The sequence below is a fragment of the Trachypithecus francoisi genome, unplaced genomic scaffold, assembly GCF_009764315.1.
Source record: "Trachypithecus francoisi isolate TF-2019V2 unplaced genomic scaffold, Tfra_2.0 Lachesis_group4, whole genome shotgun sequence".
Classification (NCBI taxonomy): Eukaryota; Metazoa; Chordata; class Mammalia; order Primates; family Cercopithecidae; genus Trachypithecus; species Trachypithecus francoisi.
Genome location: NW_022681469.1, coordinates 52,923,189 through 53,067,367, shown reverse-complemented (window position 1 = coordinate 53,067,367; position 144,179 = coordinate 52,923,189). Strand labels below are relative to the sequence as shown.

Here is a 144,179-nt window from a genome sequence, read left to right as displayed (position 1 = left end):
CCTTTCAAGTGCTCAGTAGCCATGCCCTTTTTCACTTTAGCTGACTGGCTGAGGTGAAGAAGGGCAAGGTTGATTTTGCAGTCTATCAACAACTGCCATAATCTCAAGTGATTCACACAACTGGAAAAAAAAATGGCATTATATGACCTTCATTGCAATTATAGCTCGTGACTACCATGTTGGACAGCATAGAACCTGCACCATTACCATTATAAGCTATTCCTAAGGTGGATAAAGGCAGCCATGAGGCCCAGGCTCATGTTCCAGAATCTGTGTCCAGCACAGGTGGCTTTGCCAGGCACACCAAGTAAGTTCTAGGCCAATGGTTCTCACCCATTTAGAAATGACACATTGATATGCCACAATCAGTTCTGAGGTATGCTATAATGTGTTACTAGTGGTTTAAAGTACCAACAATTGCAAATATTTATAGAGGATATTCAAAATTATTTATCTCATTCATTTGCATATTGACTTTCAAGTGGGAGAGAAAAGGGTGCACTTATGGCCACTGTATAGGAAATTGTATTTAACCCTTGCACATGACCATGGGGGTATCATCTGTGTGAATACTCATTCACATTTTGTTGCAGAAAAAAGTAGGTAAGTACAAAGCTTTCCTAGGAAGTCTCCACACTTTAATACTTTTGCACAAGCAGGTTCTTGATAAATATGGGGCAAATTGGAAAGATCCACTGAGTCATCTAAGCCCTGTTTTGCTAGCTTACCCCATTTTACTACATTCTGTAATGAAATCACAATGTGCATTGAACCTGATCCCTAACCCTTCTTCCTGCCAAAAGTGATAGAATTCTCCCTGTTCTTATAGGTACAAAAGTTTTAGAAAGAAAGGACAATTTCAATAGTGGTCCTTCAGATACTTTATGGATAACATATTTTTTAACATTCAGACTTCTCTATGTCCTTTTCATTCTATCTACTCAAAGTGTGGTCCTCAGACCAGAAGCACAGGCATCATGTGAAAACTCTGTAGAAATGCAAAATTTCAGGTCCCAACCCAGACCTGCTGAATAAAAATATTCACTTTACTGGGATCGCTAGGAAATTCCTGAGAACATTCAAACTGAAAAGCAGTGTCTTAATCACATTTCCTGGGTGCTCATCTCAGTTTCCTGTGCTTCGGTCAGGCCTATCCCTGGTGCCCATCTGAGTAATGGGTCTGTTTAAGCTATGTCTCTTCTAGAAATTGATATAGTTATCACAGTGTTTAACAGGAACAGCACACAAACTTGGGAACTGCAATTGTTAACTTGGTATCAATTTGACCGGGAAATGGGTGCCCAGATTTGGCTCAACATTATTTCTAGATGTGTCTGCGAGGGTGTTTCCAGAAGAGATGGATGTCTGAATAGGCAGACTGAGTAAATTGAGTAAAGCAAATGGCCCTCCCCAATGTGTGTGGGTATCATTCAATCTATTGAGGATCCAAATAGAACAAAAAGGTGAAGGGAGAATTCCCTCCCTCTGACGAACTACTTGAGCTGGGACATCAGTCTTCTCTTGCCCTTAGACTGGGACTTACCCCATCAGCATTTCTGGTTCCCAGGCCTTTGAACTCAGACTGGAACTACCCCTCAGGCCTTCCTGGGCCTCCAGCTTGCAGGCAGTTCATGGGACTTCTCAGCCTCCACTGATGGTGTGAGCCAATTCCTTATACTAAATCTCTTTCTAGATATATAAATATGTCTTACTGGTCCTGTGTCTCCAGAAAACCCTAATACAAGAACTATCTCCAGGCTAGAGACTGGTTGGTTCTCTTCATTCATCCCAAGCCTAAGGAAACATCCACAAGGAAGTCTCAAGTTATGGATAGGTAGGCCAGCATTTACTGCACTCCCATCTTGGCAATAGATCCTGAAAAACTCAGAGGGAAATTCAAGTGCCCTGGACCTTCCAAGCCAGTTTTGTAGCCTGCAGCCTTTTGTACTTCTCCATGACTTGCTGACCACTCTCCAGGATCCTAAAGCACCCTTCATGTGTGTACAGGTTTCTAACTGAACTCAAGACCCCTGAGACTGCTCCTGTTCATACTGACACACAGCTAGGCAGTGGGCTGCTGGGAAGGCAGCTAAAAATGTGACATTTCTCATTTGAAACCCAATTGTGCCTTTAATTCCAGCACTTTGGGAGGCTAAAGCAGGAGCATCACTTGAGTCCAGGAGGTCAAGGCTGAAGTGAGTTGTGATCGTGCCACTGCGCTGCACTCCAGCCTGGGAGACAAAGTGAGACCTTGTCGAAAGGAAGGAAAGGAAGGAAGGGAGGAAGGAAGGAAAGGAAGGAAGGGAGGGAGGGAGGGGTGGGAGAGGAGAGAGGGAATGTGGGATGGGAGAGAGAGAGGAGGGAGAGAGGAAGGGAGGAAGGAAGGAAAGGAAGGAAGGAGGGAAGGAAGGGAAGGAAGGGAAGGAAGGGAAGGAAGGGAAGGAAGGAAGGAGGGAAGGAAGGGAAGGAAGGGAAGGAAGGGCGGGCCAGCCTCAATTGTTATTATCTGGAGTCCTCTGAAAGCTGAAGGGAGATAAAAGTCAATGGCACAAGAACACAAACTCACTCTTTTTGGGTAGAACCTGTGTGATAAGCACAGCTGCTGAAGTGATGCAAATCAATTAAAGAAAGCAATCAGCCAGACCTCAGATCATCACCTCTAGTGCTTAAAAGGGAGGACATAGTACAAAATCTTTCTTGCAGAATGATGGAAATAGAAAATGGAAGAAAGGTATTTTAGATTTTTTTAGATATTTAGTATGAGAGATAAACACCAATGTAATACTTGTCACAGGCAAAATCTATCCAGGGATGCTAAAATTAATGGGCAAAAGTATAAGAAACAGAATGTTTACATAGTTTCAACGTATCTTTGTGTATTTGCTAACTGCAAGGAGGAAAATAGCAATTTTACAGTGGAGAAGCCTGGCAGACACAACTTTAAGGGAGTATTCAAAGTTAGCATCACCAGAAATAAGACCTATTGACTTCATTTGCCCACTGGCATGACGCACTGAGAAGGGCATATCTTTTCTGTTATTTCACAAAAATGTATAACTTCAAACTAATCATGACAAACCCAAATTTTGTAGAGTTTGTATAACTTCAAACTAATCAGGACAAACCCAACATAATGGGGCCCATACATTGTGAAAGTGTCAGGGTCAGAAAAAGAAAGATGGAGAGGTTCTCTGAGATTGTAGGACATGAAAGAGACATTACAAGACATAAAAATGGAAGGCACTTGGGATCCTAATTGAATCCTGGACCAATCAAGAAGCACTTTAGTGAGAAAAGTAGTGAAATTAAGATAAGGTCTTTGAATTATGCCTACATTAATGTCCTCATTTTGATATTTGTTCAGTGGTTACACACGATGAATATTAGACACTGGGCAAAGTGTAGATAGGAACTCTGCACTATTGTACAATTTTTCAGTAAATCTAAAATATTTTAAAATACAATGCTAAAAAATATTTTCTTCAAGTACCTCCAAAGCATGTGGATGTGACACAGTGAAAACCGTATGGATTCTAGAGCCAGACAAACCTGATGTTTGAATTCACATTCTGCCCCTTGCTGGCTCTGTGAGTTTCAGCAAGCTACTTAGCCTTTCTGAGCCTCAGTTTCCTCATCTGTCAAAGGGGGGAAATAATTCCAATTGTTGCAAGACTGGGAAATGTGTATAATGCATGGAGACAGTGGCTGCCATAGAATTTAGTTCTCTAGAAATGTTGGTTATTAATATATTTTGATGGCTCCCTAATAACTTACCAAATAAAGTCCACACTTTATTTTTGAGATGGAGTCTCGCTCTGTCGCTCAGGCTGGAGTGCAGTGGCACAATCTCAGCTCACTACAAGCTTTGCCTCCCAGGTTCTGGCCATTCTCCTGCCTCAGCCTCCCAAGTAGCTGGGACTACAGGCGCCCGCCACCACGCCCGGCTAATTTTTTGGCATTTTTAGTAGAGACGGGGTTTCACCGTGTTAGCCAGGATGGTCTCGATCTCCTGACCTCGTGATCCGCCCGTCTCGGCCTCCTAAAGTGCTGGGATTACAGGTGTGAGCCACCGCGCCCAGCCAAGTCCATACTTTTAAGCATGATTTTCCAGCTTTTTCCCTTCAGTCCCAAACTGCTTCAGCCTCATCTTCCCAAGGCACCTGTGGCCCATCAGTGGTGTGGTCCACACATTCATACACCCTCTGCTTCTTTATCTTTGCTCACACCCTTCCATCTGGATGCATTATTTTACACTGGGAGGGCCACAAGTACAAAATAGGCAATGTGGTCAGCCAGTGACCTGAGCTTGAGTCCAGGTTTATCAAGAACTTAGCGGCCTTCAACAAATCCATCTCATCTTTTTGTCTCCAGGTCAAAACTGAAGCTTTATAGACTGGGATAGACTGGGATAGTAATGATAATACCTACCTCAAATCATGTGAGGATAAACGGAGACTGTGAAAGTGATTTGTAAACTGCAAATACATTTGAAAAAATGTTAATCTGAACTAAAATGTTTTCAAATTTGGATGCCTATGAGGATAACCTAGGGAGTTTTGTTTTGCTTTTAAATTTAAACACCAATACCTTGATGACATCCAAGGGTCCATTTTTAATCTTTTGGCTATGTTGTTTTTCAAGTTGCCCAAGAAATTCTAAAGTAAAGCCAGGGTGTTACTGGCTTTACTGATGTTAACTTAGTGCTTCTCAAAGTGTGGGCTGGGCCAGCACCATTAGCATCACCTAGGAACTTCTTACATATGTGAATTTTCAAGCCTAACTTCAGACCCACTGAAAAGAACCTCTGGGGGTGGAGGCCAGCAGCCAGTGTTTAAACAAGACTCCCAGCTGATATGATGCACTGCTTAAGGTTGAGAATGCTTCTTATCCTAATTTTAGTCTCCACCTGGTAGAACCTCACTGGTGCTCAAGGTCCGGCCTAAATGCTGCCCCTTTGAAAGGCCTAATCACCCTTGCAGTTAGAATCTCAGTGCCCCGCCTCCAGGAGCCTGTCTTCTAGTGGTGCTATTTCTCTTAGAATGCTTGTCACAAGGTAGCTTCTTATCAGAGTTTATGGCACCATCTTTCCTAAGATCTCAATGCTCTTTGGGGGCAGATTTCATACTTATATCCTATACTCAGAGTGCACAGCCCAATGTATGTGGACACTGCTTAAAAAATTGAAAGGCTCTCCAAATCATGAATGAACTTCCATTCACAATTGCTTCAAAGAGAATAAAATACCTAGGAATACAACTTACAAGGGATGTAAAGGACCTCTTCAAGGAGAACTACAAACCACTGCTCAGTGAAACAAAAGAAGACACAAACAAATGGAAGAACATACCATGCTCATGGATAGGAAGAAACAATATCATGAAAATGGCCATATTGCCCAAGGCAATTTATTGATTCAATGCCATCCTCATCAAGCTACCAATGACTTTCTTCACAGAATTGGAAAAAACGGCTTTAAAGTTCATATGGAACCCAAAAAAGCCTGCATTGCCAAGACAATCCTAAGTCAAAAGAACAAAGCTGGAGGCATCACGCTACCTGACTTCAAACTATACAACAAGGCTACAGTAACCAAAACAGCATGGTACTGGTACCAAAACAGAGATATAGACTAATTGAACAGAACAGAGCCCTCGGAAATAATACCACATATCTATAGCCATCTGATCTTTGACAAACCTGAGAAAAACAAGAAATGGGGAAAAGATTCCCTATTTAATAAATGGTGCTGGGAAAATTGGCTAGCCACAAGTAGAAAGCTGAAACTGGATCCTTTCCTTAATCCTTATACGAAAATTAATTCAAGATGGATTAGAGACTTAAATGTTAAGACCTAAAACCATAAAAACCCTAGAAGAAAACCTAGGTAATGCCATTCAGGACATAGGCATGGGTAAAGACTTCATGTCTAAAACACCAAAAGCAACGGCAACAAAAGCCAAAATTGACAAATGGGATCTAATTAAACTAAAGAGCTTCTGGACTGCAAAAGAAACTACCATCAGAGTGAACAGGCAACCTACAGAATGGGAGAAAATTTTTGCAATCCACTCATCTGATAAAGGGCTAATATCCAGAATCTACAAAGAACTCAAACAAATTTATAAGAAAAAAACAACCCCATCAAAAAGTGGGCAAAGGATATGAACAGACATTTCTCAAAAGAAGACATTCACACAGCCAACAGACACATGAAAAAATGCTCGTCATCACTGGCCATCAGAGAAATGCAAATCAAAACCACAAGGAGATACCATCTCACACCAGTTAGAATGGCAATCATTAAAAAGTCAGGAAGTAACAGGTGCTAGAAAGGATGTAGAGACATAGGAACACTTTTACACTCTTGGTGGGATTGTAAACTAGTTCAACCATTGTGGAAAACAGTATGACGATTCCTCAAGGATCTAGAACTAGAAACACCATATGACCCAGCCATCGCATTACTGAGTATATACCCAAAGGATTATAAATCATGCTGCTATAAAGACACATGCACACGTATGTTTATTGCGGCACTATTCACAATAGCAAAGACTTGGAATCAACCCAAATGTCCATCAGTGACAGACTGGATTAAGAAAATGTGGCACATATACACCATGGAATACTATGCAGCCATAAAAAAAGATGAGTTCATGTCCTTTGTAGGAACATGGATGCAGCTGGAAACCATCATTCTCAGCAAACTATGGCAAGAACAGAAAACCAAACACCGCATGTTGTCACTCATAGGTGGGAACTGAACAATGAGATCATTTGGACATGGGAACGGGAACATCACACACTGGGGCCTATTATGGGGAGGGGGCAGGGATGACATTGGGAGTTATAACTGATGTAAATGACGAGTTGATGGGTGACGACGAGTTGATGGGTGCAGCACACCAACATGGCACATGTATACATATGTAACAAACCTGCATGTTATGCACATGTACCCTAGAACTTAAAGTATAATTAAAAAAATGCAAAAGAAAAAAAATTGAAAGGCTCTCTTTAAATATCATTGGGGAAAGAGTTACAGTCATGTGAGGACTATCCAAAATAGGAAAAAAGAAGAAAGCTAAGTATGTTTAAAAAATGTCTAAAATACCTTTCTTCGTATAATAGCTTTATTTATATAGCACTTACTACATCTCAGCCTTGATGTAAGTACTTCACATGGATTACCTCATTTAAACCTCACAACAACCCATATGGTAGTTATTATTATCATTAGTGCTATTTTACCCTCATGGAAACTGAAGCACAGAGAAGTTAAGTAACTTGTCCAAGGTTCCACAGCTTGTTTAAGTGGCAGAGTCAGAATTTGAATTGGGGTAATCTGGGTCAACATGTGGGCTCCTAACCATTTTCTGCTACTACCATTTGTACAGAAATATGATGTTACTGATCCATAATACTATTTATAAACCTGTATTCCACCTTACCTCCAGAAATTATAGGTAATACTTAACTATCAGCCTTTCCCTACTCTTCACCCAGCCACTGACAAGTATTAATAATAAAATATCATGGTGGGCAGAATAATGACTCCCCCAAATATGTTCACATCCCAGTTCCCAGAATCTGAATATTATGTTACAGGGCAAAGGGGAATTAAGGTTACAGATGGAATTAAGTCATCTAAATTGGCCTTGAGGTGGGGAGAGCAGCCTGGATTATCCAGGTGGGCCCAATGGAATCACAAGGCCCTTAAAAGTAGAGTAGGCAGGAGAGAAGAGTCATGAGGAGATGTAACTATGGAAAGAGGATCAGAGCGATGCACATTGCTGGCCTTGAAACCAGAGGAAAGTGGAGGAGTCCAGGAACACTGGCAGCCTTTAAGAAGCTGGAGAAGACAAGCAAACAGGACCTTCCTTAAGGCCTCTAGAAAGAAATGCAGTCCTACCCACACCTGGATTTTAGCCCAGTGAGACCCATTTCATGCTGTTATAAAGAATATTACCTCAGACTGGGTAATCATAAAGGAAACAGTCTTGACTCACAGTTCCACAGGCTTAACAGGAAGCATGGCTACCCTCAGGAAACTTACAATCATGGCAGAAGGCAAAGGGTAAGCAGGCACGTCTTACATGGTGGCAGGTGAGAGAACAAGCGAGCAAGTGAAGGAGGAACAGCCAAACACTTTTCAAACCATCAGACCTCCTGAGACTATCATGAAGACAGCCTGTGGGAAACTGCACCCATAATCCAATCACTTCCACCAGGCCCCGTCCTTGACACAAGGGGATTACAATTCAAGATGAGATGTGGATGGGGACACAGAGCCAAACCATATCAGACTTATTTCCAGAAGTGTAGGATAATAAATCTGTGTTAAGCCATCAAGTTCATGGTAATTTGTTACAGAAGCAACAGGAAATTAATGCAAATGTTTATGGTAAAATGTAGGTGGTGAGTACACAGGTGTTCAGCATAAAATACTTTCAGTTTTGCTATGTGTCTGAAATTTCTCATAATAAAATGTTGGGAAAAATAAAACCATAAAACTCCTTTTAGGCAGGAAAGCAAAGTTACAAATCACAAAGGAAAAGTGGTTAGAGTACATAAAATTTTTAAAAGTTCTGTATATAAAAATATGACTAACAAAGGAAAATGACAAACTAGGAAAACATTTTGCAAACTTTTAACAAAAGTATATTCTTAATATATTTAGAAATGTCAGTACTGAAAAAACACTAATAGATGGAAAAAGTAAACAAAATAACAAGCACAATCTTATGAGAAGTAATATTTGCCCCTTACCAGTACTCAGATATATGCAAATTAAATGATAATTAGATAACATCTTGGCAAAGATCTGTTTTTATTGTAATAAAGAGTGCTGGTAAGGACACAGTTAAGAAGAATCCTCGTGTACTCCTGGTGGGAGTGAAAAATATTCAAGCTTCCTAAAATCAATTTTCTAAATATTAAGGGTCATCTTCATATTTATTTTCTGTGAATTGGAAGTTCAATTTTCAGAGATCATTTTACAGGAAGATGTGGGGGAAAAAGAAAATTAAGTACAAGTATATTCACTTAAGCACTGTTTGTAATTAAAAACACTGGAAACAATCTAAACATTTAACAACAGAAGAATGATTAAATTGTGTTTCATACATAAACTGGAAAACTATACCAGCATGAATGGTAAAATTTTTGAGAAAAAATGACATAGAAAATGATACTGTTACGTGAAAAGCAGGACATGAAACCATACACATCATGATGCCATTTTGTTTAAAACTCTGTGTGCATAGAATATATAATTGAGAGATCATACACCTAATTTTAAGTGGTGGTTATCTCTGGGTGGTGGTCTAAGAGGTTCTTTCTCTTTCAACACTTCATGCAATATTAGTTTACTATATCAGAGTGTAAACTCCTTGAGAGTAGAAATCATGTCTTGCTTACCATTGTCTCTTTGACTTTTTGCAGTGCCTGAATGCAGAAGACGCCCAACCTTTGTGGAATTAAAGGTCAAATAGTTTTCTCTTTATTCTTAAATTTTCTATAACTGACATATATTACTTTTATAATCTGACAGTTTTTTTAAACTCAAGTATCTTCCCTTTTTTTAAAAAAAGAAGAAAACAATAAGACAAAATGTGACTAGATTTATGAGAAAAAAATGGCAGCAATTGGAATGCCCAGTATTACATCTTTAAAATTATGTTTTAAAAAGTGTTTAGTGACTACTGGAAAATAATCACACAATGTTAAGGGAAATCTAGGAAATGCAATTGTGCATGTAATGCGATCTCTACATGTGGGGAAAAGTCGCATAGAGAAAAGACTTAAAAAATAAGAATATGAGCAGTTTTTTCTGGATGCTAGAATTATTGGAGTTATTTTTCTTCCTTCTTTATACTTTACCTCTTTTCCATTTCCTATAGTAAGAATATATGATTCACAGAATCATAAGATGTTTAGGTTAAAACCTTTAAAAACAAAACACCAGGCCAGGCGCGGTGGCTCCAGCCTGTAATCCCAGCACTTTGGGAGGCCGAGACGGGCGGATCACGAGGTCAGGAGATCGAGACCATCCTGGCTAACATGGTGAAACCCCGTCTCTACTAAAAAATACAGAAAACTAGCCGGGCGAGGTGGCGGGCGCCTGTAGTCCCAGCTACTCGGGAGGCTGAGGCAGGAGAATGGCGTAAACCCGGGAGGTGGAGCTTGCAGTGAGCTGAGATCCGGCCACTGCACTCCAGCCTGGGCGACAGAGCCAGACTCCGTCTCAAAAAAAAAAAAAAAAAACACCAGAAAGAAGAGGCATCGAATGTGGTGGTTAAGAGCAGACTGCAGGAACCAAAATGCCTGGGTTTGAACCCCAGTTCGTATTAGCAGTGACCTTGGGCAAGGGATTCTCCTCTTCTTCCTTTATGTAAAAATGAGGACATTAGTAGAACCTGCCTCATAAGGTTGTTATTAGGGTTGTTGTTACTTTATTTAAATAAGTTAATATTCATAATGTGCATAAAATAGCATCTGACACAAAATAGACTGCAAAAATGTTGGTTAAGTTACTAACAAATCAAGTGTCTGGAGAATAGAAAGAGACTAGCTGGGTGATGGTATTTCTTTTACTTCCTTTCCTGCTTATCTTCTTTCCTTTCTTTTGCCCCTCCACAGGTTCCTTTCCCTTTTGTGAGGAACATTTAGGGAAGATAGGATAATACCTAAGACACAAGATTGAGACAGCATCAAATATAGAACTTAACAATGGGACCGAATATTTATAACCAGACATAATGTGCCAGTGTTTCTGTGTGTGTTTGTATTAAAAATTGGGAGATGGGATTGAGCTAGCAAAGAGAGATGCAGGGTTTCATAAATTCCCATGGGTCAGCTTAGCTTAGCTCATTCGAACTGAGAGAGGATGCGAGAGCTTGCAGGGAAAGGAGCCCGCCCACCTTCTCCACAAGGCAGCACTTTCACCAAGAGTGGGTTGCCCGGGGAAGCCCTACCAGTCCTTTTCAGCCCTTTGTGCCACGACCAAATGTCCTGGGATATTTCTCTACTCTGTCGTGGTTTCTCTATACCCTCGGTTGGTTATACTTGCTTTAAATCCTCACTGGGATCCCCAGTGAAGTTCCCTATCAGTGCAGCACTCTATTATTTCCCCTCTAAAAGGGCACCGGCACTTGGAAAAAGGAAAATGTATGACACTGTTGGTTCTGCTACATTTTTAGAGAATACCATTTTCTTTTTCCAAAAAAAAAAAAGAAAAAAGCAAACAAACAACAACAACAAACAGTAAACTGGCATTGGCATTGGCATTACTGTAGACAGAGCCACAGTTGCTGTGTCTATTTTTAAAACTCTTTCAAAGAGTTAACCAGAATTTTAAAAAGTTAAAGGAAAAAGAAGATATAAGTGAAATCAGTAGTCACCTCTCTAGCCAGATCTCAGAAAGTTGGGAGTAAGCAATTTAATTTGAAAATCATTTATATAGTAGCTTTCAGGCACTTTCTCTCTTTACTCTGTTCAGATTACATCAAAACGTTGACTTCAGACCAGAATTATGGAATGCTTGTATGTTAGTGCAATTGGAATGTATCACAAGTAAATTACATCACTCTCTTTCCTAAATGTCAAAACAGTGGGTGCAGTGTCTCTGAGAACCACACACACTCAGTCTGTAGAGATTCAACGTCAAGCCTAAGGCTTTCCAAACACTGGGTACAACTAGTCTCCTCTTCCTACTGTTTATTTAAGGTTACAGGTTGGATCTAATTTGGACACTTGCCCAGACCCTTTTCACAAGAGCTTTAAACCCATCTTCCTCTGGGTCCTTTGAGGAGAACTTTGAGACCCATAATGAGATCCACCACATTTGGACCCAAAGGGTGGTAGTTGCTGCCCTGCATTCCTTAGAGAGAAGCAAAGAACCCACTTAAGAGAATAGACAGCTGAGAGTTAAAAGCACGTGACTCACCCCAGAGGTTCTGAGAAATTTCTAAAAAGAGGAGAATCCAGCTCAGATTCTGGTATACAGTGGAGAAAGACGTGTTAAGAGAGCAGAAACACCCTTTGTGTTGGCATAACCACAACTCACAGAGCAGAATGCGAAGACCCAGGCACGGAGAGCCACATCAGTGTCATCCAAGAGAAGGTTGACTTTGGGTGTTGAATGAGATCAAGTGCTGGGGACTGAGGAGTTGGGTGTGTGTGCCAAGCATGTCACCCCCTACACGGCATGTAGTAAGTGCTCATGGCTTTTGGTACATGAATTAACCAATTAAACTTAATTAAACGATTAAGCTTAATTAAGCTATAATCCAGGCTTTTGATTTCCCAGTAGTGGGTATAGCTCAGGAGATTTGGATTTTATCTATTTAGGGAAACTTCATATAAACCAGTGTACAAATCCGACCTTAGCCAACAGAGAGGGTGTTAGTCTAGGGGAAAATACATTTTATTTGGCCTGCTTGGTTCATCTCATTGTAGCCAAATCCAACAATGAATAATTTTGTTTGGTGGCCCCGATGCAGTTCTGCATTCCTCCATGGGAGGACTGAGGAGTGCTCTCAAATTTTCTCAGGTAGACTGCTGCCTCCCTCTCCACTCTGGGCACATTCTGACAAACACAAGGGACCTGGAGAGTCAGGGCTTCTCCTGGCTTGGTGTTAAAGGTACACTGACACATGCTATCTTTGACCCTTTACACTGGACTCCATGGGACGCCAGCCTTCTATAGTGCAATTTGCTTGTCTTGACCTTCTTGTTCATACAATTTGACCTCAGCTACCTTAGTCCTATGTCCTTTTGGTCACCTATTTTTTTCTGGGAGGTGACATTAATAATCTTTGATTATTAAATATTTTATATGGTGGTTCTTCTTCATTTCAGCCTCAGAGGATAACTTTCTTTCTAACTTCTTTTTTAAATTGTATTTAACTCTTTAACTCTTTTTTTTGAGACAGGGTCTTGCTCTGTTGCCTAGGATGGAGTGCAGTGGCATGATCATGGCTCACTGCAGCCTCCGCCTCCCTGGCTCAAGTGATCCTACCACCTCAGTCTCTTGAATAGCCAGGACTGCAGGCACATGTCACCATGCAGGGCTAAATTTTTTTCTATTTTTTGTAGAGATGAGGTCTTGCTATGTTGCCCAGGCTGGTCTTGAACTGAGAAGCCATCTGCTTACCTCAGCCCCACAAAGTGCGGGGATTACAGGAGTAAGCCACCATACCCAGCCTGTTTCTAAGTTCTTATTACTTTGCTCTCTTTTTTAATTATCTTTGTGTCAAAAGATAGATCAACGTTTCCCGTTACATAATATGGGATCCCTCACACAACTGTCAGTGCTGTATTAAATGAAGACTGGCTGGGCGCGGTGGCTCAAGCCTGTAGTCCCAGCACTTTGGGAGGCCGAGACGGGCGGATCACGAGGTCAGGAGATCGAGACCATCCTGGCTAACACGGTGAAACCCCGTCTCTACTAAAAAAATACAAAAAATTAGCCGGGCGAGATGGTGGGCGCCTGTAGTCCCAGCTATTCGGGAGGCTGAGGCGAGAGAATGGCGTAAACCCAGGAGGCGGAGCTTGCAGTGAGCTGAGATCCGGCCACTGCACTCCAGCCTGGGCGACAGAGCGAGACTCCGTCTCAAAAAAAAAAAAATAAAAATAAATAAATAAATGAAGACGAGAGGGATTCAACCTTTCACTACACAACTAAACTCTTCAAGAATTTGTCATCCAACAATTTTTCCTCTAGCCACTGTGAGTTTCTTATGGTTCTTTCCTTAAGTTTGGTTACAATAATCAGACCTCCACTCAAATTGTTTAAGTAAAAAGGGAGAAATCTCAGGAGGTTACCTCTTACAGAAATATGACTTGACCACAAAACAACTGGAACTAGAATTTGGAAGTGGTTGCTAAACCTGTTCTCTGCATTTCTAAGTGGTTGGACAGTCTGTCTCTCTTCCTGATTATCAGGGATGACTGGTCACCTCATCTTCACACACGGAGATGACTGTTTCCACCTCCTCTCACTTTGGTCAGTTTCAGTGTGTGTGGCCCAACTTGCCACCAGCTCTGAGTCTATAGGATTTAGATAATCCCACAGCTCTATGTCCCAAAAATAATTTAAGATTAGCATCAAGGCCGGGCGCGGTGGCTCAAGCCTGTAATCCCAGCACTTTGGGAGGCCGAGACGGGCGGATCACGAGGTCAGGAGATCGAGACCATCCTGGCTAACACGGTGAAACCCCGTCTCTACTAAAAAAATACAAAATTAGCCGGGCGAGATGGCGGGCGCCTGTAGTCCCAGCTACTCAGGAGGCTGAGGCGAGAGAATGGCGTAAACCCGGGAGGCGGAGCTTGCAGTGAGCTGAGATCTGGCCACTGCACTCCAGCCTGGGCGACAGAGCGAGACTCCGTCTCAAAAAAAAAAAAAAAAAAAAGATTAGCATCAAGATGTTTATATAAGATGTTTGTAAGAGATAAAATGAGATTAAAACACTGGAATGGTACTTATTAGGATTGAGGTGTAAATATGACTCTGAATTTCATAGGTTTTTTTGTCTTAGATAAGAAAGCCATATGACAAGAGAAGCAGAATCAGAGAAGATGCTACGCTGATGGCTTTGAAAACTGAAAGGGTCACAAGTCAAATAAGACAGGCAGACTCTCTGGAGTCTTCCTAGAGAGAATTTCTAGTTTTCCTAGCTTCTAAGCTAGGAAATGTGAGGAAACAGATCTTCTTCTGGAGCCCCCAGATGGAACCAGCTCTGTGAATGCCTTGGTTTTAGCCTAGTAAGCTTCATTTCAAACTTCTGACCTCTAGAACTATAAAATAATAAATTTGTGTTTTTTAAAAAATCTATTTTATATATATAGACATGCACACACACACACACACATACAACACACACACATACACATTGTATTCACAACCTAGGGATGCTATAACAAGTACCGTAAACTAAGTGTTTAAAATAGAAATTTTTTGTCTCACAGTTTCAGAGGCTGGAAGTCTGAAGTCATGGTGCTGGCTGACCCAAGTTCCCTCTGAAACTGGTAGGGGAATCCTCTGCGTCTTCCTGGCCTCTGCTCGTTTCCAGCAATCCTTGGCGTTGCTTGGCTGGCAGATGCATGATTCTAACCTTTCATCTTCACACAGTGTTCTCCCCGAGCGTCTTCACATCATTTTCCCTGTGTGTCTGATTCTGTGTCCAAATTTCTTTTTTCACAAGGCTACCAGTCATAATGGATTAGGGCCTGCCCTAATGACCTCATTGTAACTTGCTTATCTCCATGAAGACCCTATTTCCAAATCCAGTCCCCTTCTGAGGGACTAGGGGTTGGGACTTCAACATATCTTTTCTGAGGGGACAGAATCCAACCCATAAAACATACATCTACAGACAATCTTATGTAAAAGCCTAAATATGGCCCTATGCATACATTGTCATTTATTTTTAGTGACTTTTAAAACTTTTTTTAACTGAGCTCTGTCCTGCCCTTCTCCTGCCTCTTTCACCTTCATCAGCCCTCCCTCCTCCCCTGACCATGGCAACCAATCTCAACAACCTAGTATGCATCCTCTGTCCAGCTCTCTGTACTTACATAATCCCACACAGATGTACACACACACAGTTTGTCATTTTTTCCCTCAATAGGATATATGTGCTCCTCTTTTTTCCTTCAATAGTATCTTATGGGAATCCCTCCAAAGCATTTGGTTTAGTTGTAATTCATATTCTTATTCAGTAAAAATATTCCTGTGTTTGAGAAATATTATAAATTATTAAGCCACTGCTTGATGAGTATTCTCTTTTTTCCTGTTTTTTTTCTCTCTGAACAATGCTGCAGCAAACCTCTGTGTTTGTATATCCTTTAAACTACCCTTTTATTTCTACTGGGCTACACTCCAAGGAGTGGAATTGCTGGAACAAGGGGTACAGGTCCTTTTAATTTTAATAGATATTGTCAAATTTATTTCCCAAAATATTTCAGCACATCACAGTTCACCAGCAGAGTATCAGACTACATTCCTATCAGGCCTCTGAGCCCAAGCTAAGCCATCATATCCCCCATGACCTGCACGTGTACATCCAGATGGCCTGAAGCAACGGAAGAACCACAAAAGATAACATTCCGCCATTGTGATGTTCCTGCCTCACCCTAACTGATCAACTGACCTTACGACAATACACCCTCCCCGCCCTTGCGATGATGTACTTTGTGACATTCCCCTGCCCTTAGGAAGGTACTTTGTAATATTCTCCCCACCCTTGAGAATGTACTTCGTAAGATCCACTCCCTACCCATAAAAATTGCTCCTTACTCCACCACCTATCCCAAACCTATAAGAACTAATGAAAATCTCATCACCCTTTGCTGACTCCTTTTTCGGACTCAGCCCGCCTGCACCCAGGTGAAATAGATAGCCTTCTTGCTCACACAAAACCTGTTCGGTGGTCTCTCTTCACACGGAGACATGTGACAATTCCTATCTCCACCACTAGCATATGATATTATAGCTCCTTTAGCTCCAGTCTAAGTGTAAAATGGTGTTCTATTGTTAACTTCCATTTACTTTTTTCTGACCACTAGTGAATTTGAGCATCTTCTCATATATGTAGGCTGGCCGTTTCAATGTCTGTGAAGTGTTTATCCTTTGTGCATCTTTATCTCATCATTTTGCCCTTTTCTCATCAAATTTAAGAGTTTTTATCATAGGTGTAAACTGTCACTTGCATTACAAATGTACTTTTCTTATTTTGTATTAACCTGTTGACTTTATAATTTTAAAAGCCAACTAATTATACTTTCCTTTCCTTCTTTTATAGCTTCTAGTCTCAGTTTAAAAGATCTCTCCCACCCCTAGAATATACACACAGCCTGCCAGATGTTTAAACAATACCATATTATATTTTTTACATTTAAAATTGTAATCTATCTGAAATGGATTTTTCCATGTGGCATAAGGAGTCCATATTTATTTTCTTCCAAATGGAGAGCTAGTTGGGCCAGTGCCATCTATTATACATCTTTTCTCCATTGTTTTAAAGTCTCATGTATACTGAGATTTGTATCTGGCTGTTTCTAGCAGCCACTGTAAAGAGGAAACACAAAAGCCTGAAAGGGTAACCAACATTTTAGCCATTGTAACTTTGGGGTGTTGAGAATTTAGGTAACTTAATTATTCTTCATTGCTTTGCTGTATGGTTTTTTTCCATAATAAACATGCATTACTGGTGTTACAAAAATAAATGGATTGAGGGGAGCAGGGGGAGGACCAGTAAACACAATTAGTTTCATCATTCATAGTGTCTGTCCCAGGACAAATACAAGCCAGCAACTACCAGCAGCAGCATTACTATTCCTGGAATGGAGACCTGAGAAGATTTTACCCTCAGGGAGAAACGTAATAGGGTTGTTCCCAGAGACACTGGAAAATCTCTTTAAAGGCCAGCTTGCCGGAGGTGGGGACTGATTAAGTTTTGGGAAGTCATTTCATTCAGTAAGCTCATTGTGAAATAAGCGTGAGGTGGTGATTTAGAGGGTGATTGGCAGGCATTGCATACTCAAGCACAAGGAGTTTAATTGATTGGAAGAGCAGGTTGCCCTGAGCTGATGCAGTAAATACTAAGGTTGAGTGTGCTGTTTGAAACTAGTGAAGTGATGCAATCATCTCCCATGTTCAGCAGCAGTCTAATTGCTGGCAAGAACTTAAATGCTTAAAACAGTACTTGGATGATTAGCGAGCACATTCAAATTATGTAAAAGTGACCAGATCCCACAGCTCCAGGGCATAGCATCTTTCCTTAAGTGATAAGGGTCAGTTAAAGCTTTAAAATCTCCATAAAACAGTCCACTGGTCCCAGTGAAGCCCCTGAAGTAAATTTGCAGAGTCACAGCCATCTGCTGCCTAAAATAATAACTAGCAGGGTCCCTTCCCAGTGCAAAATGATCACCTAGCATCACAGTCCAAGGTGACCTGGACAGGCTCCCAGTCTTTTCCACCTGGCACATTACCTTAGGGAAGGTCAAAGTATGAGTGTTAGCCAAAACCTTCTACGGTCCCTTGAAGGCCTGGGATTTGCAGGAACTAGTGTCTGCAAATAAAAGTACATACTGGGATTCCAGTTCATGCTGGAGGAACCCTAAAACAGTGGTGAATGGTTTCCCCAAGGCTGCTTATGTTAGATATGAGTTCTAAATTTCAAAGAATCAATATGTCAGTATGTTCAGTTCTTTGTCTTCTACTTTTAAACTTAACTTCCTCATAAAGCAACCTTTTCCGATTACTTTTTCAACCCTGACTCATTCCGATTACCTGCTCTGTCATAACCATTTTTCCACCAAACCACTCACCCCACCACGCTCTTTAAATTAGCGAATCAGAATTAGTTTAGCCTGTGCAGTCTAACCCTAGCCAAGAGGGGAACAACACAGCAGCAGGGGCCATGTGCGTCAGGGATAAGGACCCTTCCCCTCCCTTGTCCGACTGTGTGCTCACCATTGCTCCATCTGTAAGGGCACGCCCTTCTATAGAAGTAACTTGCCTTGCTGAGAATTAAAAAGAAAATTTTATATTTGAGTGCTATTTCTGTCGTGGCACCGAAACTTTATAACAATTAGGGTAAGTACAATATCACATTTTTCGGCACAGCTTTCTACTCCCCCCATCCCCCATCCAAGATTGTGCAAATGGCAGAATGCCAAAACTGGGCTCAGTAAGTCAGTGGGGAGCCAGAACTGAGTGGTCCATGTAGGCTGCTCTCTGAGGGTCTGCAAACCCAAAGATAAAATTTAAAGTATCAGGATTACATCTCTTTCAGGTAATTCTCCTTAGAACAGAATTCTTCATAACTGAGTCCATAAACATTGTTGACCCTCGGTGAGTTTGAGATGATATTCTATGATGCTGAAGAAATACAAAACTATGTTTCCATAGTCGGTTGATGCCCTCCTAATGACAGCCAGAGAGCCTCACGAGGTCTCAGTGGAAGGCTACACCACCTTCCTCTACAGGTGGTCTGAGGGAGGAGGACCAGGGTCAGGGCCAAGAATTTTGGGGTTGAAAGAGATCAAACACACTCACACATTCCTCAGCCCTGGGCCCAACACAAACACATTCCTCCATATATCTCAACTTCCTGAGCCCAGCACCAACACAAACACATTCCTCCATATTCATCTTTGTCTCTCTAAGGAATCCCGCGGGATCTGTACTGAGGTTGGCATAGTCTTGGCGGACGCGCTATAAGACAGCCACCAGGGACCGGTAGGAGACGTCCACCGGTGCCCATGTGGGGCCTCTGTATTCTGTTGGCCCGTCTGATTCTGATTGGGAACTAAACCCGAAGCGCGCTTGCGGAACTGTTGTCTGTTGTTGCTGTTGTAGACTGTTACTTGTTTAGAACTCACTTTCACTTTTCAGGAGCCGCTGGACGAGACAAAAGTTACTTCAAATCCTGTTACTGATATTTCTCTGTATCCCTTTCTCTACCTCCAGGGGTTCCTGAAATGGGCGGCGCCCAGAGTACTCCTCTCTCTCTCCTTTTAAATAACTTTAAAGATGTCAAAGCTAGGGGCTATGACCTTAGTGTAGAGCTAAAGAAAGGGAAATTGATAACTTTCTGCCCCTCAGAATGGCCCGCTTTCGGCGTAGGGTGGCCTCCCGAGGGAACATTTTGCCTCCCTATTATCACTAAGGTCAAAACTAAAATCTTCCTACCAGGACGTTCGGGGCATCCTGATCAGATCCCCTACATCTTGGTATGGCAAGACCTTGTGGAAGATCCGCTACCTTGGCTGATCCCTTTCGTGCTAGCCCCTGAGCCCTGTAAGGCATTAGTCACGCGGCCTGCGGAAAATTCCCAGAGACAAAAGATCCCATCCGCCCCTCCTGCCCCTGTGTTGTCTGACAGCCAAGACCCCCTGTCGTTAGAACCCCCGCCTTACACACACCCCGGCCCTCAGCTCCAGGCTCCGCCGGCTGCTTCCCCGAGAGAAAGCGAAAACCGAGAAGCCGCGGCAGCACTGGCAGTGGTGGGAAGCGAAAGCAGTCCTGGGGGGCCGGCGGGATAGACGCGCGGGGGTACCCAACGCGAACAGGCTTCGCGGCCCCCCGACTCCACTACAGCGCTACCCCTCAGGGAAATAGGACCCCCCGATGATACTGGGCTCCCCTGCCTCCAGTATTGGCCCTTCTCCACTAGTGATCTGTATAATTGGAAATCCCAGAATGCCCGGTTCTCAGACAACCCTAAGGACCTAACAGCATTATTAGACAGTGTTATGTTTACCCATCAGCCTACTTGGGACGACTGTCAGCAACTCCTCCGGATTCTATTCACGACGGAGGAGCGAGAAAGGATACAGGTTGAGGCCAGAAAACTCGTTCCCGGAGATGACGGCCAACCGACCGCCAATCCTGACCTCATCAATGCAGCCTTCCCTCTGACCAGACCTAGATGGGATTACAACAGGGCAGAAGGTAGGGGACGACTGCTCATTTACCTCCAGACTCTAATGGCAGGTCTCCGGGCGGCAGCTCACAAGCCCACTAATTTAGCTAAAGTGTATTCAGTGTTGCAGGGAAAGACAGAAAGCCCTACCGTTTATCTAGAAAGGTTAATGGAAGCTTTCAGACAGTTTACCCCTGTGGACCCAGAAGCACCTGAGAATCAGGCAGCGGTAGTAATGTCCTTTGTAAACCAGGCAGCACCAGATATTAAGAAAAAGTTACAAAAACTAGAAGATTTAGAAGGAAAACAGGTGCAGGATCTCCTCCGCATTGCCAGTAAGGTATACAACAATAGGGATGCCCCAGAAGAAAGGCAGTTAAAAGCTACCAAAGAGATGACCAAGGTCCTGGTGGCTGCCTTCCCTCAAGCAGAGAAAAACCAAAGAAAAAAACAAGCGCAAGGTCCTAAGCAAAAGTTAGAAAAAGATCAGTGTGCTTACTGTAAAGAACATGGCCACTGGATTAAAGACTGCCCAAAGAAAAAGAGGCAGTCGGACTCAGGGTTGCGAAGACCTACCCCCATATTTGTTACCCAGGATTCCGACTGGGGGGATGGGGTTCGGACCCCCTCCCCGAACCTAGGGTAACTCTGCAAGTGGAGGGGTCCCCGGTTCAGTTCCTAGTCGATACCGGTGTGCAACATTCAGTCTTGGTCAAGCCTTATGGAAAATTGTCTGATAATTCATCTTGGGTACAAGGAGCCACAGGAATTAAAAAATATCCTTGGACAACTCAGAGGACCATAGACTTGGGAACAGGAAAGGTGTCTCACTCCTTCCTAGTTATTCCCGAGAGCCCTTGCCCCTTGTTGGGGAGAGATCTATTAACAAAAATGGGAGCCCAAATTCACTTCCAGTCAGGGGGTCCCAAAGTGACTGACTCTCAAAACAAGCCAATATCCATCCTAACTATCACCTCGGAAGATGAATATAGACTCCATCAGGAGCAAGTGCCTCCTGATCAAGATATCAACTCCTGGCTCCAGCGTTTCCCAGAAACATGGGCAGAAACCCGGGGCTTAGGGCTGGCAAAACACCGCCCCGCCATATTTGTTGAAGTTAAGCCTGGGACAGACCCGGTTCGGGTTCGGCAGTACCCAATGCCCCTAGAAGCCAAAAAGGGAATTACGCCCCACATCCGCCGGCTTCTAGACCAAGGAGTTCTACGCGCCTGCCACTCGCCGTGGAACACTCCGTTGTTACCTGTCCGTAAACCTAATAGTAAAGACTATAGGCCGGTGCAAGATTTAAGAGAAGTCAACAAAAGAGTCATGGACATACACCCCACCGTACCCAACCCATATACCCTCTTAAGTACTTTGAACCCTGAAAAACAGTGGTATACTGTCCTTGATTTAAAAGATGCTTTTTTCAGCCTACCCGTGGCTCCCAAAAGTCAAGAGCTTTTTGCATTTGAATGGACAGACCCCGAGAGGGGTATAAACGGCCAGCTAACATGGACCAGATTGCCACAGGGATTCAAGAACTCGCCAACCCTGTTCGACAAAGCCCTCCACGAAGATCTGGGTGAGTACCGACGGCAACACCCTGAAATAACTCTTTTGCAGTATGTTGATGATCTTTTAGTAGCGGCCAAATCCCCGGAAGCCTGTGTTCAAGGAACCGAAGACCTCCTAAAGACTTTGGGGAGGGCCGGGCGCGGTGGCTCAAGCCTGTAATCCCAGCACTTTGGGAGGCCGAGTCGGGTGGATCACGAGGTCAGGAGATCGAGACCATCCTGGCTAACACGGTGAAACCCCGTCTCTACTAAAAAATACAAAAAACTAGCCGGGCGAGGTGGTGGGCGCCTGTAGTCCCAGCTGCTCGGGAGGCTGAGGCAGGAGAATGGCGTGAACCCGGAGGCGGAGCTTGCAGTGAGCCGAGATCCGGCCACAGCACTCCAGCCTGGGCGACAGAGCGAGACTCTGTCTCCAAAAAAAAAAAAAAAAAACTTTGGGGAAGCTAGGCTACCGGGCCTCAGCAAAAAAGGCTCAAATCTGCAAATCAGAGGTAACCTATCTGGGATACCTGTTAAAAGGGGGGCAACGTTGGTTAATCAGTGCCCGGAAAGAGACAGTCCTACGTATCCCTAGACCCCAATCAACGCGACAAGTAAGAGAATTCCTGGGGTCAGCGGGGTTCTGTAGGTTATGGATACCCGGGTTTGCAGAGTTAGCCAAGCCCCTATACCAGGCAACAAAGGAACAGCAGCCCTTCAATTGGACGGAAGAGGCTGAGTTGGCCTTCCAACAGATCAAAACCGCTCTGTTATCAGCCCCCACGCTGGGACTCCCTGATGTCTCCAAGCCCTTCCACTTATACGTGGACGAAAGCAGGGGCGTTGCCAAAGCGGTATTAACTCAGTATTTAGGCCCCTGGCAGAGGCCAGTGGCCTACCTGCCAAAAAGATTGGACCCCGTAGCCGCAGGATGGCCGCCCTGCCTCCGAATAATCGTGGCAACCGCCCTGATGGTGCAGGATGCTGATAAGCTTATCATGGGACAGGAGCTACGGGTCACTACTCCACATGCCATTGAAGGCGTTCTCAGACAGCCGCCTGATCGATGGATTAGCAATGCCCGGCTCACCCACTACCAGGGGCTACTGCTGAACCCCTTCAGGATAACTTTCCTGCCCCCAACGACCCTAAACCCAGCGACACTATTGCCAAATCCAGACTTAGAAACCCCGTTCCATGACTGCTCTGAGATACTGGCCCAGGTACACGGAGTCAGGGAAGACCTACAAGACCACCCACTACCTGACACCGATCTCATCTGGTTCACTGATGGAAGCAGTTTTGTCCACCAAGGACAGAGGTATGCAGGAGCGGCAGTAACTTCGGAAACTGAGGTAATTTGGGCCGAGCCATTACCCCCCGGGACATCGGCACAAAAAGCTGAGCTTATAGCACTCACCCAGGCCCTTACGTTAGGGGCAAACCACAAGCTGACAGTTTACACTGACAGCCGGTATGCTTTTGCCACAGCACATGTGCACGGGGCTATTTACAGGGAAAGAGGTTTGCTCACAGCAGAAGGAAAGGACATTAAAAATAAAAAAGAAATCCTTGATTTACTAGCAGCCCTGTGGAGGCCAAAGAAACTGGCCATCGTGCATTGCCCAGGACACCAGAAACCAGTCAGTCCAGTCGCCCGGGGCAATAACCTAGTGGACTCCACTGCCAAAGAAATTGCAAAAGCTCTCGATCGGCTCCTTGCACTCCAACTCCCTGACCCAGGATCTCGAGATTTACCCTATAACCCTGAATACTCAGAAGAAGACCTACGGTGGATAGACAAGCTCCCAATGAAACAGATTCGAGATGGATGGTGGACAGATACATGTGGCAACATCATCCTACCTGAAAGGCTAGGACAGCAAGTGCTAGAACGTATCCACAGGTCCACTCACTTGGGGGCCCAAAGGATGATAGACTTAATCAGACACACCAAGCTTAAAAATAGGCATGTGGCTGAAAAGGCCGGCAAGATAGCTGCAAACTGCAAGGTTTGTCTACTCAACAATGCTTATAGTCAGTCCCAAACTGTTGGGACGAGGTTAAGAGGGACCAGGCCTGGAGTCTATTGGGAAGTGGATTTCACTGAGGTTAAACCAGGTAAATATGGGTACCGATACTTATTAGTCTTCATAGATACTTTTTCAGGATGGACTGAGGCATTCCCAACCAAACGCGAGACTGCACAGGTTGTTGTAAAGAAAATTTTAGAAGAAATCCTCCCCAGGTATGGGTTTCCTGTCCAGATAGGGTCTGACAATGGACAGGCTTTCGTCGCTAAGGTAAGTCAGGACCTGGCTTCCATCCTTGGGGCTGATTGGAAATTACATTGTGCTTACCGACCCCAAAGTTCAGGACAGGTAGAAAGAATGAATCGACCCTAAAAGAGACCTTAATGAAATTGACCATGGAGACTGGCGCTAATTGGGTAGTCTTACTCCCCTACGCTCTGTTTAGGGCTCGTAACACCCCCTATAGGTTAAAACTTACCCCATATGAGATCATGTATGGTCACCCCCCACCTATAATTCACAGCTTAAAAAGTGACCTGTTGAACCCAGACTTAGAAAGTGTTTCTGAGTTCTTATTTTCCCTGCAAGCTCTACAGAGAGTCCAGGAGGAAGTGTGGCCTCGACTGCGAGAATTGTATGAGTCTGGACCCTCGCCTACACCTCATTCACATCAACCAGGAGATTGGGTCTTGGTCAAGCGGCATCGGCAAGAAAGCCTAGAGCCACAGTGGAAAGGACCATTCCAGGTACTCCTAACCACCCCTACCGCTCTCAAGGTTGAGGGCATCGCGTCGTGGATCCATCACACCCACGTCAGGCCGGCAAACCCAGCGGCAGATCTCCTCCAGCAAGGCGTGGAGACGCCAGGGACTGCGGATACTTGGACAATAGATCGAACTAAGGACAATCCTTTGAAGCTGACACTGCACCGGCGCCGCAACCCACTGTAACTATGTTAGCTTTCTTTGTGACTTTGTGCCTCCTGCGCCTATCCTCCCCGCTCACTGCAAATCCAGCTACTAACCCCTTTGTTTGGAGGTTCTGGCTCTATGACAACTAAACCCACCCAGGAGAAACCCCCCAAGCTGGCAAATTGCTAGCTAGTGCAGATTGCCCCCCCTCTGGATGTAGTACCCCAATTTACCTCAACTTCACTGGGTTTCAGGTTGCCAAACTGGCATTACCCACGATCTGCTTCGAATTTGATCAGGCCCAACACAACTGTAAAAATTATTGGAAGCGAATGAGTGCAGGATGCCCCTATAGCTACTGTAAAACCCACTCAGTCAGAGAGTGGACACAAACCGGGTGGAACTTCTATCACGGTGCAGGCACCTATACTTGGATAATTAAAGACCCATGGGATTCCCGGTGGACCTCGCCACAGCATGGGGCTGTCTACTATTCCTCCACCAGTACTTGGCCCAGTAGTCACTTATATCTGTGGCGCAGCCTAGTCCAAGTCCAGTCCCTAGTCCACAGGAACATCCACCAACAGGAAGAAAAACTGTTACAGGACCTACGTTCCTTTTCGTGGCTAACCCTACTGCAGGAGGGGCTAATGGTCACCAACCTTACGGGCCTAGGCGACTTGTCTTCTTGCTTTATGTGTGCAGCTCTAGGGCGTCCGCCACTGTCCGCCACTGACTGCTGTCCCCCTGTCTACCTCACCCAGCAACCAAACTGTAAAACCCTCGTCTGCTGCTCCGGTGTCAAACATCCTCCTATACCGTAATCCGAACCAAGAAAAGCTCCCCTACTGCTATTCGGCTACCAACTCCAGTCTCTGTAACCACACAGCTGCCCTCCCTAGTACCCCGTTGTATGCCCCACCTGGCATATTTTTCTGGTGCAATGGTACACTGTTTAAAAATTTGTCTGGGGAGTCTCCTGACGGACGGATATGCCTCCCTGTCACTCTGGTCCCCCGGCTAACTTTACTGACACCAGCTGAGTTCCTGGGCTGGACAGGTGCCGTCTTTGACGAGGCCCTTAGACATAAACGGGCAGTGTTCCTACCCCTTGTCGCTGGAATCTCCCTTTCCACATCCCTTATTGCAGCTGGGTTGGCGGGGGGGGGGGGGGGGGGGAAGGGGGGGAGAGCACTAGGCCATTCAATAGTGGAAAATGACAAGCTGTTCCAGCAATTCTCCGTCGCAATGGAAGCGTCGGCTGAATCCCTTGCCTCCGTCCAGCGGCAACTCACCTCTCTAGCACAAGTAACCCTCCAAAATCGGAGAGCTTTAGATTTACTCACCGCTGAGAAAGGGGGCACCTGTATGTTCCTCAAAGAAGAGTGCTGTTTTTATATAAATGAGTCGGGGCTAGTGGAAAGTCGGGTACAACAGTTACACAAGTTAAGCCTAGAAATGAAGAGGCAGCAGTTTGCCTCAGCCGCTAATAACTGGTGGAACTCTTCCATGTTCTCTCTCCTAGCCCCCTTCATTGGGCCACTGATAACCCTCTTGCTCCTGCTCACAATAGGACCGTGTGTTATTAATAAAATATTGCAATTTGTTAGAGAAGGGTTCAACACCATCCAACTTATGGTTCTCCGCGCCCAATATCAACCCCTAGACCTCAGGGGCGCAGAAGAAGCAGAAATAACCTTATAGGGATCCAAGATTGGACCCTCAGTCTCCTGAGAAAGGGGAAAATGAAAGAGATCAAACACACTCACACATTCCTCAGCCCTGGGCCCAACACAAACACATTCCTCCATATAGCTCAACTTCCTGAGCCCAGCACCAACACAAACACATTCCTCCATATATCTCAACTTTGGAAAAAAAAACACCACCTGGAGAGTCCCCTGATAAAGGTCATGAGTGTTTGAAAGAATAACTGAAACTCCCAAAAGGCGGGAACCAATCATAAACGGCCAAATCGCCTTGTTCAAATGTCAGCCAATCCCAAACCTGTATTGCACAAAATCCCCTGTGACTCTGTGCCTGTTTACTGCTGACTATATAACGCTGTCTCAGACCCAGCCAGGGGCTCTCGAACAGTTTTTGGTCGGGAGTCCAGGTTCGAACTTGTATTAAAGATCCTTGCCGTTTGGCTTTGACTCTGGACTCTGGTGGTCTTCTTTGGGGAATTAAAGGACTGGGGCACAACAGGGTGGGGAAGGACAAGCAGGGACCCAGCAGTTTTGATCTTCTCCATTTCAACAGATCTTGGGGCTCTAGAGTTTTACTTGGTCAGAGTCATAATCCCAGTCTTGAGCACTTTAAAGCAGGTGTTCTCACATATCCACCTTGACCAATAAACAAAAATCTCCTCTAGGTCTTTTAACATAGAGAAAGACATTAGAACTTCCTGACCTGGAATACCTTCCACGACAAACTGGTCAGGAGATAAAATGCCTAAATATTGGGGGTGTATTTCAAAAATTCTACTTTTGGTTTTGGAATTATGTATATTGAACCCGTTATTTAGCTAAGAAATGAATGATAGGATGAAAAGGGCATTTCCCCTTCCAGGTGGCGAACTATTTTTAACTCCACAGATTTAACTAGGCTGGCTGAAGTTTTCACCTGGGATCGGTTTTTTGCTTATGTTTCCCCTTTCCTGATGTTTGGCTGCAGAACAGTCCTTACAAGACTCAGCACTTGAAGCTTGAGTCCTAGATGAGCCAGACTAAAATGCAGGGAAAAAAAAATTATCTTTAAATTATTAGCAACACCCTTGATAGCAGATGAGAAATTTCCTCTTCAAAGACACAGGAAGTGGACTTGTATACAGGTCAAATGTGGCAGCAGGGCATTGAGAGAGTTTGAAAACCTCCAGGTTCTGAATGTCCCACGAGCACAGCCTGTCCTCCAGGGTCAGCAACTCAGTGTCTTCCAAGGCTGACCTTCCAACTTGGGAGAACTTGTATTTTCCCGGTGTGCTGAGATAATGCAATAAAGTTACAAGTATCCCCCTCCCCACACTTCCCCCGCAACGCATACACACACTCTTGCCTGTCCTCTCCCCAGTCCTACCTGTCAGGCCAGTTCTCAGGTTTCCTGTAAGAGAATCAGGTGGGAAGGTGGAGGAGAGGGATGCTTCGGCTGGGGAGAATGGTGCTGAGGGCCACCCTGGCATGGGCATAAGAAAGGGTAGGATGTTCCTGAAGACTTCTGCATGGCCCATGTGTGGAACAAGAAAACCAAGGACTTCATTTATTCTGACCTGTCTTGGTGGCATAGACAGCGTCTGAGTGGACATCTGCTCTGTTCACCTATCCATCCCTCATTCCCCCTTCTTCAGCTAAGCAGCTGGAGTTTTTGTTTTGGGGATCCACCTCATCCTCAGACTATGAAGTTTAGGCAGGGGGCTCCTTCCCCTGTGCCTCCCTGCCCATGCTAGGGGTGGCATGGAACTCAGGCTGAGCCAATCAGCATCATTCTCCTAGGTCACAGAGTTTTATTGGAAGGCGATCCCTGGAGGGTGCTACCTTAGTGAGTGGGTGACCTGTAGGAGTGTGAATTGAAGCCACCGAGCTTGCACCTCCAATGCCTGTCCTTTAAGAGCCCACCCTGGGGAAAGCCAGCAGCGGATGCAGAGGCCAGGAATGGAGCTGGAATGATGTGAACCCAGGAGTGACTGAAGTCACTCTAGCCCTGGCTTCTGAGGTTGTGTTATAAATTCTCCCTTTATTTTTTCTAATCTGTGCTAAGGTTCTGTTCCTTGTAACCAAACATTTCCTGATTAATCTAGTGGTCTTTTGACCACATTGCTTTGGGGGCTGAGCTATTTGAGTGTGAAACATACCTGCTTCCTCTCATTGGCGCTGCTCCCTTGGAACTGACAGTAAATCTCTTCCCTTAGACAGGTGACTTCTGTCAGCTTCCCTAACTTCCTCCTCCTCAGGTTAACACTCCCAGTTCCTTGAAATACTTCTCACAGGAGTTTCTTGGATGTTGAGTTCCTTCACTTTGTTTGTTTGTTTGAGACAGAGTCTCCCTCTGTCGCCCAAGCTGGGGTGCAGTGGCACAATTTAGGCTCACTGCAACCTCTGCCGCTCAGGTTCAAGCGATTCTCCTGCCTTAGCCACCTGAGTAGCTGGGATTACAGGCACCTGCCACTGTGCCCAGCTAATTTTTGTATTTTTAGTAGAGATAGGGTTTTGCCATCTTGGACAGCCTGGTCTTGAACTCCTGACCTCGTGATCCACCCACCTCAGCCTCCCGAAGTGCTGGGATTAGAGGTGTGAACCACTGTGCCCAGCCCTTCACTTTTCTCAAGTATCTTTCACCCAGACCTACTCTGTCTCAGGCACTGTTCTAAGCATTTGGACTCATGCAACCCTCACGTTATTACCATTTCACAGAGGGAAAAATTGTGCATGAAGGGGTTAGGGAGGCAACCTGCTCAAGGTCACTACCTGGTAAGGTAAGTGGCAGATGGATTCAAACCCATCTTGCTGCCTCCAGAGTTCATGTTCTTATCAGGATCCCACACTGTTTCTTCAGGGCATACTCCTCTAAACATAATTAAGTTTGTCTTTAGCTCTTTCAGAGTATTTCCTAAATCTAAATGCAGCATTCAGCTGTGGTCTGAGCTCTACAGTGCTGTGTGGCCATTCCCTCCCTAACTGGAGATTCTGTCATTGATTTATGCTGCCTGCGATGGCATGGCATTTTTGACCACCACTGCCCACTGTTGACTCACCTCAAGCTTACTGTACCTGGTTAATGTATGTCTGTGCATCTTCCATTGTAGTCCATTCACATTTTGTCTGTCTTCATCCAAACCTTTTACTGGGTGTAGATTTGGTATACTTTAATGATATTTGTTCAAAGAACACAAACGTGAAAATTCAGATGTCAAGTTCTCTCCTCAAAAGGGTGTTGAGTTTCTTATCTCTGAGTTTTCTTCTCTTTGGGAAAATGAGGACTAATTGGAACTCCTCAGTGCTCACTTAAAACAAAAAGAAGGCTGGATACAGTGGCTCATGCCTATAATCCCAGCACTTGAGGAGGCCAAGGTGGGAGGATTGCTTAAGGTGTGTCAGACACCAGCCTGGACAACACAGTGAGATCCCACCTCTAGAAAAAAAATAAAAAGCTAAAAAGAGAGGGGGAAAAAAAAAAAGAAAGAAAGAAAAGGGCATTCTAAGGAAGAAGGACCACATGAACCACTAAATTAGAGGTTCCTACCTGCAAGTCATAGCAGCATGACCCAAGTCATTTGCTACTTATATATATTTGCAAATAATGCCCGTTAGTGATTATATATAACTTAGAAAAGACAGACATTTTCCCTTGAGTAATAGTGCTCTCACCCACTGGCCTTCTTTCTGCTCTTTCTTCCAAGAGGGAAAGGAAGGAGGCAGTGTACCCAGGATTATAGCCAGCAGGAGTGAACACACTCACACACTTCACAAAGGAGTGAACAGTCCTCCACCATTTGTGCATGGCATAACAATGGCGGGAACTGCTGCACCGGCCCTGAAGCCCCTTAAAGAGGGGAGATGGGCTCTTATTTGCCTTTGTGTTTGCAGAGCTTGCTTCAGAGTCTAGCAATGGTAGGTGCTCAATATGTGAGTTACAAATGAACAAAGAGGTAGATGAATAAGTATATAAGTAAGAACAAGTTTGGTGCCATTGTCCTGGGACGATAAGGAGAGTAACTTGAGAGAAAGATCACCTTGGGTCATTGGAGAAGGTGGCAGTGGCTGGCAAAGCAGAGTCACCGAATGTCAGGCAAGAGTGTTGGTAGTGAACAACCTGTAGGGTGGCAGGACAACCGACCTGGGCCTTAGGATACCAGAACTCTAATCCCAGTTCAGCCACTAACGCACTCTGTCATTTCCCCACGAAAGGCTTCTGTTTGCTCGAGGATGAATAAATCATAACTTGGGTTTCTTCCCCAACTGAAATTTTGAGATTCAAGACTTGTAGGCATTTAGTAGGGCAGAGAAAGCCATTGGCGGCACTCATAGCCCTCATGCAGGATGGCACTTCCCTTTCTGGCACACAGTGCCTCGTTGCTTTGTGGGTGAGTCTTCATTCTCCAGCCTGATTGTCCTCCAGGTTAGAGACCTTCTCAGATTTCTTATGTGCCTTCATGACACTCAGCATGGCAGTAAATTGAGGATCTGGCAGTCCATTCATGGGCTACATCCAGCTTGCAAGGGTATTTAGTTTGTCTCTTTTTATAAAGGGTATAGCAGGCAAGCAAGGTGCAGTGACTCACGCCTGTAATCCCAGCACCTTGGGAGGTCAATACGCACGGATCACCTGAGGTCAGGAATTCAAGACCAGCCTGGCCAACATGGTGAAACCCCATCTCTACTAAAAATATGAACACTAGCCGAGTGTGGTGGCACGTGCCTGTAGTCTCAGCTACTTGGGAGGCTAAGTCAGGAAAATAACTTGAACCCAAGAGGCAGAGGTAGCAGTGAACCGAGATCACACCACTGCACTCCTGCCTGGGCAACAGTGAGACTCCATCTCAAAAAAAAAAAGTTTAGCAGGCAGAATCACAGCCCCCAAAGATGTCCACATCCCAATCCCCAGAATCTGTGAATATGCTACCTTATATGGCAAAGGGGATTCTGCAGAGGTAACTGAAGAGTTCTTAATAGTGAAATTATCCTGGGTTTTCTGGGTGGGCCCAATGTAATTACAAGGATCCTTTAAAAGTACATGTGAGGGGCAGAAGAGGCAGAACCAAAGGGATAGCGCCATGAGAGGCACTGCTGACCATGGCAGCTTTGAAGATAGAAGAGAACTATGAGCCCAGGAATGCAGATGGCCTCTAGAGGCTGAAAACAAATTCTCCTGAGAGCCTTCAGAATGAACATTGCCCCACCAACACCTCGATCTTAGCCCAGTGAGACCCTTTTTGGATTTCTGACCTTCGGAAGTCTAAGATCATAAGTTTGTGTTGTTTTAAGCCATTGTCTGGGGTAATGTTATGGCATCACTAGGAAACTCATACAGAGGGAAATGTGAACGTTTTCAGGCAGGACAGGCACTGACTGTATCAGGCCCACAACTTCTCATTGTCCACCACTAGGTTTGATGTGCTCGGTTCTGCTATTTATGCCGCTTGGTTAAGCCATAGTTGTCATTCAAGTTATTAACTAATTGGACAGCAAGAACATAAGGCTGGGCATCAGGAATTGTGACCCTTAACTCTAGCAGTAATCAGTGATAAGACTGTGGACATGTCCGTTGACCTCATTGGCCTCCCTTTCTTTGTAAAATCAAGGGATTACACCAGACTGTCTCCAAGGACTCTTTCTACTTGAGAATACCATGTTCTATGTAATTTGGGTTTGGATGCTGCATTGGCTATTCCTGCTCTGGTGTTAGGATGAGAATAGTTTGTAGCATCAGCAAACATTCACCAAGTGTCTGCCTGGCACAAGACACGCACGGCCTGGGATGAACAAAGAACTCAGACGTCAGCCCCTGAACTTGCCATACGGATGTGGTGCTAGAAAAGGCCAATGAGACCTAGATTCTCTGCAGCACCAGCAATGTTATATTTGTCAAAGGCAACTGATAACTAATGTGCCAGTATAACATTTAAACATTGCAAGTTTTATTTGTTCCCTGAACCAAGGAATGGAAGTTCTTCTACTGTCTTCCCCACTGCTTTTAATATCCCCTGTTTCCTGACACATTCTAAGGTCTGGATATCAACAGCTTAAGTATTGATTATTGCTTTTCCTTCCTCCTAATAGAAAGCAAATAGCAATATGTATTTTTTTTAAAAGAACAATATTTTAACATTTTTCTCCACTGAACTTAGAACAGGGAAGGAAGGTTGGGAGAGAAAAGCAGAACATAGGAACACAACACATGGGAGGAAAGACAGAGGATAAGAAAGTTCCCGAACACAGTTAAAGGAACCAACTTGGCATTTTCTATTCTGAAGGAACTTTTACCATAGGGAGAGAAAGAGGGGCAAGTTGATCAGCTGTGCTAGGGATGGAGCTTAAATGTCTTCCTAAGTAAGAGTTTTGCTCATTAAAGTGGCACGTAGCTAAGTTTTTTAAATTGCCCTGGTTTTCCAATTTGTAAAACCATGTCTTCTAAAAAGGAAAACACATCTACAATGTCTATATGCTTCAAACATCTTGCTGTACACAACACAATTTTATCTGTCCATTTAAAAATAAGTACATACATGTTAAAGAAATTAAACAGGCAAAAATTTAAAAAAGAAAGACACATTTTACTGTCACAAGAAAAAAATGTCTGAGGCAGTAAAATGAGTTATGTTCTAGTTCATTGAGCATGATCTCTTCAGGATGCAGCCCCCTAACCCATACTGGAGTTGGGGGAGTCTTACCAGGTTTCCTGCGAGTGGAAGCTGTGAAGCAATGTGAATGGGAAGTTCCTAGAGATGCAAAACTCACAGCATCAAGAGAATCCAGGGAAAATAAATGGCAGAGAGAAGAGGAGCTCATGGCTCCAAACTGTTTTCATCACTATTGTAGTAGGGACAAGTCTTCAGACTATAAACAGACTGCAAAATAAATATTGCTGTCTATTGTCTCTGATTTGAATTAATTTCTGGCTAAAGTCACATTCCACTGTAGTGTTAGAAAATTTAACTTTAGGGTGCATTCCCTTTTCCCCATGATGTGGCACAGTTCTGGGGTCCTACAATGTATCACCTCTCTGATGTGGGAGTGTCCACATGGTCCAGGTGACCACTGAGGCAGCTGCTGTCTAGGCCCACAAGGCGTCATAGTCTGGTGGTCTCCCCGCCGCTGGTGTTCCATGGAATTCTTTGACCAGGTTGCCCACAGCCCTTCTGCCTACACACAGTATGCAGCCTCACCTCTCAAGGTATCTCTGCTGTTCCTGGACCCACAGTCCTCTTTTTGCTCCCCTAACTCTGCAGGGCGTGGTCTTTATCCAGAGCGAGAATGAAACTCCAATCTAACATTGGCTTCTTCTAGACATTGTTTATATCAGAAATTCTTGTTCTCCCTCTTCCCTCTTCCAAAGTCACTAGGAATTAGACTTCTGGAAAACAAAAGCCAGCAAGACCTTTCCTGTTTTCCAACCTGCCTCATGCCTTCTGAGGCAAGGAGCACGGAGTGGACTGCCTACTTGAATGGAGGGGAAGAGAAAATACATGGAGGGAAAGAAGGAATGAATACCTGGAAGTATTCTGCAGCCACACTAGCTACCTTTTGTGGAGAGCACCCTGTAAAGGGCTGCCGACTCCCACCTCTTGGAAGGGGAGTGTGCTGTCAGCACTCCTTCTTAGGGGCTTGCATTGCTCTTCCAGCACTAGCAACACGAGACTCAATCAGTGTTTGTTCTTTCTTCCCTTCTCTTGGGATTACAACACGAAGGTTGAATTTAAAAGCATTCTGCTCAAAGAGCAAAATTCCTTCTCTCCTGTCAATTTTACTCTGTGACAAACCAAAGAACCACTCATCTACTTTGCTGAGTAGCTGCTCAATTGTACATATTGTATTAAAAATTTACCTTCATTGTTCTTCATCTACAAATACCTGTCCATCATATTCAAATTTCTTACATTTTTTCAAGTTTTCATCTAATCCAACATATAAAAAACTATTTCAACATGTAATCAATGTAAAGCTATAAATATTTTACATGTTTTATTAAGCCTTTGTAATCTGGTGTGTATTTTCATTTATGGCATATTTCAATTAGAGCTAGTCACCTTTCAAGTTCTCAATACCAACATATGGTTAGTGGCTACTCTAAATTTTTTTTTTAACATTGGCAGCTGGAAAAGTTCATCTTGTTTCATCTCACTTAGTCTAACATAAAAAGAAAGTGGCACTTTGAATTTAACTAGAATGGCTTTGAAATAGAATCATCATCAACTATTTGGTGAACTCACCTCAGTGAGGCTGCTATTACAGGAAAACCAGGAGAAAGGATAGGTAGAATTAGTAAAATAAGAATTTATAACTGGTATGTCTGCATTTGTATATCACATAGAGATTTCAGAATATTAAATGGAAGATGTCAAGGAATTCATAGTTCAATAAAAAGAAGGTTCAACTTCTGAAGTACTCTGCACAGAAAGACATAAATGGATTGTTTCAAAATTGCATTTGTCAGCCAACTGTTTGGAATTTGAAATTTTTTTTTCATAAAAATGTTATAAACTATGATTTGCTTACCAGGCAAAATCAGACTAAGGTTAAAACAAAACAAGAAAATATAAACACATCAAAACTTTGTATTTCTCCTTAATGTCATTTTAATGGAGAAGAAAAGCTCAGAAGGCATAACCAATCACTTTGTTTAGTTTTAGTCGACAGTTGAAAAGATATATTGGATTTTCAAAAAGGTTTTAGACTTTTAGGGAATTAGCTTACTGTATTGTATCCTGTCCATGCTCACTTTGTTCTTTGTTCTTCATGCTATATTCATATATTATTATTGCCAATAATCTTAGGGGACATCAGCCACATTCACAGCCAATGGAAGACAGCAATCCAAAACACCAAAACAGAAGATTAAGAAGGCCAGGTGCAGTGGCTCACACCTGTAATCCCAGCACTTTGGAAGGCTAAAGCAGTAGGATTGCTTGAACCCAGAAGTTCAAGACCAGCCTGGGTAACATGGTGAGACCCCATCTCTACAAAAAATTTAAACAATTACCCAGGTGTGGTGGTACATGCCTGTAATCCTAGTTACTTAGGAGGCTGAGGTGGGAGGGTCACTTGAGCCTAGAAGGTCAAGGCAGCAGTGAGCCATGATTGCACCATTGCTCTCCAACCTGGGTAACAAAGTGAGACCCCGTCTCGAAAAAAAAAAAAAGGCCTGGGCACAGTGGCTCATGTCTGTAATTCCAGCACTTTGGGAGGCCCAGGTAGGTGGATCACCTGAGGTCAGGAGTTCGAGACCAATCTGACAGAGTGAAACCCCATCTCTACTAAAAAATACAAAAAATTCGCTGGGCATGGCAACGCGTGCCTGTAATCCCAGCTACTCGGGAGGCTGAGACAGGAGAATTGCTTGAACCTGGGAGGCAGAGGTTACAGTGAGCTGAGATTACGCCATTGTGCTCTAGCCTGGACGATGAGAGTGAAACTCTATCTCAAAAAATAAAAAATAAAAAAATAAAAAGAAACTTTGAGAGACACTAAAGTAACTTTACAGGAAATTAAAGAGAAATGAGAAGGAGAAAAAAGAGTAAAAGTGAGGGAATTGCTTGTAATAGAGAAGTTATTTGAAGTGCAGTTAATGGAACTGAGAAATGAGAAAGGTGTGTGGAATTACCCTAGAAGGAAGGCGTGTTAGAAGTGCGCAGAAATCAAAATCCAAATGCCTTCAGACAGGCACATGAAAGCAGCAGGCTGGGCTAGAAAGAACAGGAAATAGGGGAGACTGTGGCAAACTAGAGAGTTTCAAGAAATACACATTTTTTTGTGTGTGAAACATCAGTGTGAGCCAAAGCCAAAACCTCTGTAAGCCGAATTTTGCCTGCTGGCCACCATTCAGAACTTTCAGCAAAGAGATGAAAAGCAGACCTGGAGTCAGACTCCCTGGGTTCACATTCCTGCGTCACCACTCAAGATTCTGTGACCTTGATTTCCTCATCTGGGCCAACGCGGTGGCTCACGCCTGTAATCCCAGCACTTTGGGAGGCTGAGGCAGGCAATTACATGAGAGCAAGTGTTCGAGACCAGCCTGGACAACATGGCAAAAAAACGTCTGTACTAAAAGTACAAAAATTAGCTGAGTGTTGCAGTGCATGCCTGTAGTCCCAGCCACTTGGGAGGCTGGGGCATGAGAATCACTTGAGACTGTGAGGCAGAGGTTGCAGTGAACCGAGATCATGCCACTGCACTCCAGCCTGGGTGACAGAGCAAGAGACTATCTCAAAAAAAAAAAAAAAAAAAATCCTCATCTATACAATGATAGTTTCTACTTTGCATGATTGTGGTGAAGATTAAGCAAGATAATGTGGGCAAACTACTTAGTGGAGGGTCCAGCAGGACTCTCTATAAGCACTTAATGAGCATGCACTAGAATGTAGTTTCACACCTGTAATCCCAGCACTTTGGGGAGGCCGAGGCAGGCAGATCTCTTGAGCCCAGGAGTTTGAGACCAGCCTGGGCAACATGGCAAGACACTATCTCTATAGGGAAGGGGTGAGGAAGAGTGAATGGGCGTGGTGGTGTATGCCTGTAGTCCAAGCTACTCAGGAGGCTGAGGCAGGAGGATTGCTTGAGCCCAGGAGGTTGAGACTGCAGTGAGTCATGATCACACCACTGCACTCTTGCCTGAGAGACAGAGTTAAGATGCTGCCTCAAAACTTTTCATTAAAAAGCCTAATTCTATCCTTTAATATCTTCTTGAAAAGCTTTGTGCATAAGAGAAAAATTGTATTACTAGTTATTTGAACCTCCATGTTACTGGCTTTAACTTCAGTCTCCAGAATCAAAAGACAGCAGCTCCAAGTTGACCCCCACTATAGGCAGTATATTTAGCTATGGCCTTTTATTTAGAAAGGTGAGATTTTCTGGCTCATCTAAAGACAGACTGCATTTTAAAAATTGTAATCACATAAACACTGAGAAATCTAACTACAAGAGAAATGTGGTGAGGATGACAAGAGGATACCCAATCAGCATTTCCACCTCAGGAGATGTAGAATGGTCACAGGCTGCATTTGTGTGAGAGTCTGGGTGCTCTCTGGAAGAGATGGTTCACAAGATTTGGAGAGGTCTATTGGGCCAGCCAAGGACTCTTTAATGGGAAAATGACAAAGGGTATCACCAACCATGGGGAGAGCTCATCCTGAGGCTATGTTCATCCTAGGTCACCGAGTGCTTGCTAATAAGAATAATTACTGATTTTTGTACCGTAATTTTGTATCCTGAAGCTTTGCTGAAGTTGTTTATCAGATCTAGGAGCTGTAGAAAGCAATTTGGAGATTTCTCAAAGAACTTAGAACCATTTGACATAGCAAACTCATTACTAGGTATATATCCAAAGGAATATAAATCATTCAACCATAGAGACACATGCATGCATACGTTCATCACAGAACTATTTACAATAGCAAAGACACACAGTCAACCTAAATGCCTATCAGTGGAAGGCTGGATAAAGAAAATGTGGTACATAGACACCACAGAATGATATGTAGCCATGAAAAGAATGAGACGATGTCCTTTGCAAGCAACATGGATTAAGTTGGTGGCCATTATCTTAAGTGGATTAACATAGGAACAGAAAACCAAATACTGCATGTTCTCACCTATAAGTTGGAGCTAAACATTGAGTACACATGGATGCAAAGAAGGGAACAGTAGACACTGGTCTACTTGAGGATGGAGGGTGGGAGGAGGGAGAAGATCAAAACACTACCTATTGGGTATTTATGCTTGTTACCTGGGTGATGAAATAATCTGTACACCAAACTCCCGTGACATACAATTTACCCATATAACAAACCTGCACATGGACTCCCTCAACCTAAAATAAAAGCTGGAAAGAAGAAAAGGAATGACTTTGAGGAGTGGTATCGTTTGGTCTCTCAAATGCCATCCATCCACAGAGGAGCTCTATGTCCTCTTTTTCCTTTTTATCACATTTCTTGAGAGAAAGGTGAATATGAAAGACCTAAGGGTCTTGGAGGAAAAAAAAGGAAACTTGAAATCTCAGGTTTGCTGTAAGGTACTTGGAAGATAAGTCCATTCTGGTGGAAGCCTCATAAACAACCCTGAGAAGAGAGAACTCTGTTATCTGGGAGTGAACAGCCACAGGAGCTGCCAGAGTAGCCCAGACAGAGGCACTGGATGGTACCTCTGCTCTTGTGAAACTAAAATAAATCTTGGGCCCCCCAAATTAGTAAGACCTATGACCTGGAAGCCACCTCCCTGCTTTGAGTTGTCCTGCCTTTGCTTCAAGTTGTCCCACCTTTCTGGCATGAACCAATGTTCATCTTACATATGTTGATTTATGTCTCATTTCTCCCTAAAATGTGCAAAACCAAACTGTGCTCTGACCACAATGGGCATATGTCATCAGGACCTCCTGAGGCTGTGTCATGGGCCTGTGTCTTCAATCTTGGCAATATAAACTTTCTAAATTAACTGAGACCCAGCTCAGATATTCAGGGTTTACAGTCTCAATAGCAACTAGGAGCACAATGTGGCCTAGTGTGAGAGAGCCCCCAGGGGGCCATGGGGACTGTTAGGAAAGTGAGCATAGTGGCGGGTACTGGGAATGTTATCCCTGACTCTGCCTCCAGAGACAACCCTTCTGTGTCATCCTTGCCCCTCTGTGCACCTGTTATTTGTACCTACTGCAGTGTGTTCCTCTAAGTTGGTTTCATCTCTAACTAGACAACGGCTCCAGGAGGAGTTGAATTGAGTCTTACTCATTTTGCATCCCTACCCCCTAGCAAAGAGCCTAGAATTTTATCAAGGAATGAGTAGTAGGGTTCAGAGGTAAAGGCTACTTAATGACTACTCCTACTGTCACACATACCCTGTGATTGTCATTATCGGGCTGATATGGCTTAAGGTAAAATGAGATTAAATTAGAAACTGAGTTACATTATAGTGATTTGATAGAGAACCTGAGAACTGAAGCTGTAATCCCCTGATTTTCAACTAAGAAATCATAACTATTCTAGTATTTTCATTAATCCACAAAAGAATTGATGTGCTTTCTTGGGAGTATCCTGTCTTGTTTGATCCCCATGATCAAAGAGTTTTAAATGCAAGAATCATAGAGTGTTAGACTGGTTACAAAAATGGCTGCATTTCTCCACCCCTCCCTGTATCCACAGCCATTACAATGTAACTCTGTGGCTCCTCCCATCAGGAAGTGGAGTCTATTTCTCCACCTTCTGAATCTGGACTAGCCTTGTGAATTGCTTTGACATAGAATGTGATGCAAGTGGCAGCATGCCAGTTCTGAGCTGAGGCCTCTAGAGACCTTGCATTTCTCACTCAGAACCTTGACCCCATTGTATATATAAACCCAGGCTGGCCTGCTGGATAGTGAAAGACACATGGTCTGGCCACCCATTGACTCAGCTGACAGCCAGCCAATGACCACACATGTGAGGTCATCCTAGACCAGCGAGCCCCCAAAATAGCTGATACTCATAGAATGTTGAAAACCTGTTTTTATACTTTGATCAATAATTTTGATAGTTATGGTCTACCTTCAGTCAAACCAGTCCCTCAATTACTTTAATACTGGAGAATATCCAAAGGGATGAATCAAGTCTTCATCCCTTTCTTGACACAGATTTTGAAAATGGGTTCAAAAGGAAGAATCTATTTGCAAAATTGATTCTTTCAAGGCTTCCTATCAACTGATAACAGAACTATTGGTGTTATAGGCACATGCTAATAAAAGACTTCACTAAACTGCTTTATGTGAAAAGAGTAGGCCGGGCACGGTGGCTCAAGCCTGTAATCCCAGCACTTTGGGAGGCCGAGACGGGCGGATCACGAGGTCAGGAGATTGAGACCATCCTGGCTAACACGGTGAAACCCCGTCTCTACTAAAAAATACAAAAAACTAGTCAGGCGAGGTGGCGGGCGCCTGTAGTCCCAGCTACTCGGGAGGCTGAGGCAGGAGAATGGCATAAACCCCGGAGGCGGAGCTTGCAGTGAGCTGAGATCTGGCCACTGCACTCCAGCCCAGGAGACAGAGCAAGACTCCATCTCAAAAAAAAAAAAAAAAAAAAGAGTATACACACATATAAGTTGCAAGGCTAACAAAAGGAACTTAATGTAGGTGGCGAGTTGTATTAGTCTGTTCTCATACTGCTATAAAGAACTACCTGAGACTCCGTAATTTATGAAGAAAAGAGGTTTAATTGACTCACAGTTCTACAGGCTTAACAGGAAGCATGGCTGGGAGGCCTCAGGAAACTTACAATCATGGTGGAAGGGGAAGAAAGCATGTTGTACCACGGCAGAGCAAGAGAGTGAGCCAGCCAAAGGGGAAGTGCCACACACTTTTAAATCATCAAATCTCATGAGAACTCACTCACTATCACAAGAACAGCAAGGGGGAAATCCATCTCCATGATTCAATCACCTCCCACCAGGTGCTTCCCCCAACACTGGGGATTACAATTCAGTATGAGATTTGGGTGGGGACACAGAGCCAAACCATATCATGACTTAATACCAAAATGGCAGACCCAATGTTTGTTAGAATTAGGTTCAGCTGTGAGTGACAGAAAGCTTCCTCAGCCCCCATTCCCACTCCATCACCTGAATGACAGTAGTTTAAACATGGTTGTAGTTGATTCCTCTTACATCAACATTTAGGAAGAATGTTAAGACCCATTGACTGCTGGTGCCAGAAGCCCAGGGTACTTCTATCTGGTTAAATTGCCATAGGTGGTCTTGATCCCATGAGCCAACATAGCAGCATATGCATCCCACACAGCAGGATGGAGGAAGGGAAGAGGAAGAAAAGGCAAAGGACCCCTAACATCCAGTCCCCCATAACACAAACCACATATACACACCATCAAGCAACGCTACTGCTATCACCTCAGCCAATTAGCTAACACACCCAGCTGCAAGGCAGGCTCAGAAAGGGAATCTCTGAGGCCATTTGCTCAGCTTAAATTCAATTATTATGGCATTTGGAAGACAACTAGCAATCTCTGTCACAGAATGCTTAATATCATGTGGTAAGTTTCTACTATGTGACAGTAATAACATCTTTTAACTTTCCAGTGAGTTTGGTTCCCAATTATGTTTATATATCGGTTGTTTGTAACCTGGAAAGCAATTTCTCACAAACATTTCTACTGGCTATCTTTCTAGATCAATAAATACAACCTATTATAGCCCACAATGTCCTTGAAACATAATTTTCATTTTTACTCAATGATCCTTTATTCCATCATTCCAAGGGAAAAAAAAATACATTCCAAATGACTACAGATTATGTATCTCAGGAGCAGGAAATTTCCTCCTAAAACAGCACAGACTGAAGAGAAAGGAGGCCCTTTGGGACTATGAGGGTGCCCTACATTTGCATCCAAGAAAATAAATGCATCTTTTCTAGGGCATTAGTCATTCTAAGGTTCTGAAATGGGGAACACAGGGCCCACTGCGGGGATGACAGATCAAGACCACAATCTGACACATTCTAACCTCATCTTGTCTTTGTTGAGGGACTGCACGTCTATAGACCACACAGCCCTAGATATACTTACAGGACACAAGAAGGGCAAGGTCCAGCTGTCCTGGGGCCTGGAGCCGCCCACTGGCTTCACTCATCCCCAGTTCCAGGTTTTACTAAATACAAAGGCTTCCCATGAAGGCCAGTCTTTAACCAAGTCCACAATTGGCTTACCTGAGGAATTCTTGCCTGTGTGTGTGATAAACACATTCACACCTCCAGAAACATGGATACCAAGAAACAGAAGAGCCAAGCAAGACAAAGACAGAGATAGGGTGAAATGTGAACAATTCAGAAGCACTTAGATTCTGTCATAGGCATCTAAATCATGGGGAACATAGACCATGAGGCACTTCCAACACAGAGATCTTTGAAATGATTTAATTTGGCAGTTTATGTTGTTTCCTGCTCCTGTCAAGCGGTTTACCATTGCTGACAGATGTCTTTTCTGATTATCGCTGGGAGTCTTGCAACTTTGAAAGCTATTGATTAATGTATCTGTCTTCCCAGTCTTGGAAACCTTTTTACTAGGCTGCTTGAGAGAGCTGGTTAAAAAATCATCTCCCTATATTCAAGTTCTCTAAAAATTTGTATTAGGCTATATAAGCCATATGAGGGAGAGAAATACAGGTTTCCAAGAACAGGTTTTAAATGGGCTTGAATTCTTTTTTGGTCTACCTTTCAGGAATTTGCTCTGCTAGCTGGCTAAAGGGCATGGCTAATGATAACATAGCCTCCTTTTAACTCACTTTCAAATAGGGAAGGGCTATGTGGCAAATTTTGTGTGTGTTTAATTTTATAAGCAGACTAAGTTTCTTTCGGGAGGTTGGGTTTTGATTTTGACTACCTCAAGAAAGGTTCCCCAGAACTTTCCTTTAGGTATATACAAAATAGCTTTTTCTATTATATTTCACTAAATTGTTGGGCAGTGAAATAAACCCATTCATAAAGTCTCCTGCCACTTCCTGTGGGGAGGCTGGAATACTGCGGACACTAACTGAAGGTTGGGAACAGTTTGCACAGATCCAGGGTGACTCCCTTATATGGGGGGCTCACAGCAACTGGGATGCACAGCATCTAGGCTGTTTCCAGCAGAGCTAGACCTGTCTTCTCTTTCAGAAATCAAAAGACCCTGCTGAGCTATTCTTGAACTTCCCTCTTTTCCCCTGGGCATTTTGTACCATCCAGCAAATCTTGTCCTTAGATTCCGTTGCCTAACCATCCTTTCCTCCCAAGGATTTAGGGACATTCAAAAGTATGTTTTCCACTGAGTAACTAAGGATTAAGAATGTACATATCCTTGCATAGTACTTCTCACATCAATACGATTAGTTTGTCCTCTTGGTGCAAAAGCAGGGATGGTGATCAAAATATTTGACAACCTATAAAGCATGGCAATCCACAATAAAAATGGAGGCTGGCCATTATGTGAGCTCAGTGTGCACTGCAGAATGTTGGCCCTGTCGTGAGTGGAAAGATTTCTCCTGGTAATCAATGTCCAGGTTGGAAGATTCCTGCCTTGTTCCCATCTTTCTTAAAAACAGGACATAACTCTTAGTGGCCTGGAGCTCGTTCTTCTAGAGGATTCATCCTTCCCTTTTCTGGGATTTTGAGTGACAGTGTTTGCAAGATTTTGTGAGGCTAAGGATCTATCTGTAGTTTCTAAACACGCCCATCAATTGTAGATTATCCCTTGCTTCCAGTCAGTTACCAGTGCCTCTCAATTCTGCCTCCTACATAGTCCCAAATCATTTCTGTCTTCTGTCCCCTCTACCTCTTTGGTTAGGCACTCCTCCTGCCTTGCCTGGATTTCTCATAACTAGTGTCCTTGCTGCAGGCACCCCCTTCTAATCCATCCTGAACACACATGCAGAGAGGGTCTTCTCAGCACAGATCTGAGTGTGTCACTGCAATGCCTACAATATCTAAATGCTGCCCTGTAGGAAATAAAATGCAGCCTCTGTAATAATTCCAAGCACTTTGTGATATACCCCACAATCTTCCCACACGCCATAATCAAAGTCCTATGCTCTAGCCAAGCCCAGCGACCTAAAACCCCTTGAAGGTGCAGCTCTTCCTTACCTCAGTGACTTTGTGGGAGCTACTCCCTCAGTCTGGATTGGAAGTCTTTCCTGATCTGTCCAGGACTATTCTCTACAATCTCAGAAAGCCTTATCTAAAAATCAAAAAGACTCTTCCTGAGGTCTTCTTTACAAATGGGACCATGTGTCTGTCACAATAATCCACCCAAAAAATGTTGTTTACTCCCAGACATTTACTCCTAGAATGAGTGGAGTAGCAGAAAGAAGTTTAGGGTCTTAAGAGGACACTTATTGCCTGGAATGATATTCACTTAGTATCTATTAGGTTGTAGCATGTGACATTGCCATTTTTGTAAGTCAAAATGGTAGAACACCAGCCACTTCACATAGTTCAACCTACTATAAACCACAATCTCCGTTCCAATGAAAGAAAATCCAGCTATTAGTCTCCACCTGCCAGGTCTGCTGTGAAATGGTTTAGCATCGTGATTAAAAGCTTGGATGGCAAACTCAGAACTGGATTAGAGTACTTGCTGTGTGAGACTTGTGTGACTACTTGCTGTGTGTCACCTTGGACAAGTTATTTGCCATTTACGAGCCTCAGTTCTTACATCTGTAAAGTTGGGGATAACAACAATGCCTTCTTCATAGAGAGACTGTGAGAATTAAATGAGATCATTTGCATAAATGGCTGAGTTCACAGTAAATACTTTCTAAATGGCAGTTATTGTGAGCATCAAATACAATATGTGGCTTGCTCTACAAAAATTAATTTTAATTACCCGGTGTATAACTTAACAATACAACTAATTTGCAGTCTGATTGCTTTGTTGATGAACACAATCTTTAGATCCTGAATACACTGTAGAATTCCTTTCTCCTTTTAAAAACCTTCATTCACAGTTAGTATTTATTGACCAGGACCCTGGATGGGGCCTGCCTATGCATTTCCTTCTCTTTTCTTCCTACATAATTCATGTTCCATTATTAGGACCTCAAGAGATTGAAACAGAATGACCGGGGACCCCAGCACCTGCCCAATCCTCTTTCTCAAACTTCCAGACTCCCACTATCTACTGAAAAAGGCAAATGGGTAGGCAAGAAGCAGCACCTGGACAGGTGAGTAATGAGGGTATTTTACCTGCAGGACTGCAGTAAAGCCATCCTGGGGGTGAGGTCTTCACAGGATGGTCATGTGTGTTCCTCTGTGGGCTATCTCCTGGCTTGGCCTGTGTTTCGAAGGTCACATGGAGCTCCAAGCCTGGTCACCTGCCTCACCGGCTGACTCTGTGCAGCACTGAGAAGGAGAAAGATAATGGACTAAGCCAGGCAATGCAGGCCAGGTCTGGCATCTTCAAGCACGCTCATCTCATCAGTCTTTTGCTGTTCCTCCTTTCCTATAGCAAAGGCCCAGAGGGTTTGGAGCATGTGGCTCTCATCTGCTTCACAAATGACTGGGTGATAGCTGTCCTCTGACTTCAAAGAGAAGCCGTTTCCTTACTGAAAGGCTTCACGTTGAAGTTCTCAGGAGAGGAAGACTCAGCCTCCCCCAGGTGACCCATTGCTCAAGTGTGGCAGAACCACGGTGACAGTTTGTATAGGGCTTGTCCTCCCAGCTTCCTGGGCTTCCTCTGACTCTGGTTAGAGGAGGTGCTCAAGGGGAGAGATCAAGGTCTCTGCTCCTTGCTTAACTCAGGCCAGGGCAGAAGATAGAATCATGATGCTCCAGACAGAAAGCCCTGGGAATGGCTGCCAGTTTCTAGCTCTGCATCCTTCCTATTCCTGCAGCCAGACCCCTCCCCTCCTCGCTGTCACCATGCTTAGGTATGGGACAGTCCTGCATCTGGGTAGGGTCAACCTAAGAAGCCTGTGCAACAGCAGACAGAGTGACTTGACTTCTTTGTTCTTGCTGTTCGAGTCTTGTGCCTTCATTTTGATAACTGGCTTCCACATGATGGTGAACAGGCTCAACCTGTTTCCTAGTTCCCCTGTCTTGATGATTTGCCTAATACCTAGTTCTAAAAGGTAGGGGCCTGCCTAGCTCTAAAGGACTTATGGCCAGCCAGAATTGAAGTGAACAGCTGCTCCAAGAACTGCCTGCCATATGACATGGTACAGGAAGGGGCTGGTGTTCACTGCTGGAGACAAGAGAAAGTGGTCAGCAGAGAGGGAACAAGAGAAGAGAGAAAGGGGAGAGCAAAGAGAGGAGCCACATGGCACCAGGAACCTGTAGTTAGCTCTTCTGCCTCACGTGGTTTTGATGGCCTGAACACAACTTGATTGTACCCACCTGATTCATGAGGGAGCCTCCCAGGACTTTGAGATAAAGCAGTGTCAGCGGGAAACAAACAGAAAGCTACACTAAGTATTCCTTTTCAGCTATTATTTTAAATATAGGGTGTGTACCTGTGAGGCAGCAAGAACACTCTTAATTACTCCCTCACCAAAAAGTCTAGTTCATTTCCACATCTTTGCTTCCTTTTTAACTTTGCCAAAATGCATACCCAAGCACGTTTTGGAGGAGCATGTCCTCAGTCTGGTCACAGTCACTGTGACATCTTGGTCTATTGAATGGTGCCTCTAGAGTTGCGCTCACTGAGCCTCAGCAGCTGTATATGGTAGCTCCAAACTTGATTCCAGGATTATTCCATCTGCATAAGAATTTTTTCTTGATTGAGTCTGTTTTCTATGTCTACTCAGAAAACATACAATATATCCTCAACCAGTTACCACAATCTTCATTAAAACTTGAATTTACCATGATCCCTTCCCTTCCCATCACTAACTAGTCCTCCTGGCAGGATTTGCCTCCTAACTCGCACCATCACCTAGGCTGGAGTGTGGTGGCATGATCTTGGCTCGATGCAGCCTCCACCTCCCAGGTTCAAGCGATTCTCCCACCTCAGCCTCCCGAGTAGCTGGGACTACAGGTGTGCACCACCATGCCCAGCTAATTTTTTATATTTTCAGTAGAGGCAGATTTTCACCATGTTGGCCAGGCTGGTCTTGAACTCCTGACCTCAAGTGATTCACCCATCTTGGCCTCCCAAAGTGCTGGGATTACAGGCAGGGACCACTGCGCCTGGCCTAGGATTCAATTTTTTAACCTCTGCTGCTAGTAATCCATTGAGATCTAGGTATGCAAACATAATAATGGTAATAATGGGCAGCTAGAATTTACCAAGAACTTCCTATGTGGCAGGCACTGAGCTAAGGGCTTTACAGGCATTATTTTATTCTCACAATTTCTCAGTGTTATCATCTCTAGACTTCCATTTCTACAAATATGACAGTGTGGATATCCTGAAAATACTCTTATTACAAAACATCTAGAACTGATTTATCAAGAACAACAAGCAGACTTGTAAATGCAAATCTGAGCTGGTGAGAAAGAGAAGGAATTCCCTATGAGCAAAAACAACAGGAAGAAAGCTAAAGGCAAAGGGTCAGCAAGCCCTAATGGCTTTGTCTGGCCTACCATGTTGACTGATCCCAACCAGGGAGTCTGGGTTTTAACAGCCACTCAGAAAAACAAGACTAAGCCTTGCACCAACTCCAATTAGAAAGCTGAAACTTAAATGCCAACATAAATATATTGGAAAAACAGCAAGGCTGAAAAAAAGCACTGATCATTCATGTTGAAAAATTAGATAAAGAAAAGCAAATGAAATCCAATGAAGGTTGAGTGAAAGAAGTTATAAAGAACAGAAATTGGCCAGGCACGGTGGCTCACGCCTGTAATCCCAGCACTTTGGGAGGCCGAGGCAGGCAGATCAACTGAGATCAAGAGTTCCAGACCAGCCTGGCCAATGTGGTGAAACCCTGCCTCTACTAAAAATACAAAAAAATTAGCTGGGTGTAGTGGTGGGCACCTGTAATCTCAGCTACTTGGGAGGCTGAAGCAGGAGAATCTCTTGAACCTGGGAGGCAGAGGTTGCAGTGAGCCGAGATCACACCATTACACTCCAGCTGGTCGACAAGGGCAAAACTCCGTCTCAAAAAAAAAAAAAGACAAAAAAGCAGAAATTAATAGAAAACAAAACACTTGCATCTAAAGCTAGAACGCTTGAAGAAGTACAACTTAAGTGGAAAGAGGGAACTAGAAAAAATTCCATCCACTGGGACAGGAAGACTGCAAAGAAACTTGCCTGTCTTGGCCTGGGTCCGGGCTGGAATTCAAAAGGTTCCTATGGAATTCATAAACACAGCCCTCCCCTTGCCCAGGTTGGAGCAAGCAAACAACTATTGAATAAAGGAACATGAAAGAAGTCCCAGGTTGGCAAGGTCCCTACAAAAACCTGGAAAAAGCAAAGACAAAGCTCCAGAGACCCTCCACATAGGCCATGCCCACTCACCCTCCAAGGAAGATGGCCCCTCAAGCCTGTTGAATCCAATTTCTCCTCCAGACCTCCGGATCCAAGTCCATACCCATCCTTTTCAGCCTCACTTCTCAAAGTATGGCGCTGAAACCAAGTGCATCAGCGTCACCTGGGAAATACGAATTTACTGACCCTCCCAGCTCAGACCCACTGAATCACGAACTCCGAGGGTGGAGCCCAGCAATCTGTGTTTTAACATGCTCCCCAGGTGATCATGATGCACACTCACATTTGATACACTTATACCCATTCTTCCTCCCGAGGAGTACCACGAGGACAAGCACATTCAATACATTTCAGTAATGTTGGAAACTACTGCTCTGGATTTTAATGATATCTTAGGCCTATCGAACCCTAAGAAATAAAAGTTTTAGAACACCAAGCAGGGTTTTTATTTTCAAAGTTTTGGAACTTATATGAGTCATTCTTTTTAGGTTTTATATAAAATAGTAAACCTTTAAACACATAGAGTTTTAGCTAGAAAATGAAATTCTCTTACGTGATTATTTATAATCTACGCAATAATGAGCATTAGACTAAGATACCAATTTTCTTCACATGAATAGAGAATCATTTACATAAATTATAATGCTAATAATCTATTTTCAGTCCAAAATTTGTGTATGTGTGCTGTGTTTTCACTTAGGTAGAAAAAACCACTATGTTAAATAGAATAAGCATGTATTCTGTTGCTTTGAGTATGTGAATAGTTATTAAATTAGGATTATGTTGCTTGAGATACAAGTAAATCATCTAGTCACCTCTGATTCCTCACACTCTGATTGGTTAGTTCTTACTTACAGTTGTCTATAATACTTATTTCAACTTCATGTAGGTCTGAAATGCTCACAGATCTCATTAAAAATGAGAACTTTTATTTCATGGAGTCTATGACATCATGTTTTTTATTTCATACTGTTGTTTAATCAGAACATGTTGATGTTCCATAAATTTGCTTGTGTCATATTGTAGTGAAGGTAAGAGGACTTGTTGCTTTAAGCAGGATCTTAGGATACTCTGAGATCCTCTGCACTGGTTCAACTACTACAAACTGAGGTTTATTGGCTCGGTTCTGTGAACCTAGAACTTCGATGGATAACTTTTTTTTAAATGATCAGACCTTGGCACAATCTCTATGTCAGTAATTACAACAAAAGATACAATTCGAGTGATAAGTACATTTGTGTCTACTATGCAAAGCATGTCTGACCTAATTCCAAAGTTTCAGACTAATACAATCAGTGATCAGAATACCACCTGCTTTCATTCTTTCCTTAAGCACAGGGCAGGGTGTGTGTCTATTGGCACGGGTGCAATCAATGTAAGAACACGGTAATTCTGAGAACTGCCACAGGTGGAGAAAGTATTTTTAGGCATGCTACCTGCTCTGCCCAAGTAATCTTTGCAGGTGACTCAATTTCAACCTGAGTCTCCTCACTCCGCATCTCCTCTTCTTTAACATCACTCCCTCAGATATGTCCTTTACTCTCCAGACCCATAGTCAGGCCTACTTTTCTGGACAGAAGGTGTTTGGCCCAGGGAGTCCAAGCCAATTCTGGTTCCTGCCATGACAGAAAGATGAGCCATCAAAGACAACAGCTCCACCTCTGCCACCAGAATCACACACATCCCATATGCACCACCTTCACTCATATCAACATCTCCTTCATTTTCTTTTCCACAGCCATCAACACCAACATCCTCATCAATGTTTCAATGGGTCATGAACACCAGTGCAATTATTACCACGATCTCAAATGCCGTCACTCTTTCCTATTTGCTAAGAAATGATGTGGTCTGTAAGGAAAAGAAATCAGCTCTAAAGCCAGGCTGAAATACTTTCAAATTATAGCTGTCTTTACCATTATTTGTGAGACTTGGGCAAGTTCCTTACTTTGAACATTATTCCTTAGCTGCAAAATGGAAATAATACCTTCCACCCATGGTACTGGCAAAAACTAAATGAGATAAAATACATAAAGAAGCTAACACAGTCGTGGCTCCTAGCTGGTACTCAACAAATGTAAATTCTGTATATTGTGGATCTTCAGTAAATATAGAACAAGGGACTGAATGGATACCAAAGAGAACCAGATATTCTTAAGGAACACTTTATTTAGGCTAGAGGTTTTTAAACATTAAGTTGTTGGCCAGGCGCAGTGGCTCACACCTGTAATCCCAGCATTTTGGGAGGCCGAGGCGGGTGGATCACAAAGTCAGGAGATCGAGACCATCCCAGCTAACACGGTGAAACCCCGTTTCTACTAAAAATACAAAAAAATTAGCTGGGCGTGGTGGTGGGCGCCTGTAGTCCCAGCTACTCGGGAGGCTGCGGCAGGAGAATGGCGTGAATCCGGAAGGCGAAGCTTGCAGTGAGCCGAGACCACGCCACTGCACTCCAGCCTGGGCAACAGAGAAAGACTCCGTCTCAAAAAAAAAACCCAAAAAACATTAAGTTGTTAGCCCAAACCTTCCTTTAAGTACAATTGTATGCAGAAGGTCAACACTGAAACAAAGACAGAGCTGCTTCCATTAAAGCAGGGGTAGGGGTTCTGTGGTCCTCTTAGATCCATTTGTCATTGCACATCAGCTCACCTTTGTCCTGGGACTCCCAAAAGCACAGTTTGAAAACCACAGACCCAGGATAAATTCTTAAAACTAAGTTTTACTGTAACCTTTATCTAAGTTCCACATAGTTTTGGTTACTTCTATGTTCTTTTTGTTAATCTAAATGAAATATTTATCATTATATGTTCTAACTTGTATCGTTGATACATTGGAAAGCTATCTTTATAGATGAGTAAATTATCTTAAAAATTTTTTCCAAGTTTTTCAGTCTATTTTACTGGCATTTCCCAAGTACATAATCACACTGGATACAAATGATTTTTTTTTCTCCTCCTGGTCAGAATTTCAATGTCTTATTTATTTCATATTTTGGTGTATGCATGAGAACTTCCAAAATAATGTTACATAAAAGTTGTCATGGTACGCATCCTACTTAGTTCTTGATTTTATTTTATTTTATTTATTTATTTATTTTTTGTTGAGATGGAGTCTCGCTCTGTCGCCAGGGCTGGAGTGCAGTGGCCAGATCTCAGCTCACTGCAAGCTCCGCCTCCCGGGTTTACACCATTCTCCTGCCTCAGCCTCCCGAGTAGCTGGGACTACAGGCGCCCGCCACCTCGCCCTGCTAGTTTTTTTGTTTTTTTGTTTTTTTTTGTATTTTTAGTAGAGACGGGGTTTCACCGTGTTAGCCAGGATGGTCTCCATCTCCTAACCTCGTGATCCGCCCGTCTCGGCCTCCCAAAGTGCTGGGATTTAGTTCTTGATTTTAATTAGCTTTCTTCTAGGTTAGTCATTCCTATTTTGTTGCCAGAGTCCCAACCCCCTCAAATTCTGATTGAATTGGTCTGGAGTAGGTCTCAAACATCAGTAATTTTAAAAAGCTCCCCAGGTGATGCTTATGTTCAGAGATTGAGACCCTCCTCTCGGTTCCAGGTAATTTAGCATGGATATGATGTTGGCTGCTTATTTAATATTGATAATCTTTATCATGTTTAGGAAAAATTTGGTGTTCTTGGTTGTCTAAGGTTTGTTATTTGCTTTAGAAATAGTGTTACAGGTCTGTTGAGATGATTGCATTATATATTTACATATTTTTTTCTTACTGGATATATTAAAGTGATGAATAAAACATCCTTGTATTCCTCAGTTAAGCTCAATTTGGCCATGGCCATAGTAATTCCTTTATTGCATTATTCAGTTCAGTTTGCATTTATATTTGTAATTTGTAATGATGTATTTTTATGTAGTCTCTGTAGTAATAACAATAGTACTAGCATTATGTTTAAGGATTAAATGTTTGCTATGTTCTAGATACTGTTCTAAGTTCTTTAAATAATTATTTTATTTATTTCTCAGTCTTTCATCTATGGAAACTGAAGCAGAAACGCATTAAATATCTTGCCCTTGGTCATACTGCTAGAACATAGGAGAGCCAGAATTTGAACTCAGGTAGTTTGGTGCTAAAGGACGTGCTTTAGGGCACTATTTCATGCCACCTGTCCATGCCATCACATGTCACCTGGGTGACACTGAATAACAAGTTCTTTAGCCTCTCACTTCTTCAGTTTGCTCATCTGTAAAATGAAGATAATAGTTATCCCTCTCTCATAGGGTTTTAGGAGTAATGTGTAAATTAATATTTGTGAAATCTCAGAACCTTGCCTGGCACTGAGTAAGAACAAAACCAGGCAATCTGGCACCTGGGTCTTATACATGGCCTCTTTCATATCAGGGTTATAGTAGTCTTAAAAAAATGACTTGAATAGCTGACCCCAGAATCTTTGTTGAAGGAAATTCCTTGATTAAATAAATTTCTTCCATTTTTTTTGTAAATTAGTTTTCTACTTTTCCATAATAAATTTGTTATGTACATTTTATCAAAAATCATTTATGTTCTAGTTTATTGGCATGTATTTTTAAATAATAAAAAACTTTATACTGTAATCACCTTTTACTTCTTCAGTTTTAGTTTTATTTGAACTTTCTGTTTATTTTTTTTAAAAACCCTAGTTTTGATTTTATTAATTTTGTTTTGGATTTTTTCCCCCAACAAACCAGCCCTTGTATTTATCTCTTAATGCTATTAGTTTTAAAAATAATGTCTGATTTATATATCTATCTTGTCGAGTAGAATGCTTCATTTATCTAGTTTTAACTGAATCATTTAAAGTAATAGAAAGCATCAAACACCACAGAATTGCCTATGTACACTTTCGAGCACATGCAACCATTTTTGATCTGCACTGTTACTCATCAACGCGCTTGTGGAGTGTTACTCCAATCACCTCATTCAAAGTCAGTCGTTTTCTCAGTCACAATTATTCCCTCCCCATTTGTTCTCTAGCCTCTCTCTTCTGGGGCCGCTCTTCTAAAACAACTATTTTCTTGACTCAGTTTATCTCCTCCCAACATTTGGTGATTATACATAATTGCAACGAGGGAGGTGAGGTTATACAATTTTCATTCATTTTTCTGATCCAGTTGTAGGATACACACTCACAAAGCCACAATTAATAGTTCTTCCCTACACAAACAAGGAGTAGTTAGAAAACATAATAAAAGAATTGGTGCCATTTACCATAACAGAAGAAGAGGAAAAGGAAGAGGAAGAAGAGGAGGAGGAAAAAGGGAAGAAGGGAAGGAAGAAAAGGAAAGGATGGGAAGGAAGGAGAGAGGGAGGACAACAGGAATAAACAAGAAATGTGCAGTAACTACACAAAGGAGACTTTCAGAAAACTTTCCGAGAGACATTTTAAAACAAAAGCAGCTTGAATACAAATGAAGACCATTTTTAATTTAAATAGGAAAAGCTAATATGGTAAGACTGTCAATTCTTTCTAAATGAATATGTAAATTTATTGCAACCCCAATAAAATATTAATTGATTTTCAAAAAATAAGAGCAGCTGGTTCTAAGACTTTTGTATAAATACCAAAATTCAAGCTTAGCCAGAAAAAAAAATTTCTACAAAGGAAGCATAATGAATTAGGCAAGCCCTACTAGATAATGAAACATATTATAAAGCATATGTGATTACGCTAGATGAATGAATTGATAGAGAATCCAGAACTAGACCCAAACACACATGCAAATTCAGTTATGACAAAGGTGACATTTAGAAGCAAATGCATTCTTCAAATGATAGTGATTCTATTCATAAAGTTATAATACTTTTTCTTACCAATGTTTTAATTATTATATTATACATCTATTATAATTACATTTGTTATAAATATTATGCACTTTTTAATATAAATGAATCTATAAAGTCCCAGGAAAAAAATAAAGAAATTATTTTATATTCTGGATTGGGGAAAAGCCCTTTTAATATTTACTAAGCACTTGTTGCCAAGCAATTTTTAAGCACTTTACATATATTTATTTATTTAATTCCCACACAATGTTATAATCCCCACTTTACAGACGAGAAACCAAAGCACAAAAAGGCGAAGTGAACTTGGCGCTTGGCCCAATAGTTCAAAAGTGGCAGAGTGGAAGTACAAAGTCACACGGTTTTACTCTAGAGCTTGTGTTCTCATAAACTACCTGGAAAAAAGACAAAGATGAAAGCCAGTGGCAGGTCCTGGTGCACTTTGCTGGGCTCCATCCCTCTTTGGCTGTGAAGCATGGGCAGTCCCTGACAGTCAGGTCCACAGACGGGTCATTGTTAGCACAGGTGTGAAATGTTGTGGCATTATTATTTATCCTGTGAATGAATAGCAAGTTGGCCCTGCTGGCAGAAGAAGAAATTGTGTACTACCTGGAAGGGAGAACCAGGTGATATGATGTGTGAAAGGCAGTTTTGCAAACTGGTTAAGTAATTATGCTAGACCTGGCAAGACCTTACTCTAGAAATACAAAATATCATCGCAAACAACCCATGTGTTTTCCACAAAGAAGAGAAAGCTGAAGAGGGAAGCTTGCCAAACATCTGCATTCCTGATGGCCAGGGTGTACTGGCATACTTGTTTAAAATGTACCTATTGTGCAGATCAGTAAGCTACAACTTCTGCAGGATTTATGTGTCAGACAGCTCATTTTTGTCAATCCTCCAACCAAGCTTTCTGAAGAATTACTTCAACTCGTTCTTCACTGCCTACGCCAAATTAAATTCCAAATGGAAAAATATTTTGATATAAACCAATCTATAAACTTCTAGAGAAAAACATGGGGGAATTATTTTATAATCCAGGATGAGAAAGACCTTTCTCATTAAGCTCAGATGTTATAATGAAAAAGAAGGATCATTTTTACTATGTTAAAATTTATGTATGGAAAAAATAAAGTCAAAAGACAAAAACATGGGAAAATATTTGCCCCACCCATAGCATGCAAAAGGCTAATTTTCATTATACATTCAAGAGGTCTTTTTAAAAAAACTCATGAACAGAGGACACAAACAGAAAATTCACCAGAAAAGAAATATAAATGGCATAAAAAATATAAAAAGATGTTCAACCTCAAAATTTTAGATGGTAATTTAAAATAAAATGAAACATCACTATTCGATTACTGGACAAAAACCTTTGCTAATGCACAGTATTGATGAAAGCAGAGAAAGAGACACTTCCGGACAGTGAATAGACTAATTGGTACATCTTCTTTGGAGGACAATTAAAAATTATTCTAGTAATAATAATAGTAATAGCTTACTTTTTTTGAGTATCAGCTATGTCAGATAAACATTCTATGTGTTTCAGATATTCTAACTCATTTACTCCTCATAACAACCAAATGAGGTAGTTTCTATCATTATCACTATGAGAACACTGAGGCACAAAATGATTAAGAAACTTGTTCAAGATCACAAATCTAGTAAATGGAGAAGCTGAGATTCAAACCCAGAAAGTCTGGAAAATTCAGCTTAAAACTCCACACCGCTCAAGCCTGTAATCCCAGCACTTTGGGAGGCCGAGGCGGGCGGATCACGAGGTCAGGAGATCAAGACCATCCTGGCTAACATGGTGAAACCCCGTCTCTACTAAAAAATACAAAAAACTAGCCGGGCGAGGTGGCGGGCGCCTGTAGTCCCAGCTACTCGGGAGGCTGAGGCAGGAGAATGGCGTGAACCCGGGAGGCGGAGCTTGCCGTGAGCTGAGATCCGGCCACTGCACTCCAGCTCGGGCCACAGAGCGAGACTCCGTCTCAAAAAAAAAAAAAAAAAAAAACTCCACACCACCACACACACATGCACACATGCTAACTATGGGTTGTAATGGATGTGTTAATTAATTTGACTGTAGTAATCATAGTAATCAGTATCCAGTGTACATATATGTGTATCACATGAGCATGTCATACACCTTGTATATAAATACTTTTTATTTGTCAACTAGATATTTTTAAATTAAAAATAAATAAACCAAGCTTGACAACATCCATAAAAATTCAAAAATTTTATATCCATTATATTCATTAGGATTAGATTTAGGTACTTGACATAGAAAAGAAAAGAACTGTTGCTTAAATGAGGTAAAAGTTAATTTCTCTCCCAAATAAATAAAATATGAAGGTATATAGCTTAGAACTGGCAGGGCAGCTCTTACCCCGTGAAGTCCCCAGGAGCCTGGCTCCTTCCAGCTCCCCACTCACCATTAAAAGGGTGTGGCCCTAGGCAGCATGTGAATTACAAGAAGGAATAAAGAATAGAGGACAGAAGGCACTTGTCATCTGTCTCTCAGAGAAGTTTTTCAGAAGCTGTCACAGGACACTTCCCCTTCCACTGCTCTGGCTGCAAAGGAGGCTGGGAAATGTAGTCTTAATTCTGGGCAGCCATTTGCACAGCTTTGCATTGTATTACCACGGAAGAAGAGGGGAGGGGAGATTGAGGGACATGTGGCCAGCTCTGTCCTTCCTGCTGACACCACAATTCAACTTCTAGGAAAATTTCTATCAGATTAATGGCACATTTGTATCACAACATATTACACTGATTATTCCCCATTTATCCTTCCTCTTCCTACCTACCCTGTACCCTGCAGACTGACCTTCATGGACTGCATTACCTGGGCTTCCCTGACCTCTGACTTCCACTTCTATTCGGCAGCTGGGAAGAACCAACAGAAAACCAGAGAGCAAGAGGAGACGGCAGTCAGGGTATTTATTCCTCTTGCTCCTACTCTGATGGCTGCAGTTTGGGTACTGGCTGCATTCCTCACCATGTGGCTGTAGCTCTGTTTGGTTGGCCTCTCTCCCACAGCCATGGTCTCACTGGCTTCTAGTAACACTGCTCCCTCCCCTTGTCCCTTCATGCCTAGGGTGGTGAAGGCTTATCACTGTTGGGAGTTCCTGACTGTTTAGCCGTTTATTGCTGGTTCCATTCATCCTGCCAGCACCTGTGTAAATAGTACCTACATGACTAAACTCTTCAGGTAAGCTTGGGAGGTGCCATCTGCTTCTGCTGTACCCTGATTCATACACATACGTGCAAGGACTTTCATTACAGCAGTGCTTGAAATAGTAATAGCCAAAACAAATTAAATATTTATCAATAGGGAACTGATTAAATATCATGCAGTTATAGTAGGACTATAATGTAGCAGTTTAACAAATAATGTCGCACTATCATGTACACTTAAAAATTTGTTAAGAAGGTAGACCTCAAGTTATGTGTTCCTATTGAACTAAAATAATAATAATGTCTTTATGAGCTAAAATAGAGAGCTCTTGATGATAGGATGCTACCAACTGTACTTTAAAATATAGATATAGACATACAGTTAGATTTGGATTTAGATAGATTCGCATGGTGTGTTATAAATGTATATATAATATGCATTTCTATACGTAAATGTTTTAAGGAAAAGACTAGAAACTGAGACTAGTGGTCACCTCTGGGAAAGAATAATGGAGAATAGGGTAGGACAGAGCTTTACTTTCATTGAATATCCTTTTATACTATATGAATTTTTACTATGTATATATTACCTTAAAAAACTATTTAGAGAAAAAAATATTATTTTCCTTAGGATACATATAATGGGGAAGCATATGAATAAGATAGTAGCATTCCTTTGAGATTCCATTACTATAAATAGGATTCCAATTTTCTCTCCCCACCACTGTCTGCCCTCCCATGCCCCCTCCTCCCAAACAGGGGCACACCAAGGGCCCTCCCTTCTAATGAAGGGCAGTACCTCATCCCCTGGATCTACTGTGTTCCTTACTGTGCTCTCCCTATGCATTGGTGTCAATTAATGGAGTACATGTTCTGTTCCAAAGCTGTAGGAAGTGCTGGAAATCAGGAAAATGATCCCTGTCCTCAGAGAGATTATTTCCTATGGAGGGACATAAAAGTGTAAGAGGTGTCAATAGGAGTGAATATAGAAGTTCAAGATATGGCACAGAGAGAGTGTGGTCGATTGTAATCAGGGACTAAAACGAAGAACTGGAAGGATTTCTTGAGAGGTGAGAGAGGAATGTGGTGGCAATGGTAATAAAAGGAGATTGGGGTGCCCTCTGAAGACAAGCAAAATAGAAGGGCATTTGAAGCAGCAGAAACCATGTAACTTAAAGCAGGATACTTCAGATAATTTAAGACTACTGATGGGAGATTAAAACGGGGAGCCAACCAGTTGAAGGTCATTGGTGTCATCATCATCTTGGAGAGAATCAAAAGGGAAGGGTAGAAGAATGGGTTAAGATTGTCTATTACAGTCATTATTCAGGAAATAAAAATAAAGACTAGCTAAATGTTGGATTACTACTTTAGACTGCATTAAAATGTGACCATATTAAGATGCTGCATCAAAATGTTCTTGTGCCTTTTGAGGGGAAGACACATAGGCATGAAATAACAAGGCACACTGGGGAAATTGCTGATAGTTCTTGAGGCATGACAAATAGCCAGGGAATAATAAGGCTGCAGAGGTAGGGGCAGTGGCTGTATGACAAAAGTCGTTTCTATCATCCTGGAACAGCCAGTATTTGGCTGGGCAGTGATGTAATCAGTTGTGCACGTTAGAAAGGTCACTAGGAGTATGGAGGTGAGGCCAATTAGGAGACCGTGGCACTAATCCTGAGTAAAGGTGGAGAAAGGACAGGCACACAAGAAATATTGATGCGGTAGTATCAGCAGAAGTTAGTTATTAGTTGAAGGACAGAGGTGAGGAAACAGGAGGAATTGAAGAAATCTGTATTTCTAGTGACCAAATTGGTAGGGATTCCATACACTTGGATAAAGAACAAAGGACGAAAAAGCCTGGGAAGAATGTGTGGAGCTTGAGGTTACTTGTGACTTCCAACTTTATGTTTTCACTTATAATCTCTCCCTACACTCAATCTCTCTTTTCTCTGCTCTTCAATTCTCAACTCTCCCATCTCCTTCTTACCACAATTTTGCCTAATTAATGCCTACTCCCTCTTTAAGAATTAGTTCAAGCAACCTTCCATCCAGAAAGTCCCTCATAACACTTTATCTTCTTCCAATGAAGGCTGTTAGGTGGCTTTTCCTTCCCACGATCTCGTAATGTTCTGTGTTTATTTCTATCATTACACCTTAATGCACATCAAATTATTTTTCCTTTACAGATCAGTTTCCCCTACATGATGTTAAGCTCCTTATGGGTAGGATCTACATCTTCCTCTCTAGTTTCCCCAGCATATAGCACAGTGTTTATTAGGATGTGATAGGCACTCAGTGATTGTTGAATGAATGAATACGTTTTGAGTGGGAGAAGAAACACTTCTTTTTCTTAGCCTTGGGTGAGAGCGTTGGAGGGTGTCGAAAGTTGTAGTTGTTAGGGGCTAAGTGAGAGTTGGAAGGTATCTGCAGTCTAAGTCTTATCTAGGAAGTAAGAGTCATTCCCCAAGAGAAAGGTGGGTTGAGCAGAGTGATGGGCATTTGGAATTGCTGCTATGGGGAGAGAAAAGGGGAGGAGCCCAAAAGGTCTAGTTGACATTGGCAATAATAAAATTATAATGGCAGTGACCCCAGTGACTGTATGATTCCCTCTAGCAGTTCAGCAGGCTGAGTGTGAATGAGGAGGGGGTTGATGATGAAACTCGTCAAGGTCCACAAGGCAGATTCAGCAGAGGACAAAGAAGCTCTGACACAGGGTGACATATGGGTACAGATTGGATTAGGAAGAGAGGTGGAGCCACAAGAGACAAGACTGAGAGAAATGAGAGGGAGGAAGTGAAAGACTATTAGTCTACTTCATGCTGAAGAAGAGAAATTGTGGGGTAAGGTAGTGGTCAGGGTGGCTCCTTTGAGAGACTAGGGTGTTTACTTTGAGATTCCTGAGTTGGACCTCTTTTTTGGGGTGATGTCTGAGCCCAGATTGTAGTGCAGCCATGGAAGTAGGTTGCTAAAGGGACCTGGAAGTTAAGGTTGTAGGAATCAGAAAAGTTAGAGAACTTTAAAGCTGCATATTGAACCTATTGTATTAGGATTCTGAAGTTACCCACAACAAAGGCAGGAATGGAATAATGGGAACAGTAGGAATGGGGTTCCAGAGAGTCCAGTGAACAATGAGTGTACCCAGGGATTGAGTAGACGCAGTGAGGCAGATGGAGGCAGGAATCTCAAGGGAAAATGGAAAGGCATTTTGCATGAGAGTTGGTCTGGGGTGGTGATGGGGAGTCTGTAGAATACCAGCTGGCCTCTCCCTAACTCTGAAGTTTTCCTCATACTGGAGCACCCTCTCCAACCAGGCAGTCTTTATCTTTGCTCTTTCTTCTGATGCCTTGATTTGGCTTTCCAGGATGACTCTTGATTTGAGTCCCTAGCCTTGTGCTCTTATTTTTTGTGTTTCTGTGGGTATTACTCCACTCTCAGAATGCTATGATGCCTTTTCTCATTACAACAAATCTGTCCTGTTTTTTATTTCCTTAATGAAAACCTAATAATTAAATCTGCTGTGAATAAACTAGATTTCCCACTAGATAATTGCCTTGGTCCATTTTTCTTGCTATAAAGGAATACCTGAGACTGGGTAATTTATAAAGAAAAGAGGCTTATTTGGCTCATGGATCTGCAGGCTTACAAGAAGCATGGTGCCAATATCTGCACCTGGCAAGGGCCTCAGATGGCTTCCACTCATGGCGGAAGGTTAAAAAAAGGTGACGGCAGGACTGTGTGCAGAGATCGCATGGCAAGAGAGCAGAAGCAAGAGAGAGAGGGTAGAAAGGTGCCAGGCTCTTTACAACAACCAGTTCTTACGGGAACTAAGAACGGGAACAAACTCACTCCTGCACCTAGCCATTCTTGAGGGATCCACCTCCATGATCCAAACACCTCCCACCAGGCCCCATCTTTAACACTGGGGATCAAATTTCAATGTGAGACTTGGCAGGGCCAAACAACCAAGCCAAATATTCACGCCATAGCAATGATAATGAACTAACATGCTACTATGCTCAAGAAATATATTTGCATTTGAAAGATCCTCCCAGATAAATGATGGCATAATCCAATCTACCCTACAAAGTCAATAAATAAGGAAGCCTTACTGGTGTACCTCAAAGCACATAGTCATGTGTTTTCTAGAGCTCCTTCTTTTATGAGTTTAAATCCCTCATGAACAGTTATTTCAAAGGTAAATTGTTTTAAGAGTGAAAGATAAACAGAAATACAGATAATTTTGAATTGTTGGGAAGAAAGAGTAGAATAAGTGTCCTAAACCGACAGTCATTCATGCAAGAAAGCCTATATTCCCAGGGTTTCAGTTGAAGTAATTTGTGCGTTATACCATTAAAAACACCTGCGCTCTGGCTGGGCATGGTGGTTCATGTCTGTAATCCTAGTACTTTGGGAGGCTGAGGCAGGAGGATCACTTAAGCCCAGAAGTTCAAGACCAGACTGGGCAACAAAGTGAGATACCCGTGTCTACAAAAAATTAGTTGAGTGTGGCCGTGCATGCCTGTGGTCCCAGCTACATGGGAGGCTGAGGCAGGAGGATAACTTGAATCCAGGAGGATAACTTGAGGCTGCAGTGAGCCATGTTTGCACCACTGCACTCCAGCCTGGGCAACAGAGCGAGGCCCTGTCTTAAAAAAATAAAATGAAAATCTCTGTTCTTGTCTTCCTCTTTATGCTCTGACTGTACCTGGCTACCATGAAAGCTGCCTGACATCTGCTAAAACAACCCCATCAACAACATATGGTAATTGAGTACCCCTCAAAATTATTTGAGTATTACTCAAAATACTGTAGTAGGTGTGTGGATACAGGATATCACATATAAAATATGGTCCCTGTCCTTAAGAAACTTAAAACTTAAGAGAGAACTAAGACAAGTAGACATGAACAAGTAAAAGTCAGAACCTGTGTTAAAGCAATACTACTTTCTTTCAGCATCAAGCATCCAACACTCTATTGCTTTGGAATTGTTAATATTGCCAATGCATTAAAAAGTTCCTTTGAGTATTGGAATCTTGTGGAAGGTTGGCCTTTTCTGAGTACCCAGAAAGCAATACTACTTTCCCAAACCTGTGCATTACAACATCAGCCAGTCATATGGTGACTGTCAGATCAGCAGGTTCCTCATCCTCCACTTCCTGCAGAATCTGCTGGCACTTTTGTCTGTCTATGATACCACCTGGCTTAACAAAGTAGGTCAGACAGAGCTCTTGGCTCAGACAATGACAGGCACCGGAACATGCTGTAACTGAAAGAGACTGTGATAACATCTTCTGTAGAGACTTAAGACTAGAAAGCTCAACAAGAAGGTTACAGCTATAATCTTTCTTTTTCTCTTTAACCCATTTTCCTCTTTCTGTGTTATATAGCCTGTGCTCTAATAAAATATATAAATCCAACACATTTCTGTTACTTTATCATACAGTGTTATAAAAATACTATCTTACATTGTATAGTACATTTTCATTAACTGTACAAAATTCTTCCAGGTCTATGAATTCTTTTTATCCTCAAAGAAAACTCCAAAGAAGTATTATTGACCCAATTTACACAGGCCTGACTTCAGGTTAAGAGCCCATTTCACTCCACCATTACAGTTGAATAAGCATTTATACTACTCACCCACAGGGACGGGAGCTCCCTTCCTTGCAGAGCAGCCAAGCCTATTTCTAAATGTCACCCTGTCTGTTTCTCTGGATCCTACTTCTCCTGCCTGCCAACTCTTTCTGCTGATTCTCTGCATATAATTCAATTCAATGAAATTCAATAGGCAATTAATGGATGGCAGTCACAGGCCAAACACCATGCTAGGAATTGAGGTTACTAAATTAACACCCCCAAGGAGTGGCTAGACTAACTGGGGAGACAGAAAAGCAAATTATTATAATGTGGCAACTATTACAATAGAGGGATGCACACGGTACCTCCATTGTTCCAAGAAGGGAATAATTAAGTCTGCCTGATAGGCTTAAGTAAGTGGCAGTTGAGTCAGAAGTTGAATTAACAAGGTTAAGAGGGCATTCTAGGCAGGTGGATCAGCCTGTGCAAAGGAAAAGGAGTGGGGAACCGTAAGAAGTTCAATTTAACTTCCCTTTCATCTGTATCAACACCCAAATACAACTGGAAAAAAACATTTCCCTTACTTCAAGGCCACTGACCTTAAGTGAGGTCACTAAGCCACTCACTCGCTCACGCACAGCCCTAGACTACTATATTAAAACTTCTTTCTCTGCAAGCCTCCAAATACTCCCAACCCCTTCATCAGTCTGCATCTGATAACTTTGCTTACTATTTCATGGAGAAAATTGTATCAGTGAGAAGAGAATTTGCAAAATCACCCACCGGCACATCTACCGTCCCACCTCATCTATTCCCGTGTATTCTGCTCTCACCAAGGTTAATACAGATGCACTGTGAATCCCTCTCTGCACTAACTCTTGGAACACTAGACTTGAGGCATTCTCGCCTTCTCAAGGCCATTGCTGCAAGCAATCTCTCCACTCTCCCATATCATTATTTCCCTAAGCATATAAAAATGCTATTATTTCTCAAATCTTAAAAAAAGTCCTTCTTGAACTCATTATCATTCCCACCCCCTGCCACTGTCTCATTTTCCTTCACTTTCTAGCAAAATTCCTTGAAAGAATTGTCTCGCCCACTGTCTATAGTGCCTGTCTCCAATTCTCTGTTGAATTCACTCCAATTAAGCTTTTCCTCAACACTGCTGACACTGCTTCTGTCACATGTTGATGATCTCTACATTGTGAAACCCAGTCACCATTCCTTTGACTTCATCCTACTTGACCTGCCATCAGTGTTTGACCCATTTGGTCTCTCTCTCCTTGAAACTTGTTCGTCACTTGACTTCAGGAATTGATTCCCTCCTGATAGTTCTCTTTCTCCTCCTCCTTGAGTTTCTCCACCCACTCCAGTTTTCTTGGCTGGTTTCTCTGCATCTTTCCTAGGACTCAGTTCTTATACTTTTCTTCCTCATCTACTGCTCTCACTCTATAGGTGATTTCATTCAATCTCACAGCTTTAAGTACCACATAAAACACTGGATGATTCCCACCTAAACCTCCCCTCTGAACTCCAGACTCCTATATCCAACTGTATACCCAAAATGGAGCTTGGATGTGTATGATAGGCATCTCAAAATCACCAAGTTAAAACACCAACTCCTAATATTTTCCCTAAAACCCACCTTCCTATCATGTCTAAAAGTAAATGGAAACTATCCCCATTCTGTGACTCAGCCCAAAACACTTAGTGTCCTCCTTTTTTTTTTTTTTTTTTTTTTTGAGACAGGGTATCACTCTGTCGCCCAGGCTGGAGGGCAGTGGTGTGATCTTGGTTCACTGCAACCTCTACTTCCCAGGCTCAAGCAATCCTCCCACCTCAGCCTTCCAAGTAGTTTCTGGGAGTATAGGCACATGCCACGACACCCAGTTAATTTTTTTTGTGCTAGAAACAGGGTTTCACCATGTTGCTCAGGCTGGTCTCAAACTCCTGAGATCAACTGATCGGCCCACTTCAGCCTCCTAAACTGCTGGGATTATAAGTGTGAGCCACCGTGCCCAGACATCATCCTTGATTCCTCTTTTTTTTCCCCTCTCAGATCCCACATTCAGTCCACCAGCAAATCCTATATCTCTACCTTCAAAACATAGGCAGAATCATAACCCTTCTCATCATCTCCACCACTTCCAACCTTATTCAAGCCAAAGACATTTCTAGATTATTACAATGCCCTCTTTATCTGTCTCTTTGATTAAGCTCATACCTCTCACCCCATTCTACTCTCCAGACAGTAACTAGAGTAATTCTTTTTGAATATAAATTAGATCAGACCACTCAACTGTCTTAGCATCTCACCTGGACTAAAAGCCCAAATCTTTCAATGACCTTTGCATCTCACATGATCTGTCCTCCACCACCTCTCTGCCTAAATGAATGAATGAGCAAATGAGTGAATGAATGGTAGGCGAGAGGAGATTGGGATGAAAGCAATGCTAGACATTTTTAGTCAAACTAACGTGTTCATACTTTATCTGAATAGAATGGATAATGAGCAAAAGTAAAGAGGTTTAGTAAGATAACTATCTCCAATAAATTATATTTCTAGGATCCAGCCCACATGTCACCTTCTATACCAATCTTCACTTCATTTCTCTGCCAATCTTCCATCTGCACTCAGAAATCCAGCCATAGAAATCCAGCTTCTTTGCTATTCCTTTAATATGCCACATATCCAAACTTCCATTTCTTTGTCCTCTTTGTTCCTTTTGCCTGGAATGTTCTTTCAATCTGAAACATGTCTACCCCTGCATCTAGACTAGCTTTAAGTTCTACCTTTTTGTGAATCCCTCCCTAACGCCCCAGAAAGAGTAATATCTTTTCTCCTTTGGGCTTCCAGAGTATACCTTACCCACCTCTAGTACAGATTTTATCACATCACTATAGTTACTAGTTTACATTCTGGCAAGTCTCAGGAGGACAAGATCCATGATCAGTTCTTGGATGGGGCTCCTGCACTTTACTCACCTAGAATCTTTGACCCAGTAGATGCTCAATACCTGTGTTTTAAATGAAAAGGAACTGGGAAAATGAAATGAAAATGAATACAGGAAAATGTGTAAGAGAAACTAGGAAAGTGAGGTGTTGTCAAAACGAAAAGAGAAAGGATTTTCAGGAAGTAAGAAGTGCTCAATGCTTCAGAGATTTAAATAAGCTGACAGAAGTCATTGTATAAAACAAGTAGGAAAGAATTAGAGATGTAATAGCCAAGGTTCAGCAGTATATAACATAAATCACTTTATATTTAAGCAGCAAGTGATTTAATATGAGGAATTAGATGCTGATAACATCTTTCAAAGGACTGAATAAATGGGCTCTAGGCTGTGCCACCTGGAATCCCAGAACGATCCCATTCAGAATTGTCCCCACTGGAATCCCAGAACAACCCCACTCAAAATTGTCCTGCCAGTGTAACCTGGATCTCTTCCACAACGGGAGGGCTACAAACAAGATGGTGGCCACTGGAGCTGTCGGCCTCAGAGCCACTATAACTGCTAGCTCTGCATGAGCGCAGACAGGTGCCCTACACCTGCCTCTTGATACCGTTGACTGGCCCCTAGAATCTCTGCTAATGCTGCTGCAGAAAAACACACCTCTGTGACCATGTGCCTTGTTTTCCATTGTAGTGTAATAAATTACCACAAACTTTAATGACTTAAAACAATACCCATGTATTATCTCACTTCTAAGGTCAAAAGTCCAGGTGGGCTTGGCTGGGTTCTTTGCCCTAAGCAAAGAGTCAAGGTGCAGCAGGCTGGGTTCTTATCTGTAGGCTCTGTGGAAGAATCTACTTCCAAGCTCATTCAAGTTTGGCAGAATTCAGTTCCTTGCTATTGTAGGACTAAGGTCTTTCTACAGGCCACTCCCTTGCATGGGCTTTTCCACAGATCATCTCACAGCACCACAGCTGGCAGCAAGATCCCTCATATGGGATTCCCCAGGCCCCCAACACTAATCTCTCTGACTTCCTTTACTGCCTTCAGTCAGAGAAAATTCCTTGCTTTAAAATGGGTTCATGTGATGAGATTAGATCTGCCCAGATCATCTCTCTATTTTAAATCAACTATGCTAGATAACAATATGATCACAGCAGTAGTATCTCTTCATAATCATATGTTCTGGGATTAGGGTATGGAAACTTGGGGGCTATTTTCAGAATTCTGCCTACCACATATGCTTGCCAGAAACAGCAATATAACCAATAGATACACCTTTCATTAGTCAGAGCCAATGTTTCAGTTTGAGTCCAAAGACAGAAAAAAATTGAGGTCCTAGTTTGAAAGAAGTCATGCAGTAGGAATTTCCTGTTACTCATGAAAGGATCAGCCATTTTGTTCTACTCAGGCTTCAGCTGATTGCATGAGCCCATCCACATTAGGGAGCGCAGTCTGCTTTATTGTCTACTGATAAAAATGTTAATCTCATCCAAAAACACCCTCACAGGAGTACTCAGAACGATGGAGTTTTTTTCGTTGCTGTTTGCTTGTTTGTTTGCTTGTTGAGATGGGATCTCACTGTCACCCAGGCTGGAGTGCAGTGGTGAGATTTTTGACTTACTGCAACCTCTGCCTCCCTGGCCCAGGTAATCCTCCCACCTCAGCCTCCTGGGTAGCTGAGACCACAGGTGCATGCCACCACACCCAGCTAAATTTTTGTGTTTTTGGTAGAGACAGGGTTTTGCCATGTTGCCCAGGCTGGTCTTGAACTCCTAAGCTCAAGCAATCCACCCACCTTGTCCTCCCAAAGTGCTGGGATTACTGGGGTGAGCCACTGCTCCCAGCCTCAGAATAATGATCGACCAAATATCTGGGCACATAAAATTAACCATAACACTTTCCAAATCTCATGCAAGTACTGTACATTAGATTGGCTGAACTTAAGTCCTGTCCAGAACTCCAGGTACAAGGGAGTCGGGCAACTCAGAAAGGCACGTGGTAACAGTTTCTTTCAAATATTTTGACCCCATGCCACTATAGGAAATGCATATTTTATCACACCCAGTAGAAACACACATATATGAGTACATGAAATAAAATTTTTATAAGACATTACTTACCTTTACTAAGTGCAATGTGTTCTGATACTTTCTTTATGGTTCTATTTCATTTTTGAAAATTTTCAACCTATTGAAATATAATTGATAAAGAGGAATTCTATTAATATATATTTAAGCTGCACGAATTGATGTTTTTATATAGGTACACATTGGGAAATGGTTTCTATTTTATTTTAAATCACTCTGATCTTGACCCACTAAATGGTTTCATGACCTTCCAACAAATGAAGGCAGACTGATTTTGAGGGTCAATCTACTGTACCCATTACAAATGACTTTAGGGAAGCTATTTTTATTCAGTTATATGTCTCACAATGCCCGGAAGATAATAACAAATTTGCTAAGTTGAATCGACTGCAGACAGTGGGCCTTCAATTCAAACTGAACACAGACTGAGAAAAGTCTGAATCTTTTTACAGGATAGGTCCCTGAGTATTCAATAAAATAAAAGATGGATATCAAGGAATGCCCTTTTGCCCACTCCCCACCTCAGGAAGGCTAAATTTGAAAGTCCACTGGAATACATGAGACCCATTTTTCAGGGGGAATAAATGACTACCAAGGCAGTGTTCATATTCAAAGTAAACATGAACAAAGTGAATATGATTAAATATCATAAATTGTTGCTGAAGCATGTAAAAATTGTCAGCTTCTGAGCCACTTATAATAAGTACTAAGTGACTGGCTTTGATTACCATGTCAATGCTTAAGGCACAATTTAGAGAATGTTGTTACTAAGACAACCCTCCCTTTCAATAAGTGCCCAGGTTTCATATTTCTGTTTCACACCCCTAAGATGGTGAGCTGTGTCTCTCCAGAAGGAAAGGCTCTAGTGAAGAATTCATCAGTTTTCTGCCACTCAATCTCTCTTACAAAACTACTCTCTGGGAAAATGACTTATTGTTTAAGTGTTTAATTTTTATTATTTGAGCAAGCAGTAGGCATATTCGTGAATCCATTTTCATTTAACTGTACTCATGCTCCAAGCAGCTTACATGGATCAGCCCAGAGAGGTTAACCTGAGTCAATCCTCTATCTCTGTTGCCATGTCACTGCAGAGTTTCACAGGTCAGATTTCATTATCTGACTGTGAAAAAATTAAGAATTTGGCTTTCCTAAACAAGAAACGTATTATAAGAGTCTTCCTCATTCGGTTACATAAGAGTGTGAATGAAGGACAAATAGGGGCATTGCCTGATACAGAAAGTAAAGTTTTAGGGCTAGGTAGCTTGTGGCTGTTTTAACAAAATCTACAAATGGTTTAAAAATGAGAGAGTCTTGAAATCAGTGAAATTATGATGGCTTGGGGAAATTTTACCAATAGCATTATCAAATATCTGGATATACACTCTACATACGAGCAATAAATCTCGATCATTTGTTTAAGGAAGATTTGATGAGCACCTTCTATGTGCTGTTTATTGTTCTATTATAAATGCAGAAGTGATCAAAACAGACCAAGTTTTGCTCATTATAAGCAGGAAGAGGCAGAGGATAACTGGGAAACAAATAATGAATGGACAAGGTAAAGGGCACATGGGACTCAGCCAGCCCAGAGTTGCCTAAAGCAAACACACGCTACGCCTCTATCCCACAGTTCCAAGATCTATGACATATTTCTCTAATTGCTACGTATCATAACTGCCAGAGTGTTTCCCTTTCTCCCAATTGCATGTATTTTTTAAGAAAAGGTATAATTTATGGGATTAATACTGGGGATTCAGAAAATCAGTGGATGCCTGAGGATCAGTTTTGAAAACTGAGCAATGCCACAGTAGTTCTGGACGTTGACGGGCAGGATATCTAATCACGTACTTTAAAAAACACACACACAGCTTCATTGAGGTACAACTGACATGCAATAAACTGCTTGCTATGGTTTGAATGTGTCCCCCAAAGCTCATGTGTGGGAAACTTAATCTCCACTGCAACAGTGTTGGGAGCTGGGGCCTAATAAGAGGCGATTGGTCATAAGCAATCTGCCCTCATGAATGGATTAATGTTGTTAACCCAGGAGTAGATGTGTTACCTGGGAAGTGAGCTTTTTATAAAAGTGAGTTTGGTCCCCTCTTGCTCTCTTGTGTGCTCTTTGCCCTTCTGCCTTTCTCAGTGGGATGATGCAGCACAGAAATGCTCACTCAATGCCTTTGGACTTCTTTGGCATTTTTGGATGCTCTTGGACTTCCCAGCCTCCAGAGCCATGAGCCAAATAGCTTTCTGTTTATTATAAGTCACCCAGTTTGTGGAATTCTGTTGTAGCAGCATAAAATGGACTAAGATGCTGTACATATTTAAAGTACACAATTTGATAAGTTCTGACATGTGCATATACCCATGTCAACATCACCATATCAAGGTAAAGGACATATCTTTCACCTCTAAAAATGTCCTTTGTTATGCCTCCATCCTACATCTCCCAAAGCCTAGCCCTAGACAATCACTGGTCTGTTTCCTGTCACTTTAGGTTATCTCACATTTTCTAGAATACCATTCTCCCTTTTGGGGAATCTGGCTTCTTTCATCAGAATAATTATTTTGAATGTTAGCCACCTTGTTGTATGTATTCATAATTCATCACTGTTTTGCTTATTTATTAACATATGAATGCACATTGGGATGGTTCCCACATTTTGCCTAGTATAAATTAAGCTTCTATAGACATTCCTGTAAAATTCTTTGTATGGACAAATGCTTTGATCTTTTTTTTTTTTTTTTTTTTCAGAGATGGAGTCTCGCTCTGTCACCCAGGCTAGAGTGCAGTGGTGTCATCTTGGCTCACTGCAACCTCCGCCTCCCAGGTTCAAGCAATTCTCCTGCCTTAGCCTCCTGAGTAGCTGAGACTACAGGTGCACACTGCCATGCCTGGCTAATTTTTTGTATTTTGGTAGAGACGGCTTTTACCGTGTTGCCCAGGGTGGTCTGGAACTACTGAAGTCAGACAATCCGCCTGCCTCGGCCTCCCAAAGTGCTAGGATTACAGGCATGAGCCACCACACCCAGCCTGCTTTGATCTTTTTAGTGACCATACCTGGGAGTAGATTGGGTCACATACTGGGTGCATGCAAAAAAATTTTTTTAAAACAAAATCTAACTGTTTTCCATAGTAGTTGCGTTTTTACAATCCCATTAACAGTTCATGAGAGTTCCAGTTACCACATCATTTAGTAGGTCAGTCTTTTAAACATTCTAATAGATGTGTATTGTTATCTCATTGTAGTTTTTATTTGCATTCCCCCTAAGGCCTTGTTGAGCAGCTTTTTATGCACTTATTTGCCATTCATATAACTTCTTTGGTAATGTGTTTGTTCAAATCTTTTGCCATTTTTAATTGGATTATCTTCACAATAATGAGTTTTGAGAGTTATATTCTAGATACAAACCCCTTGTCACATATGTCATTTGCAAATATTTTCTCCCAGCCTGTGTGTTATCATCTAATACTTTAAAAAGTCTTTCAAAAAGTAAAAGTTCTTAGTTTGAGAAGGTCCAATTTTTTTTGTAATGAATCATGCTTTTGGTGTTGTAACTAGGAAATCTGCCTAATCCAGGGTTGCAAAAAATTTTTTTTAATATACTTGAAAGATGTTTCTCCATTGTATTCTTGATTGGATCAGTTCTGTTGAGAAATCTGCTTTTATTTATATATTTTTCCCCAGATTCTTTTAAGATTTCCTTTTTATTTTTAAATTTAAGCAATATGATTATTAAGTGACTTAGCATAGTTTTCCTCATGTTTTCCTGTGTTTGCAGTTCACTGGGCTTATTAAATCTATACATTTATAATTTTCATCAACTTTAAACATTCTTGTCCATTATTTATTTAACTATTTTTTTTCTGCCTGTCTCATCCCTTGGGGATCCAATTACACTTCAAGTATTCTTTTCTCTATATGTTTTATTTTAGAAGGTTTCCATTGCTATGTCTTCATGTTCTCTAATCTTTTATTCTGAAATGTCTCATCTCTCATTGATCCTACCTAGTAATCTTAGACTAGATTTTTCATTTTCGTCATTATAGTTTTCATCTCTAGAAGTTTATTTTGGATTTCTTAACTTGCATGTCTTTACTTAACATGCTCAATCTGCACTCTAACTTCTTGAACATATGGAATATGGTTAAAATAATCATTTTAATGTTCTCTACTAATTTTACTAATTCTATTATCTGTATAACTCGTGGGTCAGTTTTGATTGTCTGATTTTCCCCCTTATTATATGTTGTATTTTCCTGTTTGTTTGCATGCCTGGTAATTTCTGATTGGATGCCAAACATTGTGAGTTTTACCTTAGATGGTGCTGGATATTTTTGTATTCTCATAGATATTCTTGAACTTTGTTTGGGGATACAGTTAAATTCCTTGGAAATAGTTTTAACCTCTCAGGATTGTTTTTAAGGCTTTTTAGGCAAGACCAGAGCAGTAGTTAGTGAAGGGATAATTTTTCTTCACTGCTGTGGCAAAATTCTCCTTAGCATTCTACCAAATGGCATGTGAATTATGAGGTCTTCCACACCAGCTATTGAGAACAGGGATTATTCCTGGCCCCGTGTGATCCTGGGTATTATTCTCTCTAATCCTTTTTGGTGTTTCTTCCCTTGGTCTCAGCTAGTTTCCTAATACACATTAGATATTAAATATAGCAGCCTCCATGGACTACTGACTCCATCCCCACAATTTAGGGAAACTTGGCCTCATTGCCTCCTCTCTGTAACATGGCCTGAAAACTTTGTTCAGTCAGTAAGTTAGGGCAATTTTATGGATCTCTTCATTTATTTCCCATCTGTCAGAGATCATTGTCCTTCATTGACTGATGTCTTATGTCTTGAGAACAATTGTTTCATATACTTTGTCTACTTTCTTAGTTATTTCCAGCAGGAATATAAATCCAGTCCCTATTGCTATATTTTGAGAGGAAGTGTTAACTCTAAATTACATTTTAATGTTGAGTCTTATTTCTCTGGTTTTGTTTTCTGATTTTTTTCTTCTTAGATTGTAGATTTTATGTGGACATATGGGAAATGACAATTGCTAGACATGAGGAGAAATTACAAGGAATGAGAGGACATATGGGAAATATGGTTTAAAAAGAAAAAAGAGAAAGAATTAGGAATGAAATGAGAACAAATGGCCAGATCTGGGGAAAGGAGTTGATGGAGAGTATCAAACCCATCTGAAGTCCTACCTCTCGCCTCTGCTGGGCTAAATGTGTGACTGCAGAAGGATTCAAGCTTGTCACTTAAACTTGGTAACTTTAATCTGTCAGTGATCTGGTCCTCCCAGCAACCTATCAAAGACAAGGTGCATAAATTTGTCATCTCTATTTTTCAGAGAGAGAAACACCAAAATTGTTAGATAACAATCTCAAAATCGCCCAGAGAAAGGGGCCTGGTTGAGAACTAGAAATCTTAAGTATATCTTGTTACTACTTTTCCCAAATGGTTATCTAAGCATCACTCATTATGAGAGATCTAATTGTGGTACAGAGGACTTAGAACAGGAGTCTATGGTGATAGTCACTATCTGCCACAGCTATGTGACCTTGAGGAAGTCACTTCACTTCCCTAAGGTCTCAGTTTCCTTACCTGGAAACTGGAATAAGAACTCCCATGTGAGAGGTCAGCGTGAGGGTTTACTGAGATGATGCATGAAAAGCTGTGCACAGTGCCTGACACTGAATATTACATGTACAGTTCTGTGTATTATCTCTTCTAGACGGAGATACTGGAAGAATGTCTTAAATACATGGATGAATCAACAACCATGAGATGACAAATAAGAGCTGGACAGAGGACCAGCCCACAGGCCCACTCCCTACTCTCACCAGGCTATCCCAGCCCTGGGCTATCTCCTAATTAATGAAACAAAGTCAGAAGATCTGGATTCCCCTCTTGTCTGACCTGGGGACAATTATTTAGCCCCTCAAGGAAGTAAAGGCATGAAGGAGGCACTTGTGACAGGAGAGAAAAGTAATTCAGGCAGAAGGAGCCAAAAATTCTTGAGGGCAGAAAAGGACCTGTTGTATTGATAGCAAGGAAGTCAGTGTGGCTGGAATGGAGTAGAAGGAGAGAGAGGAAGAGGAGGGAGGAGGAGGAGGGGGAAAAGGAGAGGGGGAAGAGGAAGAGGTATGGGTATATATATGAGAAAAAAAGAAGACGAAGAGGAGCCAGAGAAAAGTGCAAATGCTGACAACAAGGTATAAGCCATTGCAAAGCCTGGCCATGCAAGATCTATCCCCGCACATTCCCTGCCTGTCTTCAGTCTGTTTTCTCCACCAAACAATGCTCATTCCATTCTTAGCATCTAATGGAAGCAAGAAAATGGAAATAACCTAAAAGTCCAACAATAGAGTTTAAATAAATTAACATCTAAGATTCATACCTCTGAAGAACATTTATGACTTGGGAAAATGCTTATACTATATTACTAAATGGAAAAAGTGGGACTCAAAGCTGTGTAGCTAATATTGTTTAAATACATGCATATACACATCCTTTCTTTTTCCCAGAGAATTATACCACAGTGTTATAAAAGTGCATACCTCTAAGTGGTTGAATTATAAGCATTTTTAATTTTTAAATTATTTTTCAACTTTTTTTTTGCAAGAAACCTATTACTGTTATAATCATAAAATAATAACACTCATAAATGAATTAAATAATTTAGTCCAGGATATTATCATCTTCAATAACATTTCAATTCACAAATTTATTAGGTACCCTCAAGGTATTAAGAGGGTTTAAAATAGCCCAGTGTTAATGCTGTTCAGGTCTATATTGCAATATGAATTCATAAGACATTATAGTTATTGAAAATTATATAAATGGCTTTATATCATAGGCTATTTCCTTTGGAGCAGAATTAAATGAGTAGATTTATCTTAGACCCCATTTGCTGGAATTAACTTGAAAAATATTGTCTTAAGTAGGTCTGTCTCAAAGATCATATTATATTAAAGACCAAGAACTAGTAGAAAATCAAGACCCACAATGATAAATGTCACTGTAAAATCTTCTTACTATTTTTTAACCAAACACCTTCCTCCAAAATATTTCAACCTCTTTAATCATTTCAGCGTACAGATTTTAGAACATACTGAAATGATAAAATGAAAACATATTTTATTTTGTATAGCCTTTGGTCTCTAACTTCCACAAAGCTTAAAAAATAGACTATTACCAGCACCATGGAATCTTTCCCTTGTGATCACTCTCAATTACTACCTCCATCTCCCTCCCCAAACTTAACCAATACCCTGACTTCTAACACCATAGATTAGATTTGTCTGTGTTTGAAGTTAATAAAATTGGAATGAAACAGTATGTGTTATTTTATGTCTGTCTTCTTTCACTCAACATTACTGGGGTTGTATCCATGCTGTTTGATACAATAGTAACTTAGCAATTTTCATTTCTGTATCCTATTCTTTTGTATGAGTATTCCACAATTTAGTGATCTATACCACGGTGTGTAGATATTTGTGTTGTTTCTAGGCTGCAGCTGTTATAATGAAGGCTGCCAAAAGGATTCCTGTTTCACTGGGTTTAGATAGAAGCATACTCATTACGGCTGCCTTATTTAGGTTAGCTGCCTTGGTCTTGAACCCTGGCTGCACATTACGATCACTCTGCTGCCTGGGAACCAGTTCTGCAACTAATTCTGATCTAGGCTGGAGTTAAGAACCACTGTGCTAGATATTGAGACCCCACCCCCAGACAAAAAAGGAGAGTAATCCAATTTAGGGGATTCTCAATGAATTGCTTTCTGGAAAGAGGACAATTAAATGCAATGTAAAAATTAGATTGTGTTTGCATTGACTTTATCTTTCATATTTTTACTTCAATCTCCTAAACCAAAATATTATATGTACTGGTTTTATGATACTGTAAGTGGCCTCTAGAGTATTTTGAAAATTCCCCAAATTCTCAAAGAAAGGTTACTTTAGATGTGGCTTAAAGATACATGTGTCATAATTTGGCACACCTTGGGTGGAGGATTAGGCTATCAAAAATTTAAACAGACATGACTTTGGTGTCCCAGCTCCACAAATAGTGAGACTTCAAAAAGGCAAGAGTTAATTTTCCTTGATCCAGATGATAGCCTGGAATTAAATAAGCTCTACTTAATAACTATTGTTGCAACTGAAAATTTGGTTGGTGCTATTTAATTCCCTGAATTCTTGAAACTGTTTTTTGGACTCGTGCCCAGGAGCTGTCTTGATAAATGTGTTTCAGAGAATGAAAAACAAAAATGGACAGCATGGCTCTAGAAAGTATGGTAACAAATAGTATGGAAATGTCACAAAGCTCTAAAAGTTGCTTTCTCTTTCAGTTCAGTCTCCAATCGTTGGTAGATAGGCAAGAACAGAGGCAATAAACCCAGTTATTTTGTCTTATGTGTAGAATACGTTAGAAATGTATTATTATTTATATGTAGCCAGGTAGTTGAATGCCTTCAACTTCTAGTGTGATGAGGCCTGTTTTCGGTCCTGTCCGACCCAGAATAACTCCTCCAGTAGCCTCCCCTCCTACCTGACTTGACATGACTTTAACCACTGACCAAGAAACATTATTTGAGCTTTGACTATGTGATAGATCTCCTGAAAGCTTCTGTGGGGCCAATAAAGACCCCATCTTGGGGTCTTCAAGGAAATTGGAATCTTTTGGGGGTAATCTTACGCTCATACAAAGAAAACTAAGATTGCAAAGCAACTATGATATGTCAGAAGCCCAGTGAGCTGGTGGTCAGTACAACCTTCTCATAAGCAGTAGACATGAGCTGAATCTTAAAGGATGGTCAGACTTCTAATAGGTAGGCAGGAAGGAGAAGGGCATTTCAGACAAGAGCAAATGTGAAGAAAAAGAGGGGAAAATGTTCAGTAAACAGTGGGGAAACCAATTTCTTTGGAGTGGGAGATTCTTCTAAAGCATGGTGATTAAAGGTTTGTGCACTTGTGGTCAGGAGTTTGAGACCAGACTGGGCCACGTAGCAAGGCCTCGTCTCTACAAGAAAAAAAAAAAAAAAGATTTGTGATTACGACTAAAGACAGAGCAAAAGATGGTGTACATAACCCACAGTTTCATATTCCACTGTGAAAAGATCTTGATGACAGCAAAGAATTAGAGACAATCTTCTGACCAATTTAGATGGTAACAACTAAGCAATTGGATAGAACAGAACAAAATTCTTACCAAAATTCTCTAAATATATTAATACCAAAAATAACAGCAGTTGAAATCCACAACCAACTTAAGACCACCCTTACGATGACCTGCCCCTCCCAGCTGTTCAAGCACAAAACCTGAAAGTCATTCTCCATCCCTTCCTCATCAGTCTCTCCTACGATCTATCAATCACCAAGTACTTTCAGCTCTACCTGTTTCTTTCCACCACCATCACCGAAGCCAAGTCACCTGATCTCTCACCACCCTCCAGCTAGTCTTCCTGCTTTCTTTCTCAACCTCTGTGCCCCCCTCATCCTTCCCACCCCAGCCCCAATACCTAATTTACGCAGCAGCTAGAATGTCATCTAACAATCCTGAATCTAATGAGATTACTCTCCGGCTTAAAACATTCCTAAGGTCCCCACTGCACCCTTTATAATAACGTATAGAATCTGTAACTTGACAAGGCCCTCGGGTTCCTGTTCTGGTACCCATTCTACTGCCATCTTTCCTCATGCTCCCCTTATTTCAGTGATTGTGTCCACACTCTTCTCCTGGTTCCTTAAATTAGATCCATTCTTACCAACCTTCTTACAGTGCACTTTGTACCCACTCTTTGCTTGGCTAGCGCCTAGCATACCAATGGCCAAAGTTTAAGTGCCTCTTCCCCACAGACACCTGCTTTGACCAATCCCCCAATCTAAAATTTTGTCCTGCATGTCATTCTCTCCATGGATCCTTGTCTTTTATTTCATGGCACTTAAAACCATTTATAATTATATGTGTAACTTTTGTGTTTGTTTAAGGCTTTAAGCATCATAAACATGGACCAGGTGTGTTTGGTTCATCACTGCATACTGAAGCCTAACAGCACCTGACACCGAAGGTGTGCAATAAATATAACTTCAGTGCATGAAATTGCGGAAATGCTCAGTACCTCTTTGTGTGCCAAACCACAATATGGATTCCAGTTCTCAAAAATCTCTAGCACTAAATTTAGTAACTCATTTGATCAGTTAGTTATAAGTAATCTTTTTTTTATATGTTTAATAAAGAGAAGGGTTAAAAAAAGAGAGAAGGTTTGCTTTTCCCAAGGACAGAAGAAAAATATTGCATTTTTAGATAGTTTATACCGCATATGAATGACATTTTGACCTATAAAAGCCTTCACCTTTGAGACACAGCAACACATAAAGGCAGAGAGAAATAAGTTTGGAAAATAAATAATAATACAGTCATACTTTGGAAATATTGCAAGTTTGGTTCCAGACCACTGCAATAAAGAGAATATGGCAATAAAGTGAGTCACATAAATTTTTTGTGTTCCAGTCAATATAAAAGTTATATTTACATTATGCTATACAGTATTAAGTATGCACTACCATTATATCTAAAAATGTGCTTACCTTAATTTAAAATACTTTGTTGCTAAAACCTGTTAACAATCATCTCAGCCTTAAGCAAGTCCTAATCCTTTTGTGGATAGAGGGTCTGGCCTCCATGTCAATGGCTGCTGACTGATCAGCACGATGGTTGTTGAAGGTTGGGGTGGCTGTGGTAATTTCTTAAAATAAGACAGCAATGAAGTTTGCTGCATCAATTGACTATTCCTTTCACAAAAGACTTTTGTGTAGCATGAGATGCTGTTTGATAGCAACAGAACGTCTTTCAAAACTGGAGTCAATTCTCTCAAACCCTGCTGCTGCTTTTATCAACTAAGTTGATGTAATGTTCTAAATCCTTTGTTGTCATTTCAACAATGTTGACAGCATCATCACCAGGGCTAAGTTCTAACTAAAGAAACTACTTTCTTTGCTTAGCGAACTCCTCATCCATTGATCAAGAGATTGTGGCAATTCGGTCAATCTTTAGCCTCCAGTTCTAACTCTAATTCTCTTGCTACTTTCACCACATTTGCAGTTAACTCCTTCACTGGAACCCCACCAAGTCATTCATGAGGGTTGAAATCAACTTCCAAATTTCTGTTAAAGTTGATACTTTGACCCATGAATCATAGATGCTCTAATTGGCATCTAGAGTAGTGAATCCTTTCCAGACGGTTTTTATTCACTTTGCCCAAATCCATCAGAGGGATCACTGTAGCAGCTATAGGCTTACAAAATGTGTTTCTTAAACAATAAGACTTGAAAGTTGAAATTATTTATTTATCTATGGGCTGCAGAATAAATGTTATGTTCAGGCAGGAAAATAACATTAATCTCCTTGTACATCTCCATTAGTGTTCTTAAGGGGCCAGGTACGTTGTCAATGAGTGGTAATATTTTGAAAGGAATCTTTTTTTTCTGAGCAGTAGATCTCAACAGTGGGTTTAAAATATTCAGTAAATCATGCTGCAAACAGATGTGCTGTCCACCAAGCTTTACCGTTCCATTTATAGAACACAGGGAAAGTAGACTTAGCATAATTCTGAAGGACTCTAGGGTTTTTAGAATGGTAAATGAGCATTGCCTTCCACTTAAAATCACCAGCTGCATTAGCCTCTAACAAGAGTCAGCTTGTCCTTTGGAGCCAGTGTTAACTTTTCCTCTCTAGTGATGAAAGTCTTGGATGGCATCTTCTTCCCATAAAAGGCTGTTTTGTCTACACCAAAAAGCCACTGTTTAGTGAAGCCACCTGCATCAATTATCATAGATAGATCTTTTAGGTAACTTGCTGTAGCTTCTACACCAGGACTTTACCTTGCACTTTTATGTTATGAAGATGACTTATTTCCTAAACCTCATGAACCAGCCTCTGCTAGCTTCAAACTTTTCTTCTGCAGCTTTCTCACTTCTCTCAGCCTTCATAGAATTGAAGAGAGTAAGGCCCTTTCTCTGGATTAGCCTTTAGCTTAATTAAATGCTGTGGCTCATTTAGTCTTCCAGCTATACCAATCAAACTCTTTCTATATCAGCAATAATGCTGCTTAACTTTATTATTCATGTGCTCATTTGAGTAACACTTTTAATATTTTTAAAAATGTTTCCTTTGCATTCACAACTTGGCCAGTTGTGGTTCAAGAGTCCTAGCTTTCAGCTTACCTTGGCTTTTGTTGTGCCTTCCTCACTCAGCTTAACATTTCTAGCTTTTGATTTAAAGAGAGAAACATGCAAACTCTCCCTTTCACTTGAATACTTAGAGACCATTTTGACTTCATTTCAATATTGTTGTGTCTCAGGGAATAGGGAGGCCCAAGGAGTTGGTGAGAGATGGAACAGTTGGTCAGTGGAGCAGTCAGAACATACACAACAGTTATTGATTAACTTTGCTGTTCTATATGGGCATGGTTCATGGAGCCCCAAAACAATTACATCAGTAACATCGATATCACCAATCAGAGATCACCATAACAGATACAATAATAATGAAAGAGTTAGAAATATTGTGAGAATTACCAAAACGCGACACAGTGAACACACGCTATTGGAAAAAAATGTTGCTGATGGACTTGGCTCAATGTAGGGTTGCCAGAAACCTTCAATGTGTAAAGACACACAAAATCTGCAAAATGCAATAAAGCAAAGTGCAATAAAATAAGGTATGCCTATAATATAGTGTTTATTGAGTGTCATGTGCCAGGCTTTCTGCTACATCTTTTATAGGTATTATTGGTGATCTTACAACCATTCTGAATGTAGGTATTATTGTCCCCATGTTACAAATGGGAAAAATAAAACACTGAAGGAGTATTTGCCCATGATGACAGAGCTAATAAAGGGCACCAGCAGTTTGCAGGAAGGATTGGTGGAGCAAGATGTTTAAAGGATCTACAATTTGCCCAATGTAATCTCTGTGAAATTATCAACACATTGTAGAATTTCTTCTTCTCCCATTGATATTTCCCATTTTTGCTGAAATGACATTTACCAAAATTCATCTTATTTTTCATAAGATCCATAAATGCATTTTTGAATAATGAAGATCATTTAAGCTGGGCACAGTGGTTCACATCTGTAATCCCAGCACTTTCAGAGGATTGCTTGAAGCCAGGAGTGTGACACCACACTAGGCAATATAGCGAGACCCCATTTATACAAAAATAAAAGTAAAATTAACCAGGTGTGGTGGTGGTAGTCCCAGCTACTTGGGAGGCTGAAGTGGGAGGATCACTTGAGCCCAGGAGTTCAAGGCTGCAGGGAGCTATGATCATTCCACTGCACTCCAGCCTGGGTAACAGAGCAAGACCCTGTTTCTTTAAAAAACAAAACAAAACAAAACGACAGGATAATTTAGAATTATATGTTTTCTGATTCTAGAGTTTTGGTTGAAGAGACTTTAGGATTAAAAAAAACCCCACAAAACTAAATTCAGTTTATAAATAGTTTGTGTCTGACCCAACAATAAATAAATACTAGCCTTTGACTCACATACTTGAGAAATGTGTGTGGCTCCCTGGCATGTGTCACTGAGTCTGAGTCTGTAGGCTGGGTGAGCAAATATTTAAGCATGAGTAAGAGCAATGATGGCCCCTTTGGCAGTCCTCAATGCACTAGCATGCACTAAAACCAAAATACACAAGGAGATTCAGCACCGTTAAGAAGAGAAATCCAAGTTGACTTGGCATGAAGCAGGAGGCTGATTGAGAGCTTTGAAACCTCTTTAAACTTGGACATTCCAAGAATCCTGGAAGAGAGCTATTGTGAAAAAAACTAGGAGACCTGCCAGGTAAGCCTGACTTGGGGTATACAATCAAATTCCTTTCTTTATGAGCGTCAAACTAAAGTTATAAACACCAACTATTTTACAGACGAATGCCACATTCCTGGTAGAGGGAAAGATTTTGCCATAAAAAAATAAGAAAAGAGAACTACTATACCTAGAAGTTTTATGTATTTTATTTATTCCATATAATAACTTCCTGGAGTTGGAATAATTTCTCACTTACAAATGAGGAAACTATGGCCCAGAGAGTTGAATTAATTTATCCACAATCACACAACTTGTGATGGGGCTGGGATTTGAACAGTAACTTTTTGACTTCAGATACATCTTTCTCTGGTAGTCAGCTGTTTACTGTGGCTAAAGGAAGATTTGTAGATTTATCATCTAATCATGAAAACTACAGTGTCACAGGATCCTGAGGGTGGAAGACATGTGATTTCAGCACCATGTCTTATTCATCCTTACATCCCTTACAGTGCCCAACATATCATAGATATTCAATGTGTTTGTAGAATGGTGAATGGATGGCTGTGTGGACGAATGGATGGATGCATGGATGGATGGTTGGATGGATGGATGGACAGATGGATGGGTGGATGGATGCATGAATGGGTGGGTGGATGGATGGATACATTCCATTATCCCTGGGCTGTTCAAATTCACTATCTTTTCCATGTTGAGGGCCTATTTTCCAGAAGACAGCAGGCAGTAGATAATATTGTGATATTGCACTTCCTTCCTCTAGGCAAACTCAGGCAGGAAAAGGAGTTTTTAACAATTTGTCACTAATTTTTTAGCCACTTTTCTGAGAAGTTAAATACATATTTAGGTTACTGCTGTTGTTTCATTCACATGAGGATAAGGAGCATCTCGCCACCTTCATTTAAGGAGGTAAACATGCCTCATTTGCAGCTGCTTCAGTTCAATGAATGCAGGCAGTACTGTACCTCTTTATAGAAATTGTTCCATCTCCCTTTCAGGTCTCACCCTTTTTGCAAAGTCCCATATCTTGCATTATTCCTGGGAAGCTAGTTCCATTTTCTCTTTAACTCAGTCTCACAGATTTAATTTTTCCCAAAGCCAACGCCAAGCTGCTGCCCAAACAATTCTGAAGGTATCTAAAGTGGACTTCTTGTGTCACCACTGAGGCCAAAGGACTCTCCAGTGGGATTCAGTCAATTTTTTTTTTTCCTAGACATTGGCATTACCTAACTTAGAGCAGGTAGGAGCATTAGGGAAAAGGAACAGGAACTGGAAATGTCATCTTCATGTTGGCCTCTGCTCCCTTGTGGTAAGCAGGGCAGGTGTTCTTGGCAACAGGGCTGGCATCTTTGCCAGCTGTCTCTGTCTGACGTCCACATCTTCCTTCTTTCTCCCAGAAGACTTTGTTTCCTCAGTGGGTATTTGTGTCTTGTCTCTGTTAACTTTAGAGAGAGATGAGGAGAGTCTTGGCCAAGGAAAGTCTTATTTTACATTCTTTTCTAGGAGTGAGTGTTTGGTTTCTGCTCTGGAGGTGCTTGAGAAAGGCAATAGACCTTATCTCCAAGTCTTATTTTCTAAAGAGGTTCCAAGCCATCGATACGCATGATGTGAGTAGGAATCTTTCTCAGATACTAAGTGGAAACTGATATTCACAAGCAATGTTCTAAGTTTGCCAAATGGCAAAGCCTGTGGGACAGGGGGGCATGAGAACTAACCACACCTCTCTAAACAGCTCCAGCATCCCAGCAGCCATTTCCTGCTGACCGCTGAGCAGGAAGAGCACATGACCCTGGCTGGAGCCGGCAAGAGGGTGGAGATGATCAGAAATCCTTTCACTGTCAAATTCAGAGAAGAAACATGCTGAGAAGAGGCATTTCCTATGCCAGGGCTACCTGTGCCTTGAGGAATACATGTAGGAGACACTATTTGAAAAGGTAAATCATTTATCAAATTCTAGGGGAAAAGTATTAGGATAGAGTGGCTTGTGGAAAACTGAGAGGAAAATTCACCTCAGAAAATGGGAGGTTTATTTAAAGCAGAAAATTACAATAGTATTATTTTTAGAGAGAGAGAGAGTATGTGTGTGTGTGTGTGTGTGTGTGTGTCTATACCTTCATTAATACTAAGTACTCTTCAGAACACTAAATATGATCTTCCCAACCTTAAATTCAGAAGGGAGCCATTTCCCAGTTTATTTCAAACAGCCCCAATTATCAGATAAATATTTTTTCTAGGTCGCCACCTTGGTGGAACAACCAAAGCAGAGATAATGCTGGGCCCTCTAATCAACTGAACAGTGGCTTCAAAAAGATAGATCAAAGTTATAATCTCCTGCAACTGTGCATGTGACTTTCTTTGGAAATAGGATCTTGCAGGTATGATGAAGGCAAGGATTTTAAGATGAGATCATCCTAAATGTGGATGGGTGAGTCCTACACCTGATGACTGGTGTGCTTCTAATGGAAACAAAGGGGAAATGCAACACAGGGACACCTAGAAGGCCATGTGAAGGCGAAGGCTGACATTGGAGTTACGTTGCCACAAGCCAAGGAATGACAGGGTTGCTAGCAACCACAAGAACTGAGAAGACAGCCATGGAACGAATTCTTCCTCAGAGCCTCCAGAAGGAACTCACCCTGCTACACTTTGATTTCAGACTCTGGCCTCCAGAACTGTGAAAGAACAAGTGTGTGCTGTTTTAAGCCACCCAGTTTGTGATAATGTGTTACAACAATCCAAGGAAACTAATAGAAACCCCACGCCTTGGGTCTGAGCATAGAAGTAAATTGGAAATGACTTACATTGCCTTGACATACTGGAAGAACCTGTTTTTCCAGATCTATGTGACAATTAAAACTGAATAATTTCTTTCATTCTTTTTTAAGAGACAGGGCCTCCTCGCTTTGTCGCCCAGGCTGGAGTGCTGTGGTGCTATCACAGCTCACTGCAGCCTTGAACTTCCAAGCTCAGGTGATCTTCCCATTTCACTCTCCCGAGTAGCTGGGATTGCAGGCGCACTGCCATATCTGGCTAATTTTTAAATTTTTGGTAGAGACAGGGGTCTCCCTGGGTTGCCCAAACTGGTCTCAAACTTCTGGCCTCAAGCAATCCTCACTCCACAGCCTCCCAAAGTGCTAGGGTTACAGGGAGGAACCATCTCAACTGGTCTCAAAAAGAATAATTTCTATATTAGACAGAAGACACATGTTTAAATTCTAGCAATCTTGCCTGAAATCTCTGCAAAATTAAAGTGAGGGGCAAGAGGGAAGACCTAAACTCATACTTTTGGTGAATTCAAGATGCACCAGGGTTTTATTTGCAGGAAGGCCCTGAGAAGCCTCATGTGGACAGTGGTTGGATCCTGTGGAAGTCTCCAGGGCTAAGCCTCTAAGTAAGTGGAGACCAGGGACTGCTCCTTCATCTCCAGGACAATATACGGATGGAGAAGTGACTGGCACCAGGGAAAAAGGAGGGAGTAAAGGGAAACAGGCTTAGACTGAAAATGGGGACAGTGTTAGGGTACAGTCCAATTTTGCATCTTTTCACCCCATTTTATGGTTCTCCTTCTTGCATTGGGTAATTAGAGAGGGCATGACAATGGACTGAAACACAAGTCAAATAATTGATTCAGGCACCAGTGGAGAAGAAGCTGTGAATGCAAGGTTCTATTGTGGACTGATGGACAAGTAGAAGAAGGGTTGTTGCCCCACTTGGGCAGGATGACTGAGCAGAGCAAGAAGTAGCCACAATTCTGGGGAGGAGCAGCCATTTGTAACCTTGGCTCAGCAGTAAAGCACCATCCATGTCCAGGAGGGATATAAAAATATTGACCAGAAGAAAACAAGGGTAATTGCACTATCTTAAGCCTCATTAGAAAAACCCCATGGACCATTTAACCATATGGAATGATTTGAGGGCAGCAATTGCTTTAGCTAATGGAATCCAGAGCAAAAGTTCATTGCTTCAACCCATATTCCACCCTGCACACCTACACACACCCCACACTCCAGCCCCCACAACCATACATTTAAAGGCTGGGGTGACCTGCAGAAGCATGGTTCACTTTATATGGTACAGAGTTAAGCCTCAAGATATCTGCTCCTGTATAACTCTATGATTCTATAAAATAAATGATGGTGCAATGTTCTATGATTGATGGGTGTTACAAGCCATCTGGCTCGTTAAATTAAAAACCTGGAAGTCAATGGAGACTCCCTGCCTCCTTTGTATCTGTCATTTGTTGGCCAGATCTTGTCTATTCTGCCATCTCGATTTCTTTTAAATCTATCCTTCCTATCTCGTACTTCAGTTTGTCTTTCTCTTGTATCCTCCTTACTCATCTCCTTGCTTTTTGTCCCACTCCCCCAGGCCTATCTTCCCCAGACCTGCCAGAGGGATCCTGCAAAAAACCAAATCTGATCATATCCCAGCTCTCAGACCCCTCCACTCCATGTCCATCAGCTCCAGGAGGTGCCTTCCAAGGCCTGAAGGTTGACAGGTCCCCCAGGATCCCCAGGGCCAGCCTACTCTGCAGTTTCACCTCCCATCCCCCACTTCTGCCAATTCTCAGCAGGTTTCTCCCCTGCTTCATCCTCTAAATGTTACCTTCCAGTGATATTATTGATCACCTTCTGAGCATGCCATGCCTGCCTGTGACTTTCCACACAGTTTCCCTGAGTCGGGAAATGTTCTTTTTGCTTGACAACCTGGCAAACTCTGGTTAGCTTTCCAACTCAGCTAGGACCAGAGCCTTCTCTAATCTTACCTTTACATCTACCCACCACACCCCTGAATTAATTTAACCTCTCCTCCCTCTCTACGACCTCTTTAAGTTAAACATAATCCTTTGCTGGTACCTGTTACGCAAGTGTGAGAATTGAGAATTCTTACTATTTAAAGGCCCACTTCCCTACTAGAGTGGAGTTTTATGTTTTTTTGTTTTTTGTTTTTGTTTTTTTTTTTGAGATGGAGTCTCTCTCTGTTACCAGGCTGTAGTGCAGTGGCACGATCTCGACTCATTGCAACCTCCGCCTCCTGAGTTCAAGTGATTCTCCTGCCTCAGCCTCCTGAGTAGCTGGGACTACAGGCACCCGCCACCATGCCCAGCTAATTTTTGTATTTTTAATAGAGATGGGGTTTTACCATGTTGGCCAGGATGGTCTCAATCTCTTGACCTCGTGATCCACCCGCCTTAGCCTCCCAGAGTGCTTGGATTACAGGAGTAAGCCACCGTGCCTGACCTAGAGTTGAGTTTTTTAAGAGCAGAGCTGCACAGTGTGTACACAATAAATGATTGCTAAATAAAATATGTTAAAGAATCAGCCGACTAAATCTTTGATCCTAATTATAAATTACTGTTAATCAAGGAATTTTTACATTTTCAAGGGACTTTAGGCTCCATCTAGTCCTGTCTCTTAGCCAATTGTATTAGAATATCAGGATTTGGGGCCTGGGCATCAGTGTTTTGTTGTTTTTTTGTTTTGTTTTGTTTTTTTTAAAGCTCTCTAGCTAGAGAAAAAGACTTCAAAACTATTAGCAGCCAAAGTTGAAATGCTCTGATCATGTCTACTCACCTGTGAGTGGGCAGTGACTTCCTATACCCATGCCTAGAAGATAGACATCTTATTCTTCTTATTTTTTGGAATTTCTGGAGATGCAATTCCTGAATCCCCCTTGCCTTATAAAGTAATTTTCTGCTTTAAAATAAATAAACAAAATCAAGTGTCAAAAAATTCTTGTAGCTCTCCTAATTCACTTTTTCAAACAAAAGATTGTTTTATAATTCTTACATGGCTTTGAAGTCCTTTTCTGGCCATCTGATCTTTTGTCCCCTGTTTGGCATGACATTCCTTTAATTTGCTATGTCTTTGAGAAATAGTTTTAGCATTACTGTTTCCTAAGAAGTCTGGGGTCATAACAGAATGAGCTGACCCACAAATAGTTTATTTTTAGCCTAGAGATTCTCACCCAAGCCTGATAGCAAGTAGGAATACTCAATTTCTTTTTTCTGCTCCAACACTTTTCTATGGTCTTGGGCAAATCATTTTTTTCAGGGAAGACCCCAGCTATCAAACGTTTGTTTGGTTACAAATATTTCTTAGCTCCCAAGCAAAAGCAGAGCCTTTAACATGGAGCCTTTAACACCTTGGGATGCAAAACTCTGAGATGTTTGCAGGGCATTCTTCAGTTTTGGAAAGTGAAGGAGGGCATCTGCGGGGGACCATCTGGAAGCAACAATGATTATGAGATCACTTGGGAGGCTTTTGAATCTGAAAACCTGCACATAAATGCCATGTTCTGTCATTAAGAAATCACCACCTCTTTTCTAAAACTTTAAAATTTTATGCCCCAAACAGAATTCGCCTGCCCTTTCAAATCATGCCTGTGACAGCAGAAGTGCAGAAGTCGGCTCTGACTTCTCATTTTGCCCATCCTCCAAGGGTCTCTTTGCATTGGTCCCTCCCCGTTTCTCCCCTGCTGCTCCCTCCTTCATCCACAGCCAGGTCTCACCCAGTGAAGAAATCCACTTAGCTAGCTCTCCTCCTTGTATTGGCTTTCTCATGCTGCTGCAACAAATTACCAGAATTTGGTGGCAATGAACAACACAGATACATTTCTAGGGGTCAGAAATCCGAAATGGCTCTTAGAGGACTAAAATTAAGGTGTCAGCCGAGCTTCACTCCCCCTCTGGAAAACCTGGCACAGAATCTGTCTTTTGTTTGTTTGTTTTGTCTCTTCCAGTTTCCAGAGGCTGCAGGCATTCTTTGGCTCATGCCTCTCTTTCCATCTTCAAAGCACATCATTGCAACCTCTGCTTCCCTCATTCCAACCCGTTGCTTCCATCACTCCAACCTCTACTTCCATCATTCCAACCTCTGCTTCCCTCATTCCAACCTCTGCTTCCATCATTTCAACCTCTTCCCTCATTCCAACCTCTGCTTCCCCCATTCCAACCTCTGCTTCCATCATTCCAACCTCTGCTTCCATCATTCCAACCTCTGCTTCCATCATTTCAACCTCTGCTTCCCTCATTCCAACCTCTGCTTCCATCATTCCAACCTCTGCTTCCATCATTTCAACCTCTGCTTCCCTCATTCCAACCTCTGCTTCCATCATTCCAACCTCTGCTTCCATCATTTCAACCTCTGCTTCCTTTGTTCCAACCTCTGCTTCCATCGTTCCAACCTCTGCTTCCCTCATTCCAACCTCTGCTTCCATCGTTCCAACCTCTGCTTCCATTGTTCCAACCTCTGCTTTCCTCATTCCAACCTCTGCCTCCCTCGTTCCAACCTCTGCTTCCCTTGTTCCAACCTCTGCTTCCACATTCCAACCTCTGCTTCCCTCATTCCAACCTCTGCTTCCATCATTCCAACTTGTGCTTCCATCATTCCAACTTCTACTTCCTTCATTCCAGCTGTTGCCTCCCTCATTCCAACTTTGCTTCCATCATTCCAATTTCTGCTTCCCTCATTTCAACCTCTGCTTCCCTCATTCCAACCTCTGCTTCCATCATTCCAACCTCTGTTTCTATCATTCCAACTTCTGCTTTCATCGTTCCAACCTCTACTTTCAACATTCCAACCTCTGCTTCCATCATTCCAACTTCTGCTTCCACCATTCCAACCTCCGCTTCCATCATTCCAACATCTGCTTCCATAATTCCAACCTCTGTTTCCATTGTTTCATCTCATTCTTCTGTTTTTGACTCTCCTGCCTCCCTCTTACCAGGCCCCTTGTGATTACACTGGGCATATTCAAATAACCCAGGATAATCTTCTCATCTCGAGATTCTTAATCACATCAGTGAAGTCCCTTTTTTGCCATGTAAGTCTACGTATTCACAGGTTTCAGAGATTACAATATGAATCTTTGGTGGGGGTTGGGGAGAATCGCATAATTATGTTTACCATTCGTCCTGAAGCTTTCTAGCTAAGCACAATTTTGATCACTTGCTCCTTTCACTGCTAAAAGGTATTGAGTTGAATATGTCCCCCACCATGTCCACCCAGGAACTCAGAATGTGGCTTTTTTTGGAAATAGAAGATAGACATCTTATTCTTCTTCCTATTTCTTAAAATCTCTGGAGATGCAATTCCTGAATCTCCCCTACCTTATAATTTTCTGCTTTAAAATGAATAAATAAAATTTTATCAAAAGAGACTTGTAGCTGTCATAATTCATTTTCCAAATAAAGGATTCATTTTATAATTTTAACATAGTTTCTTGCAGGTATATTAGATAAAGATAAGGTCATACTGGATTTAAGTAGGCCCTAAAGAAGGAAAGAAGGCTGTGAGACAGTGGAGGTAGATTCCAGTGATGCAGCTACAAGCCCAGGAATACTGAGGGATTGCCAACAACTAACAGAAGCTAGAAAAAGGCAAGGAATGATTATTTTCTAGAGGCCTCAGAGGAAGCATGGTCCTACCGACACCTTGATTTTGGACTTCTAGCTTCTGGCACTGTGGGAGAACACATTTTTGTTTCTCTTAAGCCCCCAGTTTGTGTTATTTTGTTATGGCAGCCCTAGAAAACTAATACAGTTGTGTTGGAAAAAGAGGCACCCACTTTTGTTCATAGTCCATTTTTTCATGACAGTTTGACATATCAGCTGACAACCCGTAAGAGCTTTCTTTGTTCCATTTGTAATATACAAAGATCTTTAGAAATTATCGACCCTGTCCCTGGGGCTTTTCCAGTTGAAACCTCAGACTGTCTTCTAGCATAGAACAAATCAAGTGTTCTAGATCAGAGATTGGAAAAGTTTCTGTAAGGACACAGATAGTAGATATTTTAGGCTTTGCAGACCAAGAGGCAAAGTGTTATATAACTACTTATAAAACAAGAAAGAAAACACATTTTCATGCATTTTTTACTGACAAAATTTAAAATATAAAAATAATTGAGTATAATTTTTTTGTAGTACAGGTCTAATAATGACTGGAATTCTTTTGGGGGTAATAATATTTCACTGCATTGGGATTCAAATGTGATTGGCCCATTATCAGTGTTGATTGCTAATGTTCATTTGTTCATGTTGATCTATACTGAGATTGTATCTCACTGAGTATTGCAATTCCATGGGTGAATGAGTATTTCATCTTTGAAAATGTCTTTTTACACAGATAAGATCTGCTAAATACTAATAGTGGTTCATGAGCATATGATTTTAATTGAGCATATTGATCACTTGAAAGGCATTTGCAGGGTTCTATTACATGTTTCCCTTGATATTTTTAGCATATCATTACATTGCAAATTAATAGCTTCCAGCTGAAGGTTCGATGGAAGCCCTTCAATTGTTCAGTTAAATGGATTTTGAAATATGGAAATTTGCTTTGCCCTGGCATTGAGTCCAAAAGATGCTACTGAGACTGCAGTTAGAACTCAGAAAATATATCCACTGCAAATTTGCAAGGAAAATTGCATGGAGATCTCAATTATTGTTTTATCTTTTAGTAACACTGGAAGTGTATGGGGCAGGTTGACATTCAAGTAATGTTAGTTGTTAAAATGACTTTACTGCAGTATAAATTTCTTATGTGAGCACTGCTTGGCCTTGTAATTTTAGGTGAAATTCATTAAGAAACACTATGAAGTATGCAGCAAAAACTAATTTCTAAAGACACTCAGTGTTCCTTAGTAGTAGCTGAGGACCATTCTCATTTTAAACAATTTCAACTTCAGCCCTGAGCTCAAAAAAATCACAATAAAACGTTACCACTGCTGAATCACTGAATTACTGTGTGGTATATAGCAAGTCAGGATATTCAGCTTCTCTTTCTAACAAAAATTCATGGAACTGATTGTGGTTATGTCCATGAGAGTGAATGAGTCCACCACTGAAACTTGGATCAATGACAGATGCCAGATAAAAATATTTTCAGCAAAGAACCCACTAATAAATAACACAATAAATAACTGTAGATTTTAAATGCCTTACATTTTCTTAAGCTTTGTAAATTTATCCAACTAAGCATTTTGCAGCTTCATATATATTTTTACTATCATCAAGTGTGACATATCATAGTAGATTCTGTCTCAGATTGTACTGGATTAGTATTTTCTCAAATTCTTTGAAAATCTCTTACAATTTCACACATATTTTTACTGCCATCAGGTTTGATATGTCTTAGCAGATTCTACTGCAGGTTGTACTAAATTAGTGTTTTCTCAAATTCTTTGAAAATATTCTCACCTCTAGTTGCTCCATGCAGACTATTTATAGAAGCTAATTCTTCAGTCACTTCCAAATTGGCATTGACTCCTTGAATAAATAACAACTGAGCAGTATCAGTAATATCGTGGGCTCATCAGGAACCAAGAAAAAAAACCACTCCAAATTATTTGTCTTGTTTTTTTTTTTTTTTTTTTTAATTGACTATGATGTTGCTTCCAATGTCCTCAACTCTCTGAGCAATTGTACTTACTGGAAGGCTAAAAGTCTCAAACAAGTTTGTTTTCCCTGGACACACTTCTTTGGATGTTGTAATCAATCTCAATTTAGTTAACTCACCATGAGTAAACAGCTTTTCTTGCTTGGCTAACAAATAAGCCACTCAGAAACTTTCTTTGGTTGCAAGCTCATTTTCATTTTTTATTCTTGTGAAGAAATTCTGCTCTGATGAGAAATTCTATTTTAAAGTTTTCTAATCATTGCTGAGAATGTCATGATGATTGTTCAGTCTGGTTATGTTGACATCTATTATATTTTTTTTAGCATAACGATAGTGTCATTGCATAGAAAGCAAAATCTTTTGCCAAGTAATTCTATTATATAGCAAAGTAATCCACACTCCACTGTGTCTTAAAAGGTTGATATTTAAAGTCTACTTTTTCTTTCTTGTTATTAATTGTTGGGCATTTACTGTTAATAATTAATAAGAAATAAATTTAAAAGGGGGAAGAGAGGAAGGAAGGAAGGAAGGAAGGAAGGAAGGAAGGAAAGAAGGAAGGAAGGAAGGGGGGGGGAGGGAGGGGAAGGGGGGGAAGGGAAGGGGAGGGAGGGGGAAGGGGGAGGAGAGAAACAAAAATAAAGAAAGAGGCCAGGCACAGTGGCTCACGCCTGTAATCCCAACACTTTGGGAAGCTGAGGCAGGCGAATCACCCGAGGTCAGGAGTTCTTCAAGACCAGCCTGGCCAGTATGGTGAAACCCTGTCTCTACTAAAAGTACAAAAATTAGCTGGGTGTAGTGACAGGCACCTGTAAGCCCAGCTACTCAGGAGGCTATGGCAGGAGAATTGCTTGAACCCAGAAGGTGTAGGTTTCAGTGAGCCTAGATCATGCCACTGCACTGCAGCCTGGGTAACACGGCAAGACTCTGTCAAAAGAAAAAGAAAGAAAGAAAGAGAGAGAGAGAGAAAGAAAGAAAGAAAAGAGAAAATAAAAGAAAGAAAAGGGAAGGAGGGAGGGAGGAATGTCACTGTATGATGCTTGAAATGCAGTTGAATTTTAACTTTCACTGCAATTTATAGCATTCCAAGCAGTAGTGCAAAGTGATGAGCACCATATACTGTCTCCGCCACAGCTACTCAACTTTGCCATTATAGTGTGAAAGCACATAGACAATAGGGTAACAAATGAGCATGACAGTTCCAGTAAATTTTATTTGTGGACCATGAAGTTTGAATCTCATAACTTTCATGTGTCATGAAATACTCTTATTTATATTTTCCCCAATGTTTTATAAATATAAAAATCATTTTTATTCCATGGCCATATAAAAACAGGTGGTCTGCCAGTTGTGGCTGGTGAGCTATAGTTTGCTGACTCCTATATAGATCATTAGGTCATTTCCAAAGTTCATCCAGCTCTGTGAGCCTAAGATGCCCTTGAGACAGTAATCATCCTAGTTACTTCCTTTATTCAGGGCACCTGTCCACTTCTGTCTACCTGAATATTTCAAAGAAAGGGATATGCAATTTGCCTTACAACTTAACTTTTTTAAACCATTTCATCTACTTTTATTTACTTTCGTCAAATTTATTCTTAGTTTGTTTTCTAGTTGTTTACTTATTTTAAGCAACAAAAAGCACAAAGGTGATAGCCATAGTGTTACATCATTTGGGATCCATACAAAGGAAGTGTCTTTTCTGATCTATTCATGTCCTAAAGATATACATTCCATGACAGTCCCAGTGGCTTCTCAATCCCACAAATGACTTAAGAACCAAAGTTCAAAGACAGACTAGTAGTTGTCAGGGGTTGCAGACAGAGAAATTAACTACAAAGAAACAGCACAAGGGAATTTGGTAGTGTGAGGATAGCAGAACTGCCTATGTCTTGTTAGTGATGATGGCTACAAGATTCTATGCATTTGTCAAAACTCACAAAACTTTACACCAAAAGAGTGAAGTTTACCATATGTAAATCTTAAAAGTGAGTAATAAAGAAACAAAATGTAGCAGGGACATTGATTTAAGCTCCAACATGTTAAGAACTTGGAAGTCATCTAGGACATCAAAAGGAGAAAATTAATAGAGAAAATCCATAAATCCAAAAGATGGTTCTTTGAAAACATCAATCAAATTGAAGAACTTCTAGCCAGTCTAACCAAGAAAAAAAGGCATAAATTGCTAGTATCACAAATGAAATAAAAATAACCACTACTAATCCCATGAACATTAAAAGGATAATAATAAAAGAATGCTATGAACAATTCCATGCTCACAAATTTAAGAGAGATATTGGTCTGTAGTTTCTCTTGCTTATAATGTCTTTATTTGGTTTTGTTATTAGGGTAGTGTTGGCTAATTCTATGCTAACTTAAATGAAATGGACCAAATCTTTAAACACATAAACTACTAAAATTCACACAAAGAGAAGTGGATAATTTGGATAGTCCTATCTTATTAAATAAATTTAATCAAGAAGTAATAATCTTTAAAAAAAAAAAAAAGCACCAGGCCCAGATGGTTTCACTGGTTGAGTTTATCAAACATTTAAGTAAAAATGATACTAGTTCTCTACAATCTCTTCCTGAAAACAAAAGCAGAGGGAACACTTCCAACTCATTTTGTAAAGCCAACATTACCCTAATAACAAAACCAAATAAAAACATTATAAGCAAGAGAAACTACAGACCAATATCTCTCTTACACATAGATGCAAAATTTCTCAATAAAATATTAGTAAGTTAAATCTAACTATGTATAAAAAGAATTATACAACATGATCAAGTGAGACTTCTTCCAGGTATTCAAGTGTATTAGTCAGGATTCTCTAGAGGGACAGAACTAATGGGATATATCTATAGATATAGATATATCTATATATAGATATATATATAAAGGGGAGTTCATTAAGTATTAACTCACATGAGCACAAGGTCCTACAATAGGCCATCTGCAAGCTGAGGAGCAAGGAAAGTGAGTCTGAGTCCCGTAACTGAAGAACTTGAAGTCCATTGTTCAAGAGCAGGAAGCATCCAGCATGGGAGAAAGACGTAGGCTGGGAGGCTAGGCCAGTCTAGTCTTTTCATATTTTTCTGATTGCTTTATATTCTAGTCATGCTGGCAGCTGATTAGATGGTACCCACCCAGATTAAGGGTGGGTTTGCCTTTCCCAGCCCACTGACTCAAATGTTAATCTCCTTTGGCAACATCCTCACAGACACACCCAGGATCAACACTTTGTTTTTTTTTTTTTTTGAAACGGAGTCTCGCTCTGTTGCCCAGGCTGGAGTGCAGTGGCCGGATCTCAGCTCACTGCAAGCTCCGCCTCCCGGGTTCCCGCCATTCTCCTGCCTCAGCCTCCCGAGTAGCTGGGACTACAGGCGCCCGCCACCTCGCCCGGCTAGTTTTTTTTTGTATTTTTTAGTAGAGACGGGGTTTCACCATGTTAGCCAGGATGGTCTCGATCTCCTGACCTTGTGATCCGCCCGTCTCGGCCTCCCAAAGTGCTGGGATTACAGGCTTGAGCCACCGCGCCCGGCCAACACTTTGCATCCTTCAATCCAGTTAAATTGACACTCAGTATCAACCATCACAGCAATCTACTTTAACATTTAATGCATCTACTTTAACATTTCAGAACCAGTTAATGTAATCTATCACATCAGGCTAAAGAAGGAAAATCATATGGTCATACCCACAGATGCAGAAAAGCATTTGGCAAAATCCAATACTTTTGCATGATTTAAAAAGAGAACAAAAACAAAACTCTCAGCAAACTAGGAATAGGGGGGATCTTCCTCAACTTGATAAAGAGCATGTAAGACATACCAATAAAAGTTATATTTAATGGTGAGAAATGAAAAACTTTCTGAAATTATCCTATAGTCTGTTATAAAGAAGCCAGGTAAGTGAAAGACATCTAGAAAGATCACTTTCCTTGTAATCTCTTTAGACGTTTACAAACCAAAACAAAAAAACACGTGTTGATTCTTCCTCTTTCTGTATTGTCACTTCTTAGAATGGGATCAAACATATCATTCCCTTCCCTCACCCATCAAACAATTTATTTAGGCTTGCTAAGCAAGGATCGATCTTTGAACTGTCTTTTTACCTACCTGTGGTGTAACACACTCACTCCTCCCAAACTTTCAACTTTCAAAGTCCACACCTTCCAAGGTACCCTTCTTAACAACTTCCCCATTTAAGTTATATTCACTCCTAAGATACAGATTCTATGCCTTCCCTACATAAAAACATGATCAGCTTGATTTTGAATAAAAACTATTTATAAATAGGATACCTGTTTCTTCTTCCCATAGCATAGCACTTTAGAGCCTATACTAATTGATAGAGATGATAACAAATCAGGACACAAAGAACAATTCTGGTCTGTTGAAGCTTTTCTAGTTCAGCTCTGACACAGTCAACAGCTTGGGATTCTATCTTAAACTAGGTTCAAGAAAATGCAGCCAGTCAGATATTTAGAGTACAAAACTTTCAGACACTGAAGGGTACCTTACGTTGTTAGAGGGAAGTCTTGTGCCATCTCAGAGTTTACTTCTTCATTATTGTCAGAGGCATTCAAACCAGTGACTCCATCTTGAATAGCGACTGGGTAAAATAAGGCTGAGACCTAATGGGCTACATTCCCAGGTGGTTAAGGCATTCTTAGTCACAGGATAACATAGGAGGTTGGCACAAGATACACGTCACCAAGACCTTGCTAATAAAGTAAAGAAGCTGGCCAAATCCCACCAAAACCAAGATGGTAACAAAAGTGACCTCTGGTCATCTTCACTTCACTCATTATATGCTAATTATATAATGCATTAGCATGCTAAAAGACACTCCCACCAGTGCCATTGACAGTTTACACGTGTTACCCTATATGGTCTAAAAAGGGGAGGAACTCTCAGTTCTGGGAATTGCCCACCCCTTTCCTGGAAAACTCATGAATAATCCACCCTTATTTAGCATGTAATTAAGAACTAATAATAAGTATAAGCAGCCAAGCAGCCCATGCCTCTGCTCTACCTGTGAAGAAGCCATTCGTTTATTCCTTTACTTTCTTAATAAACTTGTTTTCACTTTACTCTATAGATTAGCTTCGAATTCCTTCTTGTACAAGACCCAAGAACCCTCTCTGGGGATCTGGATTCAGACCACTTTCAGGTAACATTACACATAGTTAAAATATTACCTGCAAATAGCATGTCTGTCCTTATATTCTGTTGATTTTTTGGTTCTATAGGGTAAAATCCAGAGTTGCATAAATAATGGGTGATGCCACAAATCTTCATTATTAGTCACTGCTTAGATGTGAGTTTCAAAACCATGGTTGTCTAGACAGCTAAAACTGGCTGAATGCAGGGAGTTTCCAATTTCCACAAATGGGAATTCATGGAAAGAGTCAGCTAAGGAAACCAGCCTGAAAGCATGATGTTTCTGGAACCTCAAAGATAAGCCATCAGCAAGCTGAAGAGTCACTGGGAACAGGTTATGCTTTAAATAGTTCATATATAGGAGCTTCTTAAATATAGCTTCAATATAGACTCCACCTAATAACAAATGAATGGCACAGGGAGTAAAACTGAATCACAGCAATGACAGCAATCTTTCCAGTAAAGAAGATACCAGGGAGATTATATACGCTGTACAAGCTGTACACTTGACAACTCTAGGGGCTGCCATTTACATTGTATTCCATGTAAATCATGCCTCCTAGAGATGTGCAGTGTACAACTTGTGCAACCATAAGCAGAAAACCCCAAAAGATTCTGTCATTAGTATGTAATAAAAAAGCACGCGACAAAGAGCACAAATTTTATGTCTGAAGTTATAAGCATTATGAATTGTATTGATTTAAAAGAAAAAGATTGATAAATTGGATTCTGTCAAATTAAAAGTTTTGCTTTATGAAGGACACCTGTATGAGAACAAAAAGACAAGCTACAGACTGGGAGAAACTATTTGCAAATCACATATCCAGCAATGATCTTTTATCCAGAATATTATATACACAAGTGCATGAAAAGAAGCTCAGCAGTATTAACATTTAGGGAAATAAGGTGCCCTTATATATGTAAAAGAATGGCATATATATATATATATATATATTTTTTTTTTTTTTTTTTTGGGAAGACAAAACCAAATACTGGCAAGGATGTTGAGCAACTGTAACTCTCATGCACTGCTGGTGGGATGTAAAATGGTACACCCACCTTGGAAAAACAGTTTGGCAGTTTCTAATAAAGTCAAACATGTTTATCATATGACCTCACTCCAGGGTATTTACTCTAGAGAAGTGAAAATATGTTCACACAAAAACCCGTACACAGATGTTTACAGCAGCTCTATTCATAATTGACCCAAACTGGAAATAACACAAACGTCATTCAACAAGTGAATGGTTAAACAAACTCTGGAATATCCATACGATGAAATTTCACTCAGGAAAAAAAAAGAAGGGACTATTGATATATGAATAATATGAATGTATCTCAAGAACTATTGATATATGAATAATATGAATGCCTTTGTTTTGTATTTTTAGTAGAGATGGGGTTTTACTATGTTGGCCAGTATGGTCTCAATCTCTTGACCTCATGATCTGCCCACCTTGGCCTCCCAAGTGCTGGGATTACAGGTGTGAGCCACTGCGCCTGACCAGAAATAGAGTTTATTCTTATACCCAGCCTATTTTATTCATTTGTGGTTCATTTCTGTGTCTCCTGACCCCTAAGCCTACTGCTTCTGGCAGGTGCTAAACTAGTCCTAGTTGAATTGAATTTTTTTTAGCTGTTTCAACTCAGTAGCTCTTTTGACCTGTTGCCTCTGTTACGTGAATGTAGAGAAAAAGTGGGCGAAAGAGTTAACATGCTAGACTTGGCACAACAATCCTAATGTCTGGAAAAGAACAACAACATCCCAGAGATAGCATCTATTAAACAATTAATTGGCCGTTTAAGAAACATGAGCCAGAAAATAGAAGAAAGAGAATTTCCCAATGGGCTACTAAAAAAAAATGCACTGGGGTTAAAAATTGAAAGAAAAATAAAACAAAAGTATTTTATCCCAATGTTATTGCAGGTGCTCCTGGATTAACTAGACAATCGTGAGGCAAGTGATTTTAAAACAAACAAAAAAATTGTAAAATAGGCACTGGTATAATTTAGCAGATAATCAGAGTTGCAGCTGAAAACTACCTTTATCTGGAAATAATTAGTGTGCCATAGCTACTCAGAGAAGCCACATTTATTGCTAATAGCTGATGCTCAGGTGGTGCTGATCATTCTATCACCAAAACTAATTAAAGGTCTTGAAAAGGAGGAGGGAAACCACACAGGGAGAGAGAGATGGCTGAACAGATGGGGTGGCTCAGAGGCTCCATCAAGCAGGATGCCTTCATTGCAAAGTGAACAATTAGCCTGGAAATTCAAACACACACACAAGGCCTGCAGGCCCCAGCACTAGTGCTGAGAAAATAAGGGGTCAAGCAGAAGAGCTAACAGTTATTGAGCACTTACTCTATGCCAGGCACATTACCTGATAGAAGCCTCACAATCACCTCTGTTTGCAGAAGAAGGATTTGAAGGTTAAGGAAGCTTTGTAGTCTGCCAAGCTCACACAGCTTGTAAAGTCATGCAAGTGAGCTCTACACCCAGTCATTCTGACTCCACAGCCCATGACCTTACCCACAACATACTGTCTCATGCATCCAAAATCAAGCTGTGGTGACTGCTATGGTTTAATGTCTTCTCCAAAAGTCATGTTAAAATGTAATGGCCATTGTGACAGTACCAAGAAGTGGGACCTTTATGAGGTGATCCTGGTCATGAGAGCTCTGTCCTCATAAATGGATTAATGTCATTATTATGGGAGTAGGCTAGTTATGTTGGATGTGGGTGACTGATAAAAAGGTGAAGTTTGGCCCTTATTTCATCCCTCCTGTCTCTGCCCCTCACTCCCTCTTGTGTGCATACTCTTTCTCACCATGTGATGCCTTCTGTCATGTGTGACACAGCAAGAAGTCTCTCACCAGATGCAGCCCCTTGGTCTTGGACTTCCCAGCCTTCAGAACTGTGGGCCAAATAAAATTTTCTTTATACATTACCCAGTCTGTGGTATTCTGCCATAGTAGCAGAATATAGACTAAGACAATGATCCTTGTGCCATTTCTGATGACCAGTTTCACAGGTACAGGTCTTGACTTACATTCAGAAATTTTCTACTTGTAGTGTTTTCTCTCCACTCCTATTCAGAATTTACTTGTTTTCAGATCTCTGAGCTGAAATGATGTGAAAACTAAATTTGAAAAATACATAGTTGGATTAATATATCAGTATGTTATTCCCTGATCTTAGCAACTTATTTACAGCTATCAGAAATATAATATGATAGAAAGACATATTGTGTCAATTTCATCCATTGAGGCCAAACCCTGGAAGAAAAGTTTTGGGGCCAGCACTTGTTTTTCTCCAGTCATTCATCCACATCACATGAAGAGCTGCCTGCTTTGTCTATGTGTAGGCTTGCTGGTAATTTTACTTTAGGTTTCAAGAAACAGAGACCTATTCAAGCTGTGTTAAGTAACGGGGGTTTGTTGTAAGGGTGAATGTGGAAAAATACAGGATTCTCAACTACTGGATCACATTACAGAGAAAAAGAGGAACCACAACAAAGCCAGGCCTGCCAGACACCGTGATTAGTTCAGAAACTGGCAAATCAGTGACTGAGTTATCCATCAGCCTCTCAGCAATATGACCTGTTGATTCCTCTTTCAGAAGCTGGCTACTACTGCATTTATTTTCACTGTCATTCTTTACCATATTGTGTCTGCTCATTCAAATATTCTGCTCACTTGTGCTAATTGTAGAAACATATGGAAAATATAGAAGGTAAAACCACCATTCAGGTAGTTCTTCAGTATTTTTTTCTACACATGCACTATATTTTTAAAAATAAAAAGATCTACTTAGCAAATGGTGCTGGAACTAATAGAGTATCCGCACAAAAAGACAGAAAAAGGCCAGGCGCAGTGGCTCGTGCCCATAATCCCAGCAGTTTGGGAGGCCGAGCTGGGTGGATCACTTGAGGCCAGGAGTTCAAGACCAGCCTGACCAACATGGTGAAACCCCGTCTCTACTAAAAATACAAAAAATTAGCCAGGCATGGTGGTGCATACCTGTAATCCCAGCCACTCAGGAGGCTGAGACATGAGAATCACTGGAGCCTGGGAGGCGGAGTTTGCAGTGAGCTGAGATCACTCCCCTGCACTCCAGCCTGGGTGACAGAGTGAGACTCTGTCTCAAAAAAAAAAAAAAAAAAAAGAAAAGAAAAGAAAAGAAAAGAAAAAAACGAACTTCAACATTGTATCAGATCATATACAAAAATTTACTTTAAATGTATCATAAACCTAAATCTAAAAGCAACAGATATAACATTTTTATTTTAAAAAAATAGAAAAGTATTATGACATTGGGGTAGGCAAAGATTTCTTAGATCACAAAAAGCATAAGCCATATTCATTGATGGTGACAAATGTATCATACTAATGTTAATAATAGGAAAAGGTGGGTGTGGAGTATATGAGAACCTTCTGTGCTATTTTTGCAAGTTTTCTATAATTCTAAAACTAAACTAAAAACTTCATATTAAAAAAGCATCAACCATTAAATTAAAAATGAAAAAATTGATAAAAGCATTTGCTCTTTGAAAGACACTATCATAAAAATGAAAAGACAAATTATAACCTGGGAAGAAATATTTGCTGATCACATATCTGACAAAGGAATTGTATGCAACATATATAAAGAACTCTCAAAAAACAATATTAAGAAAATAACCCCAATTTTTAAAAATTTGAATAGAAATTTCACTAGAGAAGATATATGGATACCTTATAAGCACACGACAAGATGATTGATGCTAGTCATTAGGGAAAGGAGATACCATCACACACCTATAAGCATGGCTCAACTATAAAAACAGTACTATAAGCTGAGAGAATGCAAAGCAACTGGAACTCTCATGTGTTGCTGGTAGGATTGCAAAGTGGTACAGACCCTTTCAAAAAGAGGTTGGCTGTTTCTTAAGTATACACTTAACACGCAACCAAATAATTCCTGTCTTAAGGTGTTCACTTAAGAGAACTGAAACATATGGCTATATGCAAATATTCATAATCATCAGAAACTGGAAACAATCCAAATGGCTAGAGCTGGTAAATGAATAGATTGTGATATATCCACACAATGTAATGCTTTTCAGCAAGAAAAGGAATGCGGTATTGATACACACAACATTAAAAAAAAAAAAAAACCTCAAAAGTGAAAAAGTGAGATGTAAAAGGCATATATAGTATATTATTTTATTTATCTGATACTCTGGAAAATGAAAAACTATACTTTTCTAGTGCTATGGTCTAAATGTTTGTGACTCCCCCAAATGCATATGTTGAAACCTAATCTCCAGTGTGATATTAGGTGAGGCTTTTGGGAGATGATTAGCTCATGAGGGCTCCATCCTCATGAATGGAATTTGTGCCCTTATATAAGAAACCTCAGAGAACTAGTTAGTCCCTTTTACCATGTAATGACACAGAGAGAAGGCACTGTCTATGAGGAAAGGAGCTCTCACCAGACACCAAATCTGCCAGTGCCTTGATCTTGGACTTCCCAATCTCCAGAACTGTGAGAAATAAATTTCTATTACTTGTGAGTTACTCAGTTTAGGGAATTTTGTTATAGCAGCCCAAATGAACTAAGACAACCAGAGACTGGGAGTAAAGAGAAGATATTGACTACAGAGGTGAATGAGGAAACTTTCTGGGGTGGTGGAAAGAGTCTATGTCTTGATCATGGTTGTGGTTACACCACTGCATACATTTGTCAAAACTAATCAAAGTGTAGACCTGAAAAGTGAGAATCTTACCATATGTAAATTGTACCTCGATAAACTTGAGTTTAAAAAATAAAACTGAGATCATATCTCCTATATTATTTTATATACTGCCTCTCTTTCTCACTTAACATCAGAGCACTAAACATGCCATGAAAACATGACTTTAATGACTACCTCAAATTTTACTGGGTGAGTATATGGTAACTCATTTAATTATTGTTCTATTGTTGAACACTGTTCCAATTTTTTAAACATGTATTCTCACATCAACATCTTTGTGTAGCAAATCAGTCTTTCATTTCATTATTGCACTGGAACAAATTCTAGACATGAGCCAAGGTTATGAGTGCTAGTTTAAGGTTTTGAAAATTTACTGTCAATTTTCTTCCCAGACAAGCTTACATACCTATCATCAGAAGAGTGGGTCTATAATAAAAATCTTAAATATATCCTTTTTAAAGAACATGAAGCAATAACACAAATAGACGTTTATTCAAATTACTCTGCATTTGTAAGAAAATGAATAAATCTACAGAAAAGACAGTCTTCTGTGAAATTTCCAGAGGTCCTCTACAATCAGTTTTTGAATAACATTTTCCATTTAGAAGAGAGATTACTTTTGCCATTTATAATACATTGCTTTGTATAATGAAGAATTAGCAAAATAATTAATCAAAATCCTATTTATACTTGTACTTTCAAGAGCAACCATTTATTTCAACTAAGATGTCTCCCTTCTTTTAACCCTTTTAAACATTAGTGCCCACAACAAGTAAGATTGTTAGAATTTTCATAGGAATATTTCAGTGTTACAAGTCCTGTATTTCACAATACAATCCTAAGCTCACAATATTTTTTCATGTGCTGATGCCATATTCAAGGCACAATTTATGCTAATAGGTGACCCTTCCTTATAATAATAGAAAAAAACAACCTTATTGAGTTTCTAACAATGTCCCTATTCACACATTAGCTCTGCTGCAGCTAAGATAAACACATTGCTTACCTAACATTTTAACTATAAAGTACCGAAATAGAACAATAACTAACTGTTGACAGAGTTGAATTCAGTTTCAAAATGTCTTCATGGTGAGTAAATAAAATTTCTGAACCCGGGTCATGTGATCCTAGAGTTCTGATCATCATCTTTCATTGCTGACTTTAAAGATAAATAATGTTTGTCTGAATAGCTCCATCTGAAGCCCTCTTTTCTGAATTATTTATACAGGCATGAATTTTGATAGTATTGTTTCATGTAGAACTTTAACCACATCATGAAACTTCAGAATAGAAGGAACCCTGATTTGCCCAAACCCTCACAGCAGGTTAGCAGCCATACAGACTGTGAACTCAGGTTCCAAGCCTTGGGCTCTTCAGGCTCACCCCACTCTACCTCTCTCTCTGCTCTACCTTGGCTGAGGTAACACATTTGACTGTACATGTCAGGTTTCTCCCACCAGAATGCTCAGTCTGTTAAGTGAATTAGAATCACACCAATGAAAGTTCTATTCCCAACCATCCTTAATATTCCATTACATCTTCCAGAGAGACCAAAGCCAACTTCTAAAATCAAAGAAACATATTTCAGATTTTTTAACAATGTACACTACTAGCACATCAATGTCTACATCTAATTTTATTATCTGTTATTTTTAGGACTTTTTTAAAAAGGAAAATGCCACAGTTTGAATAGACAATCAGAATAAATAAGAGATGCCTCCACTGTGATCTTCCTCTCTCTCTCTTTCCCTCTCTATCACACACACACCACACACACACACAGAGTTTCCCACAGACTATTGGTAGATACACCACCAAGGAACCTACCCAAGCAATGCCAAGGCAACAAATCTCCCCCAGCCAACTGTTGGGTTTTAGACAAAGTCAAGTCTTTCCTCTCAGGGCTGGAATGCCATGGACTGAGGACCATTCAGCTCAGACATTCTTAAGAAGGCCATCCCAGGCCAGGTGCAGTGGCTCACACCTGTAATCCCAGCACTTTGGGAGGCTGAGGCACGTGGATCATTTGAGGTCAGGAGTTTGAGACCAGTGTGACCAACAAGGTGAAACCCCTTCTCTACTAAAAATACAAAATTAGCCCGGTGTGATGGTGTATGCATGTCTGTAATCCCAGCTACTTGGGAGGCTAAGGCAGGAGAATCACTTGAACTCAGGAGGCAGAGGTTGGAGTGAGCCAAGATCACACCATTGCATTTGAGCCTGGGCAACAAGAGCAAAATTCCATCAGAAGAGAAGAAGAAGGAAAAAAAATGAGGAAGAGGAGGAGGAAGAAGAAGAGGAAGAGGAAGAGGGAGAAGGAGGAGGAGGAGGGGAAGAGGAAGAGAAAGAGGAGGAGGAGGAAGAAGAATAAGAGGAAGAAGAAGAGAAGGAGGAATAAGAAGAAGAGGATGAAGAAGAGGAAAAAGAAGAAAGAAGGAAGAAGAAGAAGAAGGAGGAGGAGGAGGAGAAGAAAAAGAAGAGGAAGAAGAAGAAGGAGGAGGAGGACGAGGAGGAGGAGGAGAAGGAGAAGAAGGAGAAGAAGGAGAAGAAGAGAAGGAAGGGGAAGGGGCAACCATCCCAAAGCAAAATTGAAGGAGGCAGTGTGTCCATCAGTCCACTCTCCACTCCTAGCATTTCTCTCTCCTTGTGTCCTCTCTCCTCCAGGTCTCCAGGCCTCTTGTTCCCCTGCTGTCCCCAGTTCCAATTACCTGAGAAGCCTATCTCATGTTTGACTCCCACAGCAAAACACTCTAAAAACAAAAGTCTAAGAAAAGCTAAGCCTTCCCAGCCAAATGAATTAGCAGAAGAAACACTGGACAGAGGATCAGATGATGTAGATTCTCTTACTAGCTATCCCACTCACTAGCTGAGCAACCCTGGGCAAACCCTTTGACTCTCCTGGGCAAACCCTTTGACTCTCTGGACCATAGCAGTGAAAGGAGTGAGGTGGGTTGGGTTGTTTCTGGAGGTTGTACTGAGCCACACATCTCATGGTCTAGAAAGTCTACACCTTAATTGGAATAAAGGGCCCTCCAGCATCAGGGAGTCAGCGAGTAAGAGAGATACTTCAGGTGCAGTGGATGCAGCAGGTACCCCCTGGCAGCAGCTCCTCCTGCCATGCTCTTGAGAACACACTATGGAGCCCTCAGCCAACTGTCAAGCTCCACACTCAGAGGCTCTGTAGCCCAATCTGCATTTGTTCCCCAGGTTTGCATAGTTATCCCAAACTAATTTGTCTCTTGACCAAATACTTCAGCAAAAAGCCATTGAATGTTTATCAAACCCTTAGGACATACAATTTTGAGGAACCCCTTCTGGCTTATTTTGCTTTGTTTTAAATATTCAATTTGACAGCAAACTAGATTTTCAACAAAAATGTTTGTTTCACCAAGATAATATACATGTCCAGAAGTCCTTTCACTATAGCCATCTGTATCCCCAGAACATTGGATTCTACCCTATACATAATTAAAGAAGCAGGCATTCACCTGCCAGTGACAATGAAAAAGCAGCAGAAGGTCACAGAGTGACCCACCTAGTGTAGTAGCTGTGGATACAGAACATAAGAAAGAATCACCTACCAGCCTGCAAGTGCCATGGGGCAGGGGTTTTACCTGTAGAACAGATCCTGCACAAACAGGCTGTTTTAGTCTTCTCAGGAAGTTATAACAAAATGCCACACATTGGGTGGCCTTAAAAACAGACATTTATTTCCCACAGCTCTGGGAGTCTGAGATCAGAGCACCAGCATGGTCAGGCTCTGGTGAGGGCTCTCTTCTTGGTTTGCAGATGGCCGCCTTCTTACTGTGTTCTTACACAGCAGAGAGTGAGACAGCAAGCAAATTCTCATGACTCTTCTTTAAGGGCACTTATCCTATGATGAGGCGCCTACCCTCATGATCTCATCCAAACCTAATTACTTCCCAAAGGCCCTGTCTCCAAATGCCATCACATTGGTGGTTAGGGCTATAACATGTAAATTTGGGGGCTACAGAATCCATCCCATAACAGAAGCCTTCAATAAAATTTTGTTGAATTTCTCAATAAAACCATAGGTGGATAAATGAAATGAGAAGAAAGAAAGCAAAGTGTGACTGATGTAAATCTACCTGTTCTATGGAATTATAAGGGAAAACATGCTTTTAGCCAAACCAGCCATCAGATAAACATTACAGGGAAAGTTCTATTAGTGGTGCTTTTTTCTTATGATTGCACAGGGCAGTTGATCCATCCTACAGCTGTGAAATGTGTGTAAGTGGATACCATGTGATGGGGGCAACAAGTTCTGGTACAAAGGAATGTAAAGGTCAATTTTCCACCTCTGTTAGAATATGAACTTGCATTTAAAGACTCTTGGAGTCCCCCTCTTCTTGTGTCACCAACCCATTTACTCACACATATCTTTTTATTTGAGTATTTTTTGGCCATATGTCCATTATCCTGGGTTTTTTGTTTGTTTGTTTGTTCATGCTGTAGTTTATCTAAGTAAAACCTGGGAACTAGAACTTCATGAAGGTGTTTAGGAGGGAAAAGAGAATCAGAATGGACTCGGAACCTTGTCCACCTTGTCTCACAGTGGTCCACAGAGTAGATATCATAATAAATTGGAAGAAGTGTCTGCAATGGGAGCTGTAGAATTCCAATACAGAGGCTCCAGGATAGCAGCTGTGGGAAGGAGGGCTTAAAGCTCTGTATGACTCCCCATGTTTAGATTTGTGAAGTCTACTTTTTATAGACTTTACAAGTAATTTGAGATGAATGTTATATTAAATAACCTTCTCTTTTACCTGCTTGTGGCAATTATAAGAGAAGACATACAGAATGACTTTAGACCATACAGATTGCCACGAGATCCTCCATCAAACTAAACAATCTAATCACAGGAGCAAAGGAATTTGTGCTTTTGTTCATTCATTCATATTCATTTCCCTGACAATGAATGAACTCCTATGCTGTACACCATGAGAAATGCGAAGGTGAACAAAACAGGGTTCCTAAATTGATTTTCCCCATCTTAGGATTTCACAGTCCTACAGGAGGTTCCTCCAGGGGCTGATTAATTTATTTCACTTCCTCTAAAAGTGTTTATAAAGATTAGTAGAGAAAATGAGATGAGATAGATGTGGTTTTAAATCCCAGCTCTGACACTTAGATGTGTGATATTTGGCACATTTCTTAACCTATCTAAGCTTCAGTTTATTCATCTACTAAATATGAATGAATCCTATCTATCTCATAGGATCATTGAGGTTTACGTAAAAACAAACAAACAAACAAACAAAACACACACACAAGCATAAAGAGCCTGGGATAGTACCTGGTGCACAGTAAGAATTAAATCATTGTTAATTTGTTTCTTCTATCATGCCATGTTTTCCTGATTATTTTGCTATCAGCTTGTGCTGAGTCTTGTACATCACTGCACTCCTCACAACACCTACAGCATCCTTTTGCACATACCACTTTTAGTGAATTGGACCTCAATCTCCCATATAAGTTTGGCTCTAATAGACATTTTATGGACTGCAGCCTTTGTTCTTTGCTTCTAACACATGCCAATATAAAAATTTCAAGTAAGCAAACTGAGGCTTTATAAAGTCTTTTACATTACTACTAATAAAAGCTAACATTTATTGACTTGAGGCAAACGATGTTCCAGGCACTACTCTAAAGTGTTTTACATGTGTTACCTCACTGAATTCTCATAAGAGCTCTATGAGGTAGGTGCTATATTGTGCCTGTTTTTACAGCTGAGTAAACTGAGGAACAGAGAGGTTAAGTAGCTTGCTAAAAGGTCTGCTGCCAGCAAGAAAGGGAGGAAGGAGTTTTAAAACAGGCAGACTGTCCCCTGAGGCCAGCCTCTTAACCACTGCACCACACTACCTCTTGCTGAGAGATTCTGAGGTAGTGATGATAAATGGTATTGGGTTGCAGGTACAGTAAGAAACATCAGAGTCTACAGCCAACTCATTTGGTCACAAAATGCTAGGAATTCATCAAAAGTGTATTTGATAGGTATCTGTAAAAAATTATAACTCCATTTACAGACTGCTTCTGTTACACATAAAACTGAAGCATCACAACTAGTTCTTCTGTAAGATTTTGGAGCCAGTGTTCCAGGTTTGTCTGAACCCCATAAACACAATTTATTCATTCAACACCACTGAGCACTATGCACATGACCAGCGATGTTGTAATGATACAGAGACGAGAACGAGTGCTGCCAATGAGAAATTCACAATCTAGGAGGGAAGAGGAGAGAAATACATAAGAAAGTATAACAATAACAACATAACTACCCAGTGTGAAGTACTGTGGGCATGTAAGGGTAAAATAAATATCCTCCAAGATGCTTTACTTAATAAGGAAAAGGGAGAACTTTCTTTTAGAGTTCTGGAGGCATCCTTCAAGTGGGCTCTCATGAGTACATTTTTCATTCATTTCATAACAATTGAGAGTTGAGCCCTGCTGAGCCAGCACCTCCCAAGATAGAAGTCTCCTTTTCTCAGCTGACTTCAAGCAAACCTGAATATTCTGCACATCTTCAAACCCTCCCTCTCTGCCATCCAACTCCTAGACCTCTCAATGTCTAGCTTTCTAGAATAAACAACATATAAGGTCGAATCAGACCGTTCTTTCCAGAGACAGAGTCTCCATTATGTTATACACCATTTCAACGGAATCCTGTCCAAGTACTAGAAGAGGAACACTATGAACCCAAGTCTCACATGCTTGGTTTTATGACAATTTAAGTTTGCCGGGTTTAGGTTAACATAGTTAACGTTATTACCAATCTCAGAGCTGGTTTTGTATAAAGGATGGAGAAGAAAACAACTAATACATAAAAGACTTTTTTTTTAAAAGCTCTGCTGTAAAATAGAGGAAAACATAGGGAGAAAATGTCTTTTCGTTTCATTTTAAGAGCCAAAGGAACAAAACTTCTTTGGCTTTGAAGAAGAAAGGAATAATAATAAAAAGCCAACTATTTGAAGGCCAGTTTTACAAGAGTCCATGTATCCACTTTGGAAAACTGTTTGGCAGTATCTACCAAAGATGATCATTTGCTGTGACCCAGTGTCTCAGCAAATTCATTCCTAGACATATACTCCAAAAAAAAAACATGCAATGTTCACCAAAAAGACATATTTTAGATATTCATCAGGGGGGGCGGAGCAAGATGGCCGAATAGGAACAGCTCCAGTCTCCAACTCCCAGCGCGAGCGACACAGAAGACGGTGATTTCTGCATTTTCAACTGAGGTACTGGGGTCATCTCTCTAGGGAGTGCGGACAATCGGTGCGGGTCAGCTGCTGCAGCCTGACCAGCGTGAGCTGAAGCAGGGCGAGGCATCGCCTCACCTGGAAGCGCAAGGGGGAAGGAAATCCCTTTTCCTAGCCAGGGGAACTGAGACACACAACACCTGGAAAATCGGGTAACTCCCACCCCATACTGCGCTTTAAGGAAACAGGCACACCAGGAGAATATATCCCACACCTGGCCGGGAGGGTCCCACGCCCACGGAGCCTCCCTCACTGCTAACACAGCCGTCTGCGGCGATCTATCCGCAAGGCAGCAGCGAGGCTGGGGGAGGGGCGCCCGCCATTGCTGAGGCTTAAGTAGGTAAACAAAGCCGCTGGGAAGCTCGAACTGGGTGGAGCTCACAGCAGCTCAAGGAAGCCTGCCTGTCTCTGTAGACTCTACCTCTGCGGACAGCGCACAGCTGCAGTCCATTAGGGGAAAGAGCAGGGCCGCCGCAGACCCTAACGACTCTGTCTGACAGCTTTGGGGAGAGCGTGGATCTCCTAACGCGGAGGTTGAGATCTGAGAACGGACAGACTGCCTGCTCAGGGGGTCCCTGACCCTGAGTAGCCTAGCTGGGAGACATCCCCACTAGGGGCAGTCTGATACCCCACACCTCACAGGGTGGCGTCACCCCTGAGAGGAAACTTCCAAAGAAAGAATCAGACAGGTACACTCGCTGTTCAGCAATATTCTATCTTCGGCAACCTCTGCTGCTGATACCCAGGCAAACAGGGTCTGGAGTGGACCTCAAGCAATCTCTAACAGACCAACAGACAGTCTTCTGACTGTCAGACGGAAAACTATCAAACAGGAAGGACACCTATACCAAAACCCCATCAGTACGTCACCATCATCAAAGTCCAGAGACAGATAAAACCACAAAGATGGGAAGAAGCAGGGCAGAAAAGCTGGAAATTCAAAAAATAAGAGCGCATCTCCCCCTGCAAAGGAGCGCAGCCCATCGCCAGCAACGGATCAAAGCTGGTCAGAGAATGACTTTGACGAGATGAGAGAAGAAGGCTTCAGTCCATCAAACCTCTCAGAGCTAAAGGAGGAATTACGTACCCAGCGCAAAGAAACTAAAAATCTTGAAAAAAAAGTGGAAGAATTGACAGCTAGACTAATTAATGCAGAGAAGATCATAAACGAAATGACAGAGATGAAAACCATGACACGAGAAATACGTGACAAATGCACAAGCTTCAGTAACCGACTCGATCAACTGGAAGAAAGAGTATCAGCGATTGAGGATCAAATGATGAAATGAAGCGAGAAGAGAAACCAAAAGAAAAAAGAAGAAAAAGAAATGAACAAAGCCTGCAAGAAGTATGGGATTATGTAAAAAGACCAAATCTACGTTCTGATTGGGGTGCCTGAAAGTGAGGGGGAAAATGGAACCAAGTTGGAAAACACTCTTCAGGATATCATCCAGGAGAACTTCCCCAACCTAGTAGGGCAGGCCAACATTCAAATTCAGGAAATACAGAGAACGCCACAAAGATACTCCTCCAGAAGAGCAACTCCAAGACACATAATTGCCAGATTCACCAAAGTTGAAATGAAGGAAAAAATCTTAAGGGCAGCCAGAGAGAAAGGTCGGGTTACCCACAAAGGGAAGCCATCAGATAACAGCAGACCTCTCGGCAAAACTCTACAAGCCAGAAGAGAGTGGGGGCCAATATTCAACGTTCTTAAAGAAAAGAATTTTCAACCCAGAATTTCATATCCAGCCAAACTAAGCTCATCAGTGAAGGAGAAATAAAATCCTTTACAGATAAGCAAATGCTTAGAGATTTTGTCACCACCAGGCCTGCCTTACAAGAGACCCTGAAGGAAGCCTAAACATGGAAAGGAACAACCGGTACCAGCCATTGCAAAAACATGCCAAAATGTAAAGACCATCGAGGCTAGGAAGAAACTGCATCAACTAACGAGCAAAATAACCAGTTAATATCATAATGACAGGATCAAGTTCACACATAACAATATTAACCTTAAATGTCAATGGACTAAATGCTCCAATTAAAAGACACAGACTGGCAAACTGGATAAAGAGTCAAGACCCATCAGTCTGCTGTATTGGGACCCATCTCACATGCAGAGACATACATAGGCTCAAAATAAAGGGATGGAGAAGATCTACCAAGCAAATGGAGAACAAAAAAAAGCAGGGGTTGCAATCCTAGTCTCTGATAAAACAGACTTTAAACCATCAAAGATCAAAAGAGACAAAGAAGGCCATTACATAATGGTAAAGGGATCAATTCAACAGGAAGAGCTAACTCTTAAATATATATGCACCCAATACAGGAGCACCAGATTCATAAAGCAAGTCCTTAGAGACCTACAAAGAGACTTAGACTCCCATACAATAATAATGGGAGACTTCAACACTCCACTGTCAACATTAGACAGATCAACGAGACAGAAAGTTAACAAGGATATCCAGGAATTGAATCATCTCTGCACCAAGCCCTAATAGACATCTATAGAACTCTCCACCCCAATCAACAGAATATACATTCTTCTCAGCACCACATCGCACTTATTCCAAAATTGACCACATAATTGGAAGTAAAGCACTCCTCAGCAAATGTACAAGAACAGAAATTATAACAAACTGTCTCTCAGACCACAGTGCAATCAAACTAGAACTCAGGACTAAGAAACTCAATCAAAACCGCTCAACTACATGGAAACTGAACAACCTGCTCCTGAATGACTACTGGGTACATAACGAAATGAAAGCAGAAATAAAGATGTTCTTTGAAACCAATGAGAACAAAGATACAACATACCAGAATCTCTGGGACACATTTAAAGCAGTGTGTAGAGGGAAATTTATAGCACTAAATGCCCACAAGAGAAAGCAGGAGAGATCTAAAATTGACACTCTAACATCACAATTAAAAGAACTAGAGAGGCAAGAGCAAACACATTCAAAAGCTAGCAGAAGGCAAGAAATAACTAAGATCAGAGCAGAACTGAAGGAGATAGAGACACAAAAAACCCTCCAAAAAATCAATGAATCCGGAGTTGGTTTTTTGAAAAGATAAACAAAATTGACAGACCGCTAGCAAGACTAATAAAGAAAGAAAAGAGAGAGAATCAAATAGACGCAATAAAAAATGATAAAGGGGATATCACCACCGACCCACAGAAATACAAAAAACCATCAGAGAATACTATAAATGCCTCTATGCAAATCAACTAGAAAATCTAGAAGAAATGGATAATTTCCTGGACACTTACACTCTCCAAGACTAAACCAGGAAGAAGTTGAATCCCTGAATAGACCAATAGCAGGCTCTGAAATTGAGGCAACAATTAATAGCCTACCCACCAAAAAAAGTCCAGGACCAGATGGATTCACAGCTGAATTCTACCAGAGGTACAAGGAGGAGCTGGTACCATTCCTTCTGAAACTATTTCAATCAATAGAAAAAGAGGGAATCCTCCCTAACTCTTTTTATGAGGCCAACATCATCCTGATACCAAAGCCTGGCAGAGACACAACAAAAAAAAGAATTTTAGACCAATATCCCTGATGAACATCGATGCAAAAATCCTCAATAAAATACTGGCAAACCGGATTCAGCAGCACATCAAAAAGCTTATCCACCATGATCAAGTGGGCTTCATCCCTGGGATGCAAGGCTGGTTCAACATTCGCAAATCAATAAACGTAATCCAGCATATAAACAGAACCAAAGACAGAACCACATAATATTCTCAATAGATGCAGAAAAGGCTTTTGACAAAATTCAACAGCCCTTATGCTAAAAACGCTCAATAAATTTGGTATTGATGGAACGTACCTCAAAATAATAAGAGCTATTTATGACAAACCCACAGCTAATATCATACTGAATGGGCAAAAACTGGAAAAATTCCCTTTGAAAACTGGCACAAGACAGGGATGCCCTCTCTCACCACTCCTATTCAACATAGTGTTGGAAGTTCTGGCTAGGGCAATCAGGCAAGAGAAAGAAATCAAGGGTATCCAGTTAGGAAAAGAAGAAGTCAAATTGTCCCTGTTTGCAGATGACATGATTGTATATTTAGAAAACCCCATTGTCTCAGCCCAAAATCTCCTTAAGCTGATAAGCAACTTCAGCAAAGTCTCAGGATACAAAATTAATGTGCAAAAATCACAAGCATTCTTATACACCAGTAACAGACAAGCAGAGAGCCAAATCAGGAATGAACTTCCATTCACAATTGCTTCAAAGAGAATCAAATACCTAGGAATCCAGCTTACAAGGGATGTAAAGGACCTCTTCAAGGAGAACTACAAACCACTGCTCAGTGAAATCAAAGAGGACACAAACAAATGGAAGAACATACCATGCTCATGGATAGGAAGAATCAATATCGTGAAAATGGCCATACTGCCCAAGGTGATTTATAGATTCAATGCCATCCCCATCAAGCTACCAATGAGTTCTTCACAGAATTGGAAAAAACTGCTTTAAAGTTCATATGGAACCAAAAAAGAGCCCGCATTGCCAAGACAATCCTAAGTCAAAAGGACAAAGCTGGAGGCGTCACGCTACCTGACTTCAAACTATACTACAAGGCTACAGTAACCAAAACAGCATGGTACTGGTACCAAAACAGAGATATAGACCATGGAACAGAACAGAGTCCTCAGAAATAATACCACACATCTACAGCCATCTGATCTTTGACAAACTGAGAAAACAAGAAATGGGGAAAGGATTCCCTATTTAATAAATGGTGCTGGGAAAATTGGCTAGCCATAAGTAGAAAGCTGAAAGGATCCTTTCCTTACCCCTTATACGAAAATTAATTCAAGATGGATTAGAGACTTAAATGTTACCTAATACCATAAAAACCCTAGAAGAAAATCTAGGTAGTACCATTCAGGACATAGGCATGGGCAAGGACTTCATGTCTAAAACACCAAAAGCAATGGCAGCAAAAGCAAAAATTGACACATGGGATCTAATTAAACTAAAGAGCTTTGCACAGCTAAAGAAACTACCATCAGAGTGAACAGGCAACCTACAGAATGGGAGAAAATTTTTGCAACTACTCATCTGACAAAGGGCTAATATCCAGAATCTACAAAGAACTCAAACAAATATACAAGAAAAAAACAAACAACCCCATCAAAAAGTGGGGAAAGGATATGAACAGACATTTCTCAAAAGAAGACATCATACAGCCAGACAGACACATGAAAAAATGCTCATCATCACTCGCCATCAGAGAAATGCAAATCAAAACACAATGAGATACCATCTCACACCAGTTAGAATGGCAATCATTAAGAAGTCAGGAAACAACAGGTGTTGGAGAGGATGTGGAGAAATAGGAACACTTTTACACTGTTGGTGGGATTGTAAACTAGTTCAACCATTATGGAAAACAGTATGGCGATTCCTCAAGGATCTAGAACTAGATGTACCATATGACCCAGCCATCCCACTACTGGGTATATACCCAAAGGATTATAAATTACTCTACTACAAAGACACATGCACACGTATGTTTATTGCGGCACTATTCACAATAGCAAAGACTTGGAATCAACCCAAATGTCCATCTGTGACAGACTGGATTAAGAAAATGTGGCACATATACACCATGGAATACTATGCAGCCATAAAAAAGGATGAGTTTGCATCCTTTGTAGGGACATGGATGCAGCTGGAAACCATCATTCTTAGCAAACTATCACAAGAGAGAAAACCAAACACCGCATGTTCTCACTCATAGGTGGGAACTGAACAATGAGATCACTTGGACTCGGGAAGGGGAACATCACACACTGGGGCCTATCATGGGGAGGGGGGAGGGGGGAGGGATTGCATTGGGGAGTTATACATGATATAAACGTCATGCACATGTACCCTAGAACTTAAGTATACAAAAAAAAAAAAAAAAAAAGAAAATGTGGCCATATACACCAATGGAATACTATGAAGCCAAAAAAAGGATGAGTTTGCATCTTCGTAGGGACATGGATGCAGCTGGCAACCATCATTCTTAGCAAACTATCACAAGAAGAGAAAACCAAACACTGCATGTTTCACTCATAGGTGGGAAAGGAACAATGAGATCACTTGGACTCGGGAAGGGGAACATCACAACGGGGCCTATCATGGGGAGGGGGGTGGAGGGAGGGATTGCATTGGGGAGTTATACATGATATACATGATGAATGATGGGTGTGACGAGTTGATGGGTGCAGCACACCAACATGGCATAAGTATAATATGTAACAAACCTGACGTTATGCCCATGTGCCCTAGAACTTAAAGTATAAAAAAAAGAAAAAAAAAAAAAAAATTATACATTAAAAAAAAAAAAAAACCAAAAAAAAAAAAAAAAAAAAAAAAAAAAAAAAAAAAAGAATATTCATCAAAGCTTTATTATAATTGTTCCAAACTGGAATCTACCCAAATGCCCCCAAGACTTGAATAAATATATTATGGAATATTCACACAGTGGAATTCTATACATCAATGAGAATAAATGTTCTACAATATAGTACATACAACAATATAAATGAATTTCACAAACATAATTTCAAGTGAAAGAAGCTAGACACATGACCAATAATTCCATTTATGTAAAGTTCAAAAATAAGCAAAAAATATGCTGTAAGAAATCAAAACAATGGTTACCTTGGGCAAGAAGGTGAGTAGGTAATGATTGATGGGGTGTTAGGGAGGACTTCAGGGTTACTCATAACTGTATTTTTTTAATCTGAGTGCTAGTTCCATGAGCCTATTGAATTTATTCAAATTCATCAAACTGTACATTTATATGTACTTTTTATACATGTTTTTGCTTCAATAATTCCTTTACTCTGTAAGATTTAGAACCCTAAGTCACAGTCTTTTTTTTTCTGTACTCTTTAAAGAATATGTACTTTAAAAAATCCTTAAAAAGAGAAATATGTACACATTTTACAGTTAATTTTACTACTTGGAAGATTCTCAATTTAACTTTTCTACGAATATTTTCAGAAGCTAAATAAGTCCCGTTTTGAGTCCAGTAGACTACTTATTCAAATTTTCTGAGCTAAACATAGTGTTTGGTGTTATTATGATTATTACCTTCCAATTGGGCATTAGATATGTTTATTATGTTATAGATCATGGTTTAGAATGACATTTACCAAGACACAAGAGAGTGATGACAGTGAGAAGTCATTAATTTTGTGAAATCTGCAGTTAGGCTCAATTTTTAGCTTCTTGTTCTTGTATGACTTTCATCTAATAATTTTCCAGGAAATTATTTTGTGTCAACTTCAGATAACTGCAACTTTGGCTTGTTCACCAATTTAGAGGATGTTCCATTATTCTTTGTGCTATGAGAAGTTAGATCTAAATTACAGGCTTTATATCTGACATCCAAAAATGAGTGTGTCAATGCTTCAAATACAAGAATATTTTTGCTTTTAGTAATAATTTTCTGGTGTTTCAAGCACAGCTATTGTATTCACTTTGTTTCCTTTAACACCTGAATTGTAAACTTTATACAAACTAATTCTAGGTTGGTTCTATGTACATAAATTAACACAGTTTATAAGCAACACTTACTGAGCTTACTCTAAGCAAATATGTAGTCCAAAACTTTTGTGAGTTCTCTTAGATCAATAGCTTTAAATCTATTAGTTATAAATTCTCACATAGTTTAAAATACATAACAGCACATTCAAATGTCTTTTAGAGATATCATGAGACCTGAATTTTAAAAAAACTCCAACAATGAAAATTGTAATAAATCAACTTAATCCAATCTCCTACTGCATAGTCAGCAAGCTAAAAAAGTATGTAATTTCCTTATCTCTTCAATTTTATTCATGCACAAATTCTCTTCTCTTAATTTATCTTACAGCTTTCCCAGACCACACAATATTCTTGGGATGCTGAGAAACCTGGAGAGCTAAATTCACAATGGACCACTCTCAGTATATATACCTATTCTCACTGTGCATACTTCTAATTAATAGCATTTATTTAGTACTTCCTATGTGTCTAGCATTACTACCCTTTGAAAGGGGTGGTTATTAATCCTTATAATATCCCGATAGTCTCTTTCACTAATCACATTTGATAGTTGAGGAAGCTAAGGCACGAAGATTTTAAGTAACTTACCTACCATCTCAACACTTGCAGGTCACAAAGGTATGCATAATAATTCCACCCTAGGCACTGTGACTCCACAACTATTACACTACACTGCCTCCAACTAATAGGAACTCAGGTACAACGACAAATTTAGCCCACACAGTACTATCTGTGAATCCGGCCCTTGCTGTGCTGTTCACTAATACTCCACTTCTGCCTTCTAGACTCTAATGAAAATTCTAGCCCTGCCCTTATTCTATGGAACAGCTCATACCACTGGTACTCAAACGGAGCACTCTTACTTCCTTTCATGCTATGAAAGAGCAAGAGCTCTAGACCTTTTGTCATCGTCACAGGGGGACCTTTGGTCAGGATTTAGAGAATTCTGAATTTTGATGCATTTTTTTGTATGATATTTTATTGCTGGCAAACTGGTTAATAACTTGGGCTTGTAGCACCATCCTAGAAATTAGCCAGATAATTGAAGAACTGATGGAACACGGAGTCCTGAGATAGCACAAAAAACAAATCTCAAGATTTCTGGGAGTTTGAAGTTCACAAAAAAGTCAAAATTTATCAAATTGTAAATTAAGATGTTTTCTGAGTCACATGCAAATACAAAATACTATTTCAAAAATGTTCAAATCATTAGAAAAACTAGACACGATGTATTCTCTAAAATTTATTTACAATTAATAAGTTAAAAAGCAAAGTACAAGCAGATTATAAATCTCAACCATAAGTACATCAAACTGTCCAGGGAAACACTTTGAGTCCATTACAAACAATTGTCTTCGAAAGCACTTAAGACATAATAGTCTATCAAAAAATATTTTAAACACACCAATAAAGTAAATATTAGGCATATGTGTCCATTAAAAACCATTAGAGTCCTGTCGCAATCCTTAAAACAATGAAAAACTTTTGAGTTCAAAATTGCTCAGATATTTTGTATTCAAATATTTTTAAAATTTACTGAAGTTTTCTAAAAAATAGTACTATCATTTGCACACAGCAGATCAATAGGTGTCAGTCATCAGCTTAAGTTACACTTGTCAATATTCAAACTTGAATAAAATAAATACACATCACAACAACGACACTTTGCACTATCAACAATGAAGCTTGCCCTCAACAATTACGACATTACTGGTTTTAGTAACATAAAAATACATTGCTGGTTGACAGGAAGGATAAAAATGACATCAGAAGTCTCAAAAAGTTATGTGAGGTGCCAGTCACCACATTTAGGCACTCAGGAATTAAAAATCAAATAAAAGCATAGCAAGGTGATGAATTTCCTCCTGGCTTCCCCCTCTACTTGTGCCATATGAGATAAAAGAGAAGGCAAGAGAATGAACGAAGATCATGAGATTTCATTCAAAAACTATACACAAGCTAAGCTACAGACTTCACTTTAGAGGACAGTAAGTGGATGCCTCATCATAAAGGCCACTATGCCAAGTTTCTTTTCACATTCTGCGACAAAGTACCCATGAAATACTTTCACTTTCCTATTAGTATACCAGTCAACTACATTAGATGTTGCTTCACATTTTAAAAGTTGTAACATAGGTTTTAACCAAAGGAAAGGGCAAAAATAAAGATTTTTTAATCTTATTTCACAGACTAGAAATGGCATAATCTTTTAATAGCCCAAATGAATACCATTATTGAATTCAAGATGGATAATCAGATCCAAAATGGAATCAGATAGCCCAAGTAATCCAAAGAAGCATTTGAGTTCAAGTACGCTAAAGTAACAAGGCATAGGAGAGAAAAATGTCAAGAATCTCCGTTAAAATAAATGAATGGTGTCATTGGTTATGTTTCAGTTGTGTGCTGAGCAGTTATCCTCCCAGTTAAGCCAAATTTCAAAATCCTCTGGAAAACTACCTAGATAAGCTATATGTCGAAATTGCATTCTAATATGGCCATTGGGTTTATTTTTAATTATTATAAAACTATATACAATAGTGAAGTTGTACAAATACATTTTTCCCAGGTGCTAGTTAGCTATAAAAGTTAACAACGTATTTTTAGGAAGAAAACCCTATGCATCTGAAATACAATTGGCAATGGAAGCTAATAACCAAAAGAATATGTCTAAGCTTCCTATCACAAATATAATTTAACACTCTCCATCTTCTAAGGAATTACTCATTTTTATTTACTCATGTGACAGTGTTTGTACAATGCATTATCATTGAGTAGTGAATAAAAGACTGAGGCTTACTAGAAAACTGGCATCAAGTTATATATGTGTGCGTATATATATATATATAATTTTTTAAGAAAACAAGAACACTGAAATTAAAGTCACAGCACTCCTATATGGACTACTAAACTTGAAATACTCATTTCAGAAAGCTATGCCATTTGAATTCTAGGAACACAAGAGTCAAAATTGCAACTCTCATTATTTTCCTAAGAAGCTGCCAAGCAGAGATAAGTTTTAGTATTAAATATTTCACATGTCAAGTTCCAGCCCAGTATGGATCGTTTCATGGCAGAATACTTAAATTTGAAATAATAGTGGTACAAAAACACTCCTTGACCCTTTAGGTATTGCAGTAAAAGCTGGCTGTGGCACTGCTGGCTAAAAAACTATTAAGTTTTCCTGCCACAAATGACCGAAGGCACTTGGATAATCAAGAATTTCACACTGGGCCATATGGTATAAACACTATAAAAGCATAAAGAAGGGTCAGTATTCTGTGTGGCTCGCCTGTTTGATTCCTGTGGTCTTCAGCTGTCAAAGACCTAGAACTGCAAACATATAATGAGTGGCAAGAAGGTTAAAAAAATGTTGGGACAAAAAAGTCAAATAAAAGTCAACTAACTTTCATTATGTTTGTAAGACTGATGAGTATTAGTCTAGACATTTCTTGTTATCCAACAACAAAAACAAAAAGGAAATAGATTTATTTCGCCCAAAGTAACCTCAACCAGTTGATACCAAGAAATGCCTCCACCCCTCTTGATCATTAATCGTTCTAAGAATTCTAATGGGTATTCTGTTTATCATTTTAGTCATAATGTTTACACACATGCATCTCTCCTATGCAACTCGTATTTTGAAATACATTATCCTTGTAAAATACAAGGATAATGTATTTTAAAATACTTCAATGCATAATATTCCTGGATTTGTATGTTAGACCAGGACAGGGGGCCAAATCATCTCTAGTCGGATTCCAGTGACTCCTGTAACCAAAACCAGTTCTTCACAATTTATTCATTTTTTTAATCACACGCCATATGGTTTCAATGCATTTTTTTATTCAATTCAAAAGAATTTAACAAGTTAACTTTTCCTAAACAAAAGTTTTCATGTGTATTCTACCATTTTTAGGAGCTCAGTAAATATAAACATTAAGTTTCAATATAAAACCTTTAAAAACACCTTGAAAATGTTTAAACAGTTGTATTTTGCAGGTCTTTGTTTGTAATCACTGAGCCCATACAAATCCTCGCACTACTAACAGTCACAAGCTTGAACCTCTCAAAAAATACCCTCGATCAAAGCTTTGGAATCCAGTAAAAATTCGGAAACGAGTGGGCTTCAGAATACCCTGAGCACAAACTAGTGCAACACCACATGTTCGAACTTCTGTCCGGAAAGAGGGGTGACAGTGAAACAGAAAAAGGGGGAGATAAAGAGCAAGTAAATTCTGGCTTTATTACACAAGCACGAAACCAAATTCCTTTGGAAAAATAATGTCTTCGGAGGACTTCCAGACCAGTGAGGTAGAGTCCAACAGGGAGAGAACGGATCTGCCCCTAAGGTCCTGGAGACGTCTCAATCTGGGGTCAGGAAGAAAGGGACCTCCCCTGCGGATCCAGCTGTCCCCCCCACTCTGCAGGCAGGGTGCGGGAGGCAGCAGAGGGCACACCTGCCCCGGCGTCCAAGACGACGGCGCCGCGGCCCGGGACAGGGACAACCATCCGGCGACTTCTTCGCGCGTAAAGTGCACTGGGGGCCGGGGTCCTGGCCGGATCTGTAAACACTCGACTGACACTTGTTCATTCCTCCGGGCAGAAGCTCTGTCCCAGGGTCGGGGCCGGCAGGAGGCGCCCTGGAGGCCGCGCCTCACGCCCGGGGCACCGGGAAGCGGCGGAGCCTCACTATGGGTTCCAGGTTCACTCGCAGGACCTGGCGCGCCCTACGCCGCGCCGCCGCCAGGCTGCGCTCGCCCCACACGTCGCTGCCGACGCGGATGGTGGGGAAGGTGGTCAGCGTCGGAGTGGCCGCCCTCCAAATCTCCTCTAGGGTGCGGCCCCCGAAGCAGGGCCCGGGGGCCACGGGCTTGGCCGGGCAGCTCTCCTCGGGGGGCGGCGGCGGGGGTGGTGACCGGGGCTTCCTCCTGCGGGCAGCTGCCGCCCGGGCTCCGCGGCGCCTCCTCCTGGCTGCGGCGCGCGGAGCCGGCCGGCGCGCCTGGCCGCGGGCTGTGGGGGGCCCCGGGGGGTCGGGCACCAGGGCCCGGCAGGAGGAGTAGCCGTAGACGTCCTTGCTGCGCAGGATGTGCGGGGAGAACTGGTGCTTGAGGCTGCAGAGGAAGCTCCAGAGCTCCGCGTCCGAGCTCATGAACTCCGTGCTGCGGGGCATGAAGAGCTTGAAGGCGTCGCCCAGCGCCTTGGTGCTGTCAGCCAGCGACAGTTGCGACCGCGAGTACACCACCTTTTCCTCCCGCGCCTCCAACCCGGCCGCGTCTTCTGCCCTAAAGTCGCCGCCCCGGGCAGCCGCGGCCGGGGCGACCGGGGGCCGGCGCCGCCGCCTCTTCATGCTGCGCCGCATCGAAGGCCGCTCGGGGCCGCTCGCGCTCGCCGGGTCCCACTACTGCCGCCGCCGTCCCAGTCCGCGTCGGCTCCGCGGCGGCGGCCGCTGCTGGCGTCTCTCGCTACTTTTCTCGCCTCCGCCGCCGCCCCTCCCCCTCCGAGGGCGGAGGACGCGGGCGAATATCCTGCCGCCCGGTACAAGATGGCGGCCGGCGCCCACCCCTGGGCTTTGTCATTGGACGGCGCCTCGCCCCCCTGGTTTCTCTTTCTTCTCCTCTCTTGCCTCTTTTCGCCGGCTGCCTTTCTTTAAATGTGCCCGCCTCAGGCCCCTCCCACCGCAGCCCCGACTCCACCCATTGGGTGCTCTCAGAAGAGGGGCGGGGACTGATGGGGGAGAGACCAGTTCCTGGAAGATGGTGCTGGGGTGGGTGATGACCTTTGAACGTAAGTCAACGGTTGGGTTGGATCTAGGAGGGCTGCCACGTCTAGAGTAAGAGGGTGGATATTGGCTCCACCATGGGAAGAGTGACTTAGAGTGAGGGGGTGTGCAGTTGTGGATTGAGCTGGGAGCTCTACCAGTGTGAATAACAAAGGGAGATTTCCCCAAAGGATGTTCCTGCTATCACAGCTAGGGAATTTGGGTTTAAGTCTAGGGGAAATGGGCCTTTCACAATTCCCATCCACCCTCTCAAAGGCCTCTTCTGGCATCTTCATTCAAAACTCTTCCCTGTCTTGACCCCAGCCCATCTCAAGAAGCCAGTAGTAATCCAGAATCATTCAGGTAACGTGCGTGGCTGGCAGCTGAGAGATTGGAGTCTCCCTCTGGAAACACTGGAGCCATCTTCATATTTAAGAGAGACCCTGCTTATTCAGAAAGCAAAGCATCTCATACCCTATAAAACTAAATACTCTTTGCTCAAGTTGATCAAAGATCTATTACAATAAAGCCATTCTGTGTAAAGAAAATACTGTTTTAAATACAAAGTTCTTTATGAATGCCAATTCGTTTTTCATTTAGTTTTAAAATGTCAGCGCCATCCCTGTCATTTAGAAAGGATGCATCATTGCAGACAATAGATAAAGTTTCGTTGAAAAACACAAATTGTTAAAAACACATTACTTTTTGTATTGGGAGGGGAGTAGTGGACATTCTTTAGTCATCTTTTCTGTCCTCTATACCTAACTCAATTCCTGTCAGGTCGTGGGCACTCAATGTGTTTGCTGAATGAATCAATGAAATACCACTGATTATCCCAAATAGAGTCAGAAATACTGAAAGTGCTTAGAACAGGACAATTAGATATTTTATATTGCAATTTTCACAGAACTCCTTTAAATTTCTTAAGGTTAAAAAAAAAAATCTCTTGACACTTAGAACTTTGAGGTGGGCATGTGAATTTTACCCAGGAAACATCTTATTTTGCAGTAGTGAACAAATAAAGCATAGGAGTTTTGTGATTTACATATAGTTGCTAATGGTTTCCTCAAATATTTGAACTGAAAGAGACCTAGTTCATTCTCCTTATTTAACAGATGAGGAAATCTGTACCCATAGAGGTTCAGTAATACAGCTTGCTGATAGCAGAACTGGGATTCTAAATCTTTCGATTTCTAATCTAGTGATCTTTGTATTTCACTGAAGGTTTTTCAAACTATGTTGTCCAGACTCTAAGGAATTCAAAAGAACATGCTTTATGCATGAGTAGAATGACCAAGGACAGAGCTGTATGCCTATTGCTACTTCCACCCCACCCAGAATTGAGCAGTTTTTCTCTGTCTTATAATAGATTTATGAATAATATTTTGTTTGTTCAGTTTCAATAAAACCTAAAATAAATAATTTGAAAGCTCTACACCAGAGATTTCAAATTGTTAGAGGCTCTCACCACACAATGAGTTTATGGCAAAAATAAAATTCCACACAATGGGCTTATGGCAAAAATAAAACATCTAACTAGGAACCAGCTCTCTAGCAAAATCATGGCAACTTTCTGAAGAGAAAATCATTTTCCTAGAAAAGCACACTCTGATCTCAGAACAAGATTACAGAGCCAATTACCAGCTTCCTACATCCTTATAAAGGAATGATATAGCAACAACTCTTTACATCACAATTTGCTCTTTCCGTAATTCTGAGAATACATAGTAAAGTGAAATCTGAATTATTTCCATTGGAATACCCCTCCAGATTGACATAGAAAATCTAGAGTGAGCCATGGGAAAGTTAGGGGGGCTTCATAATGAAAAGCAAGGATAAAACAAGGATTAAAGTAGACCTGGCTTTTCATATTGGAATCCCCTCCCTTCCTTGATAATCATCATTTTATAAATTCTTCAGGGTCTTTGCCACATAAATATATTCCAAGCATTTACATAAATGTATAGAACTTATTTCAATTAAGAAGATAAACCTTTTTTAAACACAGTTTTGTTTCCAAGAAATCATAAGATCTCAACTTGCCAAGTATTCAAGAGTTCATTTTATAATGCATGCTCATTTAATTTACTTAAAACCAAACAATATTTTTTGTGAAATTCTTTTAGGAACTAATATCATGATAAAGTACTCATGTTATTATATACATTTAAATTTGATATTATTTGCTCTATTCTCTTTCTTCTTTTATTTTTAATTTTTTCTTGACCTCCACCTTTTGATTAACTATTAGTCTTGCAAATGGTTCCTTATCCGTTCTCCATAAATGAGCAAAATTTATACACAGAAATAGTGTATCTCTTCTAGTTCCTGAGACTTCTAGTGTATCTCTTCTAGTTCTTGCGATACTATGAAGTTTATGGAAAGTTGGTAAATTAAATTTTTGCTCTTGAGTAATGATATTTTACAATCCTCAATTTATTCCTTTACCTCTCAAGGATAATAATGCCCCCATGTCTGCTAAATAAGTGATGAATAATAATAAACAAAAAAGCTGTATGTATTTATTTTCTGTATTCATAATTTATGTAGTTAAAAAATAAATCCAAGCGGAATAAAGTGATGGGAAAAATTAAATAAAATGTATATTTTAGCTACCCAGAAGCATTGCTTTAGAATCCAATTTCTATAAAATAATCTGCCTCTTGAAAAGTGGCCCAAAAATTTTTGAAAAGTCTTTATAAGTGGTTGCAAACATCAGCTCTGGAATCAAATAAACTTGGGGTCAATTATATCTTTACAAAAAAATTTCTTAGACACATTTTTCACCTTTCTGAGCCTCACCATTCTCATCTATAAAATGAGTTAACTTTTAACTTCAAAGTTTTAAGAATTGGATGAGAGAATATTCATAAAACACTTACTGTAGTGCCTGGAACACAGCATTCAATAAAAAACTATTCCTATTTGTCTTATTTATTTTTGAGGATTTTACTTGGTTTAATCAACATATTTTAAATCCTGCATTACAGAATGTCTACATTTTTTTTTAAAGTAGTAGCACTGATGAGAGGAAAATAAAAACTTTACAGCTAGAAGAAACTTAGAGATCAGCTAATGAGTCCAACATTATTAATTCAGATGAGAATTCTGAGATGCCAAGAGATCTGCCCAAGGTCACAGAGCTGTAGAGTGGAAGATTCTGAACTAGAACCTAGATCTCTAACTCTAGTTCAGAATTGTTTCTTTCTACATTTTGTTCTTAATCCAAGGTAGCATTAATTGCTGGCTCAAATGACATTAAGTATAGCATGATTCAGCAAGAAAAAACTCAGCCTTGTCATTAGACCTATTCTAAAAGTAATTTAGATTTTTATACAAAAGTATCTCAAACCCTGATATGCTCTAAAACTGCTTAATGTGAAAAACATAAAGACCATATAAAATGAGAGGATAAGACTTTCTTTTGCTTATAGGAATACGTGTACTTTCCCTATTTTTCCTGTTAATTGCAACTAAAGACCTGGGATGTTATATATAAAGTATACATAAGAAGACTCTGAAAAATGGAGAAGAGAAGGCAGACAGGCTGAAGACCTCAGAGAACCCAAAGAAGGGCATGGCAGTGAGTTCCCTGGGTTTCCTTTCTTCTTCTTTTCTCTTTTTCTAGCACATCTGAGACTGGGTGCTAGACAAGCCAGCAACCCCAAAATGCCAACAGATGCAAACATAAAAAGCCCCAGCAAAATCTTCTTCTCTTTAGCTATAGGACCAGGAAAGGAGGGGCAGCCTAACAAAATGGAAAGTTTTTAGAAAATAATTTTCCTACTGCTGCAAAACACCATAAAAAAACTATGACTTCTACCCTTGCCCAGCTATAAAAAGGCACCCCCACCACCTCTGCTAGGGTGGTATGAGAGGAGGCTGGATAAGAAATCAGGACTTTAATCCTTGCCAGGCAGTAAACAGGCAATCCTTACCCACGGTGTCAGTGGAGACCATGTGGGGAATATAACAAGACAATCCTACCCACCTCCCCAGCCCTAGTGAGAAGCCAGAATTCCTACCCCATTCAGCAGTAATGAGGAACTCCTTTCCCCATTTCAGGTGTGAGTGGAAACAGAGGAGAAATCTGGACTCTAACCTGGCAGTACTGAGGCAGTGCCCACCCCACCCCCATTAGTACAGTGTCAGAAAACCAGCTGAAACAGATTTAAATAAGATCCAGAGTTGTATAATGTAATACCCAAAACATTCAGGTTTCAAAAAGAAATTACTTACCAGAAGGCTCTCAAACTGAATGAAGAAAGATTATCAATAGATGCCAACATTGAGATTAGAAAGATATTAGAATTATATAACAAATATTTTAAGCAGCCATCAAAAAATATTTCAATAAGCAATTATGAACACTCTTAAAACAAATGAAAAATATAAAGCTACTTCAAAGAAATAGAAAATCTCAGCAAAGAATCAAGAGATATAAAAAAGAACTAGATGAAAATTTTAGAACTGAAAAAAAAATACAACCACCAAAATAAAAAGCTCAGTGGACGGGCTCAACATTAGAATAGAGGACAGAGGAAATAATTGGTGAACTTGAAGATAGAATAATATATATTATCCAACCTGAACAGAGAACAAATAGGCTGATTTTTTTTAAAGCCCTTAGGGGCCTCTGGGACTATAATATCTAATATTTGTGTCATTAGAGATCTGGAAAGAGAGGAGAAAAAATATGAGGCTGGAAAAAGTACTTAAAGAAAGAATGGCTGAAAATGTTCCAAATTTGCAAAAGACATAAATCCACAGATTCAAGAACAAACCCAAATAAGATTAACCCAAAGAAATCCACATCAAGATACATCAAAGTCAGCTGGGTGTGGTGGCTCATGCCTGTAATCCCAGCACTTTGGGAGGCCAAGGTGGGTGGATCATGAGGTCAGGAGATCGAGACCATCCTGCCTAACATGGTGAAACCCCATCTCTACTAAAAATATAAAAAATTAACCAGGCGTGGTAGTGAGCACCTGTAGTCCCAGCTACTCAGGAGGCTGAGGCAGGAGAATGGTGTAACCTGGGAGGTGGAGCTTGCAGTGAGCCAAGATGGTGTCACTGCACTCCAGCCTGGGTGACAGAGCAAGACTCTGTCTCAAAAAAAAAAGAAAAAAACAGAAACATCAAAGTCAAACTTCTGAAAAATAGAGATTGGATTAAGTTATTAAATTTGTACTTAATCCAAGGAGATTAAGATCCACGAAAAAATACTGAAAACAGCTAGATAAAAACAACACTTTAATTACAAGAGAAAAGCAATTCAAATGACAGCAGATTTCTCATCAGAAACCATGGAGGCCAGAAGGAAGTGGCTCAACTTTTTTCACATGCTGAAAGAAAAGAACTATCAACTCAAATTCCTATACTGAGTGAAAATATCCTTTAACAATGAAAAGGAGATCAAGACATTCTCACAAGAAGGAAAACAGAGTATTTGTTGCCGGTGGACCTACCCTGAAGAATGGCTAACAGAAGTTCTCTAAATAGAAAGGAAACAATAAAAGAAGGATTCTTGGAATATTAGAATGGAAGAAAGAACATGGTAAGCAAAAACATGGGTAAACAGAAGAGACTTTCCTTCTCCTCTTTAGTTTTCAAAATTATGTTTGATGGTTGTTATGGACTGAATATTTGTGTCCTCCCAAAATTTATATCTTGAAGCCTGAATCCCCAGTGTGACTGTATTTGGAGATAGGGCCTATGAGGAGGTGATAAAGGTTAAATGAAAGTCAAAAGAGTAGGACCCTAATCCAGAGGGGCTGGTGCTCTTATAAGAAGAGAAAGATGCCAGAGGTCTCTCCTTCTCCACTATATGAGGATACAGCAAGAAGGCAGCCATCTGCAAGTCAAGAAGAGAGCCTTCACAGGGAACCAAATTGGTTGGCACCTTGATCTTAGATTTCCCTGTGTCTGGAACTATGAGAAAATAAATTTCTATTGTTTAAGCCACACAGTCTGTGATATTTTATTATGGCAGCTCAAGCAGACTAATCCAATGGTTGAAGTAAAAATTAGTAACACTGATGTGGCTCTGTATGTATGTAGAGAAAATATTTTAAACAAATACGTTGAGTCAGGATAAAGGGACATAAAGAAAGATGAGGTTTCTATATTTCATTAGAATTGGTAAAAACGACACCAGTGGTCTATGATAAGTTAGGTATATACAGTTAACCCTTGAACAACATGGGGATTAGAAGTACTGACTCCCTATGCAGTTGAAAATCCAAGTTTATCTTATGATTCCCTAAAAATGTAACTACTAACAGCCTAACTGTTGACTAGAAACCTTACCAATAACATAAAGAGTTGATTAACAACATTTTGCATAAATATTATATAATGTACTGTACTGTTACAATAAAGCAAACTAAAGAAAAGAAAATGTTATTAGGAAAATCATGTGGAAGAGAGTCATCATATTCATTAATCACTATTAATCACATCACTATTCATTAAGTGGAAGTGGGTCATCATGAAGATCTTCTTCCTCTTCATCCTCACATTGAGTAGGCTGAGGAGGAAGAAGAAGAAGAGGGACTGGTCTTGCTGTCTCAAGGTGGCAGAGGTGAAAAGAGGTGGAGAGGGTGGTAAGGAAAATAGGAAAGGCAGACACACTTGTAACTTTCATTAAAAAAATCCACATAGAAGTGGACTTGCACAGTTCCAATCTGTGTTGTTCAAGAGTCAACTGTATAGTGTAACACCTAGAGCAACCACTGAAAAAGCTATAGAAAGATATGCTCAAAAACATTACAGATAAATCAAAATAGAATTCCAAAAACAGTTTAATGCACAGAAAGAAAAAAATAGAGAAATGGAAAACAGAATAAACAGAAAACAAACCAAGAGGATTAGGCTATAACATAATATTTTGCATCAGTGCTTATTCATTAATGATTGATCAGAAATTGCCCAAATTGGAAATGGACCAAGAAATTGGCCAGACCTGAAATTACCTAGGTCTTACATTAACCAAAATCCTAAGGAACAAAGGGAACAAAGTGAACAAAGTTATTTTTTCATGTTTAGTCCAAAACCTAGTTCCGTTTTATTTTATCCATTGCCCTGTCTCCTAGAACTTCATAGAACCAATCTCCAAAAGTAAATTTTAGATTATGTCAAAACTGCAATGTAAGCAATTTCTTTATATGTTTAACTCATATTAAATTTAAAGTCAACTAGAAACCATTTTTTTCCCTTATGAATTACGCAAAATTAAGTGTGCCCTGAACTATACTGTACTTGGAGCAGGGTCTCCAAACTTTTTGGCACCAGGGACCAGTTTTGTGGAAGACATTTTTTCCATGGACACCTCAGATTATCAGACATTAGTTAGATTCTCATTAGGAGTATGCAACCCAGATCCTTTTGCATGCTGTTCACAATAGGGATCATGCTCCTATGAGAATCTAATGCCACTGCTGATCTGACAGGAGGCAAAACTCAGAGAGTAATGCTTGCTCACCCGCTGCTCACCTCCTACTGTGCAGACTGGTTCCTAACAAGTCATATGACTGGTACCAGTCCATGGCCCATGGGTTGGCGACCCTTGACTTAGATGACTTTACATTTATCCCTGTTCAATTTCATTTTGTTGATTTCAGTACAACATTCCTACCTGTTGTGGCACTCTTGGATATAAATTCTATAATATCTGATTTTTATTAATCCTTTTAGTAAATTAGACAAGCATCCTTCCACCTTAAACCAAGTCACCAATGGCACTACCAGTTGGAACAAACTCAATGACGAAGACCCGTGTCGTTCTACTGGAGACTTGATCATACTGATACACATCCATCTGTAAACAAATTTTGTGTATAGTTGGCCCATTAGCCTCAAGACTTTTGTTATTATCACCCAGCTCACAATTTATTATCCAGGAAGGTATTATAAGAAACATTGTCACATTTTTGTTGAAATCCAAATATGCTATGTCTGTAAGTTTTCCCCTAACCTACTAAACCTGATAAACCTATTAAAAATAAAATGAAGTCATCTCATAATTTTTTATAAGCTCTGAGACTGTTCGATCTCAATTGTGGACCACACTTATACTCTCCTCTTGCTTAATAATTTTGGAGCTCAACTCTAATTACATGTAAAAATAATTAGCCAGTTTGACACTATTAGTATCAGATTGGAAGAATGTTAACATATTAAATCAGAAACATGGAAAAAAAGATCTAAGCACTATAATTAAACAGAAGTCAGCAAATTCATATTATTACTTTAAAAACAATATGATGCTTTTAGACACATAAGTAGGATGCATAAGTAGCCATATAAAATTCCAGAATCATAAAATAATCTTAAACAGTTTTTTACTCAATACCACCCAGATTAAACCCTAAAACACAATCCTGTCCCTTTAGTGCTCAGAAATCCTGAGTGGATCTACACTGTCTACCAAATGGAGAACAAACTCTGTAATCTGCTATTCAAAAGCCTTCAAATTATGACACTATCCAACCTTTAGGGCCCATTTATGCCTAGACCAGAGCAAAACTTCCCACCAAACTTTACCACAACATGTTCCTAGAATGCCTATTCATTCGATCATTCAAATAATTTATTGAGACTCTGTTATAGCTGGAATGCTGGGAATAAACCGTGAGCAAATTGTATCAGGAATTTGTTTCATGATGCATATAGACTAGTATATTAGTTATCTATCACTGTTGTAACAAAGTACCACAAACTTGGTGGCTTAAAACAACACAAATGTATCATTTTGCCATCATTCTGGAGGTCAGAAGTTCAATATTTCTTTTGAGACAAGGTCTTACTCTGTCTCCCAGGTTGGAGGGCAGTGGCACCATCTCAGATCACTACATCCCTGTCTCCCCAGGCTTAGGTGATCCTCCCACCTAAGCCTCCCGAGTGGCTAGGACTACAGGCATGCACCACACTCAGCTAATTTTTAAGATTTTTGTAGAGATGAGGGCTCATTATATAGCCCAGCTTGATCTCAAATTCCTGGGTTCAAGCCATCCTCCCACCTTGGCCTCCCAAGGGGTTGGGATTACAGGCATGAGCCACCATGCCCAGTCTTTTTTTTTTTTTTTTTTTTTTTTTTGAGGCAGAGTCTCGCTCTGTCGCCCAGACTGGAGTGCAGTGGCGCAATCTCGGCTCCTGCAAGCTCCGCCTCCCGGGTTCACGCCATTCTCCTGCCTCAGCCTCCCGAGTAGCTGGGACTACAGGCGCCCGCCACCTCGCCCGGCTAGTTTTTTGTATTTTTAGTAGAGACGGGGTTTCACCATGTTAGCCAGGATGGTCTCGATCTCCTGACCTCGTGATCCGCCCGTCTCGGCCTCCCAAAGTGCTGGGAGCCCAGTCTTAATATAGATCTTACTGGGCTAAAACGAAGATGTCAGCAGGGCTCTGTTCTTTTCTGGAGATTGAAGAGGTGAATCTGTTTATTCACCTGTTCCAGTTTCTAGAGGCCATCCACATTTCATGGCTCATGGCTCCTTTCCTCCATCTTGAAAGCTAACAATGTTAAATCTCTCTGACCATCCCTTAATAGTCACATCTCCCTCTGACTCTCCTCTTCTGCCTCCTTCTTGCATTTTTAGAGACCCTTGCGATTGGATTGGGCCTATTGGAAAATCTACGATAATCTCTTATAGGGTCAGCTCATTAGCAACCTCAATTCCATCTGAAACCTTAATTCCCGTTTTCATGTAACTTAATATATTCACATGTTTCAGGAATTAAGATACGAACATCTCTGGGGCACCATTTTTCTGCCTACAGAACTACAGGTTTAACTAGGAATCATACAAGTGTAACATATGTGAATACTCATATTCTATGCCAGCCCCTGTGCTCCGTATTCACATGGATTACTTCATGTAATCTCACAGCAGTCCCATGAGGTAAGTACTATTCTATATACTCCACATACAGCTGGGCACAAAAGGACTGTTCTTTCCCCTTTCCAAATTTTACCCATCCTTTGAGGTTCCTCAACAAAGCCACTGATCCCTACATGTTCTCTTCCTTCTACAAAGGCTGTGGCATTTTCATTTTCATCTCTTTTACAGTACACTTCCACACCCACCCACACCCCCACCTTACCCTCACCCCCAGAAGAACCACTGTTACTTGGAGGGATGGGTTGTATCTCTCAATTCTATTAGAGCAGAAGAATAATTGTGAATCATCTAGATTATAAACTCCGTCACACTAATGCTGTGTTTTATTCATCTTTTTCTATTTGTCATTGTGTGTAGCAATAATACCTTAGTGTTTTCTCTGACGATAGTATGTTAAAGTTTTTTTTTTTTGAGTAATTTCATTTTTATTTTTATTTTATTTTTTTAATTAATTTATTTTTTTATTATACTTTAAGTTCTAGGGTACATGTGCATAACGTGCAGGTTTATTACATATGTATACTTGTGCCATGTTGGTGTGCTGCACCCATCAACTCGTCAGCACCCATCAATTCATCATTTATATCATGTATAACTCCCAATGCAATCCCTCCCCCATCCCCGCTCCCCATGATAGGCCCCAGTGTGTGATGTTCCCCTTCCCGAGTCCAAGTGATCTCATTGTTCAGTTCCCACCTATGAGTGAGAACATGCGGTGTTTGGTTTTCTATTCTTGTGATAGTTTGCTAAGAATGATGGTTTCCAGCTGCATCCATGTCCCTACAAAGGATGCAAACTCTTCCTTTTTTATGGCTGCATAGTATTCCATGGTGTATATGTGCCACATTTTCTTAATCCAGTCTGTCACAGATGGACATTTGGGTTGATTCCAAGTCTTTGCTATTGTGAATAGTGCCGCAATAAACATACGTGTGCATGTGTCTTTCTGGCAGCATGATTTATAATCCTTTGGGTATATACCCAGTAGTGGGATGGCTGGGTCATATGGTACATCTAGTTCTAGATCCTTGAGGAATTGCCATACTGTTTTCCATAATGGTTGAACTAGTTTACAATCCCACCAACAGTGTAAAAGTGTTCCTATTTCTCCACATCCTGTCCAACACCTGTTGTTTCCTGACTTTTTAATGATTGCCATTCTAACTGGTGTGAGATGGTATCTCATTGTGGTTTTGATTTGCATTTCTCTGATGGGAGTGACGATGAGCATTTTTTCATGTGTCTGTTGGCTGTATGAATGTCTTCTTTTGAGAAATGTCTGTTCATATCCTTTGCCCACTTTTTGATGAGGTTGTTTGTTTTTTTCTTGTATATTTGTTTGAGTTCTTTGTAGATTCTGGATATTAGCCCTTTATCAGATGAGTGGATTGCAAAAATTTTCTCCCATTCTGTAGGTTGCCTGTTCACTCTGATGGTAGTTTCTTTTGCTGTGCAGAAGCTCTTTAGTTTAATTAGATCCCATTTGTCAATTTTTGCTTTTGCTGCCATTGCTGTTGGTGTTTTAGACATGAAGTCCTTGCCCATGCCTATGTCCTGAATGGTACTACCTAGGTTTTCTTCTAGGATTTTTATGGTATTAGGTCTAACATTTAAGTCTCTAATCCATCTTGAATTAATCTTCGTATAAGGAGTAAGGAAAGGATCCAGTTTCAGCTTTCTACTTATGGCTAGCCAATTTTCCCAGCACCATTTATTAAATAGGGAATCCTTTCCCCATTTCTTGTTTCTCTCAGGTTTGTCAAAGATCAGATGGCTGTAGATGTGTGGTATTATTTCTGAGGACTCTGTTCTATTCCATTGGTCTATATCTCTGTTGTGGTACCAGTACCATGCTGTTTTGTTACTGTAGCCTTGTAGTATAGTTTGAAGTCAGGTAGCGTGACGCCTCCAGCTTTGTCCTTTTGACTTAGGATTGTCTTGGCAATGCGGGCTCTTTTTTGGTTCCATATGAACTTTAAAGCAGTTTTTTCCAATTCTATGAAGAAAGTCATTGGTAGCTTGATGGGGATGGCATTGAATGTAAAATAACCTTGGGCAGTATGGCCATTTTCACAATATTGATTCTTCCTATCCATGAGCATGGTATGTTCTTCCATTTGTTTGTGTCCTCTTTGATTTCACTGAGCAGTGGTTTGTAGTTCTCCTTGAAGAGGTCCTTTACATCCCTGTAAGTTGGATTCCTAGGTATTTTATTCTCTTTGAAGCAATTGTGAATGGAAGTTCATTCCTGATTTGGCTCTCTGCTTGTCTGTTACTGGTGTATAAGAATGCTTGTGATTTTTGCACATTAATTTTGTATCCTGAGACTTTGCTGAAGTTGCTTATCAGCTTAAGGAGATTTTGGGCTGAGATGATGGGTTTTTCTAAATATATAATCATGTCATCTGCAACAGGGACAATTTGACTTCTTCTTTTCCTAACTGGATACCCTTGATTTCTTTCTCTTGCCTGATTGCCCTAGCCAGAACTTCCAACACTATGTTGAATAGGAGTGGTGAGAGAGGGCATCCCTGTCTTGTGCCAGTTTTCAAAGGGAATTTTTCCAGTCTTTGCCCATTCAGTATGATATTAGCTGTGGGTTTGTCATAAATAGCTCTTATTATTTTGAGGTACCTTCCATCAATACCGAATTTATTGAGCGTTTTTAGCATGAAGGGCTGTTGAATTTTGTCAAAAGCCTTTTCTGCATCTATTGAGATAATCATGTGGTTCTTGTCTTTGGTTCTGTTTATATGCTGGATTACGTTTATTGATTTGCGAATGTTGAACCAGCTTTGCATCCCAGGGATGAAGCCCACTTGATCATGGTGGATAAGCTTTTTGATGTGCTGCTGAATCCGGTTTGCCAGTATTTTATTGAGGATTTTTGCATCAATGTTCATCAGGGATATTGGTCTAAAATTCTCTTTTTTTGTTGTGTCTCTGCCAGGCTTTGGTATCAGGATGATGTTGGCCTCATAAAATGAGTTAGGGAGGATTCCCTCTTTTTCTATTGATTGGAATAGTTTCAGAAGGAATGGTACCAGCTCCTCCTTGTACCTCTGGTAGAATTCAGCTGTGAATCCATCTGGTCCTGGACTTTTTTTGGTTGGTAGGCTATTAATTATTGCCTCAATTTCAGAGCCTGCTATTGGTCTATTCAGGGATTCAACTTCTTCCTGGTTTAGTCTTGGAAGGGTGTAAGTGTCCAGGAAATTATCCATTTCTTCTAGATTTTCTAGTTGATTTGCGTAGAGGTGTTTATAGTATTCTCTGATGGTAGTTTGTATTTCTGTGGGGTCGGTGGTGATATCCCCTTTATCTTTTTTATTGCGTCTATTTGATTCTCTCTCTTTTCTTCTTTATTAGTCTTGCTAGTGGTCTGTCAATTTGTTGATCTTTTCAAAAAACCAACTCCTGGATTCATTGATTTTTTGGAGGGTTTTTTGTGTCTCTATCTCCTTCAGTTCTGCTCTGATCTTAGTTATTTCTTGCCTCTGCTAGCTTTTGAATGTGTTTGCTCTTGCCACTCTAGTTCTTTTAATTGTGATGTTAGAGTGTCAATTTTAGATCTTTCCTGCTTTCTCTTGTGGGCATTTAGTGCTATAAATTTCCCTGTACACACTGCTTTAAATGTGTCCCAGAGATTCTGGTATATTGTATCTTTGTTCTCATTGGTTTCAAAGAACATCTTTATGTCTGCCTTCATTTCGTTATGTATCCAGTAGTCATTCAGGAGCAGGTTGTTCAGTTTCCATGTAGTTGAGCGGTTTTGATTGAGTTTTTTAGTCCTGAGTTCTAGTTTGATTGCACTGTGGTCTGAGAGACAGTTTGTTATAATTTCTGTTCTTTTACATTTGCTGAGGAGTGCTTTACTTCCAATTATGTGGCCAATTTTGGAATAAGTGCGATGTGGTGCTGAGAAGAATGTATATTCTGCTGATTTGGGGTGGAGAGCTCTATAGATGTCTATTAGGTCCGCTTGGTGCAGAGATGAGTTCAAGTCCCGGATATCCTTGTTAACTGTCTCGTTGATCTAATGTTGACAGTGGAGTGTTGAAGTCTCCCATTATTATTGTATGGGAGTCTAAGTCTCTTTGTAGGTCTCTAAGGACTTGCTTTATGAATCTGGGTGCTCCTGTATTGGGTGCATATATATTTAGGAGAGTTAGCTCTTCCTGTTGAATTGATCCCTTACCATTATGTAATGGCCTTCTTTGTCTCTTTTGATCTTTGATGGTTTAAAGTGTGTTTTATCAGAGACTAGGATTGCAACCCCTGCTTTTTTTTGTTCTCCATTTGCTTGGTAGATCTTCCTCCATCCCTTTATTTTGAGCCTATGTATGTCTCTGCATGTGAGATGGGTCTCCTGAACACAGCAGACTGATGGGTCTTGACTCTTTATCCAGTTTGCCAATCTATGTCTTTTAATTGGAGCATTTAGTCCATTTACATTTAAGGTTAATATTGTTATGTGTGAACTTGATCCTGCCATTATGATATTAAGTGGTTATTTTGCTCGTTAGTTGATGCAGTTTCTTCCTAGCCTCGATGGTCTTTACATTTTGGCATGTTTTTGCAATGGCTGGTACCGGTTGTTCCTTTCCATGTTTAGGGCTTCCTTCAGGGTCTCTTGTAAGGCAGGCCTGGTGGTGACAAAATCTCTAAGCATTTGCTTATCTGTAAAGGATTTTATTTCTCCTTCACTGATGAAACTTAGTTTGGCTGGATATGAAATTCTGGGTTTAAAATTCTTTTCTTTAAGAACGTTGAATGTTGGCCCCCACTCTCTTCTGGCTTGTAGAGTTTCTGCCGAGAGATCTGCTGTTAGTCTGATGGGCTTCCCTTTGTGGGTAATCCGACCTTTCTCTCTGGCTACCCTTAAGATTTTTTCCTTCATTTCAACTTTGGTGAATCTGGCAATTATGTGTCTTGGAGTTGCTCTTCTGGAGGAGTATCTTTGTGGCATTCTCTGTATTTCCTGAATTTGAATGTTGGCCTGCCCTACTAGGTTGGGGAAGTTCTCCTGGATGATATCCTGAAGGGTGTTTTCCAAGTTGGTTCCATTTTCCCCCTCACTTTCAGGCACCCCAATCAGACGTAGATTTGGTCTTTTTACATAATCCCATACTTCTTGCAGGCTTTGTTCATTTCTTTTTCTTCTTTTTTCTTTTGGTTTCTCTTCTCGCTTCATTTCATTCATTTGATCCTCAATCGCTGATACTCCTTCTTCCAGTTGATCGAGTCGGTTACTGAAGCTTGTGCATTTGTCACGTTTTTCTCGTGTCATGGTTTCCATCTCTGTCATTTTGTTTATGACCTTCTCTGCATTAATTAGTCTAGCTGTCAATTCTTCCACTCTTTTTTCAAGATTTTTAGTTTCTTTGCCCTGGGTACGTAATTCCTCCTTTGGCTCTGAGAAGTTTGATGGACTGAAGCCTTCTTCTCTCATCTAGTCAAAGTCATTCTCTGACCAGCTTTGATCCGTTGCTGGCGATGGGCTGCGCTCCTTTGCAGGGGGAGATGCGCTCTTATTTTTTGAATTTCCAGCTTTTCTGCCCTGCTTTTTCCCCATCTTTGTGGTTTTATCTGTCTCTGGTCTTTGATGATGGTGATGTACTGATGGGGTTTTGGTATAGGTGTCCTTCTGTTTGATAGTTTTCCTTCTGACAGTCAGGACCCTCAGCTGTAGGTCTGTTGGAGATTGCTTGAGGTCCACTCCAGACCCTGTTTGCCTGAGTATCAGCAGCAGAGGTTGCAGAAGATAGAATATTGCTGAACAGCGAGTATACCTGTCTGATTCTTACTTTGGAAGCTTCCTCTCAGGGGTGTACTCCACCCTGTGAGGTGTGGGGTGTCAGACTGCCCCTAGTGGGGGATGTCTCCCAGTTAGGCTACTCAGGGGTCAGGGACCCACTTGAGCAGTCAGTCTGTCCCTTCTCAGATCTCAACCTCCGTGTTGGGAGATCCACTGCTCTCTTCAAAGCTGTCAGACAGAGTCGTTTGCATCTGCACAGGTTCTGCTGCTTTTTTTGTTGTTGTTGTTTAGCTGTGCCCTGTCCCCAGAGGTGGAGTCTACAGAGACAGGCAGGTTTCCTTGAGCTGCTGTGAGCTCCACCCAGTTCGAGCTTCCCAGCAGCTTTACCTACTTAAGCCTCAGCAATGGCGGGCGCCCCTCCCCCAGCCTCGCTGCTTAGATCGCAGACTGCTGTGTTAGCAATGAGGGAGGCTCCGTGGGCGTGGGACCCTCCCGGCCAGGTGTGGGATATATTCTCCTAGTGTGCCTGTTTGCTTAAAGCGCAGTATTGGGGTGGGAATTACCCAATTTTCCAGGTGTTGTGTGTCTCAGTTCCCCTGGTTAGGAAAAGGGATTCCCTTCCCCCTTGCACTTCCCAGGTGAGGTGATGCCTCACCCTGCTTCAGCTCTCACTGGTCGGGCTGCAGCAGCTGACCAGCACCGATTGTCCGGCATTCCCTAGTGAGATGACCCCAGTACCTCAGTTGAAAATGCAGAAATCACCGGTCTTCTGTGTCGCTCGCGCTGGGAGTTGGAGACTGGAGCTGTTCCTATTCGGCCATCTTGCTCCACCCCATGTTAAAGTTTAAAGAATACTTTATCTGATGTGATCCTCAAAGAGCCAGATGAGGGAAGTAAGAAAAAATGTTCTCATTTTATGGATGAGCTTCAGGTGAAGCTCAGTAAAGTTCACTGTCACGCTCCAGTTAAAGTGATAAAGCTGAATCATGAATCACAGTTTTCTAATTCAAAGACCAGCACTCTCTCCATTTATAAAAGGAGGTTGACTGGGTGGTTCCAAGATGGCTGAACAGGAACAGCTCTGGTCTGCAGCTCCCAGTGTGATCAACATAGAAGACGGGTGATTTCTGCATTTCCAACTGAGGTACCTGGTTCATTTTACTGGGACTGGTTGGACAGTGGGTACAGCCCACAGAGGGTGAGCCAAAGCAGGGTGGGGCATTGCCTCACCCAGGAAGCACAAGGGGTCAGGAGATTTCCCTTTTCTAGCCAAGGGAAGCCATGACAGACTGTACCTGGAAAAATGGGACACTTCTGCCCAAATATTGGGCTTTTCCCAAGGTCTTAGCAACCAGCAGACAAAGAGATTCTCTCCCGTGCCTGGCTCAGTGGGTCCCACACCCATGAAGCCTTGCTCACTGCTAGTGCAGCAGTCTGAGATCCAACTGTGAGGTGGCAGCCTGGCTGGGGGAGGGGCATCCACCATTGCTGAGGCTTGACTAGGTAAACAAAGTGACCAGGAAGCTTGAACTGGGCGGAGCCCACCACAGCTCAGCAAGATCTGCTACCTCTAGAGACTCTATCTCTGTGGTCAGGGTATAGCTGAACAAAAGGCAGCAGACAACTTCTGCTAACTTAAACGTCCCTGTCTGACAGCTCTGAAGAGAGCAGTGGTTCTCCTAGCATGGCGTTTGAGCTCTCAGAATGGAGAGACTGCCTCCTCAAGTGGGTCCCTAACCCCTGTGAAGCCTAACTGGGAGATACCTCCCAGTAGGGGCCGACTGACACCTCATACAGATAGGTGCCTCTCTGGGACGAAGCTTCCAGAGGAAGGATCAGGCAGCAATATTTGCTGTTCTGCAGCATCCACTGGTGATATCCAGGCAAACAGCGTCTGGAGTGGACCTCCAGCAAACTCCAACAGACCTGTAGCTGAGGGACCTGACTGTTAGAAGGAAAACTAAAAAACAGAAAGGAATAGCATCAATATCAACAAAAGGGACATCCACACCAAAACCCTATCTGTAGGTCACCAACATCAAAGACCAAAGGTAGATAAAACCACAAAGATGGGGAGAAATCAGAGCAGAAAAGCTGAAAATTCTAAAAACCAGAGCACCTCTTCTCCTCCAAAGGATTGCAGGTCCTTGCCAGCAACGGAACACAGCTGGAAAGAGAATGACTTTGATGAGCTGACAGAAGTAGGCTTCAGAAGGTCGGTAATAACAAACTTCTCCGAACTAAAGGAGTGTGGTCTATCCCATCACAAGGAAGCAAAAAACCTTGAAAAAAGGTTAGACGAATGGCTAACTAGAATAAACAATGTAGAGAAGACCATAAATGACCTGAGGGAGCTGAAAACCATGGCATGAGAACTTCATGACATATGCACAAGCTTCAATAGACGATTTGATCAAGTGGAAGAAAGGACATCAGTGACTGAAGATCAAATTAATGAAATAAAGTGAGAAGACAAGGTTAGAGAAAAAAGAGTAAAAAGAAACAAACAAAGCCTCCAAGAAATATGGGACTATGTGAAAAGACCAAATCTACATTTGATTGGTGTACCTGAAAGTGATGGGGAGAATGGAACCAAGCTGGAAAACACTCTTCAGGATATTATCCAGGAGAACTTCCCCAACCTAGCAAGGCAGGCCAACATTCAAATTCAGGAAATACAGAGAACACCACAAAGATACTCCTTGAGAAGAGCAACCCCAGGACACATAATTGTCAGATTCACCACGGTTGATATGAAGGAAAAAATGTTAAGGGCAGCCAGAGAGAAAGGTCAGGTTACCCACAAAGAGAAGCCCATCAGACTAATAGCAGATCTCTCAGCAGAAACCACATAAGCCAGAAGAGAGTAGGGGCCAATATTCAACATTCTTAAAGAAAAGAATTTTCAACCCAGAATTTCCTATCCAGCCAAACTAAGCTTCATACATGAAGGAGAAATAAAATCCTTTACAGACAAGCAAATGCTGAGGGATTTTATCACCACCAGGCCTCCCTTACAAGAGCTCCTGAAGGAAGCACTAAACATGGAAAGGAACAACCAGTACCAGCCACTGCAAAAACATGCCAGATTGTAAAAACCATCGATGCTATGAAGAAACTACATCAATTAACAGGCAAAATAACAAGCTAACATCATAATGACAGGATCAAATTCACACATAACAATATTAACTTTAAATGTAAATGTACTAAATGCCCCAATTAAAAGACACAGACTGGCAAATTGGATAAAGAGTCAAGACCCATCAGTGTGCTGTATTCAGGAGAGCCATCTCACGTGCAGAGACACACATAGGCTCAAAATAAAGGGATGGAGGAAGATCTACCAAGCAAATGGAAAGCACACAAAAGCAGGGGTTGCAATCCTAGTCTCTGACAAAACAGACTTTAAACCAATAAAGATAAAAAGAGACCAAGAAGGCCATTACCTAATGGTTAAAGGATCAATTCAACAAGAAGAGCTAACTATCCTAAATATATATGCACCCAATACAGGAGCACCCAGATTCATAAAGCAAGTCCTCAGAGACCTACAAAGACACTTGGACTCCCACACAATAATAATGGGATACTTTAACACCCCACTGTCAATATTAGACAGATCAGTGAGACAGAAAGTTAACAAGGATATCCGGGACTTGAACTCATCTCTGCACCAAGCTGACCTAGTAGACACTTACAGAATTCTCCACCCCAAATCAATAGAATATACATTCTTCTCAGCACCACATTGCACTTATTCTAAAATTGACCACATAATTGGAAGTAAAGTACCCTCAGCAAATGTAAAAGAACAGAAATCACAACAAACTGTCTCTCAGACCACAGTACAATCAAATTAGAACTTGGGATTAAGAACTCACTCAAAACTGCTGAACTACATGGAAACTGAACAACCCGCACCCGAATGACTACCAGGTAAATAATGAAAAGAAGGCAGAAATAAAGATGTTATTTGAAACCAATGAGAACAAAGACACAACGAACCAGAATCTCTGGGACACATTTAAAGTAGTGTGTAGAGGGAAATTTATAGCACTAAATGCCCACAAGAGAAAGCAGGAAAAATCTAAAATCAACACCCTAACATCACAATCAAAAGAACTAGAGAAGCAAGAGCCAACAAATTCAAAAGCTAGCAGAAGGCAAGAAATAACTAAGATCAGAGCAGAACTGAAGGAGACAGAGACACAAAAAACCCTTCAAAAAATCAATGAATCCAGGAGCTGGTTTTTTGAAATGATCAACAAAATTGATAGACCTCTAGCAAGTCTAATAAAGAAGAAAAGAGAGAAGAATCAAATAGACGTGATAAAAAAATGATGAAGGAAACATCACCACCAATCCCACAGAAATATAAACTACCATCAGAGAATACTATAAACACCTCTATGCAAATAAACTAGAAAATCTAGAAAAAACGGATAAATTCCTGGACACATACACCCTCCCAAGACTAAACCATAAAGAAGTTGAATCTCTGAATAGACCAATAACAGGCTCTAAAATTGAGGCAATAATTAATAGCCTACCCAACAAAAAAAGTCCAGGAACAGATGTATTCACAGCTGGATTCTACCAGAGGTACAAAAAGGAGCTGGTACCATTCCTTTTGAAACTATTCCAAGCAATAGAAAAAAAGGGAATCCTCCCTAACTCATGTTATG

The 144,179-nt window shown here is 41.0% G+C and overlaps 1 protein-coding gene and 2 long non-coding RNA genes across 4 annotated transcripts; 1 reads left to right on the top strand and 2 right to left on the bottom strand.

The window, feature by feature from the left end:
* Nucleotides 1-29,690: 29,690 nt before the first annotated feature.
* Nucleotides 29,691-100,076, bottom strand: LOC117073649. 2 transcript variants are annotated; one of them, XR_004433305.1, is made up of 4 exons: nucleotides 99,871-100,076; nucleotides 73,308-73,409; nucleotides 68,127-68,193; nucleotides 29,691-29,768 (listed from the first exon to the last, which is right to left on the bottom strand). It is a non-coding gene; the product is annotated as an uncharacterized LOC117073649 (long non-coding RNA). The 2 variants fall into 2 exon arrangements; XR_004433304.1 differs by lacking the exon at nucleotides 29,691-29,768 and adding an exon at nucleotides 54,530-54,892.
* Nucleotides 83,670-84,741, top strand: LOC117073650. The gene is made up of 2 exons (XR_004433306.1): nucleotides 83,670-83,864; nucleotides 84,165-84,741. It is a non-coding gene; the product is annotated as an uncharacterized LOC117073650 (long non-coding RNA).
* Nucleotides 100,077-119,304: 19,228 nt separating the features above from the next.
* CCDC71L (coiled-coil domain containing 71 like) lies at nucleotides 119,305-123,725 on the bottom strand. The gene has a single exon (XM_033194821.1). The coding sequence runs from the start codon at nucleotides 123,433-123,435 to the stop codon at nucleotides 122,731-122,733; it is 705 nt and encodes a 234-aa protein (XP_033050712.1). The 5' UTR covers nucleotides 123,436-123,725; the 3' UTR covers nucleotides 119,305-122,730.
* Nucleotides 123,726-144,179: the final 20,454 nt, after the last annotated feature.

Coding starts and splice junctions, on each gene's coding strand:
- CCDC71L (XM_033194821.1), bottom strand. CDS start 123,435: ATGCGGCGCAGCATGAAGAGGCGGCGGCGCCGGCCCCCGGTCGCCCCG.